The sequence below is a fragment of the Hydra vulgaris genome, chromosome 03 (genome assembly GCF_038396675.1).
Source record: "Hydra vulgaris chromosome 03, alternate assembly HydraT2T_AEP".
NCBI lineage: Eukaryota > Metazoa > Cnidaria > Hydrozoa > Anthoathecata > Hydridae > Hydra > Hydra vulgaris.
In genome coordinates this window covers 33,349,436-33,493,614 of record NC_088922.1, presented here as the reverse complement: position 1 = coordinate 33,493,614, position 144,179 = coordinate 33,349,436, and the positions used below count along the sequence as shown (strand labels likewise).

At 27.5% G+C, this 144,179-nt stretch overlaps 7 protein-coding genes across 10 annotated transcripts in view; 3 read left to right on the top strand and 4 right to left on the bottom strand.

Moving 5' to 3' along the window:
• Positions 1–7,685, top strand: part of LOC100211091 (zinc finger-containing ubiquitin peptidase 1) — a 30,807-nt gene extending 23,122 nt beyond the window's left edge. For both annotated transcript variants that reach the window (XM_065792969.1, XM_065792968.1), the window contains exon 8: positions 7,512–7,685. In XM_065792969.1, coding sequence (XP_065649041.1) covers positions 7,512–7,547 — 36 coding nt within the window. In that variant the 3' untranslated portion in view covers positions 7,548–7,685. The remainder of the gene's footprint in view (positions 1–7,511) is intronic.
• A 3,306-nt stretch (positions 7,686–10,991) lies between these two features.
• LOC136078106 (uncharacterized) lies at positions 10,992–13,573 on the bottom strand. Of its 2 annotated transcripts, none has more exons than XM_065792967.1 (2): positions 13,267–13,573; positions 10,992–12,821 (listed from the first exon to the last, which is right to left on the bottom strand). In XM_065792967.1, exon 2 carries the CDS (start codon positions 12,819–12,821, stop codon positions 11,109–11,111), a length of 1,713 nt encoding a protein of 570 aa, XP_065649039.1. In that variant the 5' UTR covers positions 13,267–13,573; the 3' UTR covers positions 10,992–11,108. The 2 variants fall into 2 exon arrangements, with proteins under 2 accessions (XP_065649039.1, XP_065649038.1); XM_065792966.1 differs by having other exon boundaries at positions 10,993–12,821; positions 13,247–13,572.
• Positions 13,574–35,281: 21,708 nt separating this feature from the next.
• On the top strand, positions 35,282–35,641 carry LOC136078628 (52 kDa repressor of the inhibitor of the protein kinase-like). Its single transcript, XM_065794411.1, has one exon. It carries the CDS (start codon positions 35,282–35,284, stop codon positions 35,639–35,641), a length of 360 nt encoding a protein of 119 aa, XP_065650483.1.
• A 13,642-nt stretch (positions 35,642–49,283) lies between these two features.
• LOC105843462 (uncharacterized) lies at positions 49,284–51,606 on the top strand. The gene has a single exon (XM_065792963.1). It carries the CDS (start codon positions 49,444–49,446, stop codon positions 50,734–50,736), a length of 1,293 nt encoding a protein of 430 aa, XP_065649035.1. The 5' UTR covers positions 49,284–49,443; the 3' UTR covers positions 50,737–51,606.
• An 8,445-nt stretch (positions 51,607–60,051) lies between these two features.
• On the bottom strand, positions 60,052–60,705 carry LOC136078627 (N-chimaerin-like). The gene has a single exon (XM_065794410.1). The coding sequence runs from the start codon at positions 60,703–60,705 to the stop codon at positions 60,052–60,054; it is 654 nt and encodes a 217-aa protein (XP_065650482.1).
• Positions 60,706–69,464: 8,759 nt separating this feature from the next.
• Positions 69,465–70,118, bottom strand: LOC136078626 (N-chimaerin-like). Its single transcript, XM_065794409.1, has one exon. The coding sequence runs from the start codon at positions 70,116–70,118 to the stop codon at positions 69,465–69,467; it is 654 nt and encodes a 217-aa protein (XP_065650481.1).
• An 8,499-nt stretch (positions 70,119–78,617) lies between these two features.
• LOC100208843 (centrosomal protein 43) lies at positions 78,618–140,300 on the bottom strand. Of its 2 annotated transcripts, XM_065792964.1 has the most exons (12): positions 140,178–140,300; positions 127,804–127,860; positions 118,354–118,405; positions 103,138–103,226; positions 102,944–103,039; positions 100,544–100,596; positions 100,307–100,429; positions 100,068–100,192; positions 90,604–90,669; positions 90,038–90,116; positions 82,280–82,358; positions 78,619–78,798 (listed from the first exon to the last, which is right to left on the bottom strand). In XM_065792964.1, the coding sequence occupies exons 1-12, from the start codon at positions 140,256–140,258 to the stop codon at positions 78,712–78,714; spliced, it is 987 nt and encodes a 328-aa protein (XP_065649036.1). In that variant the 5' UTR covers positions 140,259–140,300; the 3' UTR covers positions 78,619–78,711. The 2 variants fall into 2 exon arrangements, with proteins under 2 accessions (XP_065649037.1, XP_065649036.1); XM_065792965.1 differs by lacking the exon at positions 90,604–90,669 and having other exon boundaries at positions 78,618–78,798.
• Between the last annotated feature and the right edge of the window lie 3,879 nt (positions 140,301–144,179).

Here is a 144,179-nt window from a genome sequence, read left to right as displayed (position 1 = left end):
TAATAAGGAAAACAAGATGAAGGAAGCGAATTTCAAAGAACTGATGTTCCAGGAAAAAAACTAGATGAGTAAGAGTTTTTGGAGCACTTAGGAACAGTCGCAGAAAAAGGATGAGACTTGATTGAAAAACAAGTAACACGAGAATGAATTTTAGTAGATGGCACAAGAGACGCTACCTCTTTAGAGCAGTGCCCATTATAGTATTTGTAAAAAAGAGAAAGAAAAGCAACATTATGACAATGTGATGATGGTTGGAGGTTGGCTGCAAGAGCAGGTCCAACTATGTTTACAATGTGTTTTTGCGCCTTGTCTAAAAGAGAAAGGGCATCATTGGAAGATCCGCCCCAGATATGGCAACAGTATTCCATATAAAGATGGATTTGAGATTTATAGAGATAAAGAATAGAATCCGGAGTAAGAAAGTGGCAAACATGATAAAGAGATGCAACCTTAGCAAATATCAATTTTGCAATGGATTTGATATATAGTTTCCAAGAAAGATCGGAAGTGAGAGTTAATCCTAGAAGATGAAGGGTAGATGACTCGTCGAGTACATCATCATTCATAAATCTAGGAAGATCTGAATTATTGTGGTAATGATTGGCTGATAAAACTTGAGTTTTATCTGAATTAAAGTTCACCAGCCACTGTGAGCCCCAAGCTGTGGCAGTAAGATCTTTTTCAAGCTCAAATGCCCCCTCCAAGCAATCAGAGAGTGTTGGCTTCTTATCAAGACATGGTAAGACAATAAATGGTAGTATCATCAGCAAACAATGCCATCTTAGATGTGAGAATAGGGCCAAGGATAGAACCTTGAGGAACCCCTGAAGTTACAGGATATGAAGAAGAGTGCTTTCCATTGAGGACAACTTTTATACTATGATTGTTAAGGAAGAATTCAATAATCTTAAAGATGTTACCTGTTACACCGTAAGAAGAAAGCTTATGGAGAAGACCAGCATGCCAAATTTTATTAAAAGCTTTAGAAATGTCAAGAGCAATAGCCTTAACCTCATCACCTCTATCTAATGTATGATAAAACCTATCGGTTAATAATGTTAGCAAATCAGCTGTAGAACGAGAAGATCAAAATCCATATTGATGATCAGAAAGTAAGTTAAGCCGAAAAACAAGACTCCGATAAGCACTTGTTAAATAGTTTTGATGACAGCTCCGGAGAACACTTCTGCTAGACTACAACAGGAATGTTGTCCGGACCACAAGCTGCAGAAGAGTCTAAGCAAAAAATCACTTTAGATATAGAAGCTGGAGTATTACAAATGTCAAGCAATGGATCAACCTGTTTGTCGGCAATATCAGTTAGAGCGCAACTAGTGGAATCAAGAGATGATATTGATGAAAAGTTCTTAGCAAACAATTCAGCTTTTTTATTTAGGTGAAATGATAAAATCTGTTAAAGATTCATCAGAAGTCACGAGAGCCTAATATTTGAGATAAATACGAGATTTCATGACCTGAGAATAGCGGGCTTTGGCGTTAGACAAAAATTTACAATGGTTTTTAGCAATAGTAAACAGTTGTCTGTTTTCTGGAGAATTGTTTTGCTTATAGATATGGAAGTAATGGTTTCGATTGGAAATTGCAGCAGAACAATGTGAAGTAACCCAAGGAGAAGAGCTTACTCTTCTCCTTAGTTTACCTTACATTGTGCCTCACATTTCCAATCGTAACCATTACTTAACCATATTTTTTCTAAGCTTTACTTGGAATCATTGAGAAGGAATAAAAGATTCCATGCCAGCCTGAATCCAAGAAGTTATGTAAGAAGCACATTTATTAGTAAGAAGACGAAAGATTTCTATCCAAGGAGCATCACGAAAAAAATCACGGAAAGAATCCCAGTCAGTTTGAAGGTAGTTGTAAGAGGTAAGGTGATTGGGGATTCAGATGATGAAGAAGTATGAGATAATAGTTTTAAAGAGATAAAATCATGATCAGAGGCACCTAAGGGTGAATGTGGAGAAACTGAACACTGACTATCAGAAACAAGACATAAGTTGAGTAGAGAAAGTTAATGATTCGAGTTGTCTGGAAAACGAGTTGGAAAGTTGACTATTTAAGTTAGGGATTGAGAAAGGCAAAAGTTATGACCCTTAACGCCCGCAGAGTCGCCGACACTAGAGCCAAGCCATTCAGTGTGATGAACGTTAAAGTCACCAACAACAACGATATTGACTGATGGATAAAGAGAGTGGGCTTGGTCAATTTGATCAGAAATAACATCGAAAAGAGTGCAGTCTTAAAATGAAGGAGAGCGATATAGAAAGGCGATAGAGTGAAGTGGTGCTAAGCAAAAGCACATAAAAGAATAGTCGGTGGATTCAAACCTAGTTTCCAGACAAATGGTTGAATTCTTACAAATGTCAATGCCCAGGCCAAGTATGTGACTATTGGAGTCTTTACGAATTAAAGGAAGATAACCACAATTCTAAGATCACAAGATATGACAGCCGAACTCAAATTAGTCTCACAAAGAGCAAGTAGGTCTGGTGAACTTTGCAAGAGATAAGACTCAACAGAAGAAAAGTTACTTCGAAGATCACGAATATTAGTGAATGATAGGTTTAAAGACCTTGGTGATGGTTTTTTGTGTTTTTTAGTTATTGGTACTTTATTCATTTTTAAATTTGTTAAAGAACTTGACTCAAAGCTTAGATAGTACTCAGTACACTATTTAATAGTCCTAGCAATTGCTTCATTACTATTATTAAACCCTAAGCCGTAACAAATGGCTCCAAATGTGGCCTCGACAATGCACACCAAAAGTGTGAACAGGGACACCATCCATGCGCAACATGGCACTGTTAGTGTCTGATATTTTACAGCTGTTGACTGAATTAGCCTCTCTGAGAGCTACCACAAAGTTCGGGAAACCTGACTACCAGCCTCAGAACCATAAAACTGAGTTTTAGAGCTGTACCATCATTAGGAGATAATAGAGTGAGTTGCATAGTCATAAAACAGAGACACAAGTAAAAGTCGTGGCGAAGGCAATACCTAAATGTAGAAAATCTCTGATACAAAACCCTTGATTTAGCCACGTATACGAGTCTTCCAAATGGTACTATCAAAATAATCTTGATCCCCAAATTAGATTCTCTGAAAAGATTAACGCTCGGAAAGGCATCAAGTTGTAAAAAGTTGCTTCAACTTTTTTCATAATGATTGAATAAAACGACATTATGGGAACCTGTCAAACTACGCAAGTGTGGTTGGGAAGGAATTAAACAGAAACTGTGAAACATTAAATAAAACGAAGATAGTAAAAAAAACGTGATTGCTAGATTTTGTTGCTGATATAACTTTGAAAACTTTAGAATTACAATCAAAGAAATTTTGTACTATTTTGTTATCACTGAAATAGATGGCTTGTATATATGAAATAGATGGGTTAAAAAAGAGTTTTTATTGTCATTTAAACGTTTAACTTTTAAAAAAAAACTTCGTTTTATCGCTAAATATCGTTTTTTAATTTTTTTCTTTAAAAAAAAAAAGTTTCTGGGTTAATGGACCGTTCCCTGTATAGAAAAAAACCGCGGTGCATTTTGGTCTTTGTATTCACCGAAAATAAACAAATTATCAAAACATATTACATGTCAGCAATAAAAAAAGTTGATAGCTATGAAACTAGTTTGGAAAATGATTCAAATACTATTGATATTGATCCATGTTTTTTTAAAAACATTTCAATCGCTACTCAACCAGTATTTCGAGAAATATCTAGTCAGTTTAACCAAATAGATGCTGAAGAAGTTGTACAAGAACAAATAAGCTCTTGGTCAAGATGTCTTTCTTTACTACCTAATATAAGCCAAGAAAAAATACACAAATATTTAATTATAGACGATAGTTCGACTGATTTCGGAGCTAGAGGTGCTTCAAAGCAAAAAAACTCTGGGTATCAGCTATTTAAGGAGAACTTCGTTAAAAATTTAGTTGTAAAACCTAATGTCAAGATTGAAATAAATTCTTTTCTTGTTAGAGCTAACGTTTCAGCTTCAATGAAAAAAAATCAGTACCTTATTTATGTACATTTTTGGTCAAAAAGAAGGAGATATTTTGTATGCTAAATGTAATTGTAAAGCTGGTATGGGAGGATGTTGCAAGCATGTTGCTTCAGTATTATTTCAGTTAAATGAATATAAGCAATTAAATTTAAACTCTGTACCATTCGATAAAACATGCACAGAAGTGTTACAACAATGGCATGTTCCTGCTGAAGGAAAAAATTCAGAATCAATTAAGCTTTCTAAAGTTTCCTTTGAAAAGAGTGATTTAGAAAAGGATTTAAACAACTCACGAAAGCGTCCTTTTGTATCAGGAAATAGAAACTTTTGTGCAACCCCAATTTTTGCACATAATCCAAGCGATGAAAAAATTAAAAAAACTGTCTGATAGTTTATATAATCTAGGAGAAGGAATAGCATTTGCAAATCTTTTAAAAGGAAACAATTATCATTCCACGTTTTACTATGAAACATCAATATCTGAATATCAGCTAAATGTAAAAGAACTCTATTTAAATTCTGATGTCATGTTTAATCTTGTTGATAACATAATTAATGGATTTGAAGTAGAATTCAGTGATTCATTTGAATTTGATGAAACTCAATTGATGTTTATTTCAAAATATTTAGTTCTATCAAAAGAGAAAATAGAGACTTTGGAAAGAGCTACTTTATCACAATCTACAAGTTTATGGCTTAAAGAAAGAAAAAAACGCTTGACATCTTCAAACTTTGGTTTTGTTATTAATAGACAAAAAAGTATATTTCCTGCCTCTATTTTGAATAGAATTTTGAAAAACAATAAAAAAAGCTCTTGCAACAAAGCTTGTAATTGGGGTAAAATAAATGAAAACACCGCAATAAAAAAGTATGAAAATATAAAAAACGTATCAGTAACGAGATGTGGATTTATCATAAACCCAAAATGGCCTTGGCTCGGTACAAGCCCTGATGGAATTGTATTTGTAAATGAAAAAATAAGGGCTGTTGAAATCAAATGTCCTTATTCAAAAAAAGATTTAACTATAGCTGAAGCTTGCCTAGATAAAACATTTTTTCTTTCTGTTGTTGATGGTAAAACAATGCTTAAACAAAATCATGTTTATTTTTATCAATGTCAAGGTGTTATGGCATTATTAGAGGTCACAGAACTAGATTTTATAGTTTATATTGAAAAAGATGTTTTTATAGAGAGTATTAAATTTCTTAAAGAGCAATGGGAAAAAACTTCTTTACCAAAATTAACTAAATTTTACTTTGAGTTTATGCAAGAAAATATATTTGCAGTTTAGATTAACTGTTTTTCTATTTTTTACAAACATTTTATTTATCTGAAACAAGTTGTGGCAAAAAGTTTGCTAAATAACAACAAACTATCCAAGTTTTATTAATTTCTGGTGCCATAGACAATTTAAATGGTGTTTGTAAAATGTGATAATTTTTTATTAGCTGTATTGCTCTTTCTACATGAATACGAACAGCAGCAATTTTTCTAGTTTCATAGTTTTCTAGACTGAGTTGAGCTTTTCCATTTAGAAATGGTGGTATATTTAATGAAACGTTTTCCGGTAAATCATCAGCAATATCAAAACCTCTATCTGTCATTACACTGTCTCCTGGTTCAAGCAGGTTGTATATGCCACAATCTTTAGTAATTTGTTTGTCCGAAAAACGACCACAGTATAAATCAGAAACAAAAGTTATGGCTCCATTTGGTGCTATTCCAATTAATCCTTTTGCTGTATTTTTATGTTTATAAATAGAAAAAGTTGCAGACTGGCTTCGAAAAGATGTAGGCATTTCGATAAACAGTTCAGTGCAGTCTAAGATTACCCTTGTTGATTCATATTTTTCTTTAAAACATTTTGGCATTGTTTCTTTTACAGTTTGTTTTGTTGCCCAAATTGGTAGCATACGCATTTGAGAATGCAAAAAATCAGTCCATGTCACTATAATTCTACTAACATGACTTGAGGATATGTCAAAGCGCAGTGCCATGTCTTCAACCAAAAGGCCAAGTCGAAATCTTGTTAAAACTAAAAACAATTCAGACTCTGAACTCATTCTTTTTTATTGTAATTAAAGTTTGTTGTTTTTTCAATATTTGTATTTGACCCCCAATATATAAGTTTGCTTGCAGCAGGTTCTAAATATTCTAGTAAAACTTTAAATAGGTTGTATGATTCAAAGCCAGTATAAAATTTAAAGTGGGCTTGATTATGTTTAAATCTGTCAATTGTAAATTTTAATTGATTGATAGTGTGATTTTGGTTCATAATAATATTTTTCATTTCTTTCTTTTTAGTTTTTATAATGTTCAGTTTGTCCTTTAGGATAATAATTTCTTTTTTTAACTTTTCAGGCTCGGTTTCTTCAAATGAAAAATTAACATCATTTTTTTCGTTTTCAATTTCGTCTATTTTTCTTTTATATCCAACAGAACTATTTACTGTGATTCTTGGTTTTTTTATGTTGTCTTTAACTTGTTTTGACAGTAAAGATGGACAGTTGTTCGTATTAGTCTTTTTTCCTCCTGTAAAGTGGACTGAGCAAACCCGATGAGAAGTAGAAGGAACAAAGTTTTTCCTACTAATTAAAGATTTTTTTCTCAAATTACTTTCTTTTGGGATGATGTAAAACGATAAGTTTTTGTTTTTGAGCGAATTATTGTTGCATAATGGAACACAACAAGTTATGCCACCGCGGTATTTTGTTGTTTTGTTGACTCAACAGTAATATTTTCTTTAATAGAATGAGTTATTAGTTTATCACAAGATATTGTATCATTTGAAATCATTTTGAAAAGTCTTTTTAAATTAAATTACTTGACTGTTTATTTTAAAAAGCTTTAACACAGATTTGTTTATTTTCGGTGAATACAAAGACCAAAATGCATTGCGGTTTTTTTCTATAGAGGGAACGGTCCATTTCAAAAATTAAAGTGATTAGAATAAATGACACATTTAATTTGCTTTTTTTTTAAGAAAGTTAACTTATTTCATCTGTTCGCATTCTTTAGTAGTTGGTCAATATAGTTGTTTTATAAAATAAACATTTATTCGTGTGTTTTCTCTAATATCCTTTGTTGTTGCCTAAAATTATTTGAGTGAAACGTTTTAAAGAAAAAATTTATAATAAAGAATACCGGGAAAAAAAAAACAATTTTCCGTATTTCTTTTTTTTTTTTTTTTTCACACACACACATAAAAACTACTTTTAGTAAATGTGTGCAGAACTGAAGCGATATTGATATATGTGCCTATAATCAGTTAATGGATGCACCCCCGCCTATGACGATTTCTAGTTGTCGCCCATACACTGACTGGTGAAATTTTATTGCATTAAAAAAATGTGACATTTTTTTTCTACTTAAGAAAAGTGCATGTGTTAATTTCCATAAGTACACTTTACTTTTAGAATGTATAACACTTTTGTAAGAATGTAGAACACACTTAATTGCTTACTTTATTTATTTATTTTTAGGAAAGCAAGTATATTTCATCTATTCGCATTATTTAGTAGTTAGGCAACATTGTTTTACAAAATAAACATTTATTCACGTATTTGCTCAAACATCTCTTTTGTTGTTGTTATGTAAAGTATGTATACAATTTGTAAATATTTTGTTTATAAAAAAAAAAAGTTTCTTAATTCAAATTATTGATTTTATTTTTATTTTTGGTTCTTGTTTTGAATTTAGTTTCACACTGAATAACCAACAAGAAATGTTTGATGCGCGCCACATGTATAACCACAATCGATTTATGAGATGATGCAGATGTGGCCATGTATGGTTATGATATTTATAATAATTTAATAGTATAGACAAATGTAAACCATATGTGGCTACCACCTGAGTGGTATAAGCACCATAGCCACACATAGTTTACATTTATGCCATCCTATAAATCGAGTGTGGCTATCATTTAATGACACGTTCAGCCCGTATCAAATAGGCTTGATGCAATACATTTGATCACTTGATTCCGATCAAAGTTTTGTGTTGAGACTTTAAACAGTATCGATTAAACTTATCTCGATCTAATGATCGAGATAAGTTTAATCGATAGTGTTTAAACTTTTGTTCAAACAGTATCGATTAAAATCTAATAACTGGTAAAAAAAATCAAGTATAACACTATTACCGTGTCCAGTAATAGTGTTATACTTGATTTTTTTTTTACCAGTTATTAGATTTTTGCCGTTAGGTTTAGGTTAGATATAATCTAAAGTTATATTTTTCTCATATTCATTGTTTATTCGGAATCATATCAAATGCTAACTTTTCAAATTTTCTTTTCACTTTTTTGAATTTAATTTTTTAAATTTAATTCCGAATTTATTTGTTCAGAGCTATTTAGTAGCTTATTTGATAGTAAGTCTTTGGAACCAAAAGAAACAAGAATATTAACCTCTGTTTCAGCTGAAAATAAAGAAAGTTGAGAAGAGAATTCATTTTGATATTACATGGTCTTAATAAATTTTGTAAATCGACTGAAAAAAATATGCAACATGAAAATGAGGAAATAAAGGTTTTAATTGTTTGACGACTGATGGCTCTTTTAATAAACGACTCAACCGCATAAAATCAAAAAGTGATAAACCTGGTGTTGTGATAAAGATTTAAAGGCAACAAACCAAATGAAAGATAATGATGAACATAAAAATAAAGTATATACAAACCGAAAACATTTACAAGACGTGAAAGTAGAAAGTTTCTTTTAAGAAAAAGAGATCGGTCAAATAATGTTGATAGTAACAAGCCCTTTGGTATTTATCATAAATAAGTCTAAAAACCTAAATTTAATTCATTATCTAGTGTAAATAGTAAAAAACTGTCAGACTATACTTTTCTACTCAAAAAAATGATTATCCTAAGTAATGGTATACAAATGCTGCCCCTTTGGTAAATAAAAAAGAGTTTGAAACAAAAACTATGGCAATTTCACCAGATATACTTACTTGTGAATCATGCCTCAAAAATAACTCAATTTTTAAAAATAATAACAACAATTGCTTTTACAAAAATAAAACAAATGAACGAGTTTGAAGCCTTACAATATTTACGAAATATGATAAGATTGCTCATAAAATAGTTATTTAACCTTTATATAATGGAAGTGAACAAGCATTATACTTTTTAAAACAAAAACATTAATTTGATGTATGCAGGGGCGGACACAGCATCTTGATGATTTTAATTATCTAAATATTGTTTGAATATTATTGTTGATTGCTAAATCTAGATTATCACGTATTATATATATATATATATATATATATATATATATATATATATATATATATATATATATATATATATATATATATATATATATATATATATATATATATATAGTATCGGACAAAACGAGTGCAACCAAATAATGCTAATTTAGTTTCTTTATATAAAAGTGCTGCATTTTTTCAATTCAAAGAAATAACTATGTAACTGTTTAGAGACAAAGTTCTTCAAGTTTTATTCATCACAAAGTTCATTATTTGTACACGAAAATTAATAAATTAATCAAAAGTATTAAAAAAAGTTGATTTCCTTCTGGACAAAACAAGTGCAACTCGACAAAATGTTGACCAAGCTGTATTTCGCTACCAATATTTCGTGGCGAATCGTTTGTTGTCGATCACACCCTTACATCGAGGCATAGATTCGATCAGGTGATCAATGAAACTTCGTGGAATTGCTGCCCAGGCCTTTTGGATTTGTTCAAACAGTTGATGCTTATTACGAACACCTTCACGATTAATTCTGCGATACGGTTCATTTTTTCACGCGATATTTATCACAAATACTTTTTTGTGACATTCCACTAACGTAATCGCCAATAATTCTCTTTCTTAGTTTCAATCCAAGACTGTCGGGAGCCATTTTTGCACTTGAAGTCATAAAAATAGTAAAAATAAATAATCACGCTTCTCAAGGCTTACCGTGTTACATATACCTTGTGATGAAACAATAATGCTCTGTGGAAAACAACGTCTTGGATGGATGTGGACTGTATTGATGTAATGAAACACTTGTTGTATTTCACTTCTTGTATTGATGTTCTTCGATAAAACACTTTGATAAAACTCACTTCGATAAACTGTCTTGATAATACTGACTGATTGACTTACATATACTGACTGAATTACATGTCGATTTACATGTCTCTTATATAGTAAAATGAACCTGTGTGAACCTGTTCTGGAAGATTCTAGATGCTTCTTTTCGATGCTTCTTTTCGATGCTTCTTTTCGATGCTTCTTTTCGATGCTTCTGGATGCGTCTGGATGCTTCTGAATGTTTTTGGATATTTCTAGATGCTACTGGATGCTTCCAGATGCTTCTTCTGGAAGCTTCTGGAAACATCTGGAAACTTCCTTTAATTATTAAAAAACTTCCGTGACGTTGACACGGACCAGACTTAAGAAAATGAAACAAACCAAAAAAGTTGCACTTGTTTTGTCCGCTGCAAAATGGCACTTGTCAACGAAATTCTGCCTGTGTGCTGTCACCTGTCAGCTGATTGCTCGTCATGGCATGCTATGACTCCAGACTCCTGAACTGCTGTGGTAGTATAGTTCGTTTCGTTTTTAAGACATGTAAACTTAGGAACACTTTTTAGCATTGTTCGATGTTGGTTGCAAATGTTTTGTCCAATACTGTGTATATATATATATGTATATATATATATATATATATATATATATAGGGGAGAGTTGCCTTAATTGGAACACTTTAGGAAAAAATATTTATTAAACAAAGATGGCTTAACTCTGAAAACATTTATGAATTAAATAATATAGATATACAACCCTACTATGCTTTTATTAATGATTCGACTCTATTGATCGCACCCTTATTGGATATAAACTTTGATTTTTCAAGGCACCATTTTGTTCCAATAAAGGCAACTGGTCTCCTTGAATGGAGCACATATATTCTTTAATTATAACAGTTCTAATATTTGAATAAATTACAGCTATAAAACTTATGGCTCAAAGGAAAAATTAATTGATTAGCTTTTTAATAAAAGATATTTAAAAGATATAATAACAAATAAAAATTACAACAAATATTTAATCCTTTTTTCGCAATTCATAAGTCTTTTTTTCTTGCAGCTTCTGCACTTGGGATGGTAGTGGTGATATGTGGTGTGCTGTGGTGGCGATGGTGATTTTATTTGATGTGCTCAATTTCATTTGGTCCATGGTGATTGAGTCAAGTGCTACTTTGCTTTCCTGTGGTTTTTGCAATAGTTTGGCAATTATTGGATTTAGTGTGAGCTTTTTTTTTGTAGATTTTTTAATTTGTTTGGAAGCTATTTGATTTAGTGTGTGCTTTTGATTTCTTGGTGTAATTTCTAGAGCACGTCTATATGGGGAGCTTGTAAGATCAGCCGCCTGAATTGTTCGTGATCTTCTTTTTTTGTTTTTTACTTCAAGTGAAACCACTGGCAAAAGAGACAAAGTTGAAACTGAAACATGACATTTTAATTTTTTTTCACTTGATTTATCTGTAGATAGTTTTGTCATCCCATCTATACTTTCAGATGACTGAAGATTGTTTGAAGGACCAACATCAGTAAATGAAGAGGCTGTAAAATCAGAATCAGTGAATACATTTATGTCCAAAGGCCACAACCCACTAGCCTGAAATCCTTTCATAGCAATTCTCAATGATGCTGCCTGACTATATGCGTGACCAAATAATTCTGCAACTTGCCAAGTTGTTACTGGTTGTGATATATGTGACCGCATCCATTTTCGCATAGCTTCATCATAGTATGTACCAAGTGGTCCAAAGAACGCAACGTCTAATGGTTGCAGTCTGTGTGTAGTATGGGGAGGTAGTGATACCATACGCACTCCAGCATTTCGTGCTAGATATATCGCTGCCAAATTTTTTGAATGTGTAACATGACCATCAAGTATCAACAAAACTTTTGATTGTTTTAAAGGTTTAACAACTTTAATGAAATGATTGAGCCAATCTAAAAAACCTTCATTTGACATCCATCCTTTCTCTTGAGTACTAAATACAGTTCCTGGAGGTGCACCAATTGTTATTTCTGGCTTCATTCTTTTGCGTTTATATATTAACATTGGTGGAACATAAAATCCTGCTGCAGATACACAAACTACAGCTGTTACTGAATTTCCTCGTTCACTACTAGTCATAATTCCAACTCGTTTTTTGCCCCTTGCACTAATAATTTTTATCTGACCATCTTGTACTGTTGATAAACTAGTTTCATCCATATTATAAAGTCTGTCTGGAGTTAACTTTTCTTCCATGTATAACTTTGAAAGTAAATTAAAGAAAGATTGCACTCGCTCTTTATTAAAACCTTGTGCACGTGCAATTGATGTTGATTCAGGCCCACGAAGCGACAGTTGTGGGTGCCTTTGCATAAATGCATAATACCACTTTTTTCCTGCCATTCGTGTTTGTTTGTTAAAATTATGTGTGATGTTGTTAGCTTCCGCAATATCAAATGCTAGACGACGAAGATCATCAATCCTTAATCCAAAGTACATTGATTCTAATAATAAACAGTGATCAGCTAGTTCTGTTTCAATTTCATTAGGTAAGGTGGTAAGTCGACCATGAAATTTCACATTTGCAACAGCAACTTTGTTTTTTTCATTTATATGCCTTGACAAAGTTGCTTTTGGAATACAAAATTCATAAGCGGCTTCATTTAAGCTGATTTCTCCTTGTTTTATTGCTTCAACAGCCTTTTTCAAGTTTTCTACTTTCCATTTTCCATATTTTCGTGGTGTTTGCATCTAAAATAAAAGCAAATTACTATGAAGATACATAAGGAGAGTTTTATAATCTTATTACAGGCTTCATATATGATTAAGTTAGTTATATACTCATTATATAATCATTACTTTTCATCATTTTTGTTTAGTTAATCATTAACTATATAAATCAAAATCTATATAAACTATATAAAGTTTGCAACTTTATATATTAACTTCTACATACAGTAAAAAACTTATGCTGGGTATATACTTTATGTTGTCTTACAAGTTTATCCGTTAAATAGAAATGTATAACTTTTGTAAAACTTTTACATTTTATTTTTTACTAAAAGATAAAATGATTTGTTAATTAAAGTATACGATGTTTACAATCAACTTTATATCCTTAGACTATGACTAGACTTTAGACTATGAAAAAAATTTTGTGAAAAATCATTTCATACTTTAAAGCAAGACTAAATACCAATTCCAAAAAAGCAACAAATGTCTAACAATAATACTATGTCTATAAAAGAAATTCGCTTTAAAAAATATTATACAGTCGGACTAATGAAATTTTCTGATAATTCGGACGTCAAGTAGCGTGTTATGAGATGACATCGTTTCAATTACGGCAACTTTTGAAGTTCCATTCTGGGCAACATAGGACCATGGTGTTGTAGCAAAATATTTACATACAAGTAACAACTTACGATATAAGCTCTTAATATCACATAGACTTGAAACCCTTAAAATTTAAAATTTAAAAAAAATTATCATCAAACTCAATATCTTCTGTAATCAATTCTTTAAGCTTCTGTAATCGTTTAAATGCAACGATAAAATTAGATCGCAAAAATTTTTTTCTTTCAAAAAAAGTAATTTTATTCACATACGTGCAGTTTTTAAGTTTAAATACTAGAAGTTTCAAAAAATAAAGAAAATTATTTTCTTTACAAGAAAAAATATTCATGAAAGTAGAATAAGTTCCAGTTTCTAAATAAAGCTAAGTGTTCCAATTAAGGAGCTGTTCCAATTTCGGCAACTCTCCCCTATATATATATATATATATATATATATATATATATATATATATATATATATATATATATATATATATATATATATATATATATATATATATATATATATATATATATATATATATATATATAGTATATATATATATATATATATATATATATATATATATATATATATATGTATATATATATATATATATATATATATATATATATATATATATATATATATATATATATATATATATATATATATATTAATATATAAGTAAAAAACTATGTTTGATTAATAACAACAACAATATATATGTATTCATAAATACCATAGTCTATAGAAGTAAACCCTTTACTTCTATAGACTATGATAAATACGGATGATTAGTTATAAATAAAACTTTACTTTTTCAACTTCCAATTCCAAAGAGTTGTTTTCAATTTTATTTTCTCTCTAAAATAAAATTTTTAAATAAAATATTTTCTAAACACTTAAATAATATATTAATGAAGTTTGATGGTATAGACATGGCTATATCCAGTCTGTTTAATTGTTTTGTCTAGGAAATAAGGTTTCGACTATTATCACTTGTGAGAATTAGGTTATATTTAGTATAAATTAAATTTTAGGACTAATATTTTTTACCTAAAAACTAACTAAATTACCAATACAATATCTAAATCTTTAACAAAGTATCAAAAGTAATGTTGCTGTGAAATGTGTCCATGAATCTGCGAGCAACCATTTTTAGTTCTCAAAATTTGTAAGCTCAACTCTTTTAAAAAAAAGGTAATTGAAAACTTGAAAAAAACCTAATAAAACTAAATTTAAAGAAAAGTTGAGCAAATATTTAAAATAAAAAGTACGTTTTAGTACTTTAAACTTAAAAAAAGCGAAAAAGGTATTTTATAATATTTAAAGTTAACTTAGCAAAAAGATATTTTAAAAATTTCTTCAGTTAAATTAAGTTTAAATATTATAGAACTTGTTAAAAGAAATATTAAAACCAAATTTTGCAATTTTGCTAAAAAAAAAATTTAGTCTTTGTTATTTCCGCTCGAGACAATACTAATACTTTAGGTCGAATTTAGAAGCTAGTCAAACCCAACTTTTAAAACTTAGTTCAAATTGCTTACAATCTATTATTACTATTATTATCATTATTTTTATTATTATTCGGTGGTTGAACTTTTTAATTTACAACAACCTTTCACTATAATATAGTGTAAAAGTTATAACCATTATAAATATAGCAAATTCAAATATATAGTGTAAAGTTTTACCAATTCAAATTCGGAAACTAATGTATCTTTTCTCGCGATATTATCACTATAGTCTATGAATTTATTGTCTTTAACTTGCATTAAATTGGGAAAAGATGTACTTAATTTTTCTAATTCACACAGTCTGGATTTAAAACCTTCAAAGGATCGACTCTTAGATAAAAGATGAATCGGCTTGATTGTTATAGCTTCTAACCCGGTCTAATTTGAAGTCAAAATAAATTTATAAGTAGTATTTATATAAAATATATATTTTAAAATTTAAAAAGAGTAACAGTTTCATGCAGATGCAGGAAATTATTTGAACTTTACATTTAAATCTATGTTAACACTTTACCTTATTTTTCGAGAAATGTTTGATATGCTTGATTTACTGAAACAACTTTGAATCGAGTCTCCGAATGATGCATCAAGTAAATCCTGGTTTGTAGTATCAACTTTGTTGCAATTGGCAGCAACTAAAACATCAGTTGAAGTTACACGATTAAGTTTTTCCAACATCGATGACGAATTGCCATTTTCTAAATTATTTACTATTTCATGATTTTCAAAATCATTTAGTTCAGAAGGTATATTACTCCAAGTAGAGAAATCTTTACTTTCGTTTATTGAGCTACATTTTAAATACAACAGTTTACCTAATTATACAAATTGTTATTTAAATTTCATTTAATCATTATCAATAATTGAATTAGCAAAAAATTATTTTGTTAATTCAATTAAAGAAAATAAACCTTGACAAACTCAAGAAAATATTATAACAATGCTAATCTCGTTTGTATTCATTGTAATCTTTTATTATAATTGTTAAAAGTTCACTTACTTTTGTTCTTTTCTTTTGGTTGATCTCACTCAGCAACAGCGGTTTCTTAGAATATAAATGAATTTCTTTTTGGTGAAAACCATTTTTTCAAAAAAGAAATTTGTTGTTGCGAAAAATGCGTGTAGTAATCACTCGTTACAATTATAATTTGTGATTCTGATTCTGATTCAATAACTTATCTACAAACTAGTTAATTTGACGTAATACAAATTTGACGTCACATTTTATCCTAAAATATATACTCTATGCAACGGCTTGTTTTTTAAAAGATTGTCTTTTTTTTTTTTTCTTCACCGACTATTATTCGAATAGGCCAAATGATTACTCAAATAAAATTTGATAATGCTTGATATAGTTGTCGGTTGTTAATAATTTTTAGAGATTTTTCCATTCTTTTTTTGCTTAAAACATTTTTGTTAACATTTTTATATTTTTTTTATTAACATTTATATTATTTTGTTAAAATTAATATATTTTCTTTTCCAAGGAAGTAACGTAAAATTCTGAATTAATCTTTCCTTTCTTTACAAAAAATAAACTAGTATGAACATATAAAAATTAAATTTACTTTTGTTATTTACCTAATTTTATTGATTAACTGACCCAAAAAGATTAAAACGATATGTTTCAAAGAGTGTTTTATATTTTGTATTGCTGTTCTTATGCTTGAAATTAGTATAAGTATTAAGATTACCGTTCGTAATAAATTTACATTTAACTTTTTATTATTTTTTGAGATATGCCCAATCAAACGTCATCAAACATTAATGCTAGAAATACCTTCAATAAAAATATTAAAATAAGAAGTTTTAAAATAAGAAAACATATGAAAACCAATTTTGGTTTTCATATGTTTTCACTAATAAATAGTTCAATATATATATATATATATATATATATATATATATATATATATATATATATATATATATATATATATATATATATATATATATATATATATATATATATCCTTGGAGTCGCCGCAGTGTCATACCTTGTGTGTTGGAGGGGGGGAGTTTACAAACCTGCGTTAATAACCTGTTTTGTATTGTACATAACGTATTTATAAGTTTTATTATGCGTTTTGCTCAATGTTTTCTCCCAACACATGAACTATGACGCTGTCCGCGACTCCAAGGATATATATGTATATATATATATATATATATATATATATATATATATATATATATATATATATATATATTTTATTAGAAACACTTCACTATTTCTAATAAAAAAGGATATTTGTTTGTTTTTAAATTTTATTAGAAACAAAATAAATTTTAACTTTTTTTTATAAGTCTTTGCTAATATGGTTGCAGGTTTTTCTTAACTTTAATTAAATAATCTCAAGAAAAAGTAATACAGGTGTATTACTTTTGATGATGGCAAATTAATTTTATTTTACATTTATTTGGTTTCTTTATTTTGTAATTTTTCGAGTAAAATTTTTTTAGTTATTTATTAAGTTTTTTTATTTTATTGTTAACGTTAGAGTTGTAAAAAAAAGAAATAATTAGTGTTTTAATGTTTTAAAATATGTGGCCAGATTTATCATCGTGTAGGTAATCTTAGGCCAGATCAAGGTATTCCACCAATATATTCTCAACTATATATATATGACACACTTGCAGCAGTAAATTTTAGAATGCATTAACGTGGTAATGATCTTTTTTTACGTGATTAAATGTTTCAACTGCAAACTATAATTACTGAACAAAGTCCATTTGCTCATGCATTTAAAAACATGGCTGAAGTAGAAGATAAAGAAATTCATCAAGCGGCTATAGAAGGTCGCCAAGCTTCTATTGTAAAAATGTCTTTACTTGAAGGGGTTGATAAACGTTGCTATAATCTACCTTCACACAATGAAGTTGCAGTTGTATTTGTTGGCAAAGATGGTGCTCCCCCAACTTCCAGGGAAGTTGTTTTTTGCCCAAATGGTCATCCTTTAAAAATTGTATCAAGTATGTCAGCCAACTTAGATCCTATGATTATCCTCTCTTTTTTCCCAAGAGGTGATGCTGGTTGGCATAATCAGTAGTGCATAACCCTAGGCGTGCTACACTGGTTAGAAATCATGTTACATTATCTCTGTTCTACAATTATAGACTTTCTGTTCGGCAATTTTTCTGCTCATTGTTTTATGGCAAGAAACTATTTCAGCAATATGCTGTATATGCATATGTATAAATTGAAGGCCAGCGTCTTGCTTTTATCAGAAATAATCAAGATAAACTATGAAGCGAGCAGTATGATGCCTTACATGAACATGTTAACAACATTGCAAACGAACATAATGTTAGACCAGGGCGAGTAGTTGTTTTGCCATCATCTTATGTAGGAAGTCCGAGAGCTTTAAAAGAAAACTTTGAAGATGATATGGCAATTATTAAAAAGTATAGTAAACCAGATCTTTTCATTACTTTTACTTGCAACCCAAAATGGCGTGAAATAACAGAAAATTTATATCCGGGTCAGACTGCGAATATTTTGTTCTTTTTTATTTGTTTATTTTTTTTACTTTTTACTTATTTTTCTATAACTTCCTACTAGCATGGAATCACGTAGCTTTTTTAATGTTTAATCGTTCTATCGATAATAAATATTTTTAATTATTTTAGTATGGTTTTTTTTACAATAGGCTATGCTTGACTCTTCGGTCCTGGAGATGGCGGCTATTATAACTCATTTGGGAAAAGAACCTTCAACGTTAATTGTTTTTTAAGAAAAATATGTTTTATATAGATTTTTTTTTAATATTTTTGTTACATATTTAACTATTTATTGTGTATATAAATTTATTTTAAAAAAAAAGTGAACACAATTTTAAATATTTAATTTTTACAACTGTTTTACATGGTTTTAACACCTCTTTTATAGCCTTTTTAGCTGATTAGGCCGGGTGAATAAAGGAAAGCAATTGCTTTTATTCAACGCTTTTAGACCAATTGTTTACCTTTATGTGAAATTATTTATAGATTTTGCTCAAATTTGTATTAACGTAAAGCGTAACAATTACTTTAAAAATGTCGAATAAAAGCAATTGCTTTTTTTATTAATCTGACTTATACAAAAATTAATAAAAAGTTTTAAATATAAACTAATAATTTTAACGCAAAGTTAAAATTATTAGTTATATTTAAAAAGACAAACGCAAGGCAAAATATATTCCGGACATTTTTCGCTAAATATTTTCTGCATTAGTATAAATTTGGATTGGATGAATGCTGAAATAAATATAATATATTTATTAACATATTATGTTAATATACGTTAATATAAAGTAAATCGACGTATTTGTTTACCGTATTTTTTTATTTATTTATTCATTATAATTTCTGCTGGATTATTAAAAAAAAGATAGCTTGAGTAATAAGCTTTAATATTATAGGAGCAGTAAACAGGGATTAGCTTTATCTGGAATTGCGGATATATTTTTCAGCTTATAGTTTTTCCGGATATCCAAAACAATTTCTTTTCATACAAGTTTACAAGTTATATATTAATAAGTTATATTAAGATACAAGTTAAGGTATAATTTTTGTGTATATTTATTTTTTAAGCTTAACTCGTCACTCTAAGCAAAATAAAGAAAAGTTTAAAAAAAAATTAGAGACTACTCAACTAAAAGCAAAATTAAGAGAAAGGAAAGGGAAAATATATTTCCGATATTTTACCTAAACAATTTTTCAAAATTTTTAAATAAGACTTGGATGATCTATGCATATAATTCAAGTCATATTTTAACAATTTTGTTGTGATTTGCGCATTTAATTTCCGAACGTTGCGAAATAAATAGTTAACTGTATCTTTAATGAAGCTAACAGTTTTGTTAAACTAAGAAGCCAAGAAAAATAAAAGTAAGCAGAACTAAAAAGTATTAAAAAATTTATATTTCATTAGAGAAAACAAATTAAGTTATTATTAATAATTTATTTACTTCAAACCCGTATTACGGGTTGCCTACTGCTAGTCAAATGTGCCTTTTGATTCTCACTGTTTGTGTTTCATACACTTTCGCTCATTATAGATTTTCGTAACTTTTTATATAAACAATAAAAAAGTATTTTTTAAAAAAGACGTTGCAACATATAAGTTTTGGCACGATATAAGAAATGAAAAATATTGCATGCTTAGCAATATACTTTTTAAAGATGTTTAAATATTTATTTATACTACTTCACTGAGAATATAGGGTGGGGGACATGGGAACGTTTTAAAAATTCAATGTAATTTTTTACCCTCAATTGAAATAAAAAAGATTAACATAATTTTTTTATTTTATTTTACAAGTCTATGTTTGAAATAAAATATTTTAAATAAAATTTTATTTCACATCTTTTTCTTATGGTGACAAGAAAAAGATGTGAAATAAATTAAAGTTAAATTTTTCACTCAAAACTTTTATAGAAATAGTTTAATTATCCTCATAAGAAAAAAATTTGAAAGATTTTAAGACATGAAACTTTAAATCCTATATATTTTTTTGTTGTTATTGTATGAAATGTATATTTCATACAATAACAAAATAAAGATATAGGATTAATTTGAATGACCACATTTAAATCTAATATGTTGTTTTTATTTGTTTCTTATAATTTTATTTATTGAAAGTTTTAACCTCCGTAATATTTATACTTAAAATTATTTCTTTGTTTTCTATTTTTCCATTTTGGTTAAAATTGAAATATTTACTGTATTATTTTTTCAATCAATCAATACTTCTATAAAAAGATCTTACAATCGAGATCATTTACAAATAGTTAAAAACTAATCTTAAGTAAATATCATGAAATAGTATTAATAGTACAAATAATAATAATAATTATAATGACTATTAATTAACAGCTATAAGAATATTAAGAAAATTGTATAATAATAAGCCAGTATCAATTTTAAAACAACAATCGAACATTATGCACAGATAGGAAAGTTACAAATAGTTATATACTGACAAAACGTAACAACCTACCATGTAACTAAAACAATTACTGCAAAAAAAGTAACAATGATTTAATAAACACAATAATCTTAATATCAATAATCATAATAAAAACAATAAAAATAATATAGATATTCCATTAAAAAATAACAATAAATAAACGAAAAAAAATTTGTCAATATAACTCACAAATAAATAAATAAAAAAGTCATAACCCTAATGTACACACTAGGATTATGACTTTTTTTCCACCCCATGCTCCTGTACTGTAGTTTGATGAACTTTTACCTAAAAAGCACGAAATGAACTATTACTTGCATATTTTTTGAAAAAAATTCACAAGTTCAAGTATATGATGGCTAAAAAAAAAGTTTTTTTTTAGGCATCATATACTTTTTAATTATTTAAAATTTAAGTAACATTTAAAATGAGACTATTATCAGTGAAAGGTAACAATTTTGATGAAAAAAGAGCTGTAGCCTAAAACTGAATAGGAACTCTTTTTGCCCCACAATATTCCTAAACATTTAGAAATCCTTACATAATTGACATAATTGCAAATAAAATTACATCGTGTTTGTTAAGAATTTTGTATTTTTTACCTAGGTTAACCAATAATTCTTGATTGTCTGTTATAAAATAATTTTTTGATTTAACTTACACAGTCTGTAGCACATGTTTTAAAAAAAAGGTAAAAAATAAATTCAGGCTTTCCGGTCTGAAACATTGTAATTCCGGCCCTATTTTGTAGATTACATTTCAAAATTGTTTAAATATATATATATATAAATATATATATATATATATATATATATATATATATATATATATATATATATATATATATATATATATATATATATATATATATTAATTTCTTGAAATGTTCAACTTTATCTATATTACATTTCTAGTCTACTCTTCAATAGCAATACAAAACATGGTTGTTTTCCAGAAAACCTAAAAATCACAAAAATCATTCCAATTTTAAAATCAGGCAATTCTTCTGAAGTTGCAAATTATCGTCTAATCTCAATTCTTACTTGTTTTTCTAAAATATTATAGCGAATTATGTATAATAGGTTTTATTCTTTTTTAAATGTAAATAATATTCTTTACCATAAACAATTTGGATTCAAATCTGGCCATTCCACCTATCACGCAATCGTTCACCTTGTTGAAAATATATTTAAATCGTTTAATGAAGGCAAGTATACCCTCGGTCTTTTTATTGATTTAAGTAAAGCTTTCGATACGGTCAATCATCAAATCCAGCTTGTTTTATTCTAATAAAGAATAATTTCAATTTGTTGTTTTAAACAGTAGAACTATACAAACTAATCCAATGGTTTAAATCAAACAAATTATCTTTAAATATTACTAAAACAAAATTCAATTTATTTCATCGTCTTCATAAAAATCAGTTATTCCTTCAAAACTTCCGGACCTTTTTATTGATAATAAATTAGTAAAGAGAGAGCAACCAATAAAGTTTTTAGGCGTATTTCTAGACAAAAATATAATTTGGAGGGAACATATAGATGTAGTTGAAGATAAAATACCAAAAACAAAGCTAAGCAGTTATTAAACCTTGTTTAAAAAACATTTACTTGTCTTTTATTCGTTGCTACTTAAGTTAAACGAACATTTCTTGGTGCAGCACTAATGCAACGAAAATAAAAAAATTGCCTAGCAAACAAAAAAAAATGGCTATAAAGATAATTTCAAACGTAGATCTTTTCTCACACACATAAACACTATTTAATGAACTCAGTATCCTAAATGTATATAAACTAAACCTCTATCATGTTCTTATTTTCATGTTCAAACTTGATAAAAATATATTACCAATCTTATCTTATTCAATTAAAAAAAAAAAAATTAATCACATATACCCTATTAGATTTTTAAAACACAATTACATTCGAACCGAAACTTATTATTCCGCCACTAAATTCTCTACTGTAAACGGGGACCAAAGTTGTGGAACATAATATTAAATAATGAGCTGAAAACTAATTATTCTCTAAACGAATTCAAAACAAAAGTTAAGCAATTGCTTTCGTGAAAGTGAAAATGTATTAAATTTCTTCTAATAAAGCTTCTTTAAATTAGAAGTCAATAATAATAGTTAATTAATTAATTAATCACTGTAGATTATTAATACATTACATTAATCAACATATGTACATATATTTTACTATTTTAAATGATAATCTTTTTTTTTGAGAAATTTATTTTTATTTTTTCGTTGTTTATTAACCCTATACTTTTGCTATTTTATTTTGTTTCTTTTATTTTACAAAACAATTCTTAAAGCTTACTCTTTGAAAAACAATAAATTTTAAACGCGAAGCGATATATTTACATTTTCTTTTATATTATTAATTCAAAGATATATACATTGAAACTATATTTTATTGTTAAACTATATTTTATCTAGTAATGACGCATTTTTTGGGGCTCTCTGATAAGACTAAGTTTGTCTTCTTCTTGCCCCAACCATGTAATTATTTTTTATAAGTTACGACTATAATTTTTTTTTTTATTGGCATGGGTCTAAATAAATAAAATAAAAGATAAACTGTTAAACTACCGTCACCGAAAAACTCAAAATCGATATGTTATTCTGAAACATCTTTTGAAACTATTGAATTTGAGTTAACATTTATACCAACATCGTTATGGCAATACAAACTAGAAAAGAAACCAACACTAAAGGAAAATGCTTTCCCAAAAATTCTTTATTGTTATCAGGTGACATAAAAACACGCCCCGGGCCAATGTATTTAAATCAAACTAACACAGAAATGGAAAAATTTTAAAGCATACGATATTCGAAAAGCTTGCAATTCTTTCATTTAAATATTTGTTTTCTGTGAAACAATCAATCTAACGTCGTCAATCTGTTTAATAGCAACAAAAACATTGACATATCCGGATTGACTGAAACCCATATTAGTAAAGACAACCCTAGTGAACTAAATGATATTGAGGGATATACATTTCTAAACAGCCCACGTCAAAATGGACCTGGCGGAGGTGTTGAAGTTTACATTGCCGATAAGTTAAGGTGGGTGAGACGTAACGATCTATAAACCAACGAAATGGAGAGCATTTGTTTTGAATAAATTATTCCATATACAAAAAGTATGTTATTTTGCGTCCTGTATCGCCTATCAGATGGCTCAAAATACCTAAACCCCAACTTCCCTAACCTATTTTCGGAAATGATATCTCAGTTTGATTCAATAGAAACAATATTAATGGAAGATCTCAATGTTTATTATTAAAAACCAAATGATCATATCAAAATAAAATCTATATTACAATTCTATGATTTCAAACAACTAATAAAAAGCGCTGCGAGAATAACATTAAATCCTTCTACTTTAATTGACGTAATTTATACAAATAATCTAACTCCTATATTAAAATCTTTCGTAATACCAATATCCTTTAGTGACCATGATCAGAATGGATGCATTCGCAAATCCAATCATCCAACTATATCAAAAATTATCAAGCGAGTTGTACGTATCCAATTATCATATTATTTAGAGGAAACCAGTTTGATAAATAATAATCAGTTTGTTGCCATTGTTAAATATATATATCCTAAAACTACAAAATACTACTATAGACAGAAATTACTCAAACATTTTAGATAAACTCCATGACTTAACCTATGAACTGGATTATTGAATTTAATCGTAAATTGTAATTAGGTTTCAAATTTTATCAAAATATATTTTGACGCTCAAAAGATACATCCGCATAAAGTTTAGAACCCCTTCATTTTTTTGAAGGTTTTAAATATTTAGAAAAATAGTCTAAAATAAAAAAAAAATGCGGTTTTCAATTCGTTTTCACAGGTTTCTATTTCATGTTAACCTGCTGAAAAGAGCATAAAAAGTATGAAGTAAAAGTAACTTTAACTTAAAACCTCTAAAAAAGAGCAAACAAGTACTTCAAGCATCAGAATGTGATTGAGCCAATGTTTCAAAATAACATTGGTAATGAAACGAATGTAGGGGAAAAACGCCTATGATGGCATACTTAACTTTGAAGCTTCATTATTCAGTATCCTGAAGACCAAGAACAAAAGTTTTGATATAGATGCATTCTTTGTTACATGTAGAACAATAATTACCACAAGAGTTTTTATCAGTTTTATTTTTATACTAATTATTTTTATTTTAAAAAAAAACCACAAGTATGCCATCAAAGGCAACGACTGCTCCTATGATGGCATAGGTGAGCATGGGGCTGGTTGGCATCTAGGGTGACTTGATAATTTCATTTGACCTTAGAGTCTTCCCTCAGAAATGCCAGAAATTAGGCGTAATCATCCTAATTAACCCTTTCGTGCTACACAGCAGCAGTGTAGAATTTCGCGCGTGCGCATAAGAGATATTGCGTTTTATGTGTTTTTTGAACCAAAATTTTTTTAGTGAAGTAAAAATTCCTTTTTACTTCACTAACAAATATGTTGTTTTAATGAAAGAAAAAAGGTTTTCTCAACTCGTCAATTTTGCAACACACCTAACTCGTCAGTATGCCATCATAGGAAGAAGTCATCACTTTCATTTAAACAAGCTATGTCTGCCTTGTTCAAAAGATAAAATTAAAATAAGTATTCTACTAAATGCACAAAACTTGGAAATAAAATGCATGAAAATTTTATTTCTACACAGTTGATAATAAAATCACAATCTTAAATATTTAAAGGGATTAAAAATACAACAACACACCCCAAAATCGAATATTTGTGATACTTGTGCATAAGGGACGTATTTTTACTAAAACTAATGTAAGTTAGTATAGACACGTTGGTCTAATCACTTTTTCGCCATAACCAATATTTATGAAAATATGACCGGTATGCCATCATAGGCGTCTTTCCCCTACTGAATTTGATTGTAACTGAGAGGAAAAATAGAGTTTATAAACTGGTACATCTTCCACCATTAGGAGGTATTAACCAATGTCATCACATTATTAAGTTTAATTACAGTCATAAAGAGTGTATTAAGTGTATTTAAAAAGAAAAAATTTAGTTAAAATCTAGAGAAATTTGATGAATTAAATAATTATTTTAAGATTCTAAACTAGGACAATGAATTCAAAGGTTTGGAAATAAATAAATGTTACAAAAAATGAATAAGCCTTTATTCCAATTATAAAACCGAGAAGCATTCAAACCAATACATAGCCTCACTGGATAAATAAAGAATTGAAAGCGTTGTCAAAAGAAAAAACAAACATGTTGTTCAAATGTAGGAAGCAAAAATTCAGAGACAATCATTTACTTACAAAATGCAGAGAGTAAAACAAGATTTAAAAAAAAAGGTAAATCAACGAATCTAAAATTTTGAATATGATCTTGCATTAAATTCAAAGTTTAACTCCAAGAAAGTTCATTCATATATTAACCATAAAAGTTTATATTAACCATAAAAGTTTATATTAACCATAAAAGTTTATATTACCCATAAAAGTCAAATACAATTTAAGACTAAAATACTGTTAGTATCGAAACTGATTTAAAAGTAATTGAAAATATATTAAATAGATATTTTGCACCAGTATTCAAACCACAACATTATCCAATCATAGATATAGAAACACAAAAAATCTGTAGAAATCCAGATTTTAATGCTTCTGCTGTAGAAGAATTCTCTTTAAAAACAGGACATTAATAAAGTAACTGGTGTAGACAGAGGTCATCCAAAAGTTCTAAAAGAGTGCAAATCCGAACCATGAAACTATAGACCTGTATCTGAATCATGTAATATGAATATGAACCATGTAATATGAATATGAACCTGTAATATGAACCATGAAACTATAGACCTATAGACCTGTATCTTTAACGTTTGTAAAGTCATGGAAATGAATAAAGATTAAATGATGAAATATTTAATAAAAAATAAATAATCAATTAAAACCAACATGGATCTGTTATTAATAAAAGTTGTGTGACGAACTTATTGAAATCTCTAGATTTTCTCTCAAGTTAATTTGATAATGGTTGAGATGTAATAGTTTTGTTTCTAGACCTTGCCTAAGCGTTTAATACGGTTGATCACAAAATATTGCTGTTAAAATTGAATAACTTTGATTTTAAATCAAAATTATTAGTCTAGTATCAGGGATTTTTAAAAACCAGACTTCAAAGAGTGGTGATAGGAAACAATAAATCAGAATAGGAAGAGTGAAGTACCACAAGGATCACTCCTCTATTTCTCTAATATTTATAGTATATATTAATGATATCTCCAACAAATTAAAGTCAAGCTGTAAACTTTTTGCTGACGACACGAAAATCGTGTCGTCAGCAAAAAGTTAAAAAACGACCATGATATTATTGAAAAAAAGCAATAAAAAACGACCATGATGTTATTGAACTTCCGCAAGATACAGGCTTATTAATAAAATGATCGAATGAGTGGTTGATGAAATTCAACCAACAAAAATGTAAGATTATGACAGAAGGAAATAACCAGCACAAAGTTTTAATGAATAATACACCTTTAGTCGTCACAAGCTTAGAAAAAGATAAAGGAGATTAGTAGACATTTCAGATAATTTTGAATGGAAAAGAATTTATTGTTTAGTAGATATTTCAGATGATTTTAAATGGAAACACTACGTAAAGAAAGTAGTAAATAAAGCAACCCAAAAGCTATTTTAGATCAAGGGCGTTTTAATAGATGGACATTTAACTCATTGTTTAAAAGCCAAGATATGCGGGCTAGCAATTGTTACAAATAACAATAGCCTAACTATAGGAAATGTTTGCGTCACCTGGAAATACTTTTATACGACTGTACATCGTAATGATAACTGTCTCATCTATCTGATTAAAAACAAAAAACTTTATTACGTAAAGTATTGTAGTTTATATATTTTTCTACTTTGTTAAAAAAAATTCTATATATTCATCCTTGATATCTCCTGTATAACTATATAAAACAAATGTATAACTATATATAACAAAATATTTTTAAATCGTGATTATTCTAGAACTCTACTTGTAAAAAAAAATTCAAATTCTGAAAAATATTAAAACAAAGTTATGAGACAAAAAACGATTTAACTTCCGCCAAAAAGAGAAGTTTAAATCTTTAAGAGATTAGTGAAACAAAATGTAGGGAATAATTGTTGCCAAGAATCTCTAGTTCAATTTATAAATGATTTATGATATGACCTACAACATGTAGAAAATTCTTTTTACTTTACAATATTCATTTTAGTAAATCACGTGTTGCATTTTTACAAAAGTATTGTTTTTGACGTCAACGTTTTTTTACAAACACGTTATTGTTAAACAAAGCTTTATCACATGAGACATTTTTAATTATATAAAATGCATTCATATCTCCCAAAAGTTAGTGTTTTACGGGTAATAAAATGTTTACTAAAAGAAGTTTGCAAAGCAAAAATGTCGGCTAATTAACGGGACAAAATTTTAGGATATTTTGTTCCCAGCCCTCCACCATCGCCATTTTTTGCAAAGCCTCCTCATTTGTCATAGGCATGAACATACTTAAGTTAGGAGTTAGTACAATACGCAAAAGTGTCATATCTGAAACATCAAAAAATCCTGTGCGCGGCCCTGTATATATATATATATATATAAATATATATATATATATATATATATATATATATATATATATATATATATATATATATATATATATATATATATATATATATATATATATATATATATAATATATATATATATATATATATATATATATATATATATATATATATATATATATATATATATACATATATATATATATATATACATATATAATTTAGTAGAAAACCATTTAACAAAATTTTTTTTCATCAATAAAGAATCATCAGAAATGAATGATCAAATTAATAAAACTGCTACCAAAGCTGGTAGGCAGAAGTACGAAGAGCTACTCGTCAGGGATTCCGAAAGCAACCCTAGACGTTTACATGCATATGTAAGAAGCAAGCTGAGCGTCGGTAACAACATTACATCGCTTGAAACAGTCAATAGCAACATCACAACCGATACCGGCAATATAAGCGCATCGTTAAATAACTATTTTCAATCAGTCTTTGTTTTAGAGCCCGAAGGTTCAATGCCAGGTTTTGAAAGTCGTACTGAAGCAGTTTGTGTCATCGATCCAGCAAGTTTCTCTATCGATATAGTACAAAAATGCCTAAACAACCTTGATGAAAGAAAATCAACCGGCTACGATGGATTACATCCAAGGGTCCTTAGTAAATGTTCAACTACCTTTGCCAAGCCTCTTTCGCTTATCTATAAGTGCTTGTTTGCAACTGGTGTAGTTCCTGAATTATGAAAAAAATCGAATGTAACACCTATTTTCAAGAAGGGGAGTAGGCTTAAAGCTTCCAACTACCGGCAAGTCTCGCTCACTTCCATACCTTGCAAAATTATGGAAAGTATTTTACAAAAAAGAATAATGGAACACTGCGTTGAAAATTTTCTAATTTCTCCAAATCAGCATGGCTTTGTTCATCGTAAGGGATGTGTATCAAATCTTTTAGAAACTCGGCATATCATGACGGAAGCAACTCACTGCAGACACGCAGTAGAGTTGAGAGCGTACGGTATTCAAGGCGCTCTTTTGACTGGATCGCAGCTTGGATAAGCAATCGATGTCAACGAGTGGTCATAAACGGCATTACTACTGAATGGAAAGCAGTCACTAGTGGAGTGCCTCAAGGCTCGGTCTTGGGCCCATTGCTATTCGTAACCTTTGTAAACGACCTGCCGGACAGTATTACTCATCATATGAAACTGTTTACCGACGACAGCAAAATAATAGGGATAATTAAAAAGGAGTCGGACAACATCACTCTCCAAGATGACGTTGACAGAGCAGTGAAATGGTCACATATTTGGCTCTTGCATTTCAACGTTGAGAAATGCAAAGTAATGCATGTTGGGCGCGGATGTAACAAGTCAACGTACAAATACTCAATGTCAAACGTCGACGGCACCCGTCGTCCTCTCGAAGAAACCGCAGTCGAAAGAGACCTTGGTGTGATGGTCTCGAATGACCTTAACGTAAGACCGCAAATAGAGTCAGCCGCATCAGTAGCAAATAGAGTGCTAGGGCGACTCAAAAAAACATTTCGCAGTCGCAGTTTTTTTTATGGCGCACTCTGTATCTCACTTATATTCGTCCCCATCTTGAGTTTGCTGTACAAGCCTGGTCACCGCGTTTAAAATCAGACATTGCCATTCTCGAGCAAGTCCAACATCGAGCAACAAAAACAATATCGACTATTAAACACATGACCTATGAAGATCGACTCCAACGGCTCGGTTTAACAACTCTTGAAGAACGCCGCAAAAGAGCAGATCTTATCGAGCGATTCAAAATCACTCATAAACTCGAGCTTGTTAGTTTTGTCGTCCCGCAAAAAATTTCAAAAAGTAAAGATAAGTATATTCTAAGAGGCCACAACCATAAACTAGAACGTCAGATGGTAAAAAACTGCGAGGAGAGGTATAACTTTTTTTCAAATGGAATTGTCGCCCCATGGTATGCGCTTTCGCTAGAAACAGTGAACGCTCAATCCATCAACGCTTTCAAAAACAACATAAGAAAGTAACTTTATAGATACAATTGCTGCTTTGTTTGTAGCTTCTGTATCTCCATGTTCGTCAGCATAGGGGGGCCTAGTGTAGCACCTCTTCATCAAATTATAAATAGATTATTGTATTTGTATTTGATCAATGAATAATAATAATAAAAAAAAAAAAAAACTGCAATTTATACCAAAAATTAAATTACAGGAAGTCGCAGATGTCTTAACTACTTTAATTTTTCACACATTTGAGGAATTTGCTGACACTATTATAAAAAGAATTCTTTAGAAATGATTACTTTTGCTTTTTTTAAAAAATATTTTTCAAAAGGGGATTTAATGTAACTATTATTTGAGCTCATTTATTTTTGTAGTTTTTTAGGAGCAACTTATTTTCGTGCCTACGTTTAGAATTTAATTAATTATTTAAAATTATTTAATTAATTAAATGTACACACGAAAATAAGTTTTTCCTAAAAAACTATAAAAATAATTGATTTTCTACTAATTTATATTATACTAATTGCTCTAATATATGTTATACTAATTGCTCTGTTCTTTTAAGAATATTGAGCACTCTATTTTGTAGAATACATTTTAAAGTAGTTTAAATATAGATATATATATATATATATATATATATATATATATATATATATATATATATATATATATATATATATATTATATATATATATATATATATATATATATATATATCAGGGGCGGATCCAGAGAGGGTTCAAAGGGTGCTCCAGCACCCGTCAACTTTAAACAAGCAAAGTTTACTATTTCGTTGCATTTTTTTATATATAAAAGTTAAATTGTTAAAATATTCTATTCAACTCAAAATTTGCGATTTATTTTTTTGTGAAGGATTTCGAAAATAATTTGTTGTTGTGTTAGCGCTAGCGTATTTTATATATATTTATGTTTCGACTAGGAAACTCCAGTATAGTCGCTTTCTGATTCGCCTGCTCCCCTCAGAATTATTTTTGATTGGCCTGCACCCCTCAGAAGCTATTTTTGATTGGCTTGGTTTCTTAAGCTAATCAAAACTGGATCTAAGGGGTGCTGACCCAATCAGAAAGATCTCTGAAGGGTGCAAGCCAATCACGCATATATCAGAAAAAAGGGTTTTCACTAAACTTTTGGTTAACTCGTATACGAGTTTATACACTTAACCTATAGGTTAAGTGTTCTAAACATGGTGGATTCAATGCTTCAAATCATTTTAAAATGTATTTTAGATGAAAATAGGGTTCAATCAGTAAAAGGAATCGTTTTTATCTAATGTTATTGTCGAAGCTCATAATACTATTAAAGAAAAATTTTTGTTTAATGAAAAATCTAAACTAAGTGTATTGCATAAAATATGCAAAGTTTCAAGTATACAGTTTCCCTTATCTCAATCATTTCGAGCAGAAAGCGATTTTCAACCAGTGAGGTAATAATTTGTTTCTTAAATAATTATATTAATTTAAAAATAAAAAAACAAACTAAATATTTATATGTGTGTGTGTGTGTGTGTGTGTGTGTGTGTGTGTGTGTGTGTGTGTGTGTGTGTGTGTGTGTGTGTGTGTGTGTGTTGATTAATGGTTAAAATAATAGCAAGTAAAGAAATCATATATAACTTTTTTTGCTTAAACATTTTACTACAAACTTATTTTTATTTTAAGCTGAAAGATGTGTAAAATTTTGTCCTAGGTGCTTAAAATTTACAAACATATTTTTCTAGTAAAATTGTGTTCATGCTTAAGTATAATATATTTATATAATATTTCAAGGAGAAAATAATCAATTATGTTATAATTTATTTTATGTTTGAATAATACTAAAATTACATTCAGTAAATGATTTACCAGAAAGTTATTTTATGACTTAAAATTGTGTATATAATTATTTTGTGGCATAACATTAAATTATGTTACCTCGCTCATGTTAATTTTTTGTTTTTTTATTAGAACTTCTCCAAACGGAAACTGTTTATTTAATGTTCTATATCATTAATTGAAAACGAATCTTTGTCAGAATACTTTAGATGTTTGACCGGTATCGAATTATATAGAAATGCAGATTTTTATTCAAACCATCCAATTATTTTTTTTTAAACTGATGTTACCGAATCTCGAAGAATTGATGAAAACACAGCTTTTTCTATTATTATTTCCCAAAAAGCATAGAATTCTTTTTTTAAAAATAATAAAACACTAAGTGTTATATCAGAGTCTATCAATGTTGCAACAAATTATTCTTATTCCTCGTTTCTTACTTTGTGTGCTCTCTCAAGTGTTGTTCGAATACCAATCGAATCATATTATCCTATAGAAAAGGATAGAAAAGAAATAGAAAAAACCGTTTATGAAATATTTTTCAGTTGCACTGTTAGACCATGTGTTGAATATTCTTTAAGCACATCTGTAAAAAAAATACACATAGTTCGTTGCTCTTCAGCTATTGCAGGTTTTAAACAGACCTCTAATATATTTGTAAACAAAGATCACTTTGTTTCTTTAATATCTTTAAAATGTATTCCTAAAAAATACCAAGTTCCTAATATTTTTGCACCGAAAGTAGTAAAATTACCTGAAATTAATCAACTTACTTCTTCAAAATCTAATATCCTGTTTCCTGATTCTACTCAGGAAACAGATATTCTAGATTCAGTTAAAATTTCTTTCCACTTTAAAAAAAAGAAAACAACTTACAATTGATCAATTTACTATTAAGTCACCTTTTCCTACAGACAAAAAAATTTGTGTTGTATCTTTGCCAATCAAATTAAAAAGTTCTTCCACACTATCGACTGCAGAATGTTCTTCAAAATTTATCCATTCACCGAGTAAGGTAAATTTAAACTCTAAAAGTAGTTCTTCTGCTTTTGGAAATAAATGTGAACTATTCTTTGTAAACAAATACGATATCGGGCTCTATGAATCTTATGGAATTAATAAACTAAGCAGTGAAGATAAGTATGGTTTACTAAAAAATGTTTATAAACCAAGCTCTAGTTTTCATTTTGAATCTAATAAATCAGTCGTTCCTTTCAATTCTCTTGGCTACCATTATACTCTTATTTTGCATATTCAGAAATTAGAAGCTTATTGTGTTAATTGTGTTAATTGTGTTATTTTTGGATCTGAAGAATCAAGTCATAATGCAAGTAAACTTGTTCAGCTTTATAAATCTCCGTTTTTTGGCATATTCAAAGGCCATTAATAAGTTTAATACACGTACTGAAAGTTCACCAATTCACCAAACTGCAACTCTAAAGGCAACTAATTTTCGCCAATGTATGGAGCAAAAGATAAATTTTATTGACTTAAATCTCAACAAAGTAGTTGATGAACAAGTCAAGAAAAATAGAGAAATATTAAAACCAATAGTTCTGGCAACTATTATGTGTGGAAAACAAAACATACCTCTCCGAGGTCACAGAGATGATTCATTTTACTATGAGAATGAAAATAGTAACTCTGGCAATCTTCAATCAACTTTGAAATTAATATCTGATTGTGCAGAAAACAATTTGGTGAATTGCTACTCCAAAAAATGCAACATATCGCTCTAAAACTACTAAAAATGAGTTGATTAATATTTGTAATGACATTATAGTTTTTTAATTGAAATGTGAAGTTAAAAAAGCTAAATTTTTTTCAATATTAGCAGATGAAGCATCTGATGTTAGCAATATGGAACAAATGCCACTTATATTACGCTTTGTAAATGATAATTGTGAAATTTGTGAACTATTTTTTGGCTTTATTCCTTGCAACTCAGGCTTGTCTGGAGAAGCTATTGCCAGCCAAATTTTGAATAGTATTAAAGATATGGGATTAGAATTGAAATTTTGTGTTGGTCAAGGTTATGACGGTGCTGGAAACATGGCTGGGAACTGTTCCAGTGCTGCAATAAGAATAAAAACTAATTATCCCAAAGCATTGTATGTTCATTGTGGATCTCATGCCCTCAATCTTTGTGTTGCTGATGCCTGTAACATACAAATAGTTGGCAATATGATGTCAAATGTTCGAGTTATATCTCAGTTCTTTAATTTTAGTCCAAAGCGTTTTGATGTTCTGAAAAAAAATAATTGAAGAAATGTTTTTAAAAGCTCATCCCTCTCGTCTAATAGATGTATGTCGTACAAGATGGATTGCCAGAATTGATGGTTTAGATGTGTTTATAGAGGTACTTCCGGCTATAATTAAATGCTTTGAGCTAATGATTAATAACGATGAAAAGTCTTGAAATCATGACTCAGTGCGTGATGCAAATAATTATTTCTTTGCTACTAGATCTGTCCAGTTTCTTGTTACTTTAGTAGTGGTGTCTCGCTGATTAGAAGTAACAAGACCAATTACAAAACAATTTCAATCTTCAAACTTTGATGTTTTTGCATCACGTGAAAAAGTAAATTTGTTATATCTTGCTTTACAGCGACTAAGATCAGAAATTGAACACAGTCACGGTGCTTGGTATAGTGAGGCAGTTGTATTGGCAGCTAGTGCTGGTGTTTATGAGCACAAGCCTCGTACAATAGGAAAACAACCAAATCGAAATAATTGTCCTAGTGAATCTATTAATGAACAAGAAAGTTATTAAAATTCCTTTTCTTGACCATTTATCATCCCAGATTCAATTAAGTTTTTCTAATAGAAACATTGCTGTTTATAATGGATTCTTTGCAATGCCAACTAACGTTTTAAATGTTGCTGAATGGAGAAGCAACTTTCTTCTTTTTTAAAATGAGTATGAGGATGAACTTTTGGAACCACGCTATATCATGACCGAATTGAACATGTGGGAAGATTATTGGCGTAGTTTTAAAAATTCTCTTCCAACAACTCTAACCAAACTCCTTCCTCTTATTGATAGAATAACTTTTCCTAATATATTCACCTTAATTCAAATTCTTGCAACTATTCCAGTAACAACATGCACTTGCGAAAGATCAATCTCTGTTATTCGTCGTTTAAAAACCTATCTACGTAACACAATGCCACAGAATAGATTTAATAGTCTTGCTTTAATGCACGTTCACCAAGATATCAGCATTGATGCAAATGAAATGATTGATTGTTTTTCTAGGAAAAATCCTCGTAGAATGAAACTTGTAGATATTTTAAATTCTGATCCAATTTAAACTGTTTTATTTAATAATATAAATATATTGTTTACTGTTTTATATATTTAAAAGAGCGTTATGGCGTATTAAATGACGTACTAATATGATGCATTACTTCAGTTCAAAAGTGAACTATTTTAAAGCTGTAATTTAAATAGTGGTCCTAGAAAGTTCTGCAGTTTTTTTTGTATTATTTAATATCATTTTTATCAAATATCATCAAAATTCTTGAAAAATTAATGTATTCTCCTATCTACCACTTTCTTGATAATTCTAAGTATTTCTACGGCCGCCAGTTTAGATTATGTTTAAAACACTCTACCTCCAATACACATATTAACATTACTGAAATGATTCGTGGTGCAACTGAAAGTGGTTCTTTTGCTTGTGGCGTCTTTATTGATCTCCAAAAAGCATTTGATACAGTTGACCATAAGATTTTAATTAAAAAATTGTATCACTATGGTATACGGGATATCGCTAATGATTGGTTTTCGTCCTATATTAACAATCGTACTCAGTTTGTCTCGATTAATGGGTTTCAATCCACAAGTAAAGTTATTAAGTATGGTGTCCCACAGGGTTCTGTTTTAGGACCTTTACTGTTTTTAATATATATTAACAATCTGCCTCACTCTATAAATAATTCGATTGTTCATCATTTCGCTGACAACACATGTTCTATGCATAAATAAATCACTCGCGCAGCTTTGTAAAAAAGTTAATTCAGATCTCCATCATTTCCGTCATTGGTTAAATAGTAACCGTCTTTCTCTAAATATCAATAAAACTGAATTTATTATTTTTCACCTTCAAAAAAAAATTGATAGTAATAATGTGAAAATTAGAATTAATGGTAAAAGACTTTTTCCATCTAAATATATAAAATACCTCGGGATATTTCTTGACAAAAACCTATCATGGTACTATCAACTAATTCAATTAAATAAAAAACTCTCACGTGCCAATAGTATGCTGTCATTAATACGACACTATGTTCCCCAGCATGTTTTAATATCAGTTTACTATTCTTTGTTCTCTACACATCTAAGTTTTTGTTGCACTGTTTGGGGTCATAAATTTAGTTTTCTATTACATCGTATCAACAGTTTACAACGCACTTCCTTAAGAATTATGACATTTTCTCCTTTACGATATAATATCGAAAATAGATTTTCTGAATTAAAAGCTCTAAATTTTCAAAATCTTTTAAAGCTTTACAATTGTCTCATTGTGTTTGATTTTCTTCAAAATAAACAACCAAATTCGTTCAATAATTTTTTTATTAAAACAAGTGACACACAAAAATATTACACTCGAAATACTGAAAATCTATAAAACTCTCTATAAAACATCAATGTATTTCCCACTGGAACCAAATAATACCATTTATAAAAAAAAAGGTTTTAACTAAATACCCTTTTATTACCAACATTCTTCTTCTCAATCGAAACCAAATTAAGAAATGTTTATTTGAGTATATATTTAATGAATATTAATTTTATCTTTTATTATTATTGCTTTTTTATATTACTGAATTTATAAAACTATTATTACTTTTATTTTATACTGTTTATACTTTTATTTTTTATTTTATTTTTTATTTTATACTTTTATTTTATACTTTTATTTTATACTTTTTAACTTTTCTAATATTACTATTATTATTAATTTACCTTTGTTTTATAAATCTTATTCATATTATTTATAATGATAGTGATAGTGATTCAATTGTAGAAATAGTTTTATGGTTATTATCCTAATTTTTGCAATTGTTATGTTTATTTTAATAATTTCTGTCATAGTTATAAACTTTACTATAATTATTTTTACCATAGTTTTTATCATTAGTTTTAATTTTTAGTAAAGTTACTATTTGCAATGTTTTTATATTCACATTACTATTAATATTATTATTTTTATTATATTGCAATTATTAATATTATCTTATATTATCTTTATTTATTTGTGCTTTATTTTCCTTTCTGTCTTTCTTTTTTTTTTTGTTTTTTCCTCTTTATTTAATTTTAAATTCTTTCTATGTTTTATTTACAGTTTTTTTGTTTTGTTTTGTTTTGCTTTTTTTTTTAGGTGTCACTCCATTGGCTAATTTTTAACTATATGAGTGACACCTAACCTTATTTATGTGAGTTTATAAAATATTATTGTAAATTTTCATACTTTATGGTTAAATAAATGGATTAAAATAAAGAAAATAAAATATATATATATACATATATATATATATATATATATATATATATATATATATATATATATATATATATATATATATATATATATATATATATATATATATAAATTATGTTAGTGTATTCAACAAGCAGAGTGCTCAATGTTCTAAAAGAACAGAGCAATAATAAATTAGTAAAAACACTTATCTAATTTTTGATTTCTTCAACACTGTGCTTCACCATCAGTAGGTTCATCAGGAAGAATCCTATCATCCATCAGGAAGATTCTTCCTGATGAACCTACTGATGGTGAAACACAGTGTTGAAGAAATCAAAAATTAGATAAGTGTTTTTACAAATTTATATATATATATATATATATATATATATATATATATATATATATATATATATATATATATATTAGAGCCGTAACCGCCGGGGGGCCAGGGGGCACAGGCCCCCAATAATTTTTTAAAAAACATTTTTCTTCAATCGAAGAAACCCCAGGCTCCACCAATATCAAAATTGTGGTTACGGCTCTGTATATATATATATATATATATATATATATATATATATATATATATATATATATATATATATATATATATATATATATATATATATATATATATATATATATATATATATATATATATATATATATATATATATATATATATATATATATATATATATGTATATATATATATACATATATATATTAAATTATGAAATATATATATATATATATATATATATATATATATATATATATATATATATATACATATAATAATTAAAGAGATCGGACGTGTTATTGGAGCTTAATAAAGTTATTCAGTTTTTTGGTATATGTATACAAAATACTTTGTATATTGTTTTCACCGTTTGGAGCAGATTTATCGGTTACTAATACTGGTCTACTGGTTTTGGTATACTTTTCTGCTTTCACGCTGTGATTTTTAACAGAACTCGTAAACTCAAGTTATAAATTCAGTTTCAACTTAGCTTTATTTAATCTAATATCACAAATTAATATATTCAACAAACCGTATCAACTCTGAAGTATATACTCCCGAGGGACAATTTAAATTTTATCTCAATTAACAACAAATATCGTAAAAAATAAAATAAAATTGGCTGCTTGGATACCGTCACCACAAAAAAATGGTAACCAAGACGGAAATAGAAGCACTAATCAAGAGAATATCTGTTCTTGAAACAGCGATTGTTGAGAAAGATAATCAATTTGTGGAATTAGAGAAAAGAGTTAAAACGCTGGAGGACAAAACAATAAATGCTGTGACTTCAACAGTGAACATTGGAAATGATTGGGTTAATGTGGTGTCGCGAAACGCAAAAAAACCGAAAGAACAACTAGTTGTAGTTAACGCAGCAATTAATGAGCAGGAGGAGCGAAAGAAACGCGAAAAGAACGTCATTATATATGGAATTAAAGAGTCGAGCAAAACTGAGAGCAAAGATAAAATTGAAGAAGACAAGAAAGCAATTGAGGACTTACTAAAAACAATAGGAAAAGAAAATGTTAAACCGATACATTTAAGGAGATTCAAATCAAAAAACGCTGCCAAACCAGGCCCGATTCTACTCGAGTTATCCGAAGGCGAAAGAAATCCTCTCTTAGTCGCGTCAAAAAAGCTAAGAGAAAAGCAAGATTTTAAAGAAGTCTATATATGCCCAGACTTGACAGAGGCCGAGAGACTACAGGACTTTGAGTTGAGGAAGAAACGAAACGACTTAAATTCGAAGCTTGACGCCAACTCGCCCTTTCGATATGCGATTCGTGGAAATGAGATTGTGCGATTTAAAAAACAATTATAGAGAAAAAAAAATGAAAGCGAAAAAAAGCGAAAATTTATCGTATTTATCCTGTATATATTTGAACGCCACTTCACTAAACAACAAGTTTGAGGAATTTAAAGTATTGTGTAACCTGAATGAACCAAACATACTCGGAGTAACGGAAACATGGTTTAGTGAAACTTCAATTACGTGTGTGGAAAACTTTTGCTTATATCGTAGCGACAGAAAAGATGGCCGCGTGGGCGGAGGAGTTTGTATTTACGTGAATAGCAAAATAACGTCTTATGAAGTAAATGAAAAATGGCTATTGACGACTGACTTAGAACAAATCTGGACTGTACTAGTTTTCGGGAACGACAAATATTTGGTAGGATGCATATACCGACCAAACGATGTGGTAGATATGGAACTGTTCAGAAATGTTTTCAGAACTGCAAGAGAATATGTGGACAAACGGGGTTTTAAAGATCTTTTAACAATAGGTGACTTTAATTTTACGAAAATTGAATGGTCAGATGGAGCAGTTCATGCAATAAATTCCAGTGAACACTCGATAGAACATCATTTCTCGGAAATAATAAACGACGAATTTCTAATTCAACACGTCGCGATACCTACTTTTCAACTAAACGAATCAACGTACGAGAATACATTGGATTTACTGTTCACAGTAAACGAACAAAGATTATTTCAAGTTGAGACAAATGCGGTATTGGGGAATATAAGCAAAGGACATCTTGTAATTTGCTTTAAATATGCACTCAATCACCATGAGACAAAAACTGTAGCTAGCAATCAGAAATATATTTTAAAAAAAGCTGACTTCGCAGGAGTGAACAAATATCCAGGAGATGTACAACACGCTCATTTTTTATGTTAACGAAGCTTGTCAAAAATATATACCGTGTCACAGCTCGAAAAACAGGACTCGTAAAAGAATTTTTTGGATTGACAATGAACTAAAAGAACTTGTGAAGAACAAAAAACAAATGAGACATTTAAACTGTTGCACAAATTGGAAAAACAAAAATATGGTGAACGAATACAAAGCATTGTGTAAAACAGTTAAAGTTGAAACGAGGAAAGTCAGAAAAAAATACGAACGCGAACTGGTCTACAAATCGATTAGAAACAAGAAGATACTATTTAAATATGTGAACGATCAACAAAATGTAAAGAGCTCAATTAAAGCGATAAAAAACGTCGAAGGAAATGTTACAAATACGACTAGTGAGATTGTTGACATTTTAAACGAAAATTTTCAAAACTCTTTCACTAGAGAGGGCGACCAAGTATTACCAGAATTCGGATCAAGATGTGGGGTAAATATTTAGATTTTGACGAGAGTGCAATTAATTACAGTGACGTAGTAACAAGATTAACCAAATTATCCATTGAGAAATCATGTGGAGTTGATCAATTGAGTACTATCATTTTAAAAAATTGCGCTGAAGGACTAGCAATGCCAATCACATTAATATTTATGTCTTCGATTGATAAGAGCGAACTACCTAAGCAATGGAAATTTGCGAACATTAGCCCAATCTTTAAGAACAAAGGCAGTAAGCTAGAAGCGAATAATTATTGACCAGTATCACTGAATTCTGTGCCGTGTAAAATTCTGGAGAGCATAATAAAAGACTCACTTTTGGCACATTTTACGAACAATAAATTTTTATCGAAGTGTCAACATGGATTTGTTAAATCTAGATCATGCACGACAAATCTCATGGAAACTGTGGATTATTTAACAGAAAATATCGCACTGAATCGTCCGGTAGATGTGGTTTATTTAGACTTTGCGAAAGCTTTCTACACAGTGCCGCACAAAAGACTCGTTTTAAAATTAAAAGCGTATGGAATTACAGGAAAGCTGCTAAAGTGGTTAGAGGAATTTTTAAAAGATAGAAAGCAACGCGTAGTCAACGGTGATACTGTTTCGAGCTGGCGCCATATCTACAGCGGAGTTCCGCAGGGATCGGTAATTGGCCCGTTATTGTTTGTTTTGTTCATAAATGACCTGCCGGATAGAATACAAAATGTAGCCAAGCTCTATGCAGATGACACCAAAACAATGATCGATGTGAACTCAATAGAGAAAATAAACAGTCTTCAACGAGATATAAACAGTGCTTGGGACTGGTCTAAAGAATGGTTAGTCAAATTCAATAAAGAAAAATGCGAAATAATACATTATGGAAGTAACAATCCAAAACACGATTATTCTATGGATAATGTTTCCTAGGACAAACTACTATTCAAAAAGATCTAGGCGTATTATTCTCAGCAAACATGAAATGGAGACAGCAAATTATATCTTGCAGCTCGAAGGCAAATAAAATGCTGGGAATGATTAAAAACACATTTGTGAAACTGAATGTGCAGAATCTTAAAGTCTTATACGTGACGTTTGTTCGCCCAATAATTGAATTCGCGGTTCCAGTGTGGTCCCCTCAGCTTAAAAGAGAAATAGAACTGCTCGAGAAAGTTCAACACAGGGCTACGAGACTCAATCCGACTCTGGCAAAAATGAAATACGAGGAAAGACTGGAGATTCTTGGCCTCAAAAAACGGTGTCAGGTTTGAACGCTAAAAAACAAAGTGCAACTTAAGACACTCATTCTTTACTAACAGAATAACAAAACCATGGAATAAACTACCTAAAGATGTAGTCAATGCAAAATCAGTAAACAGTTTTAAAGCACAATTAGACAATTGGCTCCTTTTAAATAAAATTAATACTGACACGGCTATCTAATTGTGTTATTAATACACACACTCGTCGTCTTCGGGCGGCTACAGCATCTACTACTACTACTACTACTACTACTACTACTACTACTACTACTACTACTACTACTACTACTACTACTACTACATATATATATATATGTATACAAAAAAATATTTATATGTATCCGGTACCAAAAAATAAACATAATAAAATCAATACATACAAATGGCGGATAAATGGGGTTTTTCAAATAAGTGATTCAGTTTTAAATTTCTATTTATCAAATACGTCTCAACTCACCTAAATAAATGCTAAATTAGATACTGTAAAATTCTCCGTTGATTGTTACTAGCAAATTTTATGATTCAAAAAAACTGTAAAAGTATACAAACGTTAATGAATACCAGTTTGTTAAACAGGTAAACATAAACGTTTAATTATTTAATTATTTTTAGACTGTTACTGTGTATCAAGAAATTAAAAAAAATGTGGACCGACCACACACTATGACATAACTCTACACACTTTTTTTTTCATATTTATTTTTTCAATATGCACAAAAATAAACTTCAATAACATTATATTTTATATATATATTATTTTTTTTAAATAATTTTTTTAAAACTTAAATTGTCAATAACTCTATCACTTAACCGAATTTTCGTAACAAAAAGACCTGCCGCCGAAAAAGCTCTTTCTGAATCGATTGATGTCGGTGGGATAGATAATAGAGCATTATATAATTTTTCTAAATTATTTGTACGCTTTGCATCAAAAATATCCATTTCTTTTGTAATATTTTTAATGTCATATAACACATCTTCTGGACTCAATTCAACTAACGTCCGTAATGGCAGCACCCAATTTTTGATGAAGTGTTAGTTCAGATGTTTCCTTCAAATTTGGTTCGGCCATAAACGACGTTTTAGTTCCATCATTACTGCATTCTCATTCTCAAATTCAGCGGAATTTTCACCACCATCAATATCCTCAACAAATGAAGAGTACACGGGAAAAAACGGCTATTTGAAGAATACACGGAAAAAAACGGCAGTCACATTTAAAAAGTTTTAAGAAAGTATATATTAATATTTATAAAAGTTTGCATATAAAACATTGAAGTAAATTAGAAAAAATTACTTCTTGATTAGTTTATCTGAAGTTTACACTTTTAATAAAATATTTGTAACTTTTATTAAAAAAATTTTTTCCTAACTTTATACAAAGACTTTTATAAATGATTCATAAATACTTTCTTAAAACTTTTTAAATGTGACTGCCGTTTTTTCTCTTGCACTCTTCAAATAGCTTAGAAAATAATTTTTAGCCGTAGCTTGAAAAACTGATTTGGAAGACAATAATAATACAGAATCTATGTCCGATTCGTGTTTATAATTTGATGGATTACTTAAATATTTTAGCAAGCCAACTAAATTTGTATTCTGTCTTTCAACAGTTCTCTGTTGCACATACTGCAGTATTTTGACCATAAAACAATCTTTATTTTTGCGCAAAACATCTAATATAAACACTAATACACCCTCTGCATCAAGTAGGGATGCGTTGCGTCAATCAAGTCTTTCAATTCCCAATTTAATTGGTTGTAACGCCGTTACTACAGTCTGCACCACTAAATATTCATTTTCCAAAATATTGTCAATGTTGCTGTGTTTAAAATATATCAATGCTTTTAATATACATGTTTTTAACTCAAATAATTGCATTGCAAGAAGGCTATTCCACCTTGTTTTATCATCCAGTATTAACTTGAGTTCTTTATTGTATGTAGTTTTTACGTATTTTTGTAAAATTTCATTTTTGAGTGGTGATTTACGAAATATTCGTACAATTCTCCGGACCTTTTTAATTGTTTGTGCAATACTTATGTGGCCTAATAATTCGTCAGTGATTTCAACGTGTCGTAAATTTAATAAATCGTTGTTTTGGCTTGACTGTAAATCCACTGAAGTTGTAAAATCGATTTATGCAGACTCGTCATTTTCATTATTATTTTCATCAAAATTCTGACTGTCTGATGATTACATTCACTGCCCGATGAATTTGAAATCACTAATTTTTTGTAGAGAATACCGGAAACTGCTAAATGTAGCCCATGTGCATAACAAGTTTGATGTTTCATCCCGCCTAATCTTCCATACTTTTTCATAATTGATGCACCGTCACTTACACTAGAAATTATATGCTTCTTAGTTGATAAATTAAATTCGAATAATTTATTTTCAACCATATCGATATTTTTTTAGCTGGAAGCGACCCAACTATTCGAATTTTTTTTATTTTTTTTTTATTTTTAATTTTTTTAGGTGCTCCCAGAAGTCCTTACTCACAGAGCACCGCGGAGAGATATCACAGAGCACCGCGGGAGAGCATTTAACTTGAGGTTCACGCCTCCTTCCTTACCAATGTTGCTCATTGGGCTAGAGCCGGCGTCGAACCCCGGACCTCTGGGTTCTGAGCCAGAACTCTAACCACTGCGCCACGGCTGCTCAATCATGCCCAAGTTCCGAAGCCTAGTTAATGAACGCACATTTAAATTCAAATAGCGATGATTTTTTGAAGATGTGTAATCGTCCATCGAAATAGAGAGTCTTGAGCCTCCTTTAAATTGCATAGTGATTTCCTTAACCACTCTATGTTTTGCCACTCTACGGTATTGACTTTTTATCTAATTCATTACATGTTAAGGGTTTTTTGGCAATACTATTCCTTTATCAGAAAAAGATTTTCTTATAAATTCAAATTTTGCAATAGCATTAATAGAAAAGCCATCTACAGCCATCTACAATTTTGAAATAATTTTTTCTATATATTCCTTTTTTATAAATGACTTAATTTTAGGTTGAGCATTTGTAACGTTAAAATTTGTGTCTTTGTTTGGCCTTTTTTTCGTTACTTCAATTTCGACTTTCTTGTGAAGATTTTTTAATTGACGAAGAAGACCACTTGTTGAAAATCCTTTTACATTGCTGTTTTAGATATATTTTAAGTGGCAGATTCTGTGTTTTTTTCTTTTGTAAAATTTTGCCATGCCTTAGATCCACTTGACATGATGTAGTATATCTGTTATCCTATTAGTTAAATAGATAAAATATACTAAAATATAAATATAAAAATATATTACCTACAATTAAATCCCAAAATAGTGTGCTGATAGTAGATTTACATAAATTATTTTAAGTTAGTTGTAGTTACTAAACATATATTTTAAACTTCACTTACTTGGTTTTTCACTTCTTTCACTTTTTACATACTGACTACTTTCTTAACTTGACTAATTACTTTACTTACCAATTTTTATGCGTAACTAATTACTTTTTTTGCACGTACAAGTATTTGTAACTTTTCCGTGGATATTTTGTATTTAACATATCTGGGACTCCTCTTTATTCATTGCAATTTCTTGCAATTGTGATTATTCATTAGATTAGTCACCAATTTTTTGGAGTTTTGGTTTGTGTCTAAGATAGATAAAATATTATTATTGAATTTGATTTTTAAATTGATTTGTTTTTCTTTATTTAAGCTTTATATGCTGTAAGTTACAACATACAAAATTTATATATTATATAAGTAAATCAAATTAAATTTATATATTATATAAGTAAATCAAATCTATTTATAAATTCAGTTCAATAATAATATTTAATCGATCTTAGACACAATCCAAAAATGCAAAATCTTGGTGATTTAGTTGCCCTTTTTAACATATCTTCCTAATTTTTATAGAAATTCATTACAAAAGGGAAAAAGAAGTAATTAGTACTCAAATTTGAGTACTAATTAATAGTATTTTTATTATCTTTACAAATATTTAATACATGTTTAAAAAAATTATCGGGATTCCCGGGAAATTTCATTGAAATAACGGAATGGTTTTTTACCTCCGGGATCCCGGGATCCCGTTTGAGAAATCCTACCTTCAACTCTCAGAATGCTGACTCTTTTGGGTTTTTTTTACGTGTCAATATTGTTGCGCTGTAAAAAAAATTTCAAATTGCCTTCGAGTCTTTCTGTGAAGTGTTGCAACATTTGATACATTTGAGCAGGAGTCACTGGTGTTGTTGTTAAATTTTGAAATTAGCGAATCGTAGAAGTTTGGTGTTGATTGATGTTGGATGATGATATAGGCTAAGATGAGGATGACGAAGCAGGCTCGGTTGAGGATGATGAAATAGACTTACGTGAAGATGATGAAACAGGCTCAGTTGAGGATGATGAAGCAGGCTCGGATAAAGATAATGAAGCAGGCTGAGATAGTACTTGAAATTTTTAAGCAGTTTGTAATTTTTTAGATAAATAGCAAAAGCTGCCATATTTATTTACGTTTTAAATAATTAATAATTACTAATTAGTTTAACCGCGCTCATCTTAATGCATAAGTGTGAGCAATTAGCATGTTTACTCTTACCCCGAAAAACATTTATATTGATTTTTTGCTCATAAAATTTTTCTGGAACTAGCAAATTCAATTTTGAAAAGAGAATCTTGATTGTCATAAAATTTTCTACAAAACAGCTTTTTTTGTTTAGTAAAATTTAATTTTAGTTTTGGGAGTTTTGAAGTTGATTTTTTTACGAGGGTGAGAATTTTGAAGTTTGCTAAGGCAAAATTAAGTTTTTAAAAATAATTATTACACCTTTAGATAGAGCAAAAAATTCTCTACAAAACGGCGCCTCGCATTTTAAAAGATTTTGTTTTAGCTTTCAATAAATGCAAAAGAAACAAAATTGCTAAACCGTTCTTTTTTGTTTGTTTGTTTGTTTACTCTTACCCCAGTTTGCTCTATGTATTGTTTAAATTTAATAAGTATTTTTTTTTTATTGTTCCTTTAAGTTTATCGATAGATTTTTTATATTTTCGTCATTACAATATTACAATATATACAAGATTACAATAGTTAATATGACTAGGTATATACTATAATATGACTAGAAATAAACTAATAGTATAAATTTTTTAAATATAATTTATTCAAAAGATTGTTCAGCATAGAATCCACTTGGAGCCTCATATTCTATTTAACTTGAATATTGAATATTCATTTCTAAAGACACTTCTTAAGATTTATTAGCTCTGTGTTTACATAATAAAAAATATTATTTTAAATTTAAGTCTGTAAAGAAAACATAAGTGTCATCTGCAAAAATAATATAATTAAGTATTTTTGAAAACAAAGAAATATTATGCACATAAATTAAGAACTACAAAGGTCCCAGATTGATCCCTGTAACTTTTTTATTCAAATCGTATGCATGTACTCCTTGTTTGCAATTTTTCCAGCTATGAAGGTGAGAAAGAGCTGTGTAGAAGGGTAGAGAGAGCTGTATTAAGAAAAAAATTGGCATCGTCGTCTTTTATAATGCACAATCTGCAAATGGAATTAAGTTAATTTTTTTAATTGAATTCTGAAGAAATGATGACACGAATGTTTTACTTTATTTTAAAGTACAAAAATTTTAACAAGCTTTTGTCGTCTTCTAATGCTATAGAGTTTTTGTATTTCTACATCAACAATAACATTAACAATTGTTTAAGAATCAGTTAAAATTTCTGAAGTAAAATGAAGAGTACACGGGAAAAAACGGCAGTCACATTTAAAAAGTTTTGAGAAAGTATATATTAATCATTTATAAAATTATTTATTGAATAATTTATCTGAAGCTTACATTTTTAATAAAATATTTGTAACTTTTACTTAAAAAAAATTTTTCCTAACTTTATACAAAGACTTTTATAAATGATTAATATATACTTTCTCAAAACTTTTTAAATGTGACTGCCGTTTTTCCCGCGTACGCTTCGAATGGAAATAAAATAACAGTAAAAAAAAAGTTAATTCAAATTAAAAAAATAAAATACACCATATTTAGTATTTTATTCAAAAACCGTTAAGAAATTTGATTTTTTTTTTCTTTTACTGTTTTTTATTTTTATTTTGCGTTATAATTTCAATTGAAAAAAAAGTTCAAATTAAAATACAATTTTCATAAAATTCTGAGAGTTCACAGACAAGGCCGGCGCGAAGGGGTAATTAAACAGACCCTGTTTTTGAAACATTTGAAAGTAAATTACTTTTTAAAAGTGATTGAGAATACTCTTTTGAATTCCTTTAAAGTAAAAGTTTTTGTTTTTTATTGAAATGAATTTTCAACATTTTATTTTTGTAGTCTTTCATTAACTCCATATTTTGTAGTTAGTTATTATTATAGAAACAAAAAAAAAAGTTTAGAATCTAAAATCTAGTGTTAAAAAATTTTAATGAAAATTTGTAAGACCAGCCTAAAAACAGTCTGTTCAATCATAAAAAATAAAACTTTAACAAACATATAAATAAATAATTTTAACGGCGTATATTTTTTTGTATCCATGCTTCTAAATAAAGGTGGCGCCTAATCTTTTATTTTAACCGCGTTGAAATAAAAGATTGCTTGTCGAAATATTTATTTTCACGAGAAAAAGGGACGCAAATGTCATTTTCAATTTTTTATATAAAAACGGAAACTTAAGTAGGAAGGAACAAAAAAAATTCTTTCACGCAATTTTTTATTTTCTTCTTGAAGCCTTTCTCGTTAAAGTCTCTTTATTTTGTGAAGTTTTTCTATGATTTGGAAGTAGATTATAAACATAGGACTAAACAATTGAAAGAAAATTCTTTCAATTTCCTTTTTAATATTATAATTTTATAAGAAAGCAAAAAGCAAGTGTTTTAATTCCTGTTTTTTTTTTTTTTTTTTTAATTTATTATTTTATTTTACCAAATGTTCTTTTATTGAACTAAATTTGTAAAAAATTTAATTAGTTCTATAATTATAAATAATAAAATAATATGCAGGTTATCTATTATTTTTACACCTCGGTGTCTGGTGACTAATTTTATCTTATGGAAACTTTTTAGACGGATACCGGGTTTGTATTTGACGCGATAGTTCGTCTTGCTTTTCGTAATATTGTTATTATTGTATTAGTATTGCAAGTAACTTAGCAGTTTTATATTTTTATTTTTTATATTTTTGCGTATTATGGACTTGACATTGTAAACGATGAATCGTTCAGAATCTAAAGTTAATGATATAAGTAAACAGAATAGCAATGATTATTTAAACGTGATGATATTGCGTCTTCAAGAAAGTGCCAAGTTAGAACCAATTAAAGTTGCATGCACTGTAACACCTTTAGGTAAGCCTTGGTATTTTGGTGAAGAGTTCCATGGAAAACTTTCAAAAGAAGAAGAAAAAAAAATTTTAGAAGGCAAAGTTGGGCGTTATCTTGTACGAGAGTGTCTTTCTAATTCTCGTGCACACGAGTATACTTTGGCGTTCAACTTTAATAAAAATATACACCATATGAAATTAATTTTCAATCCTACTACAAATAAATTTAAGGTTGAAACTGGCAACAAGGAATTTTCTAATGTGTTGGATCTTGTAACTGACATTTTGGAATTACTTAGTAACTTGAATAAGAGTTCTATATCTGATAAAAAAGAACCATACTGTAAACCACATTCTTTTAAAATGGTTTCTTACAAATATCCAAGATGGTGTGATAATTGTCATCAATTCTTATGGGGATTTTTCCACCAAGGTTTAAAGTGTGAAGATTGTGACATGAATGTCCATAAAACATGTCAAGATAATGCTTCGTTGCCATGCTCTAAAGTTGTTGTTTCGAACCGTAAAATTTCGATATCACCCAATTATGACAAAAGTTCCGAAAAGAATCCCAGAAATGAAGCTATTGATATAAAAAGACCTTATTATAATGACTGTAAATACTTTGGCCAATGCTCAAGGTTTTTGTCAGCATTCAATATACGTGATACTTTTGTATCTTTAGAGAACAAGTTAACAAGATGTTTTTGTGTTAATTGTATTGAAAAGGCAAATTTAGGCTCCAAAGGAAATGAAAAATACAAACAATTTTTAAACTGGACAAAGTTTCAACTTAAACAGCAAAAAGAGGGCTTAAAAAGTTGGGAAGTTGGATATTTCCCAATTAAACCACAATGTATTTCTGATATGTTGTCAAGTTGTTATAATAACCAAATTACAGATAATGGATTTGATCTTATTGTTGCACCGTCACTTGCAAATACTGTAAAAGACATGGAAAAAGAGAACTGGTCTTACCAGTTTCGAAATACTACATCGGACACCTTTTTATATGCTCAAACTGTGATGGAGGTTCTTCTTGCTCCCAATTCATTTCAAGCTGTGTTTTTATCGACCACATTTGATAATGAAAGTGAACAACATTGGAGGATACAGGATAAAAAATCAGTTTTTCCTGTATCTGTTTTGGTTAAAATATTTGATAAAGAGTGTTTGTCTTAAACATGTATGAAGTAATCCTACAGTTAATGGCCTAAACTAAATTTACTTTTGTGCTTTTGTTCGTGGAGATTTTAAAAACATCTTAAAATATTTATCTTAATTATTATTATAATAAATTTTTCTTTTTGTAAATTATTATTATTTATTATCTTTTTCTATTGAAATGTATTTCTATACTCTCCACTAATTCTTAATAGTAAATAAATAAAGTTTTTAGGCCGCTCACCTGTAGCATTACTTATGAAGCTTGTATACAAAGTACATGTAATTTATTGTTAATGGACTTTAATTTAATTGATTTAAGTGTTTCTTACTTGTTATATATGTAGTAATAGTTTTCATATTTATATACAGATGCAATGTAATATGTGAGTTAAGGAGTGTGTGAAAACTGTCAAAATGAATTGTCACAAAAAAATCAAACATAGTTTATGTTATAAGTTTCGTGGCACTTTTTAGTTTAACTTAAAAGCCTTCGTTAAAATGAGTTTAGAAATAAGTTATTGAATCTGGATTTTAATTATTGAGGTTGAAGTATTTGACTAAGTTTGACTAAGTAATTAGTCAAATGTTTAAACTTTTTCACCACCTAGCCAAAGTTAAACAGGTTTTCATTTAAATATAATTTCTCCTAATATAACATTTTATACTAATTGCTTTTTTACTTGTTACTAACATTTTTTGTGATGTATTTTTTCAAGAGAGGAAAGGTAGAGGGGAATTAATCTTTATTTATTAATTTTATAAATGTTCAATTGATCTCAAAAATGGAAATATCTTTGTATTTATTTTATTACCTATATTTATATACAAATTATTTTTTATGCTATCTTTCATAATAAAATATGCATAATTATGCATAATTATTAATTATGGCTTTGAAGTTTTTTTTGTGGTTTTTAAAAGATTCAGGATCCTGCTATTTTAAAATTAAATATGTTATTTTATATCTTTAACTTTAAAAACATAAAAGTTAAAGATGACTCAATAAATTATCTGCTCTGTAATTTATCTGCAGTATATATATTATAAAGATTTTAGATTACAAGACTTCTTAATAAATTAACTGTTTTATAATATCAGCAGTAAATATAGAATATATTAAAGAGTTTGAGATCTTAGACACTTAATGACTTTAATGACCTTTCCAGCATTAACCTGACGGAACTTATTTGGCGTCATAAAACCTGCTTATAGACTATTGCTAAACAAAGTTCTCACCCATTTTATGATAGTTTACTGTTTTATGTGGTTGTAGCTGCTTTTAAATGTAATAATATTTAAGATAATTTATTATTTAATTTATTTGTATTAGAAGTTTTACAAAAAGATGTATATGCAATATATAATTTAGAATAAAAGAAAATACACTTTTGAGGAGAATTATTTGAAAGTGTAAAATCAAAGGTTGTAAAACAAAGGTTACAAGTGATGTAACGGTTAATCGGCATTGGTATAATTTGCCACCTATTGCATAACGGCATCATCATTATTTTTTTATTGTTTTGCCGGTTTTCTAACCAATACCTTTTTTTAAAAATTTTTTTATCCTGTATTATGAAAATATGCTTGCTAAACAAAACGCTATACATAACTGATGATGCTTTTGGTACGAGCTCAACACATGATTTCGGACCTTAATTAATAAAGAAAGAAAATCATTATAAGAATTTGTCCAAATCAGTATTCTGCACAAGAACAAATAAGAAATTGGCAGAGGATCAATAGTAAAAAGATAGCAAAACACATCAGCTTAATTGTCGTAAAGTTGAGGACTCAGTAAGAGTATTGTCATTCATTTGCAAACATTCATGGAACTACCTAACTTTGTTGTTGGTTTTTTCATCTTAATTGACCTATCTTTTTTTCAAACTATAAAAAAATTATTTTTCCAACGAAAAATATTCTTGACTTTTAAAATAGTTTCAGTTGTTATGCTACATATTAATTTGTTACGGTTTATTGTAATTTTTAACTTTTAAAGCATAAAACATTTAATGGTTATATATTTTTGGTATATATTCCTTTTATAAAGATAATAGATCTTCCTATTATAGAAGAAAATAGATCTTTACATTGTAAAAGGATTCGTGATAAGGTCAATTGAAAAATTGACAACTCTCAAACTATGTTTTTTAACCATTTTGAAAATATTTTATATTCACGCATGCGTAAAAGTAAGTCCAATGGACGACCGAGAACGTACTACAGTAGAATCCCGTTAACTCGGACCCTGGGTAAATCGGACTTTTACTAAATCGGACAAATTTTCAATTCCCTTGAATTCTCTATACATACCAAAAGTAAGTATAGGCAAAAATGCGTAATTACCGCGGTAATTTTGCGTAATACGCATATTTACCGCATTTTTCACTTTTATCGCATTTATTACTTTTTACCGTTTTTATAACAATTTACCGCTTTTTTTGCTGGTTACCGAAAAACTAAACAAGGATTTTTTAAATTGCTTTTTGTATTTCTATTAGTAAATTTTACACCATCTGTCTCGGATAAAATAATTGCAAGCACCATCTGTCTCGGATAAAATAATTGTTGAGCTAGAGTCCTTTGACTGTCTTTTTAGTAGTAGTTTCATTTATTTCGCCGTTAAGAATATATACAACATACAAATATAACAAAAGAAAATAGCTGGAGCATGAAAAAGGCATCAATTAGCCTTGACACCGAGCCCCATTACACCGTATTTTACAAGTCTGTAAAATATTAAAAAATCTTTACAAAACGTCAAGTTTAAGAAGTTAAGAAACAAAAAAGTACTAAAAAATTAAAAGTAAACCTAGTTAAGAAAGATATGAAATCTATAAATATATATGTGTATATACATACACACATACACACATACATATATGTACATGTTGCCTCGTATTGTTGTTTTTATAATAAAATGAATAAAATTCCGTCCACAACAACATAAAATGTATAAAAGTGTCATTAAAAAAAAAAAAAAGATAATTTACAAAAACATACTGCATGTTTAGATTAAATGAAACAAAAAAATAAAACTTTTTAAATATTAAGACTAAATATTCAAAAGTAAACATTATTAAAGAAGTGTGATAAAGAGATTGATATTCTTAATAATAATAGTTGATCTTCTTATTATTTTTAGTTTTTTTTGTAGTTAACATGTTAAAGTTGTTTAAGTTAATGTATCATAATAAATTTATTTTGATAACTTCTAAAAAAGACTGGCAATATTTAGAATATTAAAATCCATATTTACTAAATGATATTTTAAATTAGCTTTGAATTGCGAAAGTGTTTGTTTTTTATTATGAACAATCTGTTTAAAACCTTTCCATAAAAAAGATCCCCGATACTGAATAGAATAAGAACATATCTTTAGATTAAATTTTGGAGTTACAAAATTGTTTCCGGAAAATCTGGTGGGGTATTTATGACTTATTTTACTAAAATATTGATTAGATATAGTATCTCTTGAGTATCTAACTGTACCTGTTGTTGCTCTTTAGGTTCAGGACCAGTTTGATTATCTGATAGAGTTGGAGAAACCTTTTCAAGTGCACCTCTTTTTTTTTAGTTTCAGTTTGACCATGTGATTTTTAGTCTTTTTAGTTGGTGGTGTGACATGTGGTAATTCATATGGCTCTTCTTCGCAAGTTTTTTCCCAATCGCTGAGGTTAGAAGGAACCCTTGCGTAATTTTGACTCACAAAAACTAACATGGTAGTGTTTTCTGGTTTTACATTATACCTAAAATCAGTAAGCGTCCTACCTCCTACTGAAAACATTCTTTCTGATGAAGCAGAAGTCTATACATTCTTTCTGATGAAGCTATAGCCAAGTAAATTCTAGCCAGACCAGCTAGCAAAGGTAACTCGTTTTTATTTTGCTTCCACCATTCCAAAGCATCCACATAACTTTCAGGTAAGGCCATAGTCTGATACTTTTCAAATTCAAGTATCAAGGGTGGCTTGAGCTTTGATTGGCTTGACTGTGAAGTCCAAGGGCGTTGCGCTGAAACCTGCCATCTGTCAAAAACTCAATGTCCACTGGATCCATAGTTTTGTCAAGATCTGATTTTTCTAACGAAGTATAATCATAGAACACTCGTAGAACTGGATTGTGGTTGGGTGATTGTCAACCAATTCCTTGATAGCGGCTTCCCTCCCTTGCTCACTGTTTGCAATGTTTTTGAGTGTATATCCTCTATAATATGGGTGCAGAAGTGAACCTACAATACAGTATTTGACTCCAACGCCATTATTAGGCAAACCTTTCTTAAATTCTTTCATGACGTTGTGTAGCCACTCTGCAACTTGATGGTCACACTCTTTAACGTTATTTACGGTTCTTTTGCAAAGCAAGTGGAGATTTAATATGTCTTTTTGAACTGTTTGCATAGTCACATGTTTTTCAGAAGACCAAGAATCAGAGCATCGCTTACATTCTGCCAGAAACGGTAAAATGTTGTAAATACTATTAAACTCTAACTCATCCGGAATCAAACATTGAAGATCTGGTTTGTTTAGAGTTTCGAGAGCAACCAGTAAACCAGCCTTCAAAATGAGGATTGACTTAAGCATCATAAAGTTAGAATTCCATCTCGTTACTATTGGCTGAATGATCTTGGCTGGTTCTATATTTGCTTCCACGCACGCTTTTTTGATGTCCTGCCAATCCAATGAACTTTGGTGGGTCCTTTGAGCAAGTCCTTTACATTTCATAATTATAGCATTAATTCTTTCTGATTTTTCTACAGCCTTTAATAAGCAAGTGTTGAGCAGATGATCGGCATAGGCTAGATGATCAGTGAGGTCTTTGCTTTCCGTGATTGGTTTCTTCATATTGGCGGCAGCATCAGTAACACCCACTTTTTAAAGGTCTTCCCTCTGAAGACAAGGAAAGTGAGAAACTGTGTGGTCTATTCCTTGTGCAAGCAAAACCCCTGTATTTCTCCCAATAAAGTTTTGGCAATCCAAAGGTAAGTTTTTGAATTCAAAGTCTTTGGTAACATAACCCAATGTAAGGGAGATAAAGGGACCGCCATTTCTTGGAATCCATCCATCTGTAGTGAAAGCTGCCATTTCGCAATGCGAGATGTCTCTCTCAATTTGGATTTTTACATCACGTCTTAGATTGCAATAAATCATTGGCAGCTTGTATTTGGTTAAGGTGATTAAACTTTTTAGGTTGGCTTGTGGACGAAGATAATTCAGCAGCATTTTGAAGCCAGCAGTTTCAATAACGTGAAACGGGAGGTAAGAAAGAACTAGTGCAAGGGTTAGGATGGTATCAAATTCAAACTGTTGTGCACTTTGTGAAGGCCACTTTATGGTTTCAGTAAAGTCGTCCATTTTTGTTTGGTGACTTGATGATACACCATGTGGGAGGCTATCAAGCCTTTTGTTTTTATAATTAGGACCAAAATATCCTCTTATGGTACTGGACTTGTCAGCCTCTGCTTGAGCATTCCTCTTTTCTTGAAGTTTATTCTCTTTATTTTCATTATCGACATTTTGCATTTCGTAAAAAAATAGCGGATTACAGGAGCTGAAAGAAAATAGTGCAACTATATATGTTTAAAAGGATGCGAATTACAATGTTTCAGTAGTAGATAGTTCATAAAAAGAAAATACATGAACCAGAAGACACATTAGAATGTTTTAAATAATTCAATTTTTGTTTCTAAAAAATGTCGCATTTTACTCAGAAATTCCGGGTTTTCGTGTATTTTACCGCATCTACGCAAAGTTACTGGAGTTTAAAATCACTGATCTCAAAATTTAACTGGATAGCGTATTCTTACTTTAACTTGTTGTATATTAACTTTCTGTTTTTTGTTTTTTAGAATAATTATAATAAAATAAAAAAAATATTCTCAGTAAAATTAAGTACGAGTTTTAATTTTTGTTTGTTTACTAGTAGTGAAGAAAAAATATTTGTTTGCTTGTGTAGAAATCTCAATTTTAAAATAATTAACATTTGCTATGTAATTTATGTACCTTTTAGTTCTTAACTACCCAATGCTTGTGTTAGAAAGTTAATAACACAACTGTATGTTGTGTTATTGAATATATAAAATTTGTCGAAATTGTAGGTAGACACCACTGCTGCTTACTGTGCAGCTATGTTATAAACCTTCTAGCACACTGAATTGGGTAACTAAGAACTAAAAGGTTCTTAGTTAAAACATAAATATTAATTTAATCGTAAATTGCACTTAAAAAGTATATATCAATATTTTGAACTTTAATATTTAAATTAATAGTTTCTTTAAATGTCTAATTTTTTTAAATCATATCTTTTCTTTAAAGTTTAAAAAAATTTATTTGATTGTCTTGTTTTTCTTTCAAAACTCTGCTTAATTATTTTCTTTCATATTACTGTAAAGTCTCATAAGATGTACAACGATCAACGCTAAAAGCTTTGATCGTCGCCATTTTGGGAGACCAATTTTGACTTCAATTTTTTTTCCGAAAAAAACAATTGAATACGCTATCTAGTTATATTTTGAAATCAGTGATTTAAAATTAAATTATAGTAAGAGTAAAACACTTATTTTAGTGAGCTTTAACTCCACTGGTGCTACGTTGACACAGCTTAATCACTTTTTTGCACTTATTGCACTCAGCAAATCCTAATTTTCTGCTAGAGCCAGAGATATTATCCTCTTCTCTGTCAAGCCTGGTAAAATAATTCCAAAGAGACAAAGTTTCTTCAAGATGGTTTGATTTGGTAGTGGTTTTGGTATACTAATCAGATCGCTGAAGTAAGAACTTTGAGGCTGTTAGTCTTTCATGACTTTAGTCAAGGAGACTAATTTAATTTTAGGAGGTAATTAATTATTTAAGAACTGTCTGACTTAATAAAAACAAAGTAATTTTTTACGCAATTTTACCATAATAATTACCGCTTTTACTAACTTTTATCACAAATTACCAATTTTTACGCAATTTTACCGTTTTTACGCAATTTTACCATTTTTACGTAATTTTACCGTTTTTACGCATTTTTGCCAATTTTACGCATTTTTACGCAATTTTACCGTCTTCTGTAAAAAGACGGTATAATTGCGTAAAAATGCGTAAAATCGGTAAAAATGCGTAAAAACGGAAAATTGCGTAAAAACGGTAAAATTGCGTAAAAATCGGTAATTCCGGTAATTTGTGATAAAAGTTAGTAAAGTTAGAACTCCTTTTAAACATATATAATTCCACTATTTTCTTTCAGCTCCTGTAATCCGCTATCTTTTTACCAAATGCAAAAAGTCGATAATGAAAATAAAGAGAAAGCGTAAATATGCGTAATATGTATCTTTACCGCATACGGTAAAAATGCGTATTACGCGTTTTGCCGCATTTTACCGAAATTTTTTTTAATCGATTTTAAGGATGAAGGATTATGGTTTTAAAACCTTAAACTTTCATTTTTTATACATCATACAACAAATTATGTTACAATCAAAATTTTGCTTGTAACATGATATGTCTGTAACATAATATGTATGCATAAAATATTTATATTATAAACAACCATTTTATTGACATATCGTTATTTTTAGACGCTGGAAAAAAAAAATTATTTATCAGGGGAACTTTTATAGGGGAATTTTTCAAGGATCTTTTTTAAAGACTACAGGGATTCGATATAAAAGGAAGATTTGTCTATAAACAACAAAATACCTAATATGCCAAAATTTGTCTATAAACAACAAAATAGCTTAATATGCCAAAATTACCCTGCCTTTACACTTTTATAATTACCTTATATTGTTTACATATATATTTTATATATATATATATATATATATATATATATATATATATATATATATATATATATATATATATATATTATATATTGAACTAGTAAGAACTTTGGATTAGTTTAATACAAACAAATCTTGTTATAATGGTATTTTATTTACGTCAATTAAGTTTTGAGTTTTTCATCGAGTACCTTGTTTTGTAAACGCTTTGAAAATATGGTTTTTTCCATCGTTCTTGATAACTTAAAAAAACGTGTTTGATACAATTAATCACAACAACAAATTCTAACGTCAGTTAGATTTTGTTAGATCTCATTATCTTACATCGGTAAAGTTTAAAATATGGGAGCGCAAAAATAATCACACGTATTAAGTTAAGTAAGAGATGATCTCAAATTTACATATATCTTTAACAATAACCCCCGAAACTGGCTCTTCTCAAAAAAACCAAAATACTTTAAAAATATTGTTTTTTAGTGTATTTAAAACAATAAAAAACATTTTTTTAAGTTTTTATGTGTTTTTGTCAAGTTTAATACATTTTTTTCAAGCCACAATAAAATGTATACAAAGTTTTATCTTATCTGGAATGTATACCATTGTTTTAGATATTACTGATATAACTCATTAACTTAAACAAATTATTTAAAAAGTATAAGTATATACATTTTTTGGGTTACTTTGGATTTTTTAAGCAGTGTTTCTTCAAAAACTTACTTAAAAAACATTGGGACCTTTTAAAACTTTAGGTTGCTGCGAACTTTTAGATCAAATCTCGAATTGAATACCAATAATTTTGCGGTCTTATTGCGCACAGTGCACTTAATATATCCATATTAAATTCTTCCATTGATTTTTTTGACTAGACTTATATTACAATTATATTACACTCCCTTTGAGCAAATATTGACGCGTAAGCAATTTTTTTTTTTTTATACAGCAGACGTTTAATTAAATATTTACATAAATTATTTTTGCTTTTCAATTGACATTTTTGAAAACAAATTCGAAAAAAAATTTTTTTATATATAAACATTGATTTTTTTCTTTTTAGTAAAATTTCTTATTTTCATTTATTTTTATTAAAAATAAATGAAAAAAATCCAGTAAAATATTAACAGAAATTTCTTCTAAATGATTGATAAAATACCTTTAATTGGATACTTATGTTTCTTCTTGAAGATATTTTATACATAAACAGAGTAAGAGGTTTGGAACCTAAAAATATTAAATACTTTCTTCAGTTTCAACATTTTAGAACAATTGGACTAAAGTAGAAACGGAAGAAACGTTAATAAAATCTTTAATGTACTTTTAAGACATAAAATAAACTCTGTCACATTGTTTATATTTTGTAATATACTTTGCTGCAGATTAACTTGTTTTAAATTTATGTTCAAATCAATAGTTCTGTAAAGAAAAATGAAACTGTGAAGTTCTTTAAAATTGTTATTCTTTTGCTGTACGTTCTTTAATAAAACATACATATTATTAGTTTGTTTAAAGAAACTTTATCCATAAAAAATCTTGATACTATTTTTGATGGTTAAAAACAATTTCACATCAGTACTTTATAACTCTTTTTGACAATTTATGCATCGAAACAACAGTTTTTGAACACGGTACTAAAGTACTTTGACATGCTTGATGAACATTTATGTTACAATCTTCACATTTGAAACCTTGATTAAAAAAACCCAAAAGAAAATGATTACAATGATCACACCATTTTGGATATTTATATGAAACCATTTTAAAAGAATGTGGTTTCCAGTAGGATTTTTTTCTTTCAGAAATACAAATTTCTTTCAAGCTACTGAATAACTCAATAATGTCTGTCATAATTTCCTGTACAGTAGAATATTCTTTATCGTATGAGTCAACTCTAAATTTATTCGTTTCAGGGTTAAAAATTAACTTTATATGGCGAATTGTATTATTATAGTTAAAAGCTAGCGTATACATGTGTAAGCAAGAGTTCGCAAAACTTTCTCGAACAAGGTATCGTCCTACTTTTCCTTCTAAAAGTTCTTTTTCTCTTTCTTTAGATAATTTTCCATGAAACTCCTCACCAAAATAGGAGGGCTTGTTTGGAACCAATTTTGTACATGCTACTTTAATTGGTTCCAAATTGGCACTTTTTTGCATACGCGTTACTATCTCCCAAAAGTAATCGCAACCGTTTTGTATAAATGTATCATTTTCAGACTGATGCATGGCTATTTAAAGATAACTCTTATATAAAAAAATCTCTAATCTTATTGTATTAATTGTGTTATATTTGAGTTCTCTCTTTTATATTGCTAAATGGTGATACCGAGGTGAAAAAATAATACAAAAATTTTGTCAAGCACTAAAAGTAATCTGCATTAGTTTTTATGTTTCAGTCTTTTTATAATATTTCAATTATTTGTTTGTGGTAATAAGATACGAAAAGAAACTGAAACTTTAAAAAATATATATCGTTAATCTGCAATTATCAAATTACTTATGACGTTTTAAACATTTATTATATAAGCAAAAGACTCTTGACGTCAACAATGCAAATAAAAAAGTTTTTATTTACTTCAAATCTCTTTGCAAACAGTTTATGTCAAATGTCAAATTGGATTTTGTTTCGGGAAAAAAATTGAAATAAAACTTTATTAAAATAGAGCATTTTAAGAGACAATATTGAAATAAAGTTTTGAAATGAAATATTGAAATGAAATAATAAAATAAAAAATTTAATATAACAAATTTCATTTTAATTGACATTAAAATGGAACGGGGGAAAACCTTAATTAAAAATTATAGGGTATATAAGTGTTAGGTAAAATAGTTTGAGAAAATTTCGAAAGCCAAAAATTATCATTTAGAAAAATATCAGCAGTTAAAAAATGTCACATGAATGATTGAACTTAAAATTTACCTGTTTTAACAGCAAATATATTTTTGTACCATTTTAATAAATGTTTTTGAATCTTTATTAAGTTAAAAATTCCCTTTACTATACTATTTCAAACTCTGACCTATTTAAAAACTTTTTTCAATATTATTTGATATTCATAACCATTTATAATCTTATATATATATATTTATATATATATATATATATATGTATATATATATATATAAGATTATAAATAAAACAAATAACATAAATAAATGATAAAACCAATCAGTTAAAAGTTTTGGCATATATAAAGTACTTTTTTTATTTTTTTCATTGTTGCTAAGATTCTCCTATGCTTCAAGAAGATCTAACAAGAAGACCTAACTGTCTTGTCACAAAGCATTACAGAAGAGCATTTAACTAGAAAGTTCATGATGTTTTCTAATGAGGCATTAAAGCTGGCATTTAGCTTGAAACTCTTCTGAAGACAACGCCCCTCCTCCAATCACTTAAATTAGGCTCATTTACTTAAATTTAATTAGTTCAAAGATATATTAGAAGTCATTCTCATAGCACCATATAATTTCTTAAGGGTGTTCCTAAAAGACCCTAGCATTTATATATAAAAGGCACCTAAATGATTTCTTTTCTACGCTGTTTTTTCTGTTTTTTTCTGATTATTTGGTTCATAAAACATTTTTTTTAAATTAAACCATTAAATGTGTTCAATGTACTAAAAAAGCTAAAGTTACTCTAATTTATAACCATTTTAAAAGACTTAATTTATTATCTAAAAAATTATCTAAAATGGCTGGTAAATTATTAATTTCTAACATTTTTTTAAAAACGTTTCAAGAAATTGAAAAATTATGAATAAGTATTGATAGCTGATAGCTGCAATAAAATTTTATATGGAAAAGTAATTTTTTATGGATAATTTAAAGTTTGAAAAGTAATTTTTTATGGATAATTTAAAGTTTGTTTATTCAGTTGGCAAAACCTTAAAACCGGTTTCTGTTTTTTTTTTTAATATAAAAAAACGAGCTTTAATTTTGTTTTATTTCAGAGCTTTAATCCAAGAAAAGTAAACTGTTTATTTTTCTTATTCGAGAATTAGATGAACACGAAGTAAAGAGGGTTATAACTTTTTTTAACATTTTCTCACGCTATTCAAAATTAACAATTGTATTCGCATCTGATCCGTTCTTAATGTAATTACTTAATATAATGTTTTTTTTTTATGAAGTGCTGTAATCCTTTTAATTAGTAAAATATTTAAGAACTATATGAACAAAAACTCTTGAGTAAAAAAAAAACCAAGATTATTTCATTAATAACATCGTCACTAGACAAATTATCCTATCGATTCATTGCTATAATAAAAGTTTTCTTTGAATGATTTAATTTAATAAAAAAACATTTTAAGTTGTGTATATTGAAATCTATAAATAAAATAATCATTTTGATTCATTTTTAAACTGCTTAAATCTTTTGTTAAAAATGACTGGAAAGCTTTTAAAAAAATTTATGAACAATAAAGTTGTTTAAAAAACTTTGAAGAGTAAAACTTGTAGTTTACATTTGGTAAATTTTACTAAAACGAAAATTATAATATAGGGGAAAGGCGTCTATGATGGCATACTTAACTTTGAAGCTTCATTATTCAGTATCCTGAAGACCAATAATAAAAGTTTTGATATGGATACATTCCTTTTAACATCTAGAACAATAATTACTCTGGGAGTTTTCATCAGTTTTATTTTTTTTATAAGTTATTCTCATTGCAAAAAAAAGCACAAGTATGCCATCATAGGCAAACACTGCTCCTATGATGGCATAGGGGAGGATGGGGCTAGTTAGGATCGAGGGTAACTTAATGATTTCATTTAACCTTAGAGTCTTCCCTCAGAAAAGCCAGAAATTACTCGAGACCATCCTAATTTACCATTTCATGCTACACACCAGCATTGTAAAATTTTGCGCATGCGCATAGGATATATTGCGTTTTACGTATTTTTTAGAACAAAAAAAAATTTTGGAGCATCGCTTTCTTTTAACTTTACTTAAAAATAAGTTTTCCTTATAAAAAAAAAAAGGTTTTCCCAACTCGTCAATATTTCAACACCCCCAACTCGTCAGTATGCCATCATGGGTAAAAGTCATCATTTTCATTAAAACAAGCTGTGTCTGCTTTGTTCAAAAGATAAAATTAAAGTAACTATTTCACTAAATGCACAAAACTTGAATATAAAATGCATGAAAATTTCATTTCTGCACAGTTAATAGTAAAATCACAATCTTAAATATATGAAGGAAATAAAACTACAACAGCACATCCCAAAATCGATTTTTGTTGATTATAAAAACAATACTTGTGCACAAGGGACGTTTTTTCACTAAAACTAATGTAAAGTCAGTATAGTCATGTATGTCTAATCATTTTTTTACCAAAACCAATTTTAATGGAAATATGACTGGTATGCCATCATAGGCGCTATGCCATCATAGGCGCCTTTCTCCTATGTTAGAAGTAATCCCAGTTTTGTTTTAAACACGAACAATAAAACTTGGTTTAAGTCGAGGTTATACACATTTAAAGCTCCAAACACACTTAAAAGTGATTGGAAAGGAACACATCTCTCGGTTCCAAATACAATTTTAGGCATGTATTTGTTTTTTGTACTGTTTTTTAAGTTTTTTATGATTAGTAATACCCTACGCAATATTACAGAAAGCCAACTTAGAACAAATAAAGACGAAATATAATTTTTTCAGACATGTTATGTTTAGAAATGTTTAGCCCTTGTTATCATTGCAATATTTTTTGAGATTTTAGTATTAATGCTATTTATATGTGAGCACCACTGTATATTTTTATACAGTTTTAATTTAATAGCTATGGGTATTTCTTTCTTATTATAAGTGATACTAATTATAGTAGATTATTGATAAGGCAAATATTGTCTTCTTTTGCCCCGGTCATGTAGATTTTATTTAAATAACATTTTTTACTGACGAATTAAATTAAAAAAAAAAGGAGTTTAAAAAATCAAAAAAAAAAATTAACGATTGTTGTAAAAAAAGTTAACGGTCTATTTGGACAATCATTTACAACATTAACAATTATAATTGCATATGATTGCCTTACGATTGCAAAAATCCCAGCAAACGTTGCGAAATTTTAATGGATCTATACAGGCATTTTGAGCGGATCACTGCAGTTTTTCTCATCAGTTACATAGCGGACCATCAATGGCAGCTGTCAAAGATAGAGTATTAAATTATTTTAGTTTAAATAAATTATACAACAATAAATTTGGCTTTAAAAAATTCAATTGAACATGCAATTTTCTAGTAGTACGTAAAATTTCCAGTTTCTTTGAAAAATCTTAATTCACATTAGGAATCTTTAACGATCTTTCAAAAAATTTGATACTATTTATAATGATAATTTGCTGTATAAACTTAATTATTACTGAATAAATAAAAAAATAATTAGATGGTTTCAAAGGTATTTATATAACAGAAAACAATTTGTTTCTTGTAATGAACTTAATCATATACAGTTTTTAAATGTTTCTTGAGGTATTTCGCAAGGTTCCATTTTAAGACCTCTTTTATTTATCAACGACTTGTATAAAACATCAAATCTTTTTATGTATTATGTTTTCTGATAACACGAACTTTTTCTCTCTAATAGTGGCATCTATCTACTATTTTCCATGATGAACAAAGAACTTTAAAACGCATTTAAATGTTTTAAATGTAACAAGTTAACATTAAATGTAAGTAAAACAAAATAGATTCTTTTTCACCCGCTCTACAAAATTTCTTAATGACCAAATTGAAATTAAGTCTGTCACTAAATGCCACTCTCCAAAAAATTTTATTACAAGTTAACATTGAATAAGCAAAACAAAATGGACTCTTTCCGCTCTTCAAACAACGTTTTCTACCCTCAAATTTACAAAAAAATTTTATTGTCCAATTATTTAGATAAAAAAATTAACTAAAGTTTTCTAGCAAACTTTCTATAGTGGAATCTATATAGACATTTTGAACGGTCCACTGCAGCTTTGCTCATCGCTACAATAATGTTTACTAGGCACATCCCAGTGGGCACAGGACGTAAAAAAGACGTCTTTTAAACGTCTTTTGAACGTTTTGGACGTCTTTTAAACGTTCAAAAGACGTCTTATTTAGGTCCTGTGCCCACTGGGATTCCTTAATATTTTTTAATAGAATGAATGTCCTTGATGTATATAAACTAAATGTAAATAAAAATTTATAATTTTGTTTTTATGTGGAAATATGATTTATCGACTTTTATTTTAAAAAACCTTTTTAATTTTAAATTATTAGGCGATTTTAACATGAGAAATAGTAATTATCTAAATGAACTGTTCTCTCGAACAAAACTTAATCAGTTTTATGTCACTTATCGTGCTGCACATTTCTAGAATAAAATTTTTGCCTAACTTTTTCTTGTTTTTTAAAATAAATAAAAAGATTTTATCTCTATTGAAAATATCTTAGAATACTTTTATTTAATTTATCTTGTGACGAAATAATGTTTTATTGTTTTGAGTCATGTATGTTCAATCTTTATTTTATACTTTAGTATAATTTATATTCATATAATTAAGTACGATTTATTGTTTTTATGTTACTTATACGAACTCACTTGTAACAAGGCGTTTTTATTTTACGTACTCTCTCTTGGCTTATGACGATAAGATGTGATCTTCGTTTAGAAGCCATGTTTGTTTTTGTAAAATAATGTATATATATATATATATATATATATATATATATATATATATATATATATATATATATATATATATATATATATATATATATATATATATATATATATATATTGTACACCCAGATCAAGGGTGCCACAAGTCAAAATTATGGGTATTAAGTTATGAATGTCATTTGACAGTATGTTATGTGTTGTACACGGTGACAAAGTCTAAAACGAATGTTTACAAAATGACAGATACAAGATATGTGTTTCTTGAAAAAAGAAATATATTTCTTATTTTAAAATAAATCAAGTCACTCGCAAAATTGCAATTGAAGTTAATCAATTGAAATTAAGCGAAAAAAATTTTTCCAGGACCAAACAAAAATAAAGCCTTTATGTTTTTAATATGGATTCAAAATGTCAAAATATTGGTTGTGCAGAGTGTTGATGGTAAAATATTATTTCATTTTTTTAAAGACATACGTCTTTAGGCTGTAAGCTTAGGCTTAAAGACAAACGTCTTTAGGCTGTAAAAATTAGGAAATAAGGAAGACACCTTTCATTAGGTATTACTTCCTTTCAGTTATCTAGCTAAAGTTTCTTTTTTACTGTAAACTTATATAATACTGAAGAAATAATTAGTAAATAAAAAAAAAAAAAATGCTTCTTAACAAGAAATGTAATTGTTTTATTCCATACTCAAAAGCAATGCTGTGTTTGAGTACGAAATTAAATATAGAAAAATTTTTAGGTCTTATTCGAAATATATTTTCATTTTTAAACACTGGTTTAGTTAAGTTGTTATATGTTTTGTTAATACTCTTTTTGAATGCGCTTCTGTTATTAGAAATCGATTTCAGAAAAAAGATATTAATCTTATCAAAAGAGTAAAACTTAGAGCAACGAGACTAATTTCGAGATATTCAAAGTTACTTTATAAAGAAAGATTAAAAAGACTGAATTTAACTTGTCAATTAGAAAAGATATGAATTATCTTTTTAAAAATTAATAATCTACACCAACTTAGTACGGTATCTTCCCTAAGAACTTTTTCTATTAACAGAACCGGGCGGAAGTATCCGTGAATATATCCATAACCAAAGATCTCCGATAACAGTAGACAGTCGATTAGGAAAAATGGTTTTTCCAATCACGTCAACACAATTTGGAACAACTTGCCGTTTAATGTAAAACAAATTAAATCAGTATTAAACTTTTAAAAGAAAATTTGATGAACTTTACTACGTGACTTAAAATGTTAAAATTACTTTTAAACTTGCTACAAAAGTGGTTTACTACTCAGTGAGTACATGCTCGCCGCAGAAAATAAATAAATCAGTATTGTATGATGTAATACTATAAAGTACGAGCCGTGACGTAGTGATTAGAGAGCTTGCTTCAGAATAAAGAGATCCGAAGTTCAGTACCAGCTTTCCCTATTGGTATGAAAAGAGGCGTCAACTTCCTAATTATCTGCTCTTCCGTAGAAGAGCATTTAACTAAAAAGAACAGAGAAATAAACAGTATCGCTGCAAATTATATCTGGGCTTCTGCTAAGATTGGCTTGGAATTTCCTAAATATGTTGATAGCATCTTTTAGAGATACAATCACAAACGATTTTGCGAGTTTAAATAAAAGGAATTGTTTACATGCTGTCAAACATATTGTTTGTTTTCTTCAAATTGCTCTCAAAACATCATGTTATTCTTTATATATAATTTGTTTAGCATGTAATTTATTTATTAAATCGTGCAGTATTTTATTTATGCAATAGCAGCTCGAATGTTTTCAACTCAATAATGTTGTCAGCTAAATGATGTTTTAAGCGTATAATCTAAGATGTTTTAAATTGCAATCACACTGTAGTAACATTTTTATTTTTAAAATATTCTCAGATATTTTATATTGTAGTTACTCTTTAGTAACATTTAAAGTTATCTATGTATTGTAAATGTTTAACCAACTTATCACAAGGTCGTATTATTATTTAGAATCACTTGTGAAATAAATTAAATACATAATTTTAAAGCGTTACATAAAAAGTATTTTTAGTATATTTATGTATTTGTGATTCTAAATAAACTAAGTATCTAATAATTACTCAAACCAAACATCCATTGAATATTTTGTATTTTCTACTTGCTTAGAAAGTCAAATTTTATATGTTATTGATTATATTCTAAAAAAAAATTATAAAAAAGATCTCAAACCATAGCCATGACTAAAGAGTTAATGTTATGTCAATGAATTCAACTTAAATCATAACAATGAACTCATAATTTTTTTCAATTACTGTCAATAAATCTAAAAATTATATGCATAAAAAAAGATAACAATTAAAATGTATACAAAGTTTTATCTTATCTGGAATGTATACCATTGTTTTAGATATTACTGATATAACTCATTAACTTAAACAAATTATTTAAAAAGTATAAGTATATACATTTTTTGGGTTACTTTGGATTTTTTAAGCAGTGTTTCTTCAAAAACTTACTTAAAAAACATTGGGACCTTTTAAAACTTTAGGTTGCTGCGAACTTTTAGATCAAATCTCGAATTGAATACCAATAATTTTGCGGTCTTATTGCGCACAGTGCACTTAATATATCCATATTAAATTCTTCCATTGATTTTTTTGACTAGACTTATATTACAATTATATTACACTCCCTTTGAGCAAATATTGACGCGTAAGCAATTTTTTTTTTTTTTATACAGCAGACGTTTAATTAAATATTTACATAAATTATTTTTGCTTTTCAATTGACATTTTTGAAAACAAATTCGAAAAAAAATTTTTTTATATATAAACATTGATTTTTTTCTTTTTAGTAAAATTTCTTATTTTCATTTATTTTTATTAAAAATAAATGAAAAAAATCCAGTAAAATATTAACAGAAATTTCTTCTAAATGATTGATAAAATACCTTTAATTGGATACTTATGTTTCTTCTTGAAGATATTTTATACATAAACAGAGTAAGAGGTTTGGAACCTAAAAATATTAAATACTTTCTTCAGTTTCAACATTTTAGAACAATTGGACTAAAGTAGAAACGGAAGAAACGTTAATAAAATCTTTAATGTACTTTTAAGACATAAAATAAACTCTGTCACATTGTTTATATTTTGTAATATACTTTGCTGCAGATTAACTTGTTTTAAATTTATGTTCAAATCAATAGTTCTGTAAAGAAAAATGAAACTGTGAAGTTCTTTAAAATTGTTATTCTTTTGCTGTACGTTCTTTAATAAAACATACATATTATTAGTTTGTTTAAAGAAACTTTATCCATAAAAAATCTTGATACTATTTTTGATGGTTAAAAACAATTTCACATCAGTACTTTATAACTCTTTTTGACAATTTATGCATCGAAACAACAGTTTTTGAACACGGTACTAAAGTACTTTGACATGCTTGATGAACATTTATGTTACAATCTTCACATTTGAAACCTTGATTAAAAAAACCCAAAAGAAAATGATTACAATGATCACACCATTTTGGATATTTATATGAAACCATTTTAAAAGAATGTGGTTTCCAGTAGGATTTTTTTCTTTCAGAAATACAAATTTCTTTCAAGCTACTGAATAACTCAATAATGTCTGTCATAATTTCCTGTACAGTAGAATATTCTTTATCGTATGAGTCAACTCTAAATTTATTCGTTTCAGGGTTAAAAATTAACTTTATATGGCGAATTGTATTATTATAGTTAAAAGCTAGCGTATACATGTGTAAGCAAGAGTTCGCAAAACTTTCTCGAACAAGGTATCGTCCTACTTTTCCTTCTAAAAGTTCTTTTTCTCTTTCTTTAGATAATTTTCCATGAAACTCCTCACCAAAATAGGAGGGCTTGTTTGGAACCAATTTTGTACATGCTACTTTAATTGGTTCCAAATTGGCACTTTTTTGCATACGCGTTACTATCTCCCAAAAGTAATCGCAACCGTTTTGTATAAATGTATCATTTTCAGACTGATGCATGGCTATTTAAAGATAACTCTTATATAAAAAAATCTCTAATCTTATTGTATTAATTGTGTTATATTTGAGTTCTCTCTTTTATATTGCTAAATGGTGATACCGAGGTGAAAAAATAATACAAAAATTTTGTCAAGCACTAAAAGTAATCTGCATTAGTTTTTATGTTTCAGTCTTTTTATAATATTTCAATTATTTGTTTGTGGTAATAAGATACGAAAAGAAACTGAAACTTTAAAAAATATATATCGTTAATCTGCAATTATCAAATTACTTATGACGTTTTAAACATTTATTATATAAGCAAAAGACTCTTGACGTCAACAATGCAAATAAAAAAGTTTTTATTTACTTCAAATCTCTTTGCAAACAGTTTATGTCAAATGTCAAATTGGATTTTGTTTCGGGAAAAAAATTGAAATAAAACTTTATTAAAATAGAGCATTTTAAGAGACAATATTGAAATAAAGTTTTGAAATGAAATATTGAAATGAAATAATAAAATAAAAAATTTAATATAACAAATTTCATTTTAATTGACATTAAAATGGAACGGGGGAAAACCTTAATTAAAAATTATAGGGTATATAAGTGTTAGGTAAAATAGTTTGAGAAAATTTCGAAAGCCAAAAATTATCATTTAGAAAAATATCAGCAGTTAAAAAATGTCACATGAATGATTGAACTTAAAATTTACCTGTTTTAACAGCAAATATATTTTTGTACCATTTTAATAAATGTTTTTGAATCTTTATTAAGTTAAAAATTCCCTTTACTATACTATTTCAAACTCTGACCTATTTAAAAACTTTTTTCAATATTATTTGATATTCATAACCATTTATAATCTTATATATATATATTTATATATATATATATATATGTATATATATATATATAAGATTATAAATAAAACAAATAACATAAATAAATGATAAAACCAATCAGTTAAAAGTTTTGGCATATATAAAGTACTTTTTTTATTTTTTTCATTGTTGCTAAGATTCTCCTATGCTTCAAGAAGATCTAACAAGAAGACCTAACTGTCTTGTCACAAAGCATTACAGAAGAGCATTTAACTAGAAAGTTCATGATGTTTTCTAATGAGGCATTAAAGCTGGCATTTAGCTTGAAACTCTTCTGAAGACAACGCCCCTCCTCCAATCACTTAAATTAGGCTCATTTACTTAAATTTAATTAGTTCAAAGATATATTAGAAGTCATTCTCATAGCACCATATAATTTCTTAAGGGTGTTCCTAAAAGACCCTAGCATTTATATATAAAAGGCACCTAAATGATTTCTTTTCTACGCTGTTTTTTCTGTTTTTTTCTGATTATTTGGTTCATAAAACATTTTTTTTAAATTAAACCATTAAATGTGTTCAATGTACTAAAAAAGCTAAAGTTACTCTAATTTATAACCATTTTAAAAGACTTAATTTATTATCTAAAAAATTATCTAAAATGGCTGGTAAATTATTAATTTCTAACATTTTTTTAAAAACGTTTCAAGAAATTGAAAAATTATGAATAAGTATTGATAGCTGATAGCTGCAATAAAATTTTATATGGAAAAGTAATTTTTTATGGATAATTTAAAGTTTGAAAAGTAATTTTTTATGGATAATTTAAAGTTTGTTTATTCAGTTGGCAAAACCTTAAAACCGGTTTCTGTTTTTTTTTTTAATATAAAAAAACGAGCTTTAATTTTGTTTTATTTCAGAGCTTTAATCCAAGAAAAGTAAACTGTTTATTTTTCTTATTCGAGAATTAGATGAACACGAAGTAAAGAGGGTTATAACTTTTTTTAACATTTTCTCACGCTATTCAAAATTAACAATTGTATTCGCATCTGATCCGTTCTTAATGTAATTACTTAATATAATGTTTTTTTTTTATGAAGTGCTGTAATCCTTTTAATTAGTAAAATATTTAAGAACTATATGAACAAAAACTCTTGAGTAAAAAAAAAACCAAGATTATTTCATTAATAACATCGTCACTAGACAAATTATCCTATCGATTCATTGCTATAATAAAAGTTTTCTTTGAATGATTTAATTTAATAAAAAAACATTTTAAGTTGTGTATATTGAAATCTATAAATAAAATAATCATTTTGATTCATTTTTAAACTGCTTAAATCTTTTGTTAAAAATGACTGGAAAGCTTTTAAAAAAATTTATGAACAATAAAGTTGTTTAAAAAACTTTGAAGAGTAAAACTTGTAGTTTACATTTGGTAAATTTTACTAAAACGAAAATTATAATATAGGGGAAAGGCGTCTATGATGGCATACTTAACTTTGAAGCTTCATTATTCAGTATCCTGAAGACCAATAATAAAAGTTTTGATATGGATACATTCCTTTTAACATCTAGAACAATAATTACTCTGGGAGTTTTCATCAGTTTTATTTTTTTTATAAGTTATTCTCATTGCAAAAAAAAGCACAAGTATGCCATCATAGGCAAACACTGCTCCTATGATGGCATAGGGGAGGATGGGGCTAGTTAGGATCGAGGGTAACTTAATGATTTCATTTAACCTTAGAGTCTTCCCTCAGAAAAGCCAGAAATTACTCGAGACCATCCTAATTTACCATTTCATGCTACACACCAGCATTGTAAAATTTTGCGCATGCGCATAGGATATATTGCGTTTTACGTATTTTTTAGAACAAAAAAAAATTTTGGAGCATCGCTTTCTTTTAACTTTACTTAAAAATAAGTTTTCCTTATAAAAAAAAAAAGGTTTTCCCAACTCGTCAATATTTCAACACCCCCAACTCGTCAGTATGCCATCATGGGTAAAAGTCATCATTTTCATTAAAACAAGCTGTGTCTGCTTTGTTCAAAAGATAAAATTAAAGTAACTATTTCACTAAATGCACAAAACTTGAATATAAAATGCATGAAAATTTCATTTCTGCACAGTTAATAGTAAAATCACAATCTTAAATATATGAAGGAAATAAAACTACAACAGCACATCCCAAAATCGATTTTTGTTGATTATAAAAACAATACTTGTGCACAAGGGACGTTTTTTCACTAAAACTAATGTAAAGTCAGTATAGTCATGTATGTCTAATCATTTTTTTACCAAAACCAATTTTAATGGAAATATGACTGGTATGCCATCATAGGCGCTATGCCATCATAGGCGCCTTTCTCCTATGTTAGAAGTAATCCCAGTTTTGTTTTAAACACGAACAATAAAACTTGGTTTAAGTCGAGGTTATACACATTTAAAGCTCCAAACACACTTAAAAGTGATTGGAAAGGAACACATCTCTCGGTTCCAAATACAATTTTAGGCATGTATTTGTTTTTTGTACTGTTTTTTAAGTTTTTTATGATTAGTAATACCCTACGCAATATTACAGAAAGCCAACTTAGAACAAATAAAGACGAAATATAATTTTTTCAGACATGTTATGTTTAGAAATGTTTAGCCCTTGTTATCATTGCAATATTTTTTGAGATTTTAGTATTAATGCTATTTATATGTGAGCACCACTGTATATTTTTATACAGTTTTAATTTAATAGCTATGGGTATTTCTTTCTTATTATAAGTGATACTAATTATAGTAGATTATTGATAAGGCAAATATTGTCTTCTTTTGCCCCGGTCATGTAGATTTTATTTAAATAACATTTTTTACTGACGAATTAAATTAAAAAAAAAAGGAGTTTAAAAAATCAAAAAAAAAAATTAACGATTGTTGTAAAAAAAGTTAACGGTCTATTTGGACAATCATTTACAACATTAACAATTATAATTGCATATGATTGCCTTACGATTGCAAAAATCCCAGCAAACGTTGCGAAATTTTAATGGATCTATACAGGCATTTTGAGCGGATCACTGCAGTTTTTCTCATCAGTTACATAGCGGACCATCAATGGCAGCTGTCAAAGATAGAGTATTAAATTATTTTAGTTTAAATAAATTATACAACAATAAATTTGGCTTTAAAAAATTCAATTGAACATGCAATTTTCTAGTAGTACGTAAAATTTCCAGTTTCTTTGAAAAATCTTAATTCACATTAGGAATCTTTAACGATCTTTCAAAAAATTTGATACTATTTATAATGATAATTTGCTGTATAAACTTAATTATTACTGAATAAATAAAAAAATAATTAGATGGTTTCAAAGGTATTTATATAACAGAAAACAATTTGTTTCTTGTAATGAACTTAATCATATACAGTTTTTAAATGTTTCTTGAGGTATTTCGCAAGGTTCCATTTTAAGACCTCTTTTATTTATCAACGACTTGTATAAAACATCAAATCTTTTTATGTATTATGTTTTCTGATAACACGAACTTTTTCTCTCTAATAGTGGCATCTATCTACTATTTTCCATGATGAACAAAGAACTTTAAAACGCATTTAAATGTTTTAAATGTAACAAGTTAACATTAAATGTAAGTAAAACAAAATAGATTCTTTTTCACCCGCTCTACAAAATTTCTTAATGACCAAATTGAAATTAAGTCTGTCACTAAATGCCACTCTCCAAAAAATTTTATTACAAGTTAACATTGAATAAGCAAAACAAAATGGACTCTTTCCGCTCTTCAAACAACGTTTTCTACCCTCAAATTTACAAAAAAATTTTATTGTCCAATTATTTAGATAAAAAAATTAACTAAAGTTTTCTAGCAAACTTTCTATAGTGGAATCTATATAGACATTTTGAACGGTCCACTGCAGCTTTGCTCATCGCTACAATAATGTTTACTAGGCACATCCCAGTGGGCACAGGACGTAAAAAAGACGTCTTTTAAACGTCTTTTGAACGTTTTGGACGTCTTTTAAACGTTCAAAAGACGTCTTATTTAGGTCCTGTGCCCACTGGGATTCCTTAATATTTTTTAATAGAATGAATGTCCTTGATGTATATAAACTAAATGTAAATAAAAATTTATAATTTTGTTTTTATGTGGAAATATGATTTATCGACTTTTATTTTAAAAAACCTTTTTAATTTTAAATTATTAGGCGATTTTAACATGAGAAATAGTAATTATCTAAATGAACTGTTCTCTCGAACAAAACTTAATCAGTTTTATGTCACTTATCGTGCTGCACATTTCTAGAATAAAATTTTTGCCTAACTTTTTCTTGTTTTTTAAAATAAATAAAAAGATTTTATCTCTATTGAAAATATCTTAGAATACTTTTATTTAATTTATCTTGTGACGAAATAATGTTTTATTGTTTTGAGTCATGTATGTTCAATCTTTATTTTATACTTTAGTATAATTTATATTCATATAATTAAGTACGATTTATTGTTTTTATGTTACTTATACGAACTCACTTGTAACAAGGCGTTTTTATTTTACGTACTCTCTCTTGGCTTATGACGATAAGATGTGATCTTCGTTTAGAAGCCATGTTTGTTTTTGTAAAATAATGTATATATATATATATATATATATATATATATATATATATATATATATATATATATATATATATATATATATATATATATATATATATATATATATATATATTGTACACCCAGATCAAGGGTGCCACAAGTCAAAATTATGGGTATTAAGTTATGAATGTCATTTGACAGTATGTTATGTGTTGTACACGGTGACAAAGTCTAAAACGAATGTTTACAAAATGACAGATACAAGATATGTGTTTCTTGAAAAAAGAAATATATTTCTTATTTTAAAATAAATCAAGTCACTCGCAAAATTGCAATTGAAGTTAATCAATTGAAATTAAGCGAAAAAAATTTTTCCAGGACCAAACAAAAATAAAGCCTTTATGTTTTTAATATGGATTCAAAATGTCAAAATATTGGTTGTGCAGAGTGTTGATGGTAAAATATTATTTCATTTTTTTAAAGACATACGTCTTTAGGCTGTAAGCTTAGGCTTAAAGACAAACGTCTTTAGGCTGTAAAAATTAGGAAATAAGGAAGACACCTTTCATTAGGTATTACTTCCTTTCAGTTATCTAGCTAAAGTTTCTTTTTTACTGTAAACTTATATAATACTGAAGAAATAATTAGTAAATAAAAAAAAAAAAAATGCTTCTTAACAAGAAATGTAATTGTTTTATTCCATACTCAAAAGCAATGCTGTGTTTGAGTACGAAATTAAATATAGAAAAATTTTTAGGTCTTATTCGAAATATATTTTCATTTTTAAACACTGGTTTAGTTAAGTTGTTATATGTTTTGTTAATACTCTTTTTGAATGCGCTTCTGTTATTAGAAATCGATTTCAGAAAAAAGATATTAATCTTATCAAAAGAGTAAAACTTAGAGCAACGAGACTAATTTCGAGATATTCAAAGTTACTTTATAAAGAAAGATTAAAAAGACTGAATTTAACTTGTCAATTAGAAAAGATATGAATTATCTTTTTAAAAATTAATAATCTACACCAACTTAGTACGGTATCTTCCCTAAGAATCTTTTCTATTAACAGAACCGGGCGGAAGTATCCGTGAATATATCCATAACCAAGATCTCCATAACAGTAGACAGTCGATTAGGAAAAATGGTTTTTCCAATCACGTCAACACAATTTGGAACAACTTGCCGTTTAATGTAAAACAAATTAAATCAGTATTAAACTTTTAAAAGAAAATTTGATGAACTTTACTACGTGACTAAAAATGTTAAAATTACTTTTAAACTTGCTACAAAAGTGGTTTACTACTCAGTGAGTACATGCTCGCCGCAGAAAATAAATAAATCAGTATTGTATGATGTAATACTATAAAGTACGAGCCGTGACGTAGTGATTAGAGAGCTTGCTTCAGAATAAGAGAATCGGAGTTCAGTACCAGCTTTCCCTATTGGTATGAAAAGAGGCGTCAACTTCCGCATTATCTGCTCTTCCGTAGAAGAGCATTTAACTAAAAAGAACAGAGAAATAAGCAATTGCTGCAAATTATATCTGGGCTTCTGCGACTGGTTCTATACTTTTGATGTTGATAGCATCTTTTAGAGATACAATCACAAACGATTTTGCGAGTTTAAATAAAAGGAATTGTTTACATGCTGTCAAACATATTGTTTGTTTTCTTCAAATTGCTCTCAAAACATCATGTTATTCTTTATATATAATTTGTTTAGCATGTAATTTATTTATTAAATCGTGCAGTATTTTATTTATGCAATAGCAGCTCGAATGTTTTCAACTCAATAATGTTGTCAGCTAAATGATGTTTTAAGCGTATAATCTAAGATGTTTTAAATTGCAATCACACTGTAGTAACATTTTTATTTTTAAAATATTCTCAGATATTTTATATTGTAGTTACTCTTTAGTAACATTTAAAGTTATCTATGTATTGTAAATGTTTAACCAACTTATCACAAGGTCGTATTATTATTTAGAATCACTTGTGAAATAAATTAAATACATAATTTTAAAGCGTTACATAAAAAGTAATTTTAGTATATTTATGTATTTGTGATTCTAAATAAACTAAGTATCTAATAATTACTCAAACCAAACATCCATTGAATATTTTGTATTTTCTACTTGCTTAGAAAGTCAAATTTTATATGTTATTGATTATATTCTAAAAAAAAATTATAAAAAAGATCTCAAACCATAGCCATGACTAAAGAGTTAATGTTATGTCAATGAATTCAACTTAAATCATAACAATGAACTCATAATTTTTTTCAATTACTGTCAATAAATCTAAAAATTATATGCATAAAAAAAGATAACAATTAAAATTTTTCAATCACATTTGAACAAAATTTATGATGAGAAAATTAATTTGAACAAAAATTATGATGAAAAAATTAATTTAAACAAAATTAATCACAAGATAACATCTCAGTAAGTTTAGAATTTACTGGGATGTTACTTAACTCAAATACAAAAAAATCCTCAATCAACCTCTCACGACTTAAATTAAAATTGTTTTCTAGCCTAGATCTTTTTTTTTTAACCATTTAATACTATTACAAGTTTTTAATAAAAATTACTAGAAAAAAATAATAATAACTTTGAAAACTTACTTAAAACTTCTTTGGTTTTCTGTTTATGTCTTATTTTACTTAACACGTAAAGTTTACTTTTTTCAATGTTTTTTTTTTACTTTTTTCAATGTTTTTTTTTTACTTTTTTCAATGTTTTTTTTTACTTTTTTCAAATTATTATTCAAAAGTTTTTCAAAAATTTTCTATACAAATTTTATGACATTGTTTTCAATATATGTAAAATAATCAAAATTTATAATACGATTAACATAAAAACAACTAATAAATTTTTTTTTTAAAAACAAAAAATTGAATTAAATAAAAAATTTTAATTCAGTAAAAAATTTAATTTATAAGATTTTTTCAGTAATAAAGTTGCGAGTCACCAAAACAATAGCCAGAAGGCTATTGTTTTGGTGAGCGAAAGAAAAAAGCTAAGTATTCGTGCTCTGGATCATGGATTAAAAAAGAGAAACAATTGATTCGAACAACCTTTGTAATAAATTTTAAATAAATTGATCAATAATTTTTTTTAAATATGATTTCTTTTTTTCTAATATCTAAAAATGTTTCAATAATTTACACAATTTTGTATAACTAATCATTGACTTTCTGCGTCTTCACCATAGTCAAACCCAACTCCACTTAATTGAGATACCGTTTGATCAGTAGTCAGGATGTCATCAGCCTACTCATACAAAATAAATAAACAAAAGAAATAAACAAATATATATATATATACTTATATATTGGTAATGTCATCATTTTATGTGCTCATATTTCTTAATTAATAGTCGTTATCATAAAACTTTTGATTACATATTTTTGAAATTTTTGTTTTAATCTAGCAAGAGTAAATTTATTACCTTCTTTTTATTTAATATGGAGATCATGGTTAAGATAATTTAAAATGTTGAAGCTTACATTTCAGATTATTGATATTTATGTCTCCATTTAGCAGTTTAATCTTTTCTTTACAGTCATATCCCAAAAATTTAAAATTGAATTTAATTTTCTGTGGCTGGGACACAGTAAGCCATAGTTATTTCATGTTTTTTTTAGTTATTGATTGCACCCAGTACTTGGTACAGTGAATAACTACCGAGGCAATACATATTTTAACTTTTCCGCAATTTAAAAAAATGAATAAATCCGATTCAACTTACCCTACAAATAAACAAAAAACAAAATGTGTAGAACTGTTTTGTTGCACATATAATAAAAATTTCCAAAATATAGAGTAAAAGTACCACAAACCAAACAAACCGGACACAAAAGTACCACAAACCGAACAAACCGGACACAAAAGTACCACAAACCGAACAAACCGGACACAAAAGTACCACAAACCGGACAGGGCACAAAAGTGGACACTTATCGGGAAAATTATATTTCTTTACTTTAAGTTTTCACTCGTGTTAATTAATTTTGTACTTTTGCACTCATACTGTAGAAAGTACAAAAGTACACAAAGTAACCACAAAATTGTTTCTTCAATTTCTAAAATCTCTATAAATCTGTAACTGAATTGAATTTACTAAACTTAAAATGTCAAAAAATAAAACAAACGAGAATCCTTACACTGAGGAGACAATAAAAAGCGCATTGGATAAGGTTGTTTTTGTTATGTTTGCAGTACAACTAAAGTGAGTCCTTTTATTGAGTTAACCTTGATTCACCTTCTTGAAATGCTTAACGACTGGGGATTTGTAGATGATTAGATCAAGTTCAAAGGTTAGTGAGAGACTATTTAATTGAAAATGATAGTGTTTGTTCAAAAATGGAACGCCTGGTAGCAAATGGTAAAAAGGATTTATGAGTCAATGACACTCAGAACCAAGTGAAAGATCAGCTACAAACATCACATCTTTTAGAGCAGGGTCATGCACACCAGAAATTATTGCCAGTTATTTTGATGCTTTGAAAAAACATTTTGATTCGGCAAAAATAGGTTTTGGTAAAGCCATGCATTTGTGAAAATGTGATAAAACTGGTTTCAATGGTGACTAATGCAAAGTAATTACCAGAAGAGGTGCAAAGCGCCTCACATTCAAAAAATTGTCAACATATTTTACTTTTAGATGTCTACAGTACACATGTGTCATTAAATGTAGCCTTGAAGTGTAAAGAAAATATAACACTAATTTGCATTCCCGCTCATTCATCTCGCATTCTACAGCCTCTTGATGTTGGTGTATTTCGCCATGTCAAAGATGTTAGGCATAATATTTTAAGAAAAATTTATGCTGAAAGTGGTTTCAGCAATTTGTCCAAAAAAATTTCCAAAGTCTCCTTGCACAGTTGTATAAAAGCAACAAAGCTTACACTCATACTCAAATTATTGCTGGTTTTAAAAACACTGGGCTCTTTCAAGACAACATTGAAAAAATTACAAATTTTTCAAACTTATAGTAACACCTTAATAACATTGTCAGCAGTTACAAAATCACCATGCAACCCAAGTTCTTTTCCTCAAATTGCTCAATAAACACAAACCTTAATTCCGCCTGCAACTCCGACTTCAACCCAAACTTTAAATTTAACTTTTCAAAAAGAACTTTTTTTACGTAAAAATCGTGTAAAAATCTTGAAAGAGCTCTCTTGAAGCAAATTCAACTCCAAAATGCTTACAAACATCCTGCAAAAAAAGCCAGAAATGTCAGAACAGTGGCTGGTCATACTTTTACAGAAGAAGCATGGTTAAATCAGCTATGAGACGAAGAAGAAGCAAAGCTAGTTAAACAAACATGTGTTGAAATTGCAGCAGCAGAAGAAACTCCTGCCAAGAAAACCAAAAAAAGTAGAAAGAGTGCAAAAAGTTTTCAAATTAATAATTTATTGATTTTTTTCTTGTTTTTTCTGTTTGTATTATTATTATAATAAAAATATTAAACTTATCATCTTATCTGTGTTTTTTTCATATAATTTGGAAATGTCCGCTTTTCAAAACTTTCCGAAAAGCGAACAGTTTCTAAAAAAATTATTTCTTATTTTCAATAGAAACTTGAAATGTAAATTTTTTTTTTACATTGCAGAATTGCACTAATAAACTATTTCGCAGAAAAAAATTTAAAAAGTTATTTAGCTTTTTCTGAAAAGTGTCTGGTTTATTCTGTAATAATAATATTAATGCTTTATATCTGTATCATTGACTATTTTACGTCTGTAATGTTGACTATTTTATGTCTGTAACGTTGACTATTTTAATTCTGTAATGTTGAATATTTTATATCTGTAATGTTGCCTATTTTATGTTAGTAACGTTGACTATTTTATGTCTGTAACGTTGATTATTTTATGTCTATAACACTCACTATTTTATGTTTGTAATGTTGACTATTTTATGTTTGTATTGTTGACTATTTTATGTCTGTAACATTGACTATTTTATGTCTCTAACGTTGCCTATTTTATGTTTGTAACGTTGACTATTTTATGTCTGTAACAGTGACTATTTTATATCTGTAACATTGAAACTTAAACTCTGTAAACTCATAACTTTCTGCAGGAAACGCAACACTATGGAATAAGTTTATAAATAAAATCTCTTTTAATATCAAAAAAACCTTTTAATTAATTAAAAAGTTATATACTTTAAAATGATTTAATTGCAGTTGACTTTTGAACTTTTTAATAGTTCATTTTAATAATATTTTTTTAGTTTATTCATTAATAACTATTATAACTAAAAAAATAAGAATTTTTAATTTTTAATTACGCTTATAATTTTATATCAAAGTACAAAGGTACAAAAAAAAAATTTTTTTTAGAACTTAGATGTAACACAAATTTAATCCAGATATCTTTACTTAAAAATGTTTTAGTAATCTAGTTATTTTTACTTTACCTTGTTTTGGTAACCAAGTTATCTTTACCTTACAATGTTTTTATAATCCAGTTATCATTACCTAGAATGTTTTAGTAATCCAGTTATCATTACTTTAGAAAGTTTTAGTAACCCGGTTATTTTTACTTTGGAATGTTTTAGTAATTGAGCACATAATTATGCAAATAATTGCATAATTATACAAATAATTGCAATGTTTTAAAGACAAATTAAAAAAATTATAGCAAAGGGAGCTAAGAAAACCCTAAGACAAGTACAGCTTTTGTTTTTTGTAAACAAGTATAAAATACACCGATTTTTTGTATAGGAAACCAAAACTTACTTTGCTGCCGGCAAAACTCCCAATAGATAAATCATCATCAAGCTCTTCACTAATGCTCAATCCATCACTTTTCTGTGAACTTTAAAATTGCAACATTGGGTTTAAAAGTTATAAACTACTTAACATCTTATAAACACATAAAATATTATAAACCTTTTCTATATAATAACTTATAAACATTATATTATAAACATTTGCTCTTTAGTATCTTATACACATATATAATATTATAAATTTTAGCTCTATAGAAATTTATACACATCTATAATATTATAAATAATATAACATCTAATTAATGCATGAAAACATTATATAATATCTTATAAAAACATATAATATTATAAGCATTTGGTATTTTATACATATATATAATATTACAAATATTATCTCTATTATATGTCATTATATGTTATAAACACATAAAATATTATGATAGTTAAAATTTCAAACATTTGATAACAAAAACAACATTGATAGTAATGATTCTAAACATTTGATAACAAAAACAACAGTAATAGTAATGATTCCAAACATTTGATAACAAAAACAACAGTGATGATGATGATTTCAAACATTCGATAATAAAAACAACAGTGATAGTAATGATTTTAAAAATTTGATAATAAAAACAACATGATAGTAATGTCTTGATAAAGAAAATGCTACAAAATTGTCTGCCAAGCTCTTGTGTAACCCATAAACACAAAAGTTTGCACTAAAGTAAGTAACTTTTGAAAAAGATTTTCACATTCTGATATAATTCTATTACAGAAAAATTAGTTATATATTTATAATGATATGGATGATTGGAGTCGTGCTGGACAAAAGACTCATTGTATCTGTTGGTTTCCAACATAAAGTACTTAGTATATGACTGCTCTTATCTTTGTATAGTGGCAAAAATTAAGGAACTAGATTCATTAAAGATAAAATTAATTGTTAGGTGGATGCTATTAATGAAATCATAGATTTTATGCAACTCTTTCATAGATTCATAAAACAAGAAAAATATATTATCAATGTAACGCCTATAAACACTTATCAATTTTGGCATTAAGTTTCTAACTTTATTATCTATAATACTCATAAACAAATTGATATATGAAGGATATCATTCTTGTACCATTTGATGTACCATCAATTTATTGGTAGAACCTATCAGCAAATTAAAAAATACTAGATGAAAGAGTGAGCATAACAATAACTTTTGATGAATCAGCATCTGTTTCAGATATAAAATATAGTTACTTCATTCCCTTTATGTTGTGAAATGTTGGTGTACAATCAGGTGGCATCTGTTGTTACAAAAAAAAAAAAAAAACATAGGAGAAATGAACTAGTGCAAATGAAGCATCTGAAAGAAATGAGTAGAACTTTTAATATATACAGTAGCTTGTAAAAGTTTAGAAATGTTAACTTTTTTTCCATTTTTAATGCAATTTTAATTTTAATTTTTTTTATTTTAATTTTTTTAACTTTTCACAAAATTTCTCAAATAAGCTGAAACTTTTACCAAATATGCTTTATATGATTGCTGCTGAAATTGTAAAATTAACAGTTAATTAAAATTTAATTGTACTTTGAAAAAGCTTTAGTGCAAAAGTTTAAACAGTATTATCCCCCATAGTTTTATCAAGTTTTTATAAACAAAGCAAAATTAAAATTAAGTAAAAACAGTATTATCCCCCGTAATTATATCAAGTTTTTATAAACAAAGCAAAATTAAAATTTGTTTGAAGTTTAATAATTCAATTACTTTGAGATATTTCAAAAATTATAAATAATTGACAAAATATTTTTTAACTTTATAATTCAATTCTTAGTGAAAATTCTTATTTTAAAAGCATGGAAAGGCTAAGGAATTTAAATGAAATAAAGAAATTGATAATAAAAACTGCAGGAAAAAAAATGATTTTGCAATGTTCCTAAATCAGGATTATATCACCTTATGAAAAGATTTTGTCAGCACTAAGCTATTGAAATCAATAATGAATATAAATATGATGAATATATATATATATATATATATATATATATATATATATATATATATATATATATATATGTATATATATATATATATATAAATATAAACGGAAGCTTAAAATATCTTATATTAGTATTATCAACAGTATTTATAACAGGTGGATTAATTTTCTTTTCAACATATAATTTAATTTCAGTGTCGATAACTTTTTGCGGAAATTGATTATTTTTTAAAACTAAAGAAAGATTTTTTATATCCTTATCAAATCCAAACCGCGTGTTGTTAATTTTATATGTTCAACCTTGCAATGGTATTTTTTAACAAAAGTTATTAAAAATTATGTAATGAAAAAAGAACAATCAATTATAAAAACCCACAATTATGTTCACTCACTAAATTTACTAGCATTAAAAAAATAAAAACTTCGTACAAAATATGTCTTTATACACTTTACAACACCATGAACTGGATTTATTGAATAATGGTCTTAACTTTGCTTTACCACCAGCGTTTATAAAAATGACAGATGTTTTTGCTCAATTTAATAGCGTTGCACAATTTCTCAACACCCAACTTAGAAACAAGGATTCGGAACCTCAAGTTAAAAGTGAACTTTCACATTTAGCAAATAATTATGTTTACAAACATACGCCGTCTGAAGGTTGTCTGAGAAAACACAAAATAATAAAAAGACTCAGGAAGAATGAAAATATCGTAATAACAAGACCAGACAAAGGGAATGGTATAATTGTTCTAAATAAAGTTGACTATATAAATTCTCTTAAAAATATTATAAGTGATAAACTAAATTTAAAGAATTAAAAGATGATCCAACTATAAAAGGAGAAGTATCTTTATAAGGGTATCTTAGAAAACTTAAAAAACTGTTTTGAAAAAGACATTTACAATAAAATTTATCCTCTTGGTTCACAAACAGCAAGAAATAATGCTCTACCTAAGATGCACAAACTTAGTAAAGTTTCTTCTCTACCATCTTTTCGACCAATTATTTCAACAATTGGCACATATAATTATAAACTTGCTAAACATCTTTCAGATTTATTATCTCCATATTTACCAAAACATTATACCACTTCTGACTCATTTTCATTCGTTGAAGATTTAAAACAAGTTGACGTAACTAACAAATTTATAGTTTCTTATGATGTTGAAAACTTATTTACTAACATTCCACTTAATGAAACTATAAATATAGCAACAGAATTGTTTTTTAAAGATAAAACTCGGTCAAAATATTTTTCTAAAACTCATTTCAAAAAATTACTTCAAATTTCAACATCAGGTTTTCATTTCTTATTTAACGGAAAATTTTATGATCAATTAAATGGCGTTGCAATGGGTTCTCCTTTAGCAACAATTTTAGCTAATATGTTTATCGGTTTTCATGAACGAACGTGGGTTAATAATTGCTCATCCTCCATACCGATTTTTTATAAACGTTATGTGGATGACATAATAGCAATTTTTAATTCAGAGTTTGAAGCGCAAGAATTCTTTAAACATCTCAATAGACAACACAAAAACTTAAGATTTACTATGGAAAAAGAAAAAGACAACCAAATTCCATTTTTGGATGTTCTTATTAATAAGTCTAATTCACTCTCTACATCAGTTTATCACAAAAAAACATACACGGGTCTTTTACAAAATTTCTTCAGCTTTGTCCCTTCATGTTACAAAACTGGTCTTATACGTTGCTTGATTGATCGAACATATAAAATTAACAACACGCAATTTGGATTTGATAAGGATATAAAAAATTTTTTCTTTAGTTTTAAAAAATAATCAATTTCCGCAAAAAGTTATCGACACTGAAATTAAATTATATGTTGAAAAGAAAAATAATCCACATGTTATAAATACTGTTGATAATACTAATATAAGATATTTTAAGCTTCCATTTATTGGATTTTACTCAAATTTCACTAAAACTAAAATTAATAAAATTATTAAAAAGTATTGTAAAAATGTAATAATCAAATTTATATTCACAACCAATAAATTAAAAAACAATTTTTGCATAAAAGATCCACTTCCTAAGATGCTTAAATCTAACGTTGTCTACAAATTTTCTTGTGCTGGCTGTAACGCCAGTTATATTGGAAAAACCTCCAGACATTTGACAACACGGATAAATGAGCACCTTACGAGTGATGAGCAATCGCATATTTTTAAACATTTAAATTCATCCATTAATTGTAAAACACTAACTATTTATTTTTAATTTGTTAACTAACCATTAACAAATTAAAAATAAAAGAAGCACTTCATATTAAATAGGAAAATCCTTCTTTAAATAAACAAACATCTCATTATATTATAAATTTATCTATCTAACTTACTATATTATTATTATTATTATTATTAATATTTTAATATTAGGAAGTTTATTTTGTCATAATTTGTAATATAATTTTTAATTGGTTTATAACAAGTTTATTTGTCCGTTAATTTTTCTCTGTATTGTCTTCAGTTTTTAAATTTATTTACCAGAGTTTTAATTGTAAATTAAATCTTTTGAAAATGTAGTAAGACTACGAAACATGTCAAGACTAAAAAATATTGTGATTTTTATTAAAATTTTTACAAATTTATTGCTAATGCGATGTTCGAAATATATATATATATATATACAGTGATGGGCACAAACTTTTTTATTATAGTTTAACTAAACTACTAACTAAAACTAAAAAAAAGTAGTTAAACTTTTAGTTACAAACTTTTTATAAAAAGTAGTTAACTTAAACTAATTAGAAATAGTTAACTAAAATTCAACTTTTTAACTTTTTTTTTTTTCAACTCAAGAAAATTTGTTGATGAATTTAGAAGTTATTTGAATTTAGAATTTGTAAGTAAGTTTACAAAGTTAAGATTCTCCCAAGTCCCTGGTATTATTAAAAAAATCAAATTTTCCTTTTTTCTTCTCTATGTGCAGCATTAACTAGATTTTATGTAAAGCAAAGATATTCATTCAGTGATTTGTGGTTTATAAGAGAACAGTCAAATTCTAGTTCCAGTAAAAAATTAATATATTTTAAAAATTAATATATTTAAACGGTTAGTTTCCACTAACCGTTTTATTGATAGAGACCAAGCGGAAATGATGTTGAAAAGTCCAGTTCATGCACTAAATAAATAAATACATAAAAATAGTAATAACAGAATCCTTGGAGTCCTTGGTCAGGTGAGTGGTGCATAGAAATAGAACGATTTATTTGGCGATATATAAAAAATTTAGTTAATAAAAATTTAGTTAAACTTTTTCAACTAAACTAGGAAAAAAGTTAGTTAAACTAAAAGTTTAACTTAAATAAAAAAATTTAGTTTAACTATTGCATTTAACTAAAAAAAAGTAGTTTAACTAAAAGTTAACTAAAAAATTAGTTAACTATGCCCATCACTTTATATATATATATATATATATATATATATATATATATATATATATATATATTGTATATATTATATATATATATTTTTTTCTATATATAATTTTTTATTTATATAACATTATATGATATAAACACAGATGCAATTTGTCTACAATATTTTTATCTGCATCAATTTTTTCAATTTTTTATTACATATTTATTATATATACTATTTTTATTACACAAAATTGTTGTGTGAATGTGCTATTCACCTGTGGTATATCATGCTGATCAGACATAGTGTTGACTGTTGACTTAAAACATCAAGGTTCAAGTCAACAGTCATTTTTTTTTCCTTCTGCATTTCGTTTACTTTTTACATTATTTTTTTAATGTGTAACCTCTATAATTAAATATCCTTACTATCACTGTTGTTTTTATTATCAAATGTTTGAAATCATTAACATCATTATTGTTTTTATTATCAAATGATTGAAATCATTAACATCACTGTTGTTTTTATTATCAAATGTTTGAAATCATTACTATCACTATTGTTTTTGTTATCAAATGTTTCAAATCATTTTCATCGTTTGAAATCATTAACATCATTATTGTTTTTATTATCAAATAATTGAAATCGCTACCACCACTGTGGTTTTTATTATCAAATGTTTTAAATCATTACTATCACTACTGCTTTTATTATTGAATGTGTAAAATCATTGCTACCACTGTTGTTTTTATTATCGAATGTTTGAAATAATTAACATCACTGTTTTATTCACCTCAAATCATTATTATCACTGTTGTTTTTATTATTGAATTTTTTCTTTTGTTGACTTTAAAATTGCCTTTTTTTATCATATTTAAATATTTGAACCTTAAATATGATAAATAAAGTTTAAATATGATTAAAAACAAACAAACATAACATTTGTGCCTTATTGTAGATATGTAAAAAATAATCTCATAGAACACATTGCACATAGAACATTAAAAAAAAAATGAATAGAACAGCCATCCAAACAAAACAATGCTAAGTAAGTTAAAATTAAAAATCATGTCAACTTTCATATGGAAAAGACTATCTATGACTTATACTAAACTATATTTGAAACACATCATCATTTCACAAATAAAACTTCTCAAAATTTAACAAAGAACAACTAAAGTTTGAAACTAGTATGCGAATCCTGTTTACAGTCAACCAAGAACAAACTATTGAAACTTGTATGCGAATCCTGTTTACAGTCAACCAAGAACAAACTATTGAAACTAGTATGCGAATCCTGTTTACAGTCAACCAAGAACAAACTATTGAAACTAGTATGCGAATCCTGTTTACAGTCAACCAAGAACAAACTATTGAAACTAGTATGCGAATCCTGTTTACAGTCAACCAAGAACAAACTATTGAAACCAACTTAGAAGACAAACAAAAAAAACTTTAAAAATCATTACCTTAAAGACTACTAACTAATTTCAGAAGAAGCTTAATTTGCGTCAACATAGCATTTACTGAAATTCACAATTGAATCAATACAACCTAGTTGCAACTTTTTTGCATAAAAGTGCTTTCATTTTTTTTTTTTGTAAGTAAATTGACTATATAACTATAAATTATATAACTTAAAAGAAGTTTTATATTCTTTTATTTTTACTCAGGTTTATTCATAAATATTTATTATACATTGATTTTTATCAAAAAAATAATAAATACATAATATTTTAAAATTGTTTGCATAAAATTTGCTATAGTGTTTTTTTATTATACCTAATTTCTTAGACTTATGCATATGTAACAAGCACTTGCTTTGTAAGTAAGTTTACAAAGTTAAGATTCTCCCAAGTCCCTGGTATTATTAAAAAAATCAAATTTTCCTTTTTTCTTCTCTATGTGCAGCATTAACTAGATTTTATGTAAAGCAAAGATATTCATTCAGTGATTTGTGGTTTATTAGAGAACAGTCAAATTCTAGTTCCAGTAAAAAATTAATATATTTAAAAAATTAATATATTTAAACATTTATAATATTCATAATCATAATAAATCATACAAAACAAAAAAAAATTTCAGATGAAAAACATTAAACTTAAAAAGAAAAAACAATTTATTTATGATAATAACAAAAACAATAATAAAAACAGTGAACATGTAATTATTTAGATGAACATATTTTTCTTAACTAAATTTACATTAAATAATAAAAACTAGTTATAAAAACAAGAACAAAAAAAGAAAAAAATTTACCTCAAAAAAAAAAACACAAAAAAACAAACAAAAAAAACATACTAAGCCACATAAAAATTTAAAAAAATTTACTTAGATAACTGAAAATAAATCACCTGAAACCTATCTAGTCATCTGAAACCTACCTAGTCACCTGAAAATCATCTTCATAATCTGATTCTTTTAATTTTAATCCTTTAGAGTTTTTAGTATTCTTGGTAACTTCTAAAATAAATAATAAAATTTTTAATATCCTCGGTAACTTTCAAAATAAATAGCACAATTTTTAGTATCCTTGGTAACTTCTAAAATAAATAACAATTTGTCAGCACACACAATAAAATTCAAAAGAACGATTTCTTATTTCTTATGGAAAAGCAATAATAAATTTTTAATTTAAATGTAATAAATAAAGTAAATGTAAAGGATTTTAAGCTATAACTTATTTTAATGTATAGAAAATTATTTATAAAATAATTTCAAATATATACATAATAGTATTGTAATGTTGTATATATTAATGTATTCAGGGTATCAAGTTATGTTTTATACTTTAAATGCATAACTAATGTATGCTTTATATATTAAATTCATACAGTCATACAAAACATTTTATTAAATGTTGAAGTCATGCCTAACTTTTAAAAATACTCTGAAATAATATGCAAAAAAGTTACATAAAAAATTAAAATTGTGATTTGAACACTATTACCAAATCCTAAACTGTTAATCTTTTTATCGATTTTAAGAAGATCATCCCATTCAGGTGATGTTATACCTAAATAGGTCATGTTGTAAACAAATTAGATATTTTATATATAAAAATTATACTGCTTTATTATTTCACGCTACTTTTTAAAGTGTTCATGTATAAGTATATGTGTATATATATATAAATATATATATATATATATATATATATATATATATATATATATATATATATATATATATATATATATATATATATATATATAGAGAGAGAGAGAGAGAGAGAGAGAAATTCTTCCTGATGAACCTACTGATGGTGAAACACAGTGTTGAAGTAATCAAAAATTAGAATTATATACAAATATATATATATATATATATATATATATATATATATATATATATATATATATATATATATATACATATACATTTTTGAATATACAGCATAAAAAACAGCTGCGTACAAACTAAATTTATTCTTTGTAATATTTTGATCTGCTTTTGCATTGATCGTCATCAGACATAAAATATAATACAAAAAAACCGTTACAAATATTACATAAAAACGTCAAAGAAGACATTAAAACGAAGCTATAAATGATTACATAATAACGTAAATATAAAACTAGCAAATATTATTTGATTTTGTTTTTTGGATAATTTTTTTAAACAGAGGTCTCCAACTGTTTGTAGAAATTTTAATGCCATTGTTATGGTTGAGAAGTATTGGAGCATGTTTTATTACTTGGTATGTTGAGGCGTAATTAATTTCAAGTGATTCTCTAACTTTACGTTCATCGTACTCTGATTTTATTGCTAGAGTTTTCGGATTTGACCAATCAAACATACCATTACATTCTCAACCATGTTCGGTTGAGATGAATCTTATCACCAGATGCATCTTATTTACCTTTTAAATAGTTTTTTTGATGTTCAATGCATCTCGTTAAAATTTTCTTTTTTGTTTCACCAATGTATATACTGCCACAAGAGCATGTGAGTTTATAGACACCGGGATTGCTATTTGGAATTAACTTAGACTTGTTGTTGCACAAGATGTTTTTTAACGTAGGTGGTGTAGTAAATATTATTCTGACGTTGTAAGGTTTAAGTTCTTTTCTTAGTTTTGGACCAAATCTTGGGAGCCATGGAAGTTTAACTGCATATTTAAATGTTTCTGTTTTATTATAATTGGTTTTAGAAAAGTTGATTCTTTTCTGAATATAGTTCTTAGCAGTTGTTTCAAGCTTTAATCTATCATGTCCATTTTCTGCAAACATGTTTACTAAAAACTGTATTTCATCATTAAGATATTTTTTGGAACAAATTTTAACAGCTTGAGATACAAAACCTTTAAAAACACCCGTAACTATTTTTGGATTAACATTTGATGTAGGTTTTATTTGTATATTAGTGATAGCCGATTTTCGATGGATTTTGAAGTTATAGTATGAGTTATTAGTATTAGTATACAGTTATATCCAAGAAGTTTAATTCTTTTTTATTGTTTTCTTTTTCCGAAGTATATTTTATTGCTGGATCTTGTTCATTTAACAACTCCAGAAACTTATCATGATTTTGTATTGAGTTGAATCTTGCATGACTGTCATCCACATACCTTCTGTAAGTCTTTGGCAAAAAATGACCAACCTCAGCAATAATAAGAGCTTTTGTTTCCAAATGCTGTAAAAACGCTTCAGCAACTATGACCATTAAGGACAAACCTATAGGTCATTTCATCTCATTTTTGTATAAAAAATAACATTGGTTAAGGCAGAGTTTGATCATTTCATGTATATCACTAAGAGTTAGTTTGCTTCTTTTATTTAAGATTATCAATATCGTTGTTTAAAATATCTATAATCACAGGAATTGCTCTGTTAATTGGAATGGATGTATATAACGCCACCACATCAAAAGAGACTTGAATTTCACTAGGATCAATTAATTTCTGGCTTGTGAGCTTTTATGACTCCATATAAACGTACACTTTTAAACGTGCACTTTTAAGCATACACTTTTAAACGTACACTTTTTTTTTGACTCCATATAAACGTACTTTTATGACTCCATATAAAAATACAAACTAACTCTTAGTGATATACATGAAATGATCAAACTCTGCCTTAACCAATGTTATTTTTTATACAAAAATGAGATGAAATGACCTATAGGTTTGTCCTTAATGGTCATAGTTGCTGAAGCGTTTTTACAGCATTTGGAAACAAAAGCTCTTATTATTGCTGAGGTTGGTCATTTTTTGCCAAAGACTTACAGAAGGTATGTGGATGACAGTCATGCAAGATTCAACTCAATACAAAATCATGATAAGTTTCTGGAGTTGTTAAATGAACAAGATCCAGCAATAAAATATACTTCGGAAAAAGAAAACAATAAAAAAGAATTAAACTTCTTGGATATAACTGTATACTAATACTAATAACTCATACTATAACTTCAAAATCCATCGAAAATCGGCTATCACTAATATACAAATAAAACCTACATCAAATGTTAATCCAAAAATAGTTACGGGTGTTTTTAAAGGTTTTGTATCTCAAGCTGTTAAAATTTGTTCCAAAAAATATCTTAATGATGAAATACAGTTTTTAGTAAACATGTTTGCAGAAAATGGACATGATAGATTAAAGCTTGAAACAACTGTTAAGAACTATATTCAGAAAAGAATCAACTTTTCTAAAATAAATTTGCTCTTTGTGAGACTAATTTGAGTTTAGCTGTCTCATCTTATGATCTTAGTGTTGATGGTTATCTTCCTCTAATTTGTAAAGACTACAATAGTCACATGCTTGGCCTCGGCATTTACATTCGTAAGAATTCACCCATTTGTCGTGAAACTAGGTTTGAATCCACAGACTATTCTTTTATGTGCTTTCGTTTAGCACCACTTCACTCTATTGCCTTTCTCTTCGCTCTATATCGCTCTCCTTCATCTCAAGACTGCACACTTTTTGACATTATTTCTGATCATATTGAACAAGCCCTCTCTCTTTATCCATCAGCTAATATAGTTGTTGTCGGTGACTTTAATGCTCACCACTCTGAATGGCTTGGCTCTAGTGTCAGTGATTCGGCAGGCATTAAAGCCCACAACTTTTGCCTCTCTCAATCCCTAACTCAAATAGTCAACTTTCCAACCCGCTTTCCAGACAACCCGAATCATTTACCTTCTCTACTTGACTTATGTCTTGTTTCTGATCCTAGTCAGTGCTCAGTTTCTCCACAGTCACCCTTAGGTTCTTCTGATCACAGTTTGATCTCTCTAAAACTAATATCTCATTCTTCTTCATCACCTGAATCCCCCTATTATCGAACCTCTTACAACTACAGTAAAGCTGACTGGGATTCTTTCCGTGATTTTCTTCGTGACGGCCCTTGGGTAGAAATCTTTCGTCTTCCTGTCAACAAATGTGCTTCTTACATAACTTCATGGATTCAGGCTGGCATGGAATCTTTTATTCCCTCTCGACGATTCCAGGTCAAGCCTCACTCTCCTCCATGGTTTTCCTCACACTGTGCTGCTGCGATTGCCAATCGAAACCGTTACTTCCATATTTATCAGCAAAACAATTCTTCAGAAAACAGACGTCTGTTTATTACTGCTAGAAACAATTGTAAAAAGGTTTTGTCTAACGCCAAAACCCGCTATTCTCAGGTCATGAAATCTCGTATCTCATCGCAAAAATTAGGCTCTCGTGACTTCTGGAGAATCTTTAATAATATCAATAATAAGGGCAAATCTATAATTCCACCTCTCTTGTATGGTTCAGAATTTGTCACCTCACCTAAAGACAAAGCCGAATTGTTTGCTAAAAACTTTACATCAATATCATCTCTTGATTCCACTAGTTGCGTTCTACCTGATAATGCCAATAAACAGGTTGATCCATTGCTTGACATTCATATCACTCCAGCATCAAAATCTAAAGTGATTTCCTGCCTAGACTCTTCTACAGCTTGTGGCCCGGACAACATACCTGTTATTGTCTTGCAGAAGTGTTCTCCGGAGCTGTCGTCTATACTCTCAAAACTATTCAACAAGTGCTTATCAGAGTCTTGTTTTCCAGCCTGCTGGAAAGCGGCATCTGTTATTCCTATCTTCAAAAATTCTGGAGAGAGATCTGATTCGTCTAACTACCGTCCCATAAGTCTTCTTCCTATCATAAGCAAGGTTTTTGAATTTTTAATTAACAAACACTTAATTTCTCATCTTGAATCTAATAACTTTCTGACCATCAATATGGATTTCGATCTTCTTGTTCTACAGCTGATTTGCTAACAGTAATAACTGACAGGTTTTATCGTGCATTAGATAAAGGTGGAGAGATTAAGGCCATCACTTTTGACATTTCAAAAGCTTTTGATAAAGTTTGGCATGCTGGTCTTCTCCATAAGCTTTGTTCTTATGTTGTATCCGGCAACATCTTTAAGATCATTGAATCCTTCCTTTCCAATCGTAGCATAAAAGTTGTCCTCGATGGTCAACACTCTTCTTCTTATTCTGTAACTTCAGGGGTTCCTCAAGGTTCTATCCTTGGCCCTATACTCTTTTTAATTTACATAAATGATCTTCCAGATATTCTCACATCTAAGGTGGCATTGTTTGCTGATGATACTACCATTTATTCTTGTCGTGATAAAAAACCAACACCCTCTGATTGCTTGGAGGGGGCATTTGAGCTTGAAAAGGATCTTACTTCTGCTACAGCATGGGGCTCACAGTGGCTGGTGAACTTTAATTCAGATAAAACCCAATTCATTTCAGCCAATCGTTATCGCAATAATTTAGATCTTCCTATATTTATGAATGGTGATGTACTCGATGAGTCACCTACTCTTCATCTTCTAGGATCAACTCTTACTTCCAATCTTTCTTGGAAACCATATATCAAATCTGTTGCAAAGCTAGCATCTGCTAAGGTTGCATCTCTTTATCGAGCTCGTCACTTTCTTACTTTGGATTCTATTCTCTATCTCTATAAATCTCAAATCCGGCCTTGTATGGAATACTGTTGCCATATCTGGGGCGGTTCTTCTAATGATGCCCTTTCCCTTTTAGACAAGGTGCAAAAACGCATTGTAAACATTGTTGGACCTGCTCTTGCAGCCAAACTCCAACCATTATCACATCGTCGTAATGTTGCTTCTCTTTCTCTTTTCTATAAATACCATAGTGGGCACTGCTCTAAAGAGCTATCGTCTCCTGTGCCATCTACTATAATTCATTCTCATGTTACTCGTCATTCAATTAAGTGTCATCCTTTTTCTGTGACTGTTCCTAAGTGCTTCAAAAACGATTATTCGTCTAGTTTTTTTCCTCGAACATCAGCTCATTGGAATTCGCTTCCTTCATCTTGCTTTCCTGATTCATATAATTTGCAATCTTTTAAGTCGCCCGTCAATCGTTATCTTGCTCTACAATCTTCATCTTTTCTCTTTCAGTAACTTCCAACCTTAATTAGTGTCTGCTTGCAGCCTTGTTGGAAGCGAAGATGTATAAAAAAAAAAAAAAAAATTATAATAAAACAGAAACATTTAAATATGCAGTTAAACTTCCATGGCTCCCAAGATTAGGTCCAAAACTAAGAAAAGAACTTAAACCTTACAACGTCAGAATAATATTTACTACACCACCTACGTTAAAAAACATCTTGTGCAACAACAAGTCTAAGTTAATTCCAAATAGCAATCCCGGTGTCTATAAACTCACATGCTCTTGTGGCAGTATATACATTGGTGAAACAAAAAAGAAAATTTTAAAAGATAAATAAGATGCATCTGGTGATAAGATGCATCTCAACCGAACATGGTTGAGAATGTAATGGTATGTTTGATTGATCAAATCCGAAAACTCTAGCAATAAAATCAGAGTACGATGAACGTAAAGTTAGAGAATCACTTGAAATTAATTACGCCTCAACATACCAAGTAATAAAACATGCTCTAATACTTCTCAACCGTGAGAATGGCATTAAAATTTCTACAAACAGTTGGAGACCTCTGTTTAAAAAAATTATCCAAAAAACAAAATCAAATAATATTTGCTAGTTTTATATTTACGTTATTATGTAATCATTTATAGCTTCGTTTTAATGTCTTCTTTGACGTTTTTATGTAATATTTGTAACGGTTTTTTTGTATTATATTTTATGTCTGATGACGATCAGTGCAAAAGCAGATCGAAATATTACGAAGAATAAATTTAGTTTGTACGCAGCTGTTTTTTATGCTTTATATTCAAAAATATATATATATTCACGTACAACAAGATATGACATTGAAACATTATATATATATATATATATATATATATATATATATATATATATATATATATATATATATATATATATATATATATATATATAATTAACTTATACTGTGTGTTTAGGGGAAAAGTCTGGCATCATATTGCTTGGAACTAGGGGCTTTAGTACATTTTTTTTTCCAATTTTTTTTGCTTCATTTTCATTTTGGAATAAAGTAAAAAAAAAAAAGGAGCAATTGCTGATCTATATACATTATAGTAGATATATATATAAGCATTAGTATATATGTATATGTATATATATATATATATATATATATATATATATATATATATATAAATATATATATATATATATATACATATATATATATATATATATATATATATATATATATATATATATATATATATATATATATATATATATATATATATATATATATATATATATATACATATATATATATATATATATATATATATATACATATATATATATATATATATATATGTACCGCAGAATACTAAATGGGTTTAAAATTCCCAAAATTCAACAACTTTTTTTTTTTTAAGTTATATGACAAATTTTATAAAAATTCTCAATATTATATAGAACATAACCTAAATATTCCCAACATCCCAAGAACGAGATAATAAATATATTCTTGGCCAGCACCCTACAGATATATATATATATATATATGTTTTTATTTTTATACAGTAAAACATGCGCAGAGTGTTGCTACATCAATTATCTTATAGCCAGCTGCTACAAGGGAGTGTTGCTACATCGACTATCTTATAGCATGCTGCTACAAGGGAGTGCTGCTACATCAAATGTCTCATAGCCTGCGGCTACAAGGAAGTGCCACTACATTGACTGAGGGTTTGGTTAGGGCAGGCAGTCTATAAAATAATTTTAAAAAATTGAAAAAAAATTTTCTGGTCTTCAAAATAGTCTTTTTTTAAAAAACCCTAAAACTGACCTAGCAATGGTAAAATTAAAAATGACCATGCAAGTGCGTGTGTGTGTGTGTGTATATATATATATATATATACATATGTATATATATATATTTTTATATATATATATATATATATATATATATATATATATATACATATATATATATATATATATATATATATATATATATATATATATACATATATATGTATATATATATATATATATATGTATATATATATATATATATACATATATATGTATATATATATATATATATATATGTATATATATATATAAATATATTAGGGTTAAGACTTTTGTGATCCCATGTTCCTTGATCATAAATAGATGAATATTTGTACAAAAGTAATGAAAAAAACATTAATTAGATTTTCTTGTTAAAAAAGGTCACTCCAAACCAAAAACTCGAATTTACCATATATGCATATGAATAAAACTTCAAACAACTCCATGATCATTTTTTTTAATTCTATTTTTTTTAATTTGAGGGTTATTATGTAGTTCCAGATTGACTTGACTCTTTCAGTAGTGGAAGCACTATTCTTATAGAACATTATGGTTGAAGATAATATTTGAATTTATTTCTGAATGGCAATAATAATAAGTGCTATTGTACTTCTATATTATTTGACTGAGTTAATTGTCAATTGTTAAAATAAAGAATTCGAAAATATCAAGAGAAAATGAAGAGTAAAAAAAAACAAGTCATATTATAAACAAAGAAGCACTTAAAAAGTAAATACTCAAAATTAACACTTAAAAAAACTAACAAAAGAAATTGAAACATCGATTTGTACCAAGTCACTACCAACTTTTCTACACCTTTTTTTTTTGCCAAAAATAACAAAAAAAAAATTTTTAATTTTTTATTTTGTAGAAGTTTTTGTGTTTGCATTTTTGTTTTGTAGTTTTTGCTTTCATTTTGTAGTTTTTGCGTTTTGCGTAAAGTTTGTAAATATTTGTGCTGTTGTTGCTAAATATTTTTATTGTTGTTCGCAGTTTTTCTATTTTACTAATTTTTCTACACCTTTTTTTCTGCAAAAAATAACAAAAGATTGTTTTTGTTTTTAATTTAATTTTGTAGAAGTTTTTGTGTTTGCATTTTCATTTTGTAGTTTTAGTGTTTGGTCTTTTCGTAAGCGTAAAAATTGTTTTTATTTGTGCTGTTTTGCTAATTGTTTTTATTTTTGTTTGCTGTTGTTATCAATTGAGTGTTTTGATATTTTTTGTCTTATTATTTAATTTATTATTTATATATATGAGTGACACCTAACTTAATTTTGTAAAATTATAAAAAAACTTGTAATTTTTCAATTTTTGGTTGAATAAATGGATTAAAATATAATTATTAGTGTAGCTCAGGTAGCTTATATAGTCTAAATCTTGCTAATTTCCATAAACTTCTAGAAGACTCCAGAAAAGTCTAGAAAGTTTCTGAGATTTCTAAAAATATCTAGAACAGTTCAGAAAAATCTAGAAAGTTCAATAAGGTTCAATAAAATTCTAGGTTTCAGAAAGTCATAATGCTAATGCCTGTAAATACTACTTTTATACCATTTTAAAAAACTTGTATTGTGGGTGACCTTTTTTGAAAATTATTCAGAATAAAACTTATCTTCATTACTTTTGATCAAAAGTTCATTGAATTATCACATAGGAAATTAATTATTTTACAAAAAGTTAAAAAGTAATAACCCTAATATATGTGTGTGTGTGTGTATATATATATATATATATATATATATATATATATATATATATATATATATATATATATATATATATATATATATATATATATATATATATATATATATATATATATATATATACACACACACACACACACACACACACACACATATATATATATATATATAGTACACTTTTTACTATAGAAGCTCTGTTTGTTATTTAAAGACTTCTTTATTTGTAATAATACAATACAAATGTTTTGGTTACTATAGTTTTGAGTAAACCAAGCTTTGTCTGACTGCATATGCAGTCAAACTTTGTCTAACTGAATTTGCTTAACAAAAAATCAGAAGTTTGTTAAGCATATTATATAAGTCAGACAAAATTCAGAAGCTCGTTAAGCATACGCAGTCAGACAATAATAAGAGACAATAATAAGAGTAATCTTATGCTTGATGTCAAGTATTTATTTACAAGATATTACCAAGTATTTTATCATCCTTGATTTCGCTAACAGAATGTTTAGAATTACTTTTCAAATCATTTACTTTTTGACTGTCAGATTTTGGATCATCATTTACTATCCATTTAGATTTAGGATCTAAACGACTGATAAATTTTTAAAAATGAAAAAAAAAATTGAAGAAATAGTAAAATAAAAATAATAAAATTTTGAAGAAAAAAGTTTTCAAAATTTTTAAAATATAAATTGAAAAATTTTACTTGGATTTATTTTTTTGATTAGTATTTAATATATTGTAAGAAGCTGGCATAACACCAAGATCTTTTAAAAGATCATCAGCATCATCCAAATCATCATCATCCTCCAAAATATATGACTTGATTCTAAAAAAATATTCTAAACAAATTAATAAATATATAACAAATTACTAACATAATTACTTCATAAAAAAAAATTATTTCAAGTATCTTTATTCTGCTTATAAAAATTTTTTTTACTCTTTTCCTTTGGATTGATTAGGTTTAACATGTTCAACACTTTTTCCGCCAACCTAATTTAATATAAAAAAAAAAATTACATCTTGTTAAAGTTTACTAAGGTAGTTGAAGGTTTTTTAAATGCTAATCATAATTTTTACGACCCAATTAAACTCATGAAATGCATAAAACTTGATTTGTTTATTAATAATAATAAAAAAATCATTCTTTTTTTTTTTTGACAGAGATGGCAAATGACTTTGTGGTTGTCCTAGTGCTGTTTAAATTATGAATATTTACACATAAATTTTATTGTTTATAGATTACTCTGATGCTTTCAAAAGCTGAATATAACAACAAACAAGAATTTAGCAGAAAAAAGCAACATAAAATTAGATTATATACTTTGTCTTTGATTACATATCCTCATTACCAATTTTTAGTTTGGTCTTCGAAAAAAAAACAAAAAAAACTATACAATCCAATAGTATATTTGTCACATTTCATTCCTTTTGTAAATCTTTCTATATCAGTTTATGGTAGACCATCTTGCTTGTTGGCTTTATTAATTATCATTACAATTGGACAATAAGTAGGGAAGAAAATTGTCAATAAATTTTATAAACTTTCCCAGACTTTATCAAAAGCTTTTGATTCAGTCTTTTGAATCAGGAACAACAGCCCTTGCCTCACCATTTTCATCTAATGCACAGTAGAATTGCATCTAGTGCACGATAGAATCTTTCTGTTATAACAGTTGACAAGTAAAACGTGAGGATTGTAAGATAGTTTTACATGCAAATTATTTATTTGAATTACGCATTCAGCATAGGTGAAATCAATATTTTGTATGTAAAATGTGTATTTTTAAATACAAAATATTGTATCCACCCTTTTAAAAAGCACTGATTTAATTGAAGAATGTTTTTTTTAAAAGAGAGCTAAAACCATTTTTTCCAAAATTTTGTATGTTATTATGCATAAAAAAAAAATCTAACTATGTTATTATAAATAAATAAAACAAATCTAACTATGTTAGTAAAATAAAGAAAAATCTAACTATGTTATTATAAATTAAAAAAAAATCTTACTATGTTATTATATATAAAACCATCAAAAGAGTGCAGTCTTAGGAAGAAGGAGAATAATAAAGAATAGTAGATTTTATGAAGAAGACGAAGACAAATGCACATAAAAGAATAATCAAAAACTCACAACTGATTTTGCAATAAATAGGTGAATTATATATATATATATATATATATATATATATATATATATATATATATATATATATATATATATATATATATATATATATATATATATATATATATATATATATATAATTATATAAATATATATATATATATATATATATATATATATATATATATATATATATATATATATATATATATATATATATATATATTTATATAGGTCTAGGGAAAATATGTGACTATTAAAGTCACATCAAAGAATACTAATAATAGAGTAAAAATTAAGAAAAGCAAATCCAGAAATAATAGCCATTAACTCTAAGATACAAAGTTGAAACAGCCGAATCTAAATTAGTCTCACAAAGAGTATGTAGGTAAATTTTGTAAAATATAAGATTTATTGAATTAACAGTTACTTGGAAGGCCAACATTATTAGTAATAAATAGATTTAAACAATTTGGTATTAATGGTGGTTTTTTTTTTTTAATAAGATTTTTAGGTACTTTACACACATGTTTACAACCTATTAGATAAAGAATTATTTTCCCTTATTAAGGAATATAAAATCTTTGCCAAGGAGCTACTGTCTTGCAGAATATAAATATCCTAGCTGGATATTGATATTATGCAAGACAGTAGCTGGATATAGCCTAATTTGAATCTTGATCTGACCTAATTGAACCTAATTTGAATCTTGATCTGACCTAACTGAACCTAATTTGAACCTTGATCTGACCTAATTGAATTTGCAAACAAATTTAATATCAAATAAAATCTAGTTTTGTTTAACCATTGTTGATATTAATTATATTTTTATAACCATAATAAAATCTCTTTTAGAAATAGCTAAAGTTGCTTATTTTACTCCTGATTATTTTTTTCAACTTGAAATTTTAAAGAATCTTAGTATGGAATAATGGTGCCATATCTGGGCCGGTACTTATTTAAAAAATGTCAGCACTCAAACTCTTTTGCTTTCTGTAATGTTTTCCAGATTTATATCATTTGCAACTTTTCCTTCTGTTACCTATTTTCTTGCTTTATAACTATTATCTACATGTTATTGATTTTTTAGCAACTTAATTAGAAACTTGTGTTATTTATAAACAAAAATTCTTTATACATCTGTAAATAATTAAATTATTTAAAAATAAATTTTTAAAACCAAAAATGCCAGAAGAAAAAAAAGTTAAAAACCTGTCTTTTTAAAATTTCAGCTAATAATGGAGAATTACTATGAGAAGGTATACTTAAATCTGTGCATAAAGTTTCTCTTGACAAAACCTTTCCAACCTATATAAAATATAAAAAAATTATTAAAGAATAGTTTTTTATTCAAAAAAAAATTGATAATAAAGTTTTTAACTAGCTTACAATAGAGTAGAACTTACGAAATCACTTTCGGGATCAAAAACTGCTAATGTAAAGTCCAAATGGAAGAACTCTAAAAATTCTCTTATCAGACTAAAAACTTGACACCCTAAGAAAAATATTTTAAAATGTATTTATGTTAAAAATATTATAACATATTTTTATAATAAATATATTCCTAAAAACACTCACACACTCACTCACACACACACACATACACACCCACTCTCTCTCTCTCACACACACACATACATTTTTAATTAAACTAAATTAATTTCAGCGTTGTTTTACCATAGGAACTATTCTATGTAGATGATTTGTCCTTGATTGCAGAGACTGAAAAAGAATTAATACTAAGATTTCAGTGTCGGAAAGATTGAATGGAATCAGAAGGTCTTGAGATAAATATGAATAATACAAAGTTTATGCATAGTAAAGTTAGTAAGTAAGCTATGCTAGGTATCAGCATGTAAAGAGTTTCAAAAAAAAAGGGTTGAACCAATAAAGTGACTAGTCCATCTAGCAAAATATTAGGGAAAATATATTTTATTTGATGGACTAGTCTCGGTATTGATGTAAAATATTGAACACTTTAAATAATAGATATGTTTGTTTTTTTTTCCCACAACTTTCTGTTCAACTCAATTAAACTTTTATGCCATTGGAATTTTGATTATGTAACTAAATTTTAAAAAAAGACTCATAAAAATTATTTAAAAACTCTTGAAAGATTTTTAAAAAAATTTTAAAAATCACAAAACCACTATTTATTCCTGAACTTTGGTATTCAGGAGCTGGAAAAAATTTAGGACATTTAGGTAAAGAAACAATTTTGAACAAAGTTTATCTAAAATGATAGCTTGAGACTACAAACTAAAAAAACAATATGTTTCTACATTTTTTGACTGTGCAATGAAATTAAAAGATATTTAGAAAAAGTTAACTAAAAAAACAAAAACAAAAAACAATCACTTATTTTCACAGTAAAACATAAGATGTCAAAAGTAAGAAAATATTATACACTATTCAGTGTTGTTACTTATTAATTACCAAAACCATTATTTTAGCGCTACAGGTATTAGCTTTGATGATCACTTTAAAAGCCACAATTGTGGCTCGCTGCACTCAAAAGGTTACATGACAAAAAAAAGTGAAATAGTTGAAAAAAATGATTTAAAGCAGAAGTTCTGATACAAATATTAGGAAACTTAGGACTTGTACAACTATAAAATATATGTTTTTATTATATCTATTTTTAAAAGCTTGTGTGGAAATTTTAGGTTTGGCAAATGGGAAACTCTTTATTTTTTTTGTAGTGTGGAAGCAATAATAAATAAATCCCTGGTAGTACCACGCTCAACTTGTTTCTCCACGCAGCGGCCTTGTTCGTCAACGTTCATGTTTCGGAGTTGTAGAGTTGAGAGAGGGTTACAACCACAATTAAGTAGCCTCCTCGTCTGTAGTGGCCTTCTTGGCTTGGGAGTGGTGAAATAACTATAATAAAAAAATTTTTATTTTATTTTTCTATTTTATTTGTTTTTCTTACTTTATTTGTTTATTGTATCTATTTATTTATTTTTTTGATTTCTTACTTTATTTGTTTATTGTACCAACATTAACTAAAATAGTCAAAAAGTCAACACCTTATCTACTTTAACAACATTTTTATTTTTTGTAGTCTCTAGATAAAATATAATTACACTAAATACATGAACATCGCACTTAACTTGCTACAGAAAATCAAAGGAAAAATGCTGTGCTGCTATTGTATTAAAAATGCAATGGGATGATGAAGTTCATATTATGTTAATCTTTGCAGGTTAATGTGCATAATAATGCAGATCAATATGTTGCAGCAGAAAATTGAATTTATTGCACCATACAACTGAATCTCTTCCAGCAAAAATCTTTGTGTTGCAGCAGAAAATTGAATGTATTGCAGGAGACAATTGAATGTGCAATATTTAATCTACCATAATAAAATACTAGAAAACTTGTTCTTAGAAGTCAAATGATTAATATAAATAAAGAAAAAAATATTAAGTTATTTTTTGGAAACATGTGTTACAAATATGACATTTACTTTTTTTTCCTCTCTTTAAAAAGCGGAAACATTTACAAAAACGTACAGTATTGTGTTAAAATAAACTTAAAAAAGCAAAGGTTCCATGTGGAAAACAGGAATATAGTTTGTTTTTGCTGTCAAGACATAAAATGTTAGAGAAAAATTCAGCTCTGCAAGAACTCATTTTCCTGTATGTTAATACATAATGTTAATACAGAGTTTAGTTATCAGTTCTCTCCCAAGAGTTTGTTCTACATGTAACAAATATGTAGTGGCATACAAGTATACAGTGGGCCAGCAGCCCCAGAGGCTTTTTATCTTAGAAAAGCTTTTTGGAAAAAAAAAATTATTTTACTATATTCTTTAAATGATTGAAAAAAAAAATTTTATTCATTTTATTTCTTGTTTTCACTTGCTTTCACAAATTAAATTCTTTAATCATCTAATTTGAAGTGTTTACTTTGAGTTCTAGTGTATTAGTATTTTGCATAATAAAATACAAACATTAAAACAGCCTCAAAAATAATTGCAAAAATGTTTATTTTTACATCACAAAATCACTCCTAAATGCTTGTAATAAATTAAAGAAACTTTGTCATGGGTTGAATAAAGCAACTGTCAGGTGGAAATTTGCAATCCTAAAACTACTTAATTAAAAGAAACCACGATCGCTAATTTTTCAAAATATAGCTCAATAAGTTAAATGTTTTTTTTTAACTTTATCATCAAAAATATTTAGTTTTAAAATTAATTATTGCTTGTTTCACTGACTACTACTATTTAATTCCTATGTAATTGACACCTAATGTTAAAATCTTAATTTTGTCATCTGAACTTTTTATGAGGTCAAAACATTTTCAAAATGATAAAAAATGATTTTTTGCTTTTCTAAAAATTTTTACTATTAAACCTGTCTTTATAAAAACAAAAAAAAATTAGCTATTAGGTGAAAATCGGGTAGCCTCAGACACTTTGGGAAAAAATAGATTGTTAACATGAACTAACAGAAAAAAAAGTGTTAAAAGACTTTTTTAAAAGTATAAATATTTATCTATTGAATTAGAAACAAAAAAATAATTATTGTGTACCTTAACAATACACAAAACGTAAAAGAAAAAATTTTAGAAAAAAGGCATGCTTCAAGATTGGAGGGTAGCCCCGGACACAGTTTAACCATAATTTTACCTCTTTTTTACCCGTGTAACACAAATATATTATATAATTAGTTAGCATTGGACTGTTCTCAACACACTATAAAAAAAATCACCTTTAAAAATTGCCTCTGATATGTCAGGAGTGGGAATGAAAATGTCATCATTCAGAAATATAAACATTAGCTTTTTACTAATGAAAATAAAAACATATTAAAAACACTTTTTTTAAATCTTAGGTCTTTTATTGGAATTTATTTATTATTTATATTAAAAAATTTCTAATTTTTAATATGTAAATGCATTAAGATGTCGAGAACCACCCTTCAAACATGTGTCCGATACAACCCGATCATACCTCATTCACAAATACTAATTTTAATATTAGTGAATTAAAGTATTAAATGAATTTTTTTTTTTTTAAATATTGTAAATAAAAATCTCTAATCAATAAAAGGTTATTAATTTACATAAAAATTTGGTATACAATTATGTCAACCAAATACGATGATACATCGCTCTTCTGGTGATGGGAAACAATAACTTGCACTCCCAGCGAACCGCTTTGGCGTATTATGATGGATATTTTACATATGCCATATTTTCACTGGTATAATGTTTTTATAGTATTTAAAATCACATAGCTCCTTAAGTTTGAGCTGTACATCAAGTGTCCAGAGTTACCTGCTGTCCAGGTGCTACCCGACTTTCCACTACTAATTATTAAAAGAAAATTATTTGAATAGATAAAGATATAGTTCCCCTAACAAAAGAAATTGCTGTTAGACTAGTTAAAGTTTTTTTTTTTTTAAATCAAAATTCCAAGTTGTCACATAAAAAGTTATTTAAAAAGGTGATTTCAAAGCATGAAAATTATTTTAAATGACAAAAGAAAGAAAAAAAGAATTTAGTTTGTGCTTTCAAATATTTTGTATAAATTCAAATATTTTAATTTTAATTATCTAGTATAACCTTTCTTGTTTTAATTAAAATAGTAATGTGCGTGTTTTTCTTCAAATAAAACTTGGCCTAATATAACTATAATATCAATTAAGTATTTATAATACCTGGATTATCTATTGTTCCATTAAATTTTTTTATGTTTTCCTTAACATTTAGCCTTCATTTGAAATCAATCATTATTACCTTTTTAAGCAATAATGCCAATGCTGATAAAAACTCTTTTTATAATGCTATATAATGCAAATTAGTTTACTCTAAGTAAGATGACGTTATAAAACGTAGCATTTATAGGCTTTATATTTCTTATATTTATAGGCCTTCAAATCAAGCATATATGAGAAAATTTTGCATAAATGGGCTTTTTGGAGCCATCACATCATTGCAAATATACAAAATGTACAAAACTTAAATGAGCTCATACTTTCTCAAGACTCAACAGCTTCTCCCAACAAGCTTTTGTACTGAAAGTTGTGAGTATGTTTAGAACATCATCAGTAAAGAATAAACTCTAGAAACAAGTAAATATGTATCTATAGCTACTATTAAATTTATAAAATATGTTTATAAAATTCAAGAAAAATTTGGTGAAAAAAACATTTGTCTGAAATATGTCTTTAGTAGGTGGTAAGACCCTTTCTGTTGCTCACTGTTCATGAAATGTGAATAAACCTATGATTATCTGCAGATATATTATTTAGTTTAAAAAAGAAAATGGATATACCCAGATTTATGTTGTGGAGATAACAGTATTATAATTACACTATATTTAAGTTGCATTTATTCATATTATTTATACTTAGGTTTCGGCAAGTTACTTACCGGCAACGCCACAGATCAGTAAGTTACAGGTAATCTACCGGATATAAAAATATAACAATTTTACATAAAAGTTAAAGTTTAATCTTAAGTCTTTTAGAGCTAAATAAGTTTTATAAAAAAAACAAAAGTGTTAAAGTCTTGTTTATGTGTTTAAATAAGTTTTATATAACAACAAAAGTGTTGAAGTGTTGGTTAAGTGTTTAAATAAATAACATCACGTTGCTATTGAATTTATACTAATTCACTGAGTTCAAAAGACACGTTTTACTGTTATTTAACATTGATTTAGATGAAAGCTAAAATATGTATCAAAAAAAAAGCAGGAATATTTTCACTAAAAGAGGAAAATCTATTCTCTGTAGCATTGAAGTTTATTGGTCATCTGATAAATTACGCAGCCATAAAAGAGGTAACTGTTCTGGTATATCTGATGAAAAAAACAGGTTTTTTTTGATAAACCTGCAAATAATAAAGTTGATATAAGTAAACAACATAGTGGTGCTAAGTCAACAAAGTGAAAGATCTGATATTCCAAAAGAATTTAACAAAAATGCTACCATAATAAACTGGATGGACACTTACGAATCTGACCGATTACAATATAATGAATTATTGTCAAATTTTGTTTTTCAAACTGAAATTCCATTTAATGTTATAAACTCTTCAGCTTTTAAAAACTTTATAAGTGCTTTGAGACAAGCTTATTCAAACGATCAGTAAAAATTACAAGAACTAATATTCTGAGGAATGAAAAGTATGAAAATCAGTATGAAAATCAGTATGAAAAGTATTACAATATTGGCTTAAAAATGATAAACGAAAGTCCTTATTTTTCGATTTCAAGTGATGGTTGGTCAAATATACGAAATGATCACCTTTTAAACTATGTTATCATAATTCCTGGAAAACAGCCTTTTTTTTTTTTTAAGTCTAAACACTAGTGGTGTTTCTCAAACAGGAAAACCTATTACTGAAGGTATTTTAAAGTTTGTAGAAGAATTAGGAAGTGATAAATTTGTTTCAATTATAACTGATAACACAAGTTCAATGAGAAGTGCATGGAATATTAACGAATGTAAGTATCCTAAAATTTTTACTAATAAATGTGCTGCTCACGTTATTAATCTACTCATAAAATATATAATTTCTTTGGATTATTTTAAAGAAACATGACATCTGCTTTACAAACTGTCTTATTTATAAAAAGAATATTGCTTCATATAAGTTTGATGAATTAAAAAATTAGTATAGAATTCAAAATACTTTAGTGATTCCTGTTGACACTCGTTGGTATACTCATTATGATTGTTTATCAAAATTAATGAATGCTAAATTTATTATTGAACTCTCAATTGAGGATCACATAACGTCAAAATATTTAAGAATCAGAGAAAAAACATTATAAAAATTGTTTCTGATTGTGAGTTTTGGAAAAAAGACAAAAGCTTATCAACTATACTGAAATTTCCAAGTAATATAATTGGAAAAAAGTGATAACTATGATTTAGCAAACATTTACAACAATTTTAAAAGACTCCTCTGTTATTTTGAAAAACATGATTTAGATTCAGGAATAATGTTTAGGTTAATATAAGAAAGGGGGGCCTTTATCCATACAGAATCTATGGGATTTGCTTTTGTTTTATCACCAATATATGCTAGTGATGACATGATTGGTTCATATAAATTAGACACTTAGAAACAATTAAAAAAATATTTTATAATATTTTATGATTCAAAAGGAGAAATTAGTTTTGCTATTTTTGAGTTTAATGAATATTTAACACAATTTGTTTTTATGTCAGACAGTACCAAAGAATAAATTTTTAAAATGTCAAATGTTTAATACTGCAATTGTTGGAAATAGCAAATTTCTAAATTTATCTAAAATTGAAATCAGGTTATTCACAGTTCCGACATCTTCTGCTTCTAGTGAAAGAGTTTGGAGTACATATTATTTCATTCATGGAAAGAGAAGACTAGTAAATGAAAATATGGAAAAATTAGCTTTTCTTTACATCAATTCATCTTTATTAGACAAGGAAGATCAACAAAATTACTTTTGCAATAAAAGCTATATTGAAGAAGATTGGAGACTTTATTAAGCTCTTTTTATGATTTGACTTAGAGACCACCTTTTTTAGCAGAGAATAAAACTATATATTCTTGAATTTCAAATGTAAAAACCTTGTAAAGTTTAAAATTGACACCAATGAAAATAATGAATTTTATATTTTTAATTAATTTTTCACGCGACTTTGATTCCAGAATTATCTTTTAAGTTTTAAATTTATTTTGACTAAGGAAAGTGATAAAATAAAAATAAAATTTATTTTCTTTTAAATAATTGTCCGCAAACAACTTAAATGAAATCTGCGAGAGTGTTATTGATAATGTATAAATTCTTCTCACATTCTATCAATAGTAGTTGTCAATTTTTTTAACTTACCTTTTTAAATTAAAAGTTACCCAATGTTACCATAAGTTACGCTCAAATTACCTTGAGTTATGCTCAAGTTACCGCAGTTATTGCTAACTAAAAGTAACTGTTTCGGAAGTAACCGAAATCGTCAAACTCTATTTATACTTTTAAAAATTAGAAATGCAAACAAACACTGAAAACTGCAAGATTATAGATACAAGAGATGTTGTTGTTCCTGAGACAATTGCTTATTAATCACTTTGACAGTTAAGTATCTGATAAGTATCAGAGATTAATTGAAAATGTAAATATTGGTAACCATTACTGAAAAACATTTGTAGAAATGAATACTTTAAATCTAGTTATGATCGAAACATTTAAAATAAATTAACATTTAAAAAAAAAGCAACAGAATTCATAATAAAACTTAAAAGCTTTACACACAAAATAAGATTATTTGAAAACAAAATATTGTTTTTGATTGATTTAAAGTAAACTTAAGGTAAACAAATAACAATTAATAAGTAAAGTTAAACGTTAAGTTAGCCAAATTTTTGTCATTACTGAGAAAGTTTTTTTTATTTTAGATAGGAAATACTTTTTATCTGATTTTTGTTTAATAAATAAGCCTTTTTTTTTTCTTAAGTTATTAAAAAGAAGAAGAATTTCAATATTATGTAATAGACCTATTACATAATATTGAAATTTGAAAATAAAGACAACACACCATAAAATAAAGACAACAGCCATAAATTAGATAACTTGGAGAGTTACTGGTAAAAAGAAGGCAAGGCATAAAACAGTAAACCTAAAAATGAATTTATATGTATAATATATGCAAACAGGTATAAAAATTTGCAACAATAATTAACTAAAAAAAAAATTAAGTTTTATTTGATTTAAAATTCACCTCCGAGTAAATGAGGCACTAACAAAATACCACAGCAAAATTTTTGGTTTAGAGGAAAATTTTTAACTGTTAATTTATATAGAGTTTTGAACTATATAAATTTGTTAAGAAGCGTTGCACTGTACATATTTTACGTACAAAATCTAAAAATTAAACAAATTACATTACACCAAACTGTTATTTCTTGAAATACTTAAACTGTCATTTAATATTGTTTATATGACATTTATTTAGAAAACAATAAGTTGCAACTATTGTAAACAACATTAAGTTGTAAATAATGTAAAAAAACATTTTAAATTTTGAATTTTTTGATTAAAAAAAAGGCAAAAGTTTAAAAAACTTTTTATTTAAATGATAATTCCTTAACTGAGCTGAAATAAAAAAAAAGTGACTTTCACTTTCATTATGTTTAATTTTATTTGACATAATATGAGTACTTTTTATATTAATTTCACATTCAACAATTTTTAGTTATTAAAGTATAGTTTCAAATCTGATTTTTTTTTCTTACTATTAAACAAAAATTTTTTATGATTCGAAAAATGTTTCTAAAATCAACCAAGAGCACACGGCAGTTTCAAAAAATTATACTTTCCATATTATAACAGAAAAAATTATACTTTCCATATTATAACAGAAAAAAGTTTTTTGTTGTAATTATCAAAATATAATTTGATTTTAATTTTTACTTCCCTTTGCACTATACATCAAATTCAATGCATATAAAGATGGTTCCATCTTTATATGCTATTGTTTACCTTGTTTTTATATTGTTTTAGTGAAACTTTTGTATTAAAAACTTTGTGCAGACCTGACGCCAATTTTTTGAGGACAGCAATAAACTGCTGTTTTTAAAAATAGTATGAAAACAGTAATTTATTGTTGACCTTGTTAAATTTTGAGGACAAAAATGTGACCTCTAGTTTGCTCAGCACATCACAACTTTAGAAAACCTCTGCTATTTTTAGTTCATTTGGAGAAAAAGGTCAAGTTAAAAATTTTAAATGTCAGACATTCCTTTATCAGTTATTAGTGCAGAAGAAATGATTATTATAAAGCTCATATTGAAATTATATATTAAAACATGAAGATACTTGCAGGTGATAAAGCATTAAGCGTAGTGCTATTTACATTGAGCTAAAAATTTTTTGTTTTATTTAAATAACTGATATCTAATTAAGTAATTAGCCTTTATTCAAACGATATGGTCATGAAGTAAATAGTTCAAACAATATGGTCATGAAGTAATTAGTTCAAATGATTTGGTAATGAAGTAATTTTTGTTTTAAACTAACTCAAATACATTTATCAAAACTATTCACAACTGTTTTCTAACACAACATGTGTGTTACATTAGGCCAAAATCAATTTAATTGAATCTATTGCAAATTTACTGCCAATTTATATAAAATACTTATACACAAACAGTAACTATAACAAAACTAACGAAGACCTTGCAAGTATTAAACTCTGCTCAACATTCAAGGCCAATGATGGGACATCTTTTACAATAAACTTAAAACTAGTATCAACAATAATATACAAAAACTTCAAAAACATAAAACGCTCAAAATGGATAAACTCTCAAATAATGAATGAACTTATAAATAAATAAGCAAAATATCATAAATATATAATGAACAGAGATGATGAAACATATAATTGCTGAATATTGTGAAAAATAACATTAATTCATGAAGCAATGGTGATACAAGTTCATTGTCCTCGTAAAGAGAATCTTTAAAAAAGTATGGAGAAGAAAAATGCTGAGTTATAATAAGTTAGTATTTGAAATAATGAAAAAACTAATGAAATAAAATACTTTATATTCTATAAAATGTATAAATACTCAATGTAAAATATATAAAATACTCATTAATCAACTTAAGAGCTTTCGTGTGTGTGTAAATGTAAAATTATTTTTTATGATAGATTTTAGAAGATTGCAGATTGAGAAAAGTTAAGATTTAATACATTTGGTCGATCACATAGGCCACCCATGAAAAAATTTGATGAAATTCTATGCGAATATCCAAAGATAAAGACTTTGAGTGGCAAAAACTACAAAAATTAGTGATTTTGAAATGCAAAGGCTGGTTTTAAAACACAAATGCTGGTTTTGAAACACAAATGTTGGTTTTGAAACACAAATGCTGGTTTTGAAACACAAATGCTAGTTTTGAAACACAAATGCTGGTTTTGAAACACAAATGCTAGTTTTGAAACACAAATGCTGGTTTTGAAACACAAATGTTGGTTTTGAAACACAAATGCTGGTTTTGAAACACAAATGCTAGTTTTGAAACACAAACGCTGGTTTTGAAACACAAATGCTGGTTTTGAAACACAAATGCTAGTTTTGAAACACAAATGCTGGTTTTGAAACACAAATGCTGGTTTTGAAACACAAATGTTGGTTTTGAAACACAAATGCTGGTTTCGAAACACAAATGTTGGTTTTGAAATACAAATCTGGTTTTGAAATGATGTTGCCATATGAGAGTAAAAAAAACTGAGTCTTAGTTATGACTGAGAGTTTGATTTACATCCGGTACAAAATCTGTGGAAAGTGATTTTTAATCATAAAATGAATGAGTTTTTAAATCTATGATTAATAGTTTCTTTAATTATATGCATATCAAGATCAAACTCAGAATTAGAGAGAACATTTAGCACTGTAACAAATATTTTAGCAGATAAACAAGGAGCAACTATATACTATTTGATTGCTTAGTTTCTCACTGATTATCTTGTAGTTATTTTCAAAAACAAGAGTTTTGATTTTCTTGAAAAAGTTTGATCAAAAGAAGACTACGATGGTATTATTTTAAAAATACATGAAAAACGCAGAAAATTTCCAGTGACTCAAAGAAGGTTAAAATGTCAAAAATTCAAAAACAAATAACAATACAAACATGTATTATTACCTAAGTCCTTGACACTGAAGATGATATGTTTGTAGAAAGTCTTATTTTTATTTATTTTGTATTCATAACAATTAATGAAATGAAAAACTTATTGTTATAAAATCATGATGTTATATAAATATTTAAATTTATTACTGTTTTATAAATATTTAAATTTATTACTAATTTAACATAGTAAAAACTCTTATAAGTTGTTTATATCACAAAAAGTTTTTATGACACAATTTATATTTATTAAGTTCATGATTATCTTATTATTTATTAATAAAATCTATAAACATGCTATAAAATAAGTTTATTGCTATAAAATAAGTTTATTGCTATAAAATAAGTTTATAAAATAATTGGCTCGGTCAATAAACTAATTTTAATAGCTAAAAGTTAAGAAACTCATTTTTTAACAACTTCCCCCCTCAATCCCCCTCATATCCCCCCTCAAGTTAAAAAAGCAAAAGATAGCTATGTTATACATAAAGCTTTAATAAATAAAATATTAAAGAGATTTAGTAATTAAAAGTTAAGAAATTCACTTATTAACAACTCTCCCCTAGTAAAATCTCTACCCTTAAGTAAAAAAAAAATGCAAACCAAAGATAGTACATATATGCGATATGAATATATATGTGCTATATATGCATATATAGTTATTTTAACAAATAAATATTAAAGAAATAAAGCTTTTTAAATACTAAAATTAATTTTCGTTTGTAATTTGGGTTATAATTATATTGTTTGAATGATTTTTAAAGTGGTTTAAAAGTAAATTTATTTGCAATGTAATTTAAAATTCGGGTGCAATATAATGATGTCACATATATTCAGTGTCTATTCAGTATTGGCTACTTATTTACTATTTGGTATTCAGCCAAATATTGCAAACTATTCGGCCAAATACCAAATACCAGGTTGCAACAAAAAAAAAAGGATTAAATAAAACTATTTTTTTTATTTTAACAAACGATTGCAGTCTTTCACAGGAAGACGTGCGACTGCACGTCTTTATATGACCAGGCAAATTACATTTTGTTATGGCGATTCGACCGCGGCTATTTCAAAAAACATTTTAAAAATGCGCTAAATGAAAAATATTCTAAAAAAGTGAAAATTTATTACATCAAAACTTTTTAACAAATGTCTTTATATTAGCAAAATGCTTTTAAATAAAGTAACAATTTGATGATAATGGTTGTTTTTTTAAATATAATTGAAAGTTCTATATATCTTTTTAATTTATAATATATAAATTGTTCAAGTGTGCATTTCTATAATAAACGTTATTAAAAAATGAAAAATTATTTTGCTTTTATAAACTATGACATTCTACGACAACGAAAGTCTCTTTAGCGAATTTTAATATAAGAATAATTAAAGTTTATACATTTAAAAAGATAAACAAAATTTTGTTGAAAAAAGGCAAATGTTTTAAAAAGCCGTTACAATTAAATAAGTGTGACCTTAAATATTTTTATATTATCAAAATGTTTTTCAATGAAGTAACGAAATACTAATGAATTTTTAAAATAAGTATTAATAAACTGATGTTTTTTTTGTTTATACAATAATGTATTTTTTATAAGAAATTTTTATCGTTTGAAACATATTAAATAGAAAAAAACAAAGTATAAATGTTAAAACAAAGATTGAAATGGTTTTTTAATGCCTAAATTAAATAGACTAAGTATTTTAGTTTAATGAGTTTTGTTTTAGTTGGATTATATATAAATATATTTTGTGTTTTTGCTTTAGTTAAGTATTTTTTTTTCTTTCTCTTTTGTTAAGATTTATTTTTATTTTTCGAAGTTTTTTTTTTAGGTAAGTTGAGGTAAATTTTTGTAGCACATTTTTAAATTTTGAAAATATGTCAAAAGCCGTGGTCAAATCATCAAAACATATTATTCTTTGCGTGGTCATATACAGACATGCAATCGCACATCTTCCTGTGAAAGACTGAATTAACATATTTGATACTTAAACTCTTTAGGTGGTATGTTATGATAAAAATGTTTAATAATAGCAAATAAATGCGCTTTTTCTCATTAATTATTCATACTGTCAAAAATAGCTATTCACTATCTACACTCTCACCGACAAATAATAGGAAAACTTTAGAGAATTCTGTTAGGATAATGTTTTGCATTCGCTGACCGCCACTTGTAAAAGGTTGCTGTCCAATTTAAGTAAACAGTTTCATGTTAAAACTAAGTTTGATAGTAATTGGACTTTTTTTTCCCACATCTTCCATATGTGTACATTTTTTTTTGGAAAATGATTTGATTGTTTCCTTGTATATTTATTTTTCTTACGAAGTGGAGATAAATCATTACCAGTGCTACTAGACACCGGTTATTGCTCATCCCTGTCAAGCAGCTTTTCACTGAGAGGGATTTACCTTTGCTGACTTAATCTTTCATTGAGAAAGATTGTGATATGCATCACACATCACAGTCTTTCTTATAGCATTAAATTTTTTTATGCTTGTTTTGTTTTAACTAATCCCTTGAAATTAGTTTTGCAATGGGCTTTAAAAAAATGGTAGCTGTATAATTGACATTCTCATCAAACTTAAACCATGCTCTAGATTCAGGTTGTAGTGAAAATATTATTTTTAATTAGTTTGGAGCTCATTGTGCTATATCTATCTATAGTAACCTCTGAAATTACCTCAGAAATGAAAATATACCTAAGCTGGTCATTTTTGTAATCTTTTTGAATGGTTAAAAAGTATGATATTTTTATACATAACTATAGTTAAAACAATTTGATGCAATGGTCAACAAATAATGCACACTGTGACATTATTTGCTTCATTATTGTGCCTAGTCACAAATAAAACTAAAACACAGCGTAGTTAAGATATGCACTTTAATAAAACAGGCTGTCATTTTCAAAATAATTAAGTATTGCCAAATATTCAGCAGCCGAATATTTGGTATTTGGCAAAATCACTATTTGTGACATCCCTAATAAATATCAAAGCTGAGTAAAGTTACATTTATATGTGTCATGGTCTTTTTGCTATGCCGCATAACCTTGTGACAAGGCCTAATAATATAACAATAAAAATATTATTAAAAAAAGATAATAGAATAATAACAAAATAATATTTTACATTATTATTTAATTTTTCAGGAACAAAAACTTTTCCAAAAATATAAATATATTTTAGCCTCAACATATTGAAAAAATAGAAAATTTTAATTGATTGGCAATAGGAGATAATAATAAAGCTAATTTGCAATATAAAAGCTCACAAAGCAAAATTACAAATTAACTATGATAAAGTAATATAACTCTTATTGTTGTTATCAACTAGGTTGAGCAGATGTTCAAATGGTGTGAAACCTTTTATTTGAGTAGAAAAACTCATAACTGATTATGCAATGCATAACAAACTCAAACCTTGGAAATCGAGTTCATTAGTATTACTAGTTATTATAAATTCCTCATAATCTTTGTAGCACTTCTTGTTATTTTATTTATGTTTTCATGTTTGTGTACCAACCTTAACTTCAATAATGAAATGAAGTTTTTTTATTCAGTTACTAAAGTTTTAAAGAAACCTAAAGATTATTTCTAAGGTATCTTGGTTTTATTTATCAGGACTGTTTTTGCTAAACATATCAGATTAATATGTTTATAAAAAACAGTATGATATAATTATAGATGGCTGATGATATAAATACAGCTTAAAATACTAACTTGACAACTGATAATTTGAAAATATACCAGGTGAAGGTAAATAATGATAGAGATGTAAAGTACAATAACTTAAACTTGGTGATATGAAAGTAGGAAGAAAATTTATCATCTTTTAAGTATAAAAAATGGTGAAGTTTTGGGTCAAATATTAACCCAACTTCCTAGTCAGACAAAATCGAACCAGAGGGTTAGTAAGTTAGTATATATTTATAAAAAGTAAAAGTTTAACCATACAAACAATTTTTTTTCAGGAAAACAACAAAAAATATTTAGATACCTTCATTTGTTTCTAAAAAAGCTTTTAATTCTTTGTTTGATACAGTTTTCTTCTAAATGTAACGGATTGAAATTGAAATAAAACTTAAAAAAAAAATTTAATAAATTAAAACAATCAATTATTAATTTAAACTATCTATTATTAGTATAAACTCAATGTATTAGTAGACAGATTGCAAGTGCACTATCACTTTTGGAATAAAAGGATTTTTATCCATACCTAGGATACCTAGATAATTTTAAATTTAAACCATGATGATTGGAATTTCAAACTATATTTTTCTTGCAACCTTTTTGAACCTTTTGTGACTAGGTATTTGCTATTCGGTTAGTAAATAATTCACCACCATAAATTTTCCATTAGGATTAAGTCGAGTAATCATAAGCCTTAAACAAATCATAACTAAGCCTTAAACAAATCATAACTAGATAAGTGCCTTTTTGAAAATATATAAGATACCAATACTGTTTCAATCATTCTTCATAGATTTTATGACAACCAATATCTGTCTTCATATGCCAACAAGACCACCCCTTTTTGAAAACAATTTTTTATGTGTTGCATCAATTGGTTCTCCATATTTTTGCCACAAACAAATTTTTGTTAACAACTTCAAAATTGGACTCATTACTAAAGATAATCGTTTTCCATTATTCTACTGAAAAATTTAATTGCTCTTTGCTCCATTTTTTGTCTTCGGTAATGAGTAATGTCAATATAGTTCTCTTACAGCACGAAACAAACTTGTTTCTTTTTTACATAATAAGTTACTTATTGTCAATGCATAGTTTTGCCTACAACTAAACTATTGATTTTTGCACACAAAACTAATACTAATGCTTTTTGGTTATGTCTGATGTGAAAGGATGTTTTCATTGCATGTTGACTTTTTTATTTGGACATTCAATAAAAAGTGTATTATTGACACTATTTGTTAATAATTTTCTGCTGCTGAACAAACACGGAATTCAATAATACAGCTGATGCACACATAGTGCATCAGTTAATAATTCAACTGATGATCTTTTACTATGTGTGCATCAGTTAATAATTCAACTGATGCACACATAGTAAAAGATCATATTTTCTTTTAACAAAGAAAATATGATCTTTTACTATGTGTGCATCAGTTGAAAATTGGTGAATGTTGAAACAATTAATTTCTCCACCAAACAAACTATTTTTATGTCATCTTTCTTATTTCATCTTTCTTATTTCATCTTTGTTTTATTTTAAGTTTCTTTTGAATAAAATAAAGTTTTTCTAAAAAAGCATTAATAGCAACATTTCTTGTTAAAAAAGTTCAAAAAGATGTCATAAGTTTTTTTTTTTTAATTTTTCCTACAAACTAAAATTAATCTTCTATTTTAAATGGAAAAAGTCGATAAAAAAATATTGAAAAACTATATTAAAAACATCAATGGTAGTTACTGAAAGCATATAAATTTCTAAAAACCACAATTTTAGAAAGATTGAAAAATTCAGACAGACAAGTAAAAATCATAAAAAATTAACTGTTTTAAAACTGGATAAAGAGCAAAAAAATAAAAAATAAAAAAAGAGCAAAAAGTTAAATTATTCGTATAACATGATCACACACAATGATTTAAAATTCCAATAATCAAATTTTACAACTTTAGATGGTATCAATTATAAAAATAAAATAACGTACAAAAATAAAGTAAAACATGAACAAAATAATTTAATACGAATATCATATTTTATATCTCCTTAATTATGGAAAAAATTTATTCTTTTGCAAAGACTATATAATTAAGCTTAATTTTGATACTTTTGAGACCATTTTATTCAATAACAAGATATTGAGAAATAATTAAAAGCGCTAACCTTTGTTTTTGGACAAATAAAAGTAACAATAAATGGTAAGTTGTTATAGTTAATTATGACTAATTATGAAAATAAAATTTATTTAAAAATATATTTTTATGCAAGTTTAAAAGTTGAAGTTAATTCATTATTAATTTACGAAATTATTATAAATTTTATTTATATTGAAATTATTATAAATTTTATAAATTTATAAACCATAAAAAAAAAATGTTTTATGATTTTTTAATAATATGCTAAACGATCTATTAATCAGCTATAACTGTTAACTGAAAATAAAATGAGTAACTCGACAACTATACAGACCTTCTCAGCTTTAGGGGGATAAATATTTAAAAAATTGAGAAAGCATGATGATCTTGATGGAAATTATAGAAAGACAAATAACTTGAGAGAAAAAAAAGAAAAAAAACAAAAAAAAAGTAATTTACAGGCAATCCAAGTTCTTCAAAGTAGTTATAGTGTGTTTTCCACCTCAGCAAGATAATATAAATAGACAAAGTACAAATTTTGAAATCGGCTAAATAAACCATTTTTAATGTTTGTTTTTTTCAATTTCTTTGTCAAAAATAAAACTTGAAAAAAAGTGTTATATCAAAATGTTAGAAATTATTAATTCTGAAATGTTTTTTTCAGACATAATCGGGAAGACATACAAAAGCAGAAAAGTAGCTTCTCAGTTCCGATTTATACTTGATAGAGATAATGGGAACACAAATTTCCAAAACTGTCATAAAGTATTGCAAAGAAATTAAAAATGTAATATCAAAAATCTTGATCTATTTAAAAATCAACCTAGGTATTAATGCACAGTACTTAATAGATGATAAGGATGCTGTTGTCAATCTTTGCACCATTGATACAAAAGAAAACAAACAATAGACCACACTAAAAAGATTTTTGAAAATGATTACAAAAGTTTGGAATTGAAATGCTAACATTTTAGACATTAATGTGGACACTTCAGTTTTTTTGGCTTTTAAAATATTTTGATTTGAAAAGATATTCAGCTAAGGGATTGTCCATAAATTATGTAACGCAAACTTTCACAATAAACAAAACAAAAAAGATCAAAAGTTTTCACTTGCAGAGTCTTAACTTAAATAAAATTAAAAAAACTCATTAAGTTTAATGAAAATCGCTATGTAAACAAGCTTAATATCTTCTACTTTTGTTTTTAAAATATATTTTGCATTGCGTAATTTATGGACGATCCCTAAGGTGGTGAATTATCTTCTCAATGCCACAATTTACCAATTCACTGTAAACTTTAGCTCAAAGATTTAGTGTTGCAGGAAGTTTAAAATGTCTATTGTGTTCATTAGTATTTTTAGTTTTGGGTATCCTTTGTATGGCTGCAGTTCTAACTTCTTTTCTTTCATCATTTACCATTCCCAATAATATATTCTCAGTACTGGCAAAATATGAGTTTTTTTTTAAACTTGCTCCATTACCTCCTTGCAATTTACATCAATAACTGCATTTCTTATTAATTGAGCCAGATACCATAAACTTTGAGCGCCATCTATTGCCAAATAATATGATTTAATATGGATCCATCCTGGTGGATGGATCCATATTAAATCATATTATTTGTCAATAGATGTATTAAATCATATCATTATATTAAATCTGGTGGATGGATCCATATTAAATAGCATTGCATAATAATTGTAACTAAGTCAAGTTCCTCATTGTCAGCATTACTGTAGAAATATATAAACATAGAAAACGGTTTGCTGTTTTTTAGATACTTTATTTAAAACCTCTCTTGATTGAACAGATAAACAGATACAATAAAAATATTTTTGATCTGAGCTTAATGTACTGAGGATGTTATCAGCAAGTAAATGAAAAGCATCTTTTATTTTTTACTAATATCTCCTTTAAATGATGCCAGGCAACAAGTTTTTCTATCAATCAACTCAAACACATGTTTAAATGGAAGTTCATTTAAATGGAGTTGATAAATGAGCCAGTGGATTGGTTTATCAAGTTTTGTTTCTATTAGTTTTATCACTCCTCCAAACTTACCAGTGTTTACTACAGTTGCATCATGTAAGATTGCATTTAAAGAACCATTACTGCCAGTTTCAAATATTAAATGGAGAATTTCATTAGTAATGCAACCAGATATGCCATTATTAGGTGTTAGATGATCTATATAGCTGCTTGTTAATTATCCAACTATTGTAATATGTTCTTCTTTAACTGTCCCTGAAGTTGTTATTGTATTGCCTTCCATCAAAACCAATACATTGTAATTTCAAATTTTCACATTTTCTCTCCATTACATTTTTTTGTCCGACACGAAATCATTCTCTTGTTCTCGTTCATTTGATTCATTTAGTATTCCCATGTCTTATAGAGCAGCATTAACAATAGGAGAAGTTGCTCTGCAACTGAAACAATAAAGATCTGCCATGATAGCCAGTTCATTGAAAAAAATCCTATTTTGATTTAACATTTGTTTAAGAATTTATCAAATTCATAAAGTTTATCATTTTTATCATTAGATTTATAAAGTTTATCATTTTCATCATTAGATTCATTTAATTTTCTTCCTCATATTCATACAAATTATCATCAGTAATGCAATCCATCTCTTTCTCAAGATTTTCATGTGTATTTAACTACTGTTGCCTTGTTATAAATTTTTTTCTTCATGTTTTAGTTTTTTTTAAAGTAGATGTAAGTTTGATAAGTGGTCCAAGTTGATTTTTGTGTTGCTTTTGCCTAACAAGTCCATCCCATTCTTTCATTAGCACTTTATATACTTTTGAGAAAAGACCTTCTGCTTTGATTGTTGGAAAATCTTTATTTCTGTGTACATAAAAGGAATCTTTTATATCTCTTTTTGTAGGTATCATTGCTGTTGAAAATTTAGAACCTTGTCTAAATGTAAAGCTGTTAAAATTACTGTGAGTATGAAATGCTGCCATATATAATGCTTTTGTTACTTTTTATTAATTATATACTATTTTTAATTACAAAGAAATAAAATATATACATTTATACTAAAAAATATATAACAAATATAGACGCTAAAAAGAATTAAATAAAATATTATTAAAATTTAATGCAACTTGTACAAATTGTTATAAATTAACATAAACTTTATTATAGCAAGGTTCAGCTGCTTTATTTTTCTTTTATTCCTTTATTTATTATTCCTTTGTTGTCAGATTATTTTAGCAAGATAAAATCAAAGCAAGATATAATATAGAATGTAAAACCCTATATTAAAGTTATCAAAGGAAAAATTGTAACTAAAACTTAGAAAAAATATAACGAAAAACTTAAAAATTAGTATTACATAAATTAAATAAAATTAAGAGATTTAAATTAAAAATTTTTAATTTTTTGCGAAAATTGTGGTGTATGGTGCAACCCATAGGGATGTATGTAAAATTTTTGTATATAGTTTATACAATTTATTATACCAATTCATATCCATGACATTGTGCTGCTTATCAAAATTTAAAAAATTGTATATGTAAATTAATGAAAAAATACATATAAAATAAAAATGTTTCATAAAAAAATGTCAAGTAAATAAATATTTAAACAATAATAAACTCCATTACTTGCTGCATGATTTTAATAAAACTATTAAATACTTAATTTTAATAACTTAAAACATGTAGCAAAAACTAACCAAAGTTTAAGTTACTTAACAAAAATATTTTGTTCTATCGTTCCTTTAACAATTTGTGTTTCTAAAAACAAATAACCTTTGAATATTTAAATTGTCCTTCAAAAAGTCAAACTAATACTCTAAGAGTCCATGGCCACAAGTCCTACAATATTTTATAAAAGTTGAAAAATTATCAGAGCATTATTCTTTTTTTTCCAGCATCTTTACTTCCAAAAAGGCTGAAAGCGACTACTTTTAGAGTTAGAAGTGACTGAAAGAGAAAAGATGAAATTTATAGAGCAAGATAACGATTACCAGACAACTTAAAAGATTGTAAATTATATGAATCAGGAAAACAAGATGAAGGAATTCGAAAGGACTGATGTGCGAGGAAAAAAAACTAGATGAATAAGAATTTTTGGAGCACTTGGGAACAGTCACAGTAAAAAGATGGGACTTGATTGAATGACAAGTAACACCAAAATGAATTTTAGTAGATGGTATAAGAGATACTAGCTTTTTAGAGCAGTGCCCATTATAGTACTTATAGAAAAAAGAAAGAGAAGCAACATTAAGATGATGTGAAAATGCTTGCTTGGCTGCAAGAACAGGTCCAACTATGTTTACAACACATTTTTGCACCTTGTCTAAAAGAGAAAGGGCGTCATTGGAAGATCCACCCCAGATATGACAACAGTATTCCATACCAAACCGGATTTGAGATTTATACAGATAAAGAATAGAATCCGGAGTAAGAAAATGTCAAGCTCGATAAAGAGATGCAACCTTAGCAGATGCTAATTTTGCAATGGATTTAATATATGGTCTCCAAGAAAGATTGGAGTAAGAGTTAATCCTAGAAGATGAAGGGTAAATGACTCATTGAGTACATTACCGTTCATAAATATAGGAAGATCTAGATTATTGTGATAACAATAAGCTGAAAAAATTGAGTTTTATCTGAGTTAAAAATCACCAGCCACTGAGAACCCCATGCTGTAGCAGAAAAGAGATCATTTTCAAACTCAAATGCCTTCTCCAAGCAATCAGAGAATGTTGGTTTCTTATCAAGACAAGAATAAATGGTAGTATCATCAGCGAACAATGCCCCCTTAGATGTAAAAATTTTTGGGAGATCATTAATGTAAATTAAAAAGAGTATAGAAGAGTGCTGTCCATCAATAACAACTTTTATACTACAATTGGTATGGAAGGATACAATAATCTTAAAGATGTTACTTGATACGCTAAAAGAAGAGAGTTTATGGAAAAAACCAGCATGTTAAACTTTATCAAAAACTTTAGAAATTTTGAGAGTGATAGCCTTAGCCTCACCACATCTATCTAATGCACAATAAAACCTATCAGTTATTACCATTAACATACCAGCAGTATAACAAGAAGATCGAAATTCATATTGATGATCAGAAAGTTATTAATTCCAAGATGAGAGATTAAGTGTTTGTTAATTAAAGACTCGAAAACCTTGCTCATGATAGTAAGAAAACTATTGGGACAATAGTTAGATGAGTCAGATCATTCTCCAGATTTTGTGAAAATAGGGATGCCACTTTCCAGCAGGGTGGAAAACAATACTCTGATAAGCACTTGTTAAATAGTTAAGAAAGTATAGACAACAGCTCCAGAGAACACTTATGTAAGACTATAACAGGTGTGTTGTCCAGACCACAAGCTGTAGAAGAGTCTTAGCAAGAAATCACTTTAGATACAGAAGCTGGAGTGATACAAATGTCAAGCAATGGATCAACCTGTTTGACGACTATATCAGGTAGAACGCAGCTAGTGGAATCAAGAGATGATATTGATGAGAAATTCTTAGCAATCAACTCAACTTTGTCTTTAAGTGAGGTGACAAAATCTGAACCATACAAGAGAGGTGGAATAACAGATTTACCCTTGTTATAGATACTATTGAAGATACTCAAGAAGTCGAGAGCCTAATTTTTGAGATGAAATTTGAGATTTCATGACCAGAGAATAGGTCTTTGGCATTAGACAAAACCTTTTTACAATGGTTTTTAGCAGTAGTAAACAGACACCTGTTTTCTGGAGAATTGTTTTGCTGATAGATATGAAAATAATGGTTACAATTAGAAATTGCAGCAGCACAATGAGAAGAAACCATGGAGAAGAGTGAGGCTTGACTTGGAATGGTCAAGAGTGAATAAAGGATTCTGTACCTGCCTGAATCCAAGAAGTTACGTTAGAAGCACATTTGTCAGCAGGAAGACGAAAATTTTTTACTAAAGGATCATCATGAAGAAAATCACAAAATGAGCCCCAGTCAGCTTTAAGGTCGTTGTAAGATGTATAATGATAAGAGGATCCTGATGATGAAAAAGAATGAGATAATAGTCTTAGAAAAATAAAACCGTGATCAGAAGCACCTAAGGGTGAATGTGGAGAAACTTCTCAGTGACTAAGATCTGAAACAAGACATAAGTTAAGTAGAGAAGGTAATTGATTCAGATTGTCTGGAAAGTGAGTTGGAAAGTTGATTATTTGTGTTAGAGATTGAGAAAGGCAAAAGTTGTGGGCTTTAACGTCTGCAGTGTCACTGACTCTAGAACCAAGCCATTTAGTGTGATGAGCATTCAAGTCACAAAAACAGTTAACAACAAAACTTAACAATTTAACAACATTCATAACAGTTTCAGTTAATGACATCATTGTGGATTTTTTTTTTTAGATATCGAAGTTTTTTAATTTTACTACAATCATTTGTATAATTTTTCACTAAATTCCAAAAAATATTTGTAATACTAAAAACAATATATTTGGTTCATCAATCGTCAGGATTTATTTTTAAATTAATATATCTTTTATAAAAGATATTTTTTAAAAGATAAAGAAAAAGATTTTAAAAATATATATAAATTTATTCATTTGCTTATTTGATGTTCTTTTAAAAACATCAAATAAGCAAATTAAAGGCAAAAAATAAAAATAAAAATTATTTGTTGATCGTATGAATGTAAACATGATTGAATACATTACTTTTTCCTATTAGACATATTAGTGTAGTGCAGTGGATATTATAATGCTCTAATTATGAGGCACGGTTGTCTAAGTAGGAGGTTCGAATCTGCCATTGGGACACTATTTTAATATAATTTTAAATGTTTTATTCAAAGTTTATTTATTTATTTAAACTAATATTGTTCTTTATTAACAGTTACATTACAAAATATTGTTGTAAATTTTAGTTTACTTAAGTAGTTGCAGTTGAGTGTACATATACCCATGCAAAAAAAAAGTAAAACAAAACCTTATCACTCTGAAAACTCTGAAAAGTTGATAAAATAAACAAAACAAACTTTACAAAATAAATTTGATATAATATATTCATTAAAATGTGAAAGTACGCTAACTTTTGAATATAAAAATCTAAATAAAGATTATACTTACAATTGTTAAAAATAAGTTGCGCTACTGAAATCTCAAAACCAAATATTTTATTTTTAATTGTATCACAAAATTTTTTTTGGATTTAATAAAAAATACAATATGATTTATTATAATTATACAATATGATTATACAAACATGATTTGCTAATTGTGACAAAAAAATTACTACAATAACTTAAAAAAAAAATTCACAATAACGTCATATACTGAAATTATTTTGAATTAAACACGTATGAAATGAATTATACAGTCTGCAGATTGCATCATATATTATAAAGACTCCGAGAACCAAGAAAAAATGAAGGCAAGCTTCGACTAAAACAACAATTTTAGTTTTATTGGTATGCCTTTATTATTTAGTTTTAATCAAAAAAAAAAAATAGCTTAGACATTTTTTTTAAACATTTTCTTTAACATGAACACTACTTGTCTCGACAAATGGAGTTCCCTTTGAAGTTTCATAAACCAATTGTATAAACTGTATATAGATGTAGTTAATAATATCGGATAATTTATTTAAATACAACTTAATTTACCTGCAAGTTAGAATTTTGTTCTTCAAGTGCAATGAACACATTTGCTCGCAATTCAGCCTTTTAAAAAAGTACAAAAATAATACATAACTTGTATATTATTTCAAGTTTTATGCAGAATAACATGAAGTAGCTTAATAATGTTTTAAAAGATATTTTTAATAAAAAATTATACAAAATCAATTACATACAACTTAATTTTGCGGTAGTGGTGTAGTGGTAGTGCGCTCGCTTCATAAGCGAGAGGTTCCGAGTTCGATCCCCACCACGTCCCTGGTAGTACCGCGCTCAACTTGTTTCTCCGCGCAGCGGCCTTGTTCGTCAAGGTTCGCGTTTCCTAGTTATAGAGTTGAGAGAGGGTTATAACCACAATTAAGTAGCCTCCTCATCTGTAGTGGCCTTCTGGGCCTTGGGGAGGTGAAATAACAAAAAAAAAAAAAAATTGTGTGAATACTATACATTAAAAAAAAATTATATAAACTTATGTAATAAATAATAACCTACAATAACAGCTTATGTAATAAACAATAACCTACAATAACAGCTTATGTAATAAATAATAACCTACAATAACAGCTTATGTAATAAACAATAACCTACAATAACAGCTTCAAATCTAATGTTAATGCTAAAGTTTTCAAGACTGTAATGTATACTATTTCATATTTAATTCTTTTTTAAACGTTTTCTTTTTTTAAATAAAATTCACCTCCACAAGACTGAGAGGAGGGGAGTCAAGCAAGAGGGATGGGGAGTCAAGCAGAAGTCAACTGTCGAGGAGGCACTCATTTTTTTAACCTATTTTTTCATCTTATTGGCAACTTTTCCTAAACCCTAAACTCATGAACCTTATTATTAGAATTAAGTTGAGCAAATTGGTTTTGAAATGATAGTTTTTAAAAAAACAGGGTACAGAAAAAATATATGAATTTTTGTAACAGACATCACAGTTAAATAAGTAATGAAGTTTAATATGTATCAAAATTAATTTAATATCAATTAAAACTTTTTTTATAATTTTATGTTTTTTATATTTTTAATAAAAATTAATTTTTAAACAAAATTATTTTTCTAACGCATTATTTTAAACATTTTTGTACACTTAATAATTCAACATAAATCTTTTTCAACTTTTATCTGTAAACCTGTAAATGTGATCCTTCTGTAGACATCAGCCTCTACTTAGTTAAACCCTAAATAAGCAATATACTTTCTTATTTCACTGAAAATGTTTTATTGAATACTGTGTCTGTCCTGCAGACACAGTATTCAATATTATTATTTTTATTCAATATTATTTGCAAAAACATTTTAATAGATGAAGTAATACAAGAGGTCCACCAGTTGACTGACACCAGATTGATTTTAATCTGCTTTTCATTACTAAATGTTTTTAATTTTTTTATTTTTTCTATTTCACAATTTATTTATTTTTACTCTTTTTATGCTTTCAACAAAAACTTGTCATGTTGTTGTCATGTTGTTGTCATGTTGTTGTCATGTTGTTGTCGTGTTGTTGTCATGTTGTTTAGCATTTTGGGAAGAAAAAAAACTATTTCTTTAAAAAAAAATTTGAAAATCTTCTATTTGTAGAACTCTTAGTCACAAAGTAAAACACTTGTAGCATTTTGTGCCTAAGGTTAACTTAACCTAAGGTTCCTTTTTTTTGGTTCCTTTGGCAAGAAGAAAGAGAGTTGCAAAAATTTTTTTTGCTGTCTTTTTTGTTGTTACAAAGAAAATAAAAAAATCTTAATTATCTAAATTATGACTCTTTTATTTTTTGCTTTTTTTGGCTTTTACAGGTTCTTTTAATGTTTTAAATTATTTTTAAATGTTTCCATACATTATAAATTCTGTTTGAGCTTTTTTATATTCTATATTAGATTGTATTAAACTAGCATTTGAGCAGTTTTGAGTTTCGTAGAAATGAGTAACAAATAAATTTTTATCACCATTATATTCCAAAACTGCTTTTATTTCATTTTTTTATTCCATATTACTTTTACATGATTTACATCATTTTATTTTAAACCATTTACAGCCTATATTAAATGAATGATAACTGCAAAAATATTAGCTCAAATTATACAACAGTTTTTGTGATTCTGTCAGTTAAAACAAAGCTGATTCAGCATTTAACTGACAAATATTTTTATAATTTAATATTTTTATAATACAAATAACAGTTATTATTTAACTGTTTTAAAAACAGTTGAATAATAACTGTTTTATTGAAAAAGGCACAACAAAGCAACTTTGATATAATACATTTATAATGGTTTGGAAAGTATTCATAAAATTTGGAATTTCAATAGATTTTCTTTTTCATTTTGAATAAAGTTTTGATATAGTGTTATTTAATGACTAGTTTTGGACATATTTGAGCACATGAGCATATTCTTCTCCCCCTCCACCACCTTTGAATTTGAAAAAAAGAAAAGAAAAACAAATACTAAATTACAAAAAATATATAAATAATTTACATTAAAATGATTTTTAACCTTTATTAATTTTATTTTATTTGTAATTAACAGTTTAAATTCTTTAAATTCAAATCAGATATGCTGTACATACAACCTATATTGTGTGAGCGTATAAATTAGACATAAATTTGGAACTGAGCATCCAGCACTCATAACTTCTATCATTGCTTTAATGCTACATCTTCTTCTAGTTCTTGCTCTAAACAACTTTTTTTATGATTAAATAATAATTGAGAACATTCGCAAAATAGGGTTTCTTTTTTTTTCCTGGACATGATAGTATCCCTTGCTCACTTTTAATTTGTCTTTTTTTGTCACTTTTAACTTGTCAACGTTCAAACAAGAAGTTCATACTAAGACACTTGTCTTAGTATAAACTTCTTGTTTGAACTCTAGTTTGAGCGATAAGATTCTTGTCTGTGACTCTAGTGTGAGCGATAAGATATTTTATGGCCTGTGGCTCTAGTGTGAGCAATAAGATTTTTTATGTATCTGTGACTCTAGGATGAGTGATAAGATTTTCTATGTGGCTGTGACTCTGGTGTGTGTGATAAGATTTTTTATGTGTCTGTGACTCTAGTGTGAGCGATGAAATTTTTTATGTATCTGTGACTCTAGTGTGAGCGATAAGATTTACACCATATGGCAATAATAGTCAGTCACAGGATTTTTTTTTTTTTTTGTTGAGATTTTTGTTTATTATTATTTTTTTTTTTTAATTGTTATTGTTTGAAATGGTGCTGTTTATTTCTGTTGTTGAATTTCTGTGTTAAATTTGTTAAATTGTGGTAAGTAAGCCTACCAAACACCCAAAATAGATCGCAAGCTGCATACTGCCCATTAGGGTTGATCATACTTTTAAAATTTTGGATATGGGAGCGCGCGCAATGTTTTTTTTATGTATTAGGATATTAGAAGAGACGCGAATAGTTTTTTTTCTTAAAAAGTTTATCTAGTTGGGGTGCTTGAAAAAGTTTTACTAAAAGCTCATCAAAATGGCACTTTTCTGACTTTTTTTAAAAAACTCATGGAAATGCAACCATCAAAAAACAATTAGACATAATATAGACATAAAATAAAACATAGCCTACAGTACTACTTCACTTAAGGGGTCATCCATAAAGGATGTCAAGTTTAACTAATGGCAAGAAGTCGGAGAATGTTGGCTCTTGTGCACAGAGATTTTTAAAGTATTATGGCGTCTTATCTTCAATCAAAATCTCCACGGAAGAGAGCCAATAAGCTTCTACTTCTGGTTTGTATTTAAGTTCTGAATGACGTCCTTTATGGACGACCCCTAAGGCCATACAAACACACAGTAAACATAAGAAAAGTAGAGCGAGTAATAATTTAATTATGTAATAGGATATTGGAAGAAAAATGAATAATTTTTTTTCTCTTTAAAAATTTGTCTTGTAGGGCATTTTAGAGTTTTTAGTAAAATTGACATTTTTTAAATGCGCAGACCATACAAACATTTTTTAAATGCGCAGACCATACAAACATTTTTTAAATGCGCAGACCATACAAACATTTTTTAAATGCGCAGACCATACAAACATTTTTTAAATGCGCAGGGCATTTAAAAAATGTCAATTTTACTAAAAACTCTGAAAAAATTAGTAAAAGAATCTTATTTATTAAAATAAGATTTTTTAATTAATAAATCAAATATTTATTAAAATAAAAAGTCTTTTGAATGTCAGCAAATTCTACAATCCCATTGGTCTCAGAAAAATATGCAGTCGAAAAAAATTGTTCTTGAATGGAACATTACAAAAGACATTGGAAAATTGAGAACTACATCAAAAAGAAATATGTATACGGACAAACTTGATAAATTATTTGACTTGACAAAATGTAAGTGCAAATCTTATGCTGTAATGAAAGTGGATGTGATGGTTATCTTTTTAAAGCCCATGTGACTTGCATATGTTCAAAAGTTGTAAAGGTACCTTTGCAAGAACTACTTTTCTTACAAGCTCAAAGAAATACAATTGGCAACAAAAGTACTTTACAAATAGGATTAGTTGATGTATCAGAGACATATTGGTTAACAAGATATTTGGATAGAAAAGAATCAGACTCTAAAATACCTGGAACAAATAGTGAGGGTATAGTTAAATGCTAAAATATCATAAACATATTTTCAATTTATGTTGAAACTTGAATTAAAAAATATAATATAACCGTTTTATTAAAATTGATTAACATAATTTGAGCATTTATTTTCTCCTTTAGCTGTAGAATTTCAAACAACAAAAGACAATTCTGACATTAGCAACGAAAATGCAAATAATTTAGAAAAAGATCACTTTAGTTTGAAAAAAATTACTTAGATATTACCAGGGTTTCTTAAGCAGCTATTAGGTATGGAGTATCTAGCAGAGCTGGAGCAGCCATAGCATCTGCTGCTTTAGCTTCTGCAAGAGATGCAAATTTAAAAAAAAAAAATACTGATATTTTCATTGATCGTAACAAAATAAAACAAGGTAAGAATAAGTTAATGAAAGAAATCCGAGGTAGAGCTGAAAAACCGACAATGAATAATAATATTCAATGTATTTTTTTTTTATGGAGGAAACAATTTAACTAAGTACTAGAGCGGGTCATATTTTTAATTTTTATGATTTTTGCATCTTTACTAGTGGGAAAAGTTGCTACACCATGTAATATGACTACTTAAAAAATATTAGCCTTTTTAAATTTAGTTTAAAGGGGCATTTTGCTTATATTTTATGGGTATGAGATCCACTGTTATTCGCATACATATCACCTGAAAATAAGTAAAAGCACCATGTAAAGAATAAAAGCTACATTTGTATACTAAAAAAGAATGTGAAAATGCAAAATCCTTATATAAAGTCCTTTTTATTGTTGAATTTTTGATATTTAAGTTTTAAGTTTAAAGTGGAAACAAGCATTTCATGACATTTTTTCATAGGTTGTGACAATCTTGGATACTGTAGATATTTCTTTGACCAGACATTCAACATTTTGAGAATAACATGGAATATCAGGTACTTGAAGAGTGCCATTTGTAACATTGATAAGGAGGTCTTCATTGTTCACTTTAGATAAAATCGGAGGAGAGATATCAACATTTGACCAGTCGATCATTTCTAAATATGAGGAAGCATGGAAATCGAGAGAAATCTTTAGTAGAGAAAAAATGCGTACCCTATCAGTATTATCTACTATTCTACATACAATAATTTTCTTTGCTGCATCGACCACTTTTTTCTTGTCTTCATCTTTGATGGCTGACAACAAAACATTTTCAAGATGAGCGAAATAACAGTTTCTTTGCAATACTTTCTGGGCGATTGCTATTGTATCAGGATGATTAAGACTACAAATACATTTCATAATTATGAAAAAATTCCGTGCTCCTTCAAGGCATTTCCAATTTTTTTTGTTCAAATCAAACAGAAACAGTAAATTTTGATGATGTAATCAATAACTTTTATCAGACTTATCGTAGGTTTTATAGTCGACATGTATAACTAAAGTAGACAATTGGCAAATATGAGCCACCTGGCATGATTGAGATTTGCGGGAAGAGTATTTGTGAAATACTTCTTTGCTTCTACATTCAAATTTGGAATCCTCAGATAACAGCATTGCATACTTTATGTAAATATTTCTGATCCATTTACACTGGCTAAGTCAACTATTGGTAGAAAATGAACTTCAAAAGATAGTTGATCACCAAGAATGCTTTTGAATACAGTAGGGCCAGATGTACTGCCATCAAATGCACTGAAAATTGCTGAGAGGTAGCTCATTCAAATTAAGCAAATAAATACACCATTGAAGAGGTTTGCCAGTATTTCAATTTTAAGTAAAAGAATGATACCATTTTTCCAGCCTGTGTTTACATTGGTTCCATCACAAACAACACTTTGTAAAGTCACAAGAGAATTTCTGTCACTTAAAACTGAAATAATTTTATTTGCAACATCAACTGCTTTACCACTTTGAGGACAAATGTGATCAAAGTAGACGCTGTTGGGATATGAACAGATAATGTAATGATATTCTTTAATGGAAGTGGCCCTGCCAACTTTAACATCTTCTTGTTCCACTAACCTTAGGGTTTTGTCTATATAGCCATCAAAACCGATTCCAATGATTCCTGTGGGTAATTCTGCATGTTCTTTAAAATCTTTTTGTCGCCACAGGTTTCTTTGTCTTCTAAATTTTGCTGGATCTAATATATTTTGTGGTGAATTAAATGATACATATTTTAAGCAAGCATTAATGATTTTGCATGCATCTTGGTTGCTAACTCTTGTTTGTTCCATTATTTGACAGAGTTCTTTGTACTGAAATAAATTGAGATATTTGGGATTATGTCCAGTATGTGAGCTGTTTTTTGAATTAGTAGCTTCATCATATTCCTCATTATCATCACAACAACTCCTTCTTTATCACTCTACCAGGAAAGAATTATTGTCAATGATGAAGCTTAGCATGTTTCTGCATTCTTTTTTCCAAACTGAATTTCTTGTTCTTTACAAATTTTCTGCTTTTGGAGTCGTTCTGTTTCTTCTTAGTCAATCTGGCCAATATACATTTTATAATTACTCTTTTGATTGAGCCAAAATTCCCATTCCTTAAAAGGAACTTTGGTGAAACAATGGCAGTTTAACCAGTCCCAGATACCACAATTAACACATTTGCAAGAACAAATATCAAATATTTTATTGAACGAACCAAGTTGGCACTGAAACGTAGATGAATTTCTCTTTTCACCAACATATTTTCTTAATCGTTTTGTATCAGTAACCAATTTATCCAAGCTTTTCAGAATGCTGTTATATAATATTGTTGGCAACCCCGCCCTAAATCATATGTTTACCAGATCATCAGCTACTATTTTATTTACATCTCTGATTGATCGTTCTTCAGAATCTATGGATTGTAAGAAAGTCTTAGCGTCTCTGATGTATAGATAACGCTTAAAGACTTCTGCTTTTGTCAGCAATTGACTTTCTGGAAATTTACAGGGTTGGCCAAATACTGAGTGTTTTGTGTCACTTCTGGTTATGATAAACTTTTTCTTCAAGTTCATTATGCAATCTAAAAAGAATAAGAATAAAAAATAATTCGTAATCCACATTTACAATTACTAAATTTAATAAACCCATGTTCTCTTGTGAATGTAAATATAAAGTGCCAACAAATCAATACACAAACATTCAAACAATTCTAAAATGTGTTAAACTTTAACATTAACAATCAAAACATATTTAAAGTATGCATATTTTAATATTAATATTGCAATATGCATTCAGAACACTCACAATGTTCTAATGCCCCTACACCCCCATTCGGGATGGCCCTGATTATCGCATTTATATATTAAAAAACAACTATCTGATAGTTATTGATTCTATCATGTTCATTACAATCTTTATATCTGTGTGTATATATATATATATATATATATATATATATATATATATATATATATATATATATATATATATATATATATATATATATATATATATATATATATATGTAAATTATGTTAGTGTATTTTACAAATAGAGTGCTCAATGTTCTTAAAGAACAGAGTAATAATTAATTAGTAAAAAACGCTTATCTAACTTTTATCTTCGACTTGAAGTTTCACCATTGCTGGATCATCAGGAAGAGTTCTACTCTTCCTGATGATCCAGCAATGGTGAAACTTCAAGTCGAAGATAAAAGTGTTTTTTACTATATATATATATATACATATATATATATATATATATATATATATATATATATATATATATATATATATATATATATATATATATATATATATATATATATATATATTCAAATTAATCCCATGACAATTCTTTAACTACCATAGTCATTAAAATAACCCTTAAAATTAACTATAAAAAAATGCATAACACACTTCTGTATGTGACATCTAATGCGTACAACTATAATTCACCAATTCTAAACAATAGAACAGTGAGTCATAAAGTGAGTGAAAAATTAAATTAGAAATAGGGCAATGTCAAATATGGTTATAGTTAATTATATAAAATTTGAAATATTCCATTTGATTTAGTGGTGAATTCGAACTACATAAAAAAGCACTATTTAAAAAGTTTAAACAAAAGCTGCCCCCTAAGATGTTAAAGAAAGCTCGAATTCTCATTGTTTTCTTTTTACTTTCAATTTTTTACTTTGATATTAGTGTCATTTTTACTTTCATATTAGACTCAACTTTTTGCAGTAGTGACAATAAATTAAAAAAATATAACCCACCCTACTAAGTATATAAAAGAAGAAAAAGATGGAAGATTACATCCATTGGGAAAAAAAGAAGAACATTATTCAGTTTGTTCTAAACCTGGAGGTAAATACCAATTTTATTTCACTAACAATTCTGAAGAAAGAGTAGAAACTGCAGCTGAGTAAATAGCTGATAAGTTCTATGAATGGATTGTGCATCATGATGTTCGAGACTATTTAGTTGCCATTGGTGCGAACTCAACAAATTAAAACACTGGTTGGAAAAAAGGTGTTATTGACTACCTTGAACATAAATTGGATAAAAAACTAATATGGATAATTTGTGATCTACATACAAATGAACAACTTTTCTGACATCTTATGATTCAGCTTGGAGGAAAAACTGCATCAAAAAATAACTTTTCTGGTTCCATTGGAAAACTTATAGGTAAGGTTACTAGATTCAAAGTCAAAGATAGCATAATAAAAATTGAATTTCCTAATACAATGATAGATCTTGACTCTAAAGTTGTAAAATTGCTTTTAGATGATCAAAAGCTCTTTCACATTCGCATGGTTGAATTTTATAAATAGAATATGTTTACTTTGGTGAAAATCTTACTTTCAGTTGAAGAAACATATAATTTTCAACTTCTGGTGGAGTTCATTGTTGGAGTTAATGCGCCACTTTGGTTTGAAATCAAAATAAAGTGGAAGTGGACTGAAGGGCCTTAACCATATACTCAAGCAATTAAAACTTCTTTGACATCAAAGACTTAAAGTTGAAGACATTGTAATGTCCTATGTTTTATCATCTTCATGGAATGCTCGTAGTGAAAATGTTCTTCAAGTATTGTTATGTATTCTAGAAAAAAAAGAAAGAGAATTTGCAGTTTAAATAATTTTAAAATTAAGAGGAGATTCAAAAAATGGAAACACTAATGAAAGAAGTAGAAAATATCATATACATAATGAAAATGCAGATTCACTTTTAGATCTAATTAATTGGAGTTTGGACGTACATGAACCTTTACTTACATGTTTATTGTCAAAGGATGAACTTTTAAAATACAATAATACCCAAATGTATGTACCTTGTTTTCCTGTTCATGGGCATGCTATTGAAAGATGTGTTCAAGAAGTCACAAGAGCTTCTCAATCGGTATTAGGAAAAGATAGAAGAGATGGGTTCATCAGAGCAACATTAGCACATCAAGAAATCATGCTCGTGAAACCAATAATAAAAAGATTTATCAAAATTAATTTAGGCGATATAAATATTTTTAGTTGTTTTCTTTTGCTTTGGGTAATTATTTATGATCGCAGTAAATAAATTTAACGTTAAATATATTTTTTCTCTTTAATGACAGTAATGACTACCGTGTTTGTATGGCCTTAAGTAAAGTAGCACCATAGGTTATGTTTTATTTTTATGTCTATATTATGTTTAATTGTTTTTCGATGATTGCATTCCCATGAGCTTTTTAAAAAAAAGGCAGAAAAGTGCCATTTTGATAAGTTTTTAGTGAAACTTATATTTTTCAAACGCACTGCGCCCCCACTAGTTAAACTTTTTTAGAAAAAAAACTATTCACGTCTCTTCTAATATCCTAATACATAAAAAAAATATTGCGCGCTACCATATCCAAAATTTTAAAAGTATGACCCACCCTACTGCCAATTTTGCCCTAAAATGTGGCTAATTTTGAGTATCTTTATTTCCAAACTATCTGATATAGCTTGCAAAAGCAATTGCTTTTTATTTAACTGATGAAAAATTACATAAACTTTATCTATAAACAATTTAATATGAATCACTTGTTTTTTTTTTGTTTATTTCAAAGTGAAGTTCAAGATCAGCTTAGTAAAAAATTTTTAATAAGTAAACATTATTGGAAATTTTTTCTTATTTTATAAAATTTTTACAATTGTTTATAAAAGTTTTTGAAATTTCAACGATATTGATACTAAAATATCAAAAGTAAATTTTGTTCAAAATTGGTCTTTTTATTTGTTTTGAACTCTCACACAATATAAATCACTGAACAAAATCCAAAATGCCTTGATATAACTTTTTACATATTTAAATTAGTTGATCAAAACTGAAATGCTACCATAAATATTATTGACCTCTCTAAAAATAAAAAAAATTATTAAGATATCAACCCAAAGAATTACTAAACCTTGTTGCCCAAAAATATGGAGAGAGTAAAATATCATTTTTTGGTTATATATTCCCAAATTGTAATATTGATCAAATAGGGTCAATTTATTGCAAAAATTAGCCAAATTATATTAATTTTTTTCCCTGGGTATTAGCTATGTACCAAAAGCAAAGACCAATTGTGGCTAGTAATAGGTTTTACTGTATTTTTATAAGGGTATTTTAATAATATTAAGGATGTAAAATACATATATAACATGTACCTATATATATATATATATACATATATATATATATATATATATATATATATATATATATATATATATATATATATATATATATATATATATATATATATACACACACACACACACATATATATATCAGCACTCGACCTTTACTATCGGTACATATTTACCAGTTATACATATGTTTTAAAATTTAAGATTCACTGTTCATTTTATCACTACAAATTAGATGGAAACTGCCAAATATTTGTTAATAACATCCTACACTCTATAAAACATCACATTAAGGAATTATTGGTTAAAAATCTGCCATTTTGAATTACTTTACCCTTCTCAGACATTAATTTTTTTTAATTACTTTTTTAAAAATTAACATTTAAAAAATGACAAAAAATAATATAGGTTTAAATTAATAACTGACAAATCCATATTTTTAAATTAAATAAAACAAGCGTACCAGTAGGGTTTAGAAGTGCAACAGAATAAAAATCGCTTGTGCATAAATTTGTTGCCCTTTTGACCCTCTGTTTACTATTTTCTAAATGTTTCAAATATTGTTTATTTGGAAAGGTTCAACATTGGTTTGGAACTAATTTAACAGTTAAACCTGCAGAAAAAATACTTTCTATTGTCTTATTTATTTCCAAGATGAATGAAGACACCCAAAATGTCACCATTCATCTTGGAAATATGAAATCCCCATTCATCTTGGAAATATACTGGAAAAAATAACTCAACTGTTTTGAAATTATTTTATTACCTATTTTACAGAAAAATGAATCTGACAACATAATTGTTTCATTTCCAATTAGAGGTCATGCCTCCATGGAATATGAGAGACAAAGCAATTATGCAATTATATAGCAATAAAATTCTTATTTAAAAGTGACTAAAAAACTTAGCTTATAAAACATATATCACTTAACATAAAAACATGCTAATATAAAGTTTCTAATAACTATTAAATCTGTTAACTCTTTATAACTCTTTATATGTTCCTTAACATGTTATGGAATATTGTTGTTCTGAAATTGAAATTGCTGCAAAGGAATATTATTAATATGGAATTAAAATTGCTTCTAGAATATTGCTGTTATGGATATTTATTAATAATTACTTATTTATTATATATCTTTAATATTTTATGTAAACTCTTTGTAATAGAAATAAAATCTTTACACTAGAAGTTGCAACAAATTCAGGAAAAATGAGAAAAATTCTCAAACTTACCCGAATTTTATTAAGAACTCCATTTCGTTCAAGTGTTTCAGCAACAAGATCTCGTAGTTCTGTATCCTCTTCAGCACTCATTTTACTTTCCTCCTAAAAAAGCTATTTTAAAAAATTATAAAAATTTGAAAATAAAATAAAAAATTTCTTTTTTTCAGTGCAAGACAATCTTTCAAATGTATCAAGAACTAGAATTGTCAAAGAGCTTACAAAAATATTCTATAAAAACTCTTATTAAGATATTTTGTAATCATTATATGAAACATTTTGACATATTTATAATTAAAATGTTTAAAAAAAAAACTCTTAAAATATTTTAGGCACACAAATTGTGTAAAGAAAAGATAAGAAAAACAATTTAAAATGAAATTTAAAACTCTTTGATACTTATTCTTTTTTTAAATTTAAATTGTTTAACAAGTTTTTGAAGTTCAAAAAGGTTTTCGTAATAAACTACAATTTTTTTTTTTTAATGATTGTTATTATTAGAATTCCTCCTCTAAATATGAAACTAAATGGAATCCATTCCCATTTTTTTTATTAGATTAATATTAGAATACTATTTATAATATTATAATACTATAATAATATTGTCTGAATTTTATTATAACCAGGGCCATCCCAAACGGGGGTGTAGGGGTGTCCTACCCCCCAAACTGTTATATATGCAATTGAGTTTGCACATTTGTACATTTAGCATTTCAGTTGGTAAGTTTTGAAGTATAGTTAGCAAATGTCAATTATAGAGGACCTTTTTTTTTTTAGGTGTCTCTAGTTGGCAAAAAGCACATAACAAAAGTTGGCAAAAAGCACATACCCCCCCCCCCCCCATGAGAGACCTCTTTGGGACGGCCGTGATTATAACTATTTCATGCCTCTTGTATAAGCTGTATGTAACTACAAAATTAAATCGTGTGACTAAAAAAACTATAAAAATATAAAACAAGAAAATCTAGTAACTAAATTTATGTAGCCAAAAGCTATTGTCATAATAAATAAGTAATTTTATCCAAAATGCCACACAAAAAATTGTATAGAAAATATTAATCAAACTTATTTTATCTTGTAATACTATTTGTATTACCAAACCAAGCTATACAAAAATAAACTGATTTTCTCAAAAAATGAAAAATGTTAATTAATACACTGACTTTTATTGACAAATGCTGTAAATAATAATTGATTGTTAAGAGGTAATTTAAAAACTTACTAAAAAGGTATTTAAGTACCAGAGCAGATCACAGGATATCTTAAGAAGCAAAAGAAAACCCATGGTATATTGGGATGAATAAAAGTTGTCACAAAAAATAAAAACTTGTGAAAATTAAGCCTACAGCTTGCCTTGACCATGTGTCAGTTAATTTATGTAGTTTTTTATTCAATTTTATCTATATCACTCTGCATTAATTTTCAGACCAACTTTTTTGTATAAACCCTAAGTAACATATAATTGTGAGGTCACCATGTCTCTCCTTGCTTCCTTTGACCTGCTTTTGTAATTTATAACATAATTTGTAAAACAAAAAACATAACTAATATACAGTGTTGTATAGTAATGATTACAGTAATGATTACCTTTTTCAAAGAAATAGCAAAGTAATGATTACTTGGCTTGTGGTAAGTAATGGAAAATGTAATCATTACTTTTTCTGGAAATTAATGATTAATGGTGATATTAAATTACCCATTACTTTTGTTTTGCCCCCTATTTTTGGAATCCTAACTCTGGTTAATATATTCCTCATGTCATCATTAAAAATCCTGATCTAAAGACTATTTGGTTTATATTAACATTGTGATAGCTGAAGCTATATATATATTTGGTTTATATTAACATTGTGATAGCTGAAGCTATATTTAAATATATTTAGTAAATAAATATTAGGGCAATGACAGTTTCAATGAGTGGTTGTGATAAAGAAGATGGGTCATAGCACACTAAGGGCGTATTTGCCTGTTTTGAATTTATTTTATCTGCTATGCTTAAAGCAACAGACAATGTTGTTGAAATATGCAAGCTATGCCCAAAGTCAAAAGCATCTAAAATATCTGGTAGAGTAGCAGTGTCATCAAATTTCAGAAAGCATTTAAAGGTTAGTTACACGTGTTAATGCTATTATTTTTATTAACTAAAACCATCAAAATTAAAAACTTGTGAATTTTTAATTTTGCATTAACAGATAAAACTTATAAGCGCATTCACAATCAAGCAATGGCAAAAGCAACAGGTCTATGGAACTTAACAAGTAGAAGTACAAAGGCTGCAGATTTAACATATGACCTGCTTCAACTCCGGTTCAATGTGCCTTGTGTAACAAGATGGAATTTATATTACGAAGCTTTCAAGAAGATTCTTAAAGCCAAACAAAAACTGAACATCGCCTGCTCTGCATTAGAACTTCCAATATTTTTGCAGAATGACTTGGCTTTTCTGAAGGAATATGTTATGTTGTTTGAACCTGTGGCAACTGCTATTATAATTTTAAAAGGTGAAGCCAATTGCTACTTGGCATACATACTTCCAACAACCCAGTCAGTTCAAAAAAGCTCCAAAATGCAGAGATCAGATATACAGCACCACTAAAAGAAGCTCTTCTACAAGGAATTGCGAATCGCTTTGATGGTTACTTTGAAGATCCAGAAATTCTCCTGGCTACAGTTTTACATCCAAAATTCAAATTAGCCTGGACACAAAATATAGCCATGAAGGAAAGGTCTATGCATCTATTGAATGCACAAGCTATAAAATATAAAGAAAAAATTAAAGAGTCTCTAAAAGACAAAGATGGTCAAAACGTTCCAACTAATAATAACGAAAATGATTTCCTTTTCTATGAAGTTAGCAAACCAAATATAATATCATGTGACAGCTTTTTACAGGATTCAGACCGTACTTTGGCCATACTCCACCATCATGAAGCAGTCAAGCATATTTTTCTTAAATACAATACCACACTGCCATCAAGTGCTCCAGTTGAAAGACTTTTTAGCAACGGATCATTACGACAAAGCAGAGAAACAGACTGAGCGCTGATTTGTTTGAAAAACTTTTATTACTGAAGCAAAATGGGAAGATTAAGTAATAAAACCTCAAATTATTATAATTTATGTCTCAATGTTTTGCTTCATGCATCTGCACTGCAGATGTCAGCTTCGTGATAAGCACTAGCAGTCCATAAACACACAGATTTTTATTAAATACTTATTCTAATTATATGGCACAGCCATAGATGATAGAATATTATATATATTATGTTTTATAGTGCATAATTGTTTTAATTCTTTTATAATTGTTTTAACTTTTTTTGTGCATCTTTCAGCGAATAGTAATGGGAAAGTAATAAAGAAGTAATCATTACTGCACCAGTAAAAAGTAACGGAGAAAGTAATCATTAATTTTCCAGTGAAAAGTAATGGCCAAAATAATCATTACAAAATCCTAAGTAATAGATACAACACTGCTAATATATAAATATACTCATGTTTTAAGCTAAATAGTAATACTAGCTAAAATCATTCCTATCCATAAAAGGGGTTCTCTAATGGACTACAAAAATTATCAACCAATACTTTTTCTATCTAACATCAGAAAAATATTTGAAAAAGCTATGCACAACAGACTTTATAACTTTCTTAACAAAAAGCAATGTCTTGACAAACAACATGGATTTTGTAGCAAACACTCATGCACTTATTAAATTAACTTAAACAATTAGAAAAGCTCTTGACAATGAAATCTTTGCATTTGGAATGTTTCTTGACTTAGACAACCCTTTGATTCTGTTGATCGGAGCGATCAAGAGAACCAAAGGTCTCCTAAGTAAATTGGAACAGTATGGCATTTGAGTTATTGCTCTCCAATGGTTTTCATCATATTTTTTTAATAGATTGCAATCTGTCTCCATCAATGATACCAAACTTTTGGCAATAAAATGTTTCACAGGTGTACCCCAAGTTTCTAAATTAGGACCATTGTTTTTCTTTACTTTTATAAATGATCTT

What these genes read in the sequence shown, in the direction of transcription:
- LOC136078627 (XM_065794410.1), bottom strand. Translation starts at nt 60,705, where the DNA reads ATGCATCAGTCTGAAAATGATACATTTATACAAAACGGTTGCGATTAC.
- LOC136078106 (XM_065792967.1), bottom strand. Translation starts at nt 12,821, where the DNA reads ATGCAAACACCACGAAAATATGGAAAATGGAAAGTAGAAAACTTGAAA.
- LOC136078628 (XM_065794411.1), top strand. Translation starts at nt 35,282, where the DNA reads ATGACCGAATTGAACATGTGGGAAGATTATTGGCGTAGTTTTAAAAAT.
- LOC100208843 (XM_065792964.1), bottom strand. Translation starts at nt 140,258, where the DNA reads ATGAGTGCTGAAGAGGATACAGAACTACGAGATCTTGTTGCTGAAACA. An exon ending in TTGATCCCGAAAGTGATTTC is followed by an intron (nt 103,040 to 103,137) that starts GTAAGTTCTACT and finishes TATTTTATATAG; the next exon opens with GTTGGAAAGGTTTTGTCAAG. An exon ending in CTGAAATTTTAAAAAGACAG is followed by an intron (nt 100,597 to 102,943) that starts GTTTTTAACTTT and finishes ATATTAAATTAG; the next exon opens with GTTGGCGGAAAAAGTGTTGA.
- LOC136078626 (XM_065794409.1), bottom strand. Translation starts at nt 70,118, where the DNA reads ATGCATCAGTCTGAAAATGATACATTTATACAAAACGGTTGCGATTAC.
- LOC105843462 (XM_065792963.1), top strand. Translation starts at nt 49,444, where the DNA reads ATGAATCGTTCAGAATCTAAAGTTAATGATATAAGTAAACAGAATAGC.